The sequence below is a fragment of the Oncorhynchus gorbuscha genome, linkage group LG13 (assembly GCF_021184085.1).
Source record: "Oncorhynchus gorbuscha isolate QuinsamMale2020 ecotype Even-year linkage group LG13, OgorEven_v1.0, whole genome shotgun sequence".
In the NCBI taxonomy this organism is placed as follows: domain Eukaryota; kingdom Metazoa; phylum Chordata; class Actinopteri; order Salmoniformes; family Salmonidae; genus Oncorhynchus; species Oncorhynchus gorbuscha.
Window position 1 is genome coordinate 24,522,812 of NC_060185.1, and position 144,179 is coordinate 24,666,990.

A 144,179-nucleotide genomic window follows, 5' to 3' on the forward strand; every position below is an offset into this window, starting at 1 on the left:
GGCTCTGATTTCATCAGGGACTCTTATTCGTTGCCTTTTACCTCTTCCTCTATTAAGTCTTCCCCTAACAACATCATCATGCCTTCTTTCACATCTCCTTATTTCTCTTCCACGAGCATGTAACTGCTGTTCCTGTTTGTGATGTTCCTCCGTGTTCAAAAATTATAGTGATTGTGCTGTGGGTTCAGTGGAACTGACATTATCCCACATAATTACATACTTTGGTAAATCTGTTGTAGCTAAACCTCTTTGGTGTTCTGGTATTAGGTCTCTGTAAAGTGTATTTAGGAAGGCCAGGAGAAGTTGGGTGTTATGCTTCCAAACTTGATTGGTTGATTAGTAAGATTGTGATAACTATTTCATTACTTTGTCACCTGGCAGGTAATTTGCCAATTTAGCAGACATCAAACATTCCATGTCATAGATATTTATGGAATATTAATGTATGCCTGACAGATTTTGATAATTTAATGGATAATTTTGCATGTGATGGCTCACGCGATGAAATAATGTTTAGAATTTGTGAAGATTATGACAATTTCACTGAGAATCAACTCATCGGTTTTGATCAGTCATGTGCATGTAGTTATTATGCAAATTGTAGACAATTGTACTTACTCTTTTGCACACGTGCCAAAACACATGCAATTTGCTTAAATTAATAAGAAATTCAAATCTGGTGTGAGCAAGAGACTAATTGTTCAGAGATTTGAACTTATTGTTTTGGATAAAATAATTGTCATTCGAAAATTGAGCCAAAGCGATTGAGAAAAACTCTAACATAACCAAGTGTTGATGCAGGTTTTCTGTGAAGTTAGGTGAATCCTGTTGTGCAGGAAAATTCGCAACAATAACAGAGTGATTAAATTAGGATCCTACATCTGTATCTTTCTATCTATATAGCTAGCTAGCTAGCTGTCTATCAATTTGAGTGGAGTTGAGAATCGAATAAAAGACACATTTGACATTGTTTGCTGTAACGTATGGAAAATAAAGTTGTATTGTTGTATTGCAGGTGGTCCTGTTAATCATCTCCCTGTCTATCAGCCTGGCGTGTGGGCACCAGATCGCCGGCCTCTCCTCCCCGGGGTTCGGCCAGTCTGCCACGGCCGCCTGCTACCTGCTGGTCACCCTGGTGGGGGCTTACTTTGGCTGTGGCCGCCTGCTCTCCTTTATCACCCAGGGAAGGGTGGAGGCTCCTGGTACAGGGCTGAGAACAAGGGCAGGGGGTCAGGGGTCAGGGGTCAGAACTCCAGAGGACTGTAACGACGTGGTGCCTGTAGGCCTGGTGATGAATCTACTGTCTGCTAGTGTAATAGCCTGCCCCCTACTGGCTGTGGTTCCTCAACTCGCCCCGGGTCACGTCCCTTGGCTTTGGACGGCTGCTGTATTCCAGCTAGTTGTGTGTGTCCTCTCCTACAGATCCATGGACTCCCTGACCGCCACCTTCTACGGCTTCACCTCCATCCTGCGCTTTGCTGAGGGCTACAGCGCTCTTCTCACAGCCTTCTCCATCCACCCCTCCTCCCCTATCCCCTTTCCCGTTGTCTTCGCTGTTCTATTCTTCATCCTGGCTCTGTTCAGCTGTCAGAAGAGTCTAGCTGAGGGTCTCTACCAGATGTTCTACGTGGCGTATACTATCGCCCTCGCAGCCCAGCCCTCCCTCTCCTTCCAGTCTGGGGCACAGGGCGTCCAGGCAGCCATCTTTGTTGTGTCAGCCGTGATGTTACTGGTCACCTCCTACAACAACGTCTCGGCCAAAAGGATTCCTACGGGGGAGGGCGTGTTCAAGGCCCTGGTGACGCGTGTCAGCAGCCTGACTCTCCGTCCCCACGACAGACACAGCCAAGCTCCCTACCTTGGCTACTCCAGGTATGCTGACGCAGAGGTGTTAGGTCACGCCTGCTCTGTCCTCGCTGTCTTCTCCATCACGGCGTCCATGGGGGACCGGGCCCCGCTGGCGTGCTGGTCCTGCCCTGGGCTGTGGTGGCAGGCGGCGTCCTCCAGCTGCTGGTCGGCTCCGTGGCCTTCTCCCGTGGTAAGACCTTAAAACTGCAACTGTAATCCCGTTAATGGGATCGATATGACAACAGCCAGTGAAAGTGCAGGGCGCCAAATTCAAAACAACAGAAATCTCATAAAACATACATGTCTCTTATATAGTTTTAAAGGTAATCTTGTTGTTAACCTTCCTCGACAACATTCCGCTGAAATTCAAAAATATTTTTTTAGAAATATGTAACTTTCACACATTAACAAGTCCAATACAGCAAATGAAAGATAAACATCTTGTTAATCTACCCATCGTGTCCGATTTCAAAAATGCTTTACAGCTAAAGCACAACATATGATTATGTTAGGTCATAGCCAAGTCGAAAAAACACAGCCATTTTTCCAGCCAAAGATAGGAGTCACAAAAAGCAGAAATATAAAAGCAATTCATCACTAACCTTTGATCTTCATCAGATGACATTCATAGGACATCATGTTACACAATACATGTATGTTTTGTTTGATAATATGCATATTTATATCCAAAAATCTCAGTTTACGTGATTTTGTTGGCTCAGTTGGTTCCTTACGTGGAGTAACGTTTTGATTCCAAAACATCCTGTGATTTTGCAGAAATACTCATAATAAACATTGATAAAAGATACAAGTGTTTTTCACAGAATTAAAGATAGACTTCCCCTTAACCTGTTACTCCTACCCCCTACTTTTTCGAATGTTCTGTTAAAAATCGCGCAACATTTCAGCGCCCTGCTGCTCATGCCAGGAATATAGTATATGCATATGATTAGTATGTGTGGATAGAAAACACTCAGACGTTTATAAAACTGGTTAAATCACGGCTGTGACTATAACAGAACGTGCGTTTCATCGAAAAGTGCAGGAAAATCTGATCACTGAAAATGGAAATATATATCCATCCGCCACTTCAACCCATTGATAAAGGCGAACCACAATAAATGGGGCTGAGGTTGCAATACCTACAGCTTCCACACGATATCAACAGTCTTATCATTTGCCTAGGCTTTGTTTCTTGGTCAAACGAAGAAGAGACAAGCCATTTGTTCAGGTCTCTGACCGGATATTTTGGTTGAGATTTACCCGGACATTATTTCCAGACGGACAGCTAAAGAATATACATCGCCTCGTGATCAATTTGGTCGCTTATTAACGTGTACTAATACCTAAAGTTGCATTACAAAAGTATTTCGAAGTGTTTTGTGAAAGTTTATCGTCAACTTTTTTAATTAAAAAAAATGACGTTACGTTATAAGACGCTATTTTTTTCCGTTTATCACAGTCTACATAGATCGATATCTAGGCTATATATGGACCGATTTAATCGAAAAAAAGACCCAATAGTGATTATGGGACATCTAGGAGTGCCAACAAAGAAAATCGTCAAAGGTAATGAATGTTTTATATTTTATTTGTGCGGTTTGTGTAGCGACGACTATGCTAATTATTTTGTTTACGTCCCCTGTGGGTCTTTTGGGGTGTTACATGCTATCAGATAATAGCTTCTCATGCTTTCGCCGAAAAGCATTTTAAAAATCTGACTTGTTGCCTGGATTCACAACGAGTGTAGCTTTAATTCAATACCCTGCAAGTGTATTTTAATGAACGTTTGAGTTTTAACTAGTACTATTAGCATTTAGCGTAGCGCATTTGCATTTCCAGATGTCTAGATGGGACGCCTGCGTGTAAGGTAGGAGCAAGAGGTTAATGCAACCGCTGTGTCAGATTTCAAAAAAACTTTACGGAAAAAGCATAATCTGAAAACGGCGCTCAGAACTCAAACAGCCAGAGGGATATCCGCCATTTTGGAATCAACAAAGTTAGACACGACACCATAAATATTAACTTACCTTTGATGATCTTCATCAGAAGGCACTCCAAGGAATCCCAGTTCGACAATAAATGACGGATTTGTTCCATAAAGTTCCATCATTTATGTCCAAATAGCCACTTGTTGTTAGCGTGTTCAGCCCAGTAATCCATCTTCATGAGGCGCAGGCACCTCATCCAGACAAAAACTTGAAAAGTTCTGTTACAGTCCTTTAGAAACATGTCAAACGATGTATAGAATCAATCTTTAGGATGTTTTTAACATAAAACATCAATGTTCCAACCGGAGAATTACTTTGTCTTCAGAAAAGCACTGGAGCGAGAGGTAACTCTGTCGGGTGCGTGCGTCATGAGACCAAGGCTCTCTGCCAAACCACTGACTCAAAGAGCTCTTATGAGCCACCCCTTTATAGTAGAATCCTCTAACCAGTTTCTAAAGATGGTTGACATATAGTGGAAGACGTAGGAAGTGCAACTTTATCCATATCTCAATGTGTATTCGGTAGGCCAAGCTTTGCAAAACTACAAACCTCAGATGTCCCACTTCCTGGTTGGATTTTTCTCAGGTTTTCGCCTGCCATATGAGTTCTATTATACTCACAGACATCATTCAAACAGTTTTAGAAACTTCAGCGTGTTTTCTATCCAATACTGATAATAATATGCATATATTAGCATCTGGGACAGAGTAGGGGGCAGTTCACTCTGGGCATCCAAAAGTGAAAATGCTGCCCCATATCCCAAATCAAAATCAAATCAAATCAAATTTATTTATATAGCCCTTCGTACATCAGCTGATATCTCAAAGTGCTGTACAGAAACCCAGCCTAAAACCCCAAACAGCAAACAATGCAGGTGTAAATCCCACCACAGTGTCCGATTTCAAATAGGCTTTACAGCGAAAGCACCACAAACGATTATCTTAGGTCACCACCAACTCACAGAAAACCCCAGCAATTTTTCCAGCCAAAGAGAGGAGTCACAAAAAGCACAAATAGAGATAAAATTAATCACTAACCTTTGATGATCTTCATCAGATGACACTCATAGGACTTCATGTTATACAATACATGTATGTTTTGTTTGATAAAGTTCATATTTATATAAAAAACTCTCAGTATACATTGGCACGTTACGTTCACTAGTTCCAAAAACATCCGGTGATATTGCAGAGAGCCACATCATTTTACAGAAATACTCATTATAAATATGAATGAAAATACAATTGTTAGACATGGAAATATACCTCTCCTTAATGCAACCGCTGTCAGATTTCAAACAAACTTTATGGAAAAATCAAACCATGCAATAATCTGAGAACGGCGCTCAGAATTTTATTATAATCCGCCATGTTGGAGTCAACAGAAATCAGATAACATTATAAATATTCCCTTACCTTTGATCTTCATCAGAATGCACTCACAGGAATCCTAGTTCCACAATAAATGTTTGTTTTGTTTGATAATGTCCATTATTTATGTCCAAGTAGTTACTTTTGTTAGGGCGTTTAGTCCACAAATCCAAACACTCGTGCAGGTCCAACCAAACGTCGGACGAAAACTTAAAAAAGTTATATTACAGGTCAAAGAAACTTGTCAAACCAAGTATAGAATCAATCTTTAGGATGTTTTTATCAAAAATCTTCAATAACGTTCCAACCGGAGAATTCCATTGTCTGTAGAAAAGCCATGGAACGCAGGTCGCTATCATGTGAAATGCGTGTGACCAGGACCTGGCTCTCTGCCAGAACACTGACTCAAAGAGCTCTCATCCGGCCCCACATCACAGTAGAAGCCTCATTCAAGTTTCGAAAGACAGTTGACATCTAGTGGAAGCCTTAGGAAGTGCAACATAACCAATATCCCACTTTGTATTCAATGGGGGCTGGGTTAAAAATCGACCAACGTTAGATTTCCCACTTCCTGTTTGGATTTCTTCTCAGGTTTTTGTTATACTCACAGACATCATTCAAACAGTTTTAGAAACTTCAGAGTGTTTTCTATCCAATATTACTAATAATATGCATATATTAGCAACTAGGACTGAGGAGCAGACCATTTACTCTGGGCACCTTTTTATGCCAGCAGCATACCACCCTGCATACCACTGCTGGCTTGCTTCTGAAGCTAAGCAGGGCTGGTCCTGGTCAGTTTCTGGATGGGAGACCAGATGCTGCTGGAAGTGGTGTTGGAGGGCCAGTAGAAGGCACTTTTTTCTCTGGTCTAAAGAAATATCCCAATGCCCCAGGGCAATGATTGGGGACACTGCCCTGTGTAGAGTGCCGTCTTTCGGATGGGACGATAAACGGGTGTCCTGACTCTCTGAGGTCATTAAAGATCCCATGGCACTTATTGTAAGAGTAGGGGTGTTAACCCTGGTGTCCTGGCTAAATTCCCAATCTGGCACTCAAGCCATCACGGTCACCTAATAATCCCCAGTTTACAATTGGCTCATTCATCCCCTTCCTCTCCCCTGTAACTATTCCCCAGGTCGTTTCTGCAAATGAGAACTACTCAATACTGCCCCTGCAGCTACTCAATCTTGAAATAAATAATGTGGAAATTGAGCAAGCTGAGATTACTAAACTGCTTGGAGTAATACTAGATAATAAACTGTCATGGTCAAAACATATTGATGCAGTAGTAGCTAAGATAATAAAGCGATGCCCTGCCTTCTTAACAACCCTATCAACAAGGCAGGTCCTACAGGTACTAGTTTTGTCGCACCTTGACTACTGTTCAGTCGTGTGGTCAGGTGCCACAAAAAAAGGACTTAAGAAAATTGCAATTGGCTCAGAACAGGGCCTCACGGCTGGCCCTTAGATGTACACAGAGAGCTAAAATTAATAATATGCATGTCCATCTTTCCTGGCTGAAAGTGGAGGAGAGATTGAATTCATCACTACTTTTATTTTTGAGAGGTATTGACATGTTGAATGCACCGAGCTGTCTGTCTAAACTCCTGGCACACAGCTTGGACACCCATGCATACCCCACAAGACATGCCACAAGAGGTCTCTTCACGGTCCCCATGTCCAGAATAGACTATGGGAGGCACACAGTACTACATAGAGCCATGACCACATGGAACTCTATTTCACATCAAGTAACTGACACAAGCAGTAAAATTTGATTTAAAAAACAGATTAAAAAACACCTTATGGAACAGCGGGGACTGTGAAGTAACACAAACATTGGCACAGACACATGCATACTGTACACACACGCGCTATATGTAACAGTACACCTTCCGTCCCTCTCCTCGCCCCTTCCTGGGCTCGAACCAGGGACCCTCTGCACACATCGACAACAGCTACCCTCGAAGCATCATTATCCATCGCTCCACAAAAGCCGCGGCCCTTGCAGAGCAAAGGGAACAACTACTTCAAGGTCTCAGAGCGAGTGACGTCACCGATTGAAACGCTATTAGTACACACCCCGCTAATTAGCTAGCCATTTCACATCAGTTACATATACATACACATGGATTTAGTACTGTCGATATGTGGTTGTGGTGGAGTAGGGGCCTGAGGGCACAGTGTGTTGTGAAATCTGTGAATATATTGTAATGTTTTAAAATTGTATAAACTGCCTTCATTTTGCTGGACCCCAGGAAAGCAGCAGCTAATGGGGATCCATAACAAATACAAATACAAATGTGTACATTTCCGGTAGGTAAGACCCTTGAGAGCATGGCGTTTGTCCTGTATGGTGTCATGTGGTCTGTCTGGGGGCTGACGCGGTACGGCGGGCTCTACGGGGACACACGGGGATTCAACCTGGCTGTGGGCATCATCAGCTTCCTGTTGTTCAACAGTCTGGTGACGGTAGGAGCGCTGTTCCTGAGCGTAGCCTGGGTTGTCTATGCCGCGACCTTTCACCTCATTATCATCTCCTTCCTCCTGGACGCCATGGGAGCACTTCCTTATGGGTATGACATCGGGGTGTCGATCGTGTTTGGCCTGATGTCATTCTACTGTTTCCTGTCTGGTCTGTTCAGCCTGACCTTCCTGACACCCCAGTTGCCCCTGGGACGGGCGTTAGTCAGGCTGAGTGGGACGGGAGGAGGAGGGAAGGACATCTGTCTTCATGTCCCTGCACGCAAGTCCACGGCCGTCCATCAGATAGCAGGTGAAACATAAGGGAGTACCTATCCTGGGCTCAGTCCCAAAAGGCACCCTTTTCTCTATCTTATTTAAAGTTGTGCTTTATGTTATAGGACATAAGGTGCAATTTGAGACAAAGAACTGGTCACCAACTCTGCTATTGGTGAAATACTGTGGGTGCAGGGTTTTGCTTCATTCCAGTATTAACACACCTGATTCAATGTCCTGGTGAGCAGAATGCAGGGTCTCAGTGCTGGACTGAAACAGCAAATCTGCACACCCAGTTGCTCTTCAGAACCATGACAATCATTGGTCTAGTCTAATGCATCATTCTCATGAAAACACTATGAATAACAGGCTGTGTGTGTTAGGTTCTTTAGGTCTTTAGTTCTTTAGGTCTTTAGTTAGTTGGGTTATTGATGTGTCTCAACCCAACTCTCACTATCCCTCTGTGTCTCCAGAGATCATGAAGAGTGGAGGTATATGTGGGATGCCCACTGACACGGTCTATGTACTGGTGGCAGCTTGTAACAGACCGGACGCTGTGGAAAAGGCCTACAAGTGAGTTTCAATTACACTGCATACTAGGTCGTTATACGTACATTGTAAAATATCATTTCATTAGATTAAATTAATAAACTTTGTACTACAATGCTTCATAGTGGTCCCAGATCTATTTTAGTTGTCTCGACAACTCCTCTGTCACGACCAAGACAGTTCAAACAGATCAAGGACAAGGCTATCATACTGCATTTAAACTAACTATTCTCCTTGTCTCTCCCTGTGTGCTGAAGGTGTAAGCAGCATGTTGTGCATGACCCTCAACTACTTTTCTCCTTGCCCCCCTTCTGACACCCAGGTGGCGACACGCATCTCTGTGTGCCTATCAGATATCTCAACTTGCATGTCGCCCCACCACCTCAAGCTCAACCATGACAAGACGGACCTGGTCTTCCTCCCTGGGAAGTCCTGCCCGCTCAAAGACCTCTCCATCACGATTGACAACTCCACGGTGTCGCCCTCCCAGAGTGCAAAGAACCTTGGCGTGACCCTGGACAACACCCTGTCGTTCTCTGCAAACATCAACATATTGACCCGCTCCTGCAGGTTCACGCTCTACAACATCCTTAGAATACGACCATACCTTACACAGGAAGTGGCGCAGGTCCTAATCCAGGCACTTGTCCTCTCCCGTCTGGACAACTGCAACTCGCTTTTGACTGAGCTCCCCACTTGTGCCATCAAACCCCTGCAATTTATTCAGAACACTGCAACCTGCCTGGTTTTCAACCTTCCCAAGTTCTCTCGTGACACCCCGCTCCTCCACACACTCCACTGGCTTCCAGTTGAAGCTTGCATCCTCTACAAGACCATTGTGTTTACCTACGGAACAGCAAGAGGAAATGCCCCTCCCTACCTTCACGCTATGCTGAAACCCTACACCCCAACCTGAGCACTCCGTTCTGCCACCTCAGGTCTGTTGGCCCTCCCACCACCCAGCTCCCACTCAGCCCAGGCCAAGCTCTTCTCTGTCCTCCCCCCCAAAACGCCCATCTTCTGAAAACATCTGAAATCCTACCTCTTCAAACAGTATCTTAGATAATCCTCCTAGCCACCTCAATCACTTAACCAGCACTTGCACTTGGGCTCATTGATTTGAAAAAGAAATGCCGTGCTCTTGGAAGGGCATGCTTTGAGCACTCCTGAAAATGTTATTTACATGTGAAAAATGAAGACACATTTGAACAATGAACACATTTTTATTTAACCTTTATTTAACTAGGCAAGTCAGTATATACTGAATTTGCTATAGGCCTATTGTTTACCTTTTTGTTGGTGACGCTTTGATAACTTGGTCACATGCAACTGTTTAAAGGACAAATCCACAGATGAAACGATAACAATATGACCACCCAGCCTCTGTTTTGGTAAAAAGCAGAGGGATGGGCCTGGAGAAATGTAACTACTCTCAGATTAATAGACAGCTATGAATTCAAGGCCTGACCATCCATGATATCAAATGATTGTTTTAACCATGTTATGAGGCAATACAGGGTTTGTTGACGTTTACAATGTTTATAAACATTGGAGAAAAACAAGATCATATTTTAGGATCTCATGGAGTGTGACAGTTGAGCTATGCTCAAGAGTTATATTATTGAAGAATCAATGGATATACAGTACAAGTCAAAAGTTTGGACACCTACACATTCCAGGGTTTTTTGTTATTTTTACTATGAAATAACACATTTGGAATCATGTAGTAACCAAAAAATTGCTAAAACAATCCCAAAAAGTATTTTTTTAGATTTTTCAAAATAGCCACTCTTTGCCTTGATGACAGCTTTGCACACTCTTGGCATTCTCATGCTTCATGCGGGGAAAAGGCCTTAACCAACAATGCAGTTCAAGAAATAGAGTTAATAAAATATTTATGTAATAAACTGAAGTAAAAATAATAAAATCAATCAAACAAAAAGTAACACAAGAAGTGTACATACAATGTGGCTATATACAGGGGGTACCGGTACCAAGTCAATGTGGCTATATACAGGGGGTACCGGTACCAAGTCAATGTGGCTATATACAGGGGGTACCGGTACCAAGTCAATGTGGCTATATACAGGGGGTACCGGTACCAAGTCAATGTGGCTATATACAGGGGGTACCGGTACCAAGTCAATGTGGCTATATACAGGTTAGTTGAGGTCATTTGTAAAGTGACTATGTATAGATAATAAACACACGAGTAGCAGCAGTGTAAAAGCAAAAGGGAGGGGGGGGGGATCAATGTAAATAGTCTGGATGGCCATTTGATCATGGTTTGGGGGTAGAAGCTGTTAAGGAGCCTCTTGGTACCGCTTGCTGTGCGGTAGCAGAGAGAACAGTCTATGACGTGGGTGACTGGAGTCTTTGACAATTTTTTGGCTTTCCTCTGACACTGCCTAGTCTATAGGTCTTGGATGTCAGGAAGCTTGGCCCCAGTTAGGTACTGGGCCGTCCAAAAAGAACGTAGCAACAACAGATTATCCCTTTAAGTCTATTAAAAGTGTGTGAGCTTGAGCATGTGTCCATTAGGACTATGGATTTTTTTTATCAGCATGAATTAGATTGAGCAATAAAAGCCCTACTTTTATTCCGAAGGCTGGGATCCGCACTATGCAGCTGTTGCAAGAACATATTTTTCACTGGCTGTCCACTGGTTTCAAAAACAATGACTGATAGGCAGCTTAACCTTCTTGAATTCAACCATTATTGGGTTCAAATACACATTCAGATTTGTGAACAGCCATCCACAACAACCACAATCCCTAAAATGCAAATAGCAGAAGTGTGATTCACATCAATGCACTATGTAGATATCAATAATAAGTGATATCCGTATCACTGTAGACTACAACACCGCTGTCATCTTCACCTCCAAGCGATTATTCAAGTTGGATGATCTTTGGATGCCGACAGCAGTCGCACCATTGGAAGACATAGCTTGGCTGTAGCCTACAAAAGCCTATACCTGCTCTTTTCCTGCGATCCATCAAACACATTTGGTGTGTCATCATAGTGGTCTCTGACTTGTGGTCAGACTCACTCAGGTGGAACAAATTTAAACTTGCGCCTTTTTGCAATACTGATTTGAATGTCATTGTGAAAACAAAAATGTCAGATTTTCTTTCGGCAAACATCCTTTCTGAATTTAAAAGTAATCCTCAAAGTGATCATTTCATTTATCAAAAGTATCTGTAATCTGAATACAATATATTTTGCTGGTAATGTAATGGATTACAGTAACTGTTTTTGTTGTTGTAATCCCTTACATGTAACGGATTATATGTAAACCGTTACTCCCCAACCCTGTTAATAATTTATTCTACTCGTCTCTAACTGTGTGCTGCAGGTGTAAGCAGCATGTTAATAACATATTATACTTGTCTCTCCCTGTACAGGTGTAAACAGCAGGCTCAGGACCGACCCATGTCTCTGTGGGTGTCCTCTATTAACCAGTTAGAACCGGTCAGATCCCTGCTGTCTGCCCTGCTCTGGGACTTCATGAGCGCAGCTTGGCCCTCCTCTATCAGCATGGTTATAGCCAGGGGTGGGTTATTAACAGTGTGTGTGTGTGTGTGTGTGTGTGTGTGTGTGTGTGTGTGTGTGTGTGTGTGTGTGTGTGTGTGTGTGTGTGTGTGTGTGTGTGTGTGTGTGTGTGTGTGTGTGTGTGTGTGTGTGTGTGTGTGTGTGTGTGTGTGTGTGTGTGTGTGTGTGTGTGTGTGGTGTATGTTAGTTATTATGATGAGTATGTCCTGCCTTCCCTCACCAGGTCCTTGGATGGAGATGTTTGGTCTGGGGGAATCAGCTAAACACATCGGAACCCCTCAGAGCATTGCTATCAGGAACCCAAACTGTGCTGTGGCTACTCATCTTATCAACCTGGTATGAACCCTAACCATGACTTCTATCCCTAACCCCTGACCTCTAACCCTGACCCTGATTGTGCTGTAGCAACACACCTCATTAACCTTGTACGATCACGGATTAATTGCAAAAGATACAAAATATAGTACACAGATACTACATGAAATGTATTTTTATTTTTTATTTAACCTTTATTTTATATAGGCAAGTCAGTTAAGAACAAATTATTATTTACAATGACGGCCTACCCCGGCCATACCCGGACAACGCTGTGCCAATTGTGCGCCGCCCTATGGGACTCCCAATCACGGCCGGATGTGATGCAGGCTGGAAACGAACCAGGGACTGCAGTGATGCCTCTTGGACTGAGATGCAGTGGCTTAGACCTCTGCACCACTCGGGAGCCGCTACATACATTATACAGTATCTAAATGGATGCTTGCCATTGTTGTCAGATAATATTATGTTCTGTTCTGTAGGTGGGTCCCATTGCTGTGACGTCAGCCAATCCCACAGGAGAAGCAGACACCACACACCACAACCAGGTGTATGCTAAGCTGGGAGACAAGGTGAAATAGGCACACAGACATATCATAGTTCAATTGAGTCAAAACTACAATTGGAAATGTAAAAAAAGATTGTGATTTTCTCACTCACTCACTGTCCGTCTGTCTGTCTGTCTAGGTGGATGGTGTGTTGTGTGATGGCCCGTCCCCAGAGAACATCGCCTCCACTGTGGTTGACTGCACCAAGATAGACAGCGGCCATATTGGATTCTTCCGAGTAGGCCTCATTCCCAAGTCTCAGGTAAAAACAAGGCGGCTAAAATGACAAGAACCTCAAAACTGACACCAACCTGAAGCACCGACCGTTAACATGACATGACAGTAACACCACCTCATGTCCTGTATGTAATGGTTGTTGTGGTGTGTATGTGTGAGTGTGTGTGTGTGTGGGCGTGCATGCTGGGCCGGCTCTTGGTTGGGGGCCCCCGCCAAACCCTCGAGTGCAAAACATTTTAGTGGGCCCCCCTTTATTGTCGGGGGAGAGAAGTTAATTTCCTGCAATTCTACACATTTTGCCATTGGGCGAAGAGAAAATGTTGCAGTTATAAAGCAAGTTTTCTGCAATTCTACACATTTTGCCATGGGGCGAAGATACAAATTTGAAGTTTTACAGCTATTTTCCTGCAATTGTACACATTTTGCCATGTTAATATGAAATCTGAGTTAGAGTGACTAACACAATCAATGGGGGCCCTCCAGAGGTCAGGGCCCCTGGGAACATGCACTTTGTGCTCGGTCTGTAATTGGGACATGATTACTACAAGTTTAGATAGTTGGCCAGACTAACTTACCAATCTAAAAATTGTTTTCTGACATGTATTAACTGAGTGACTGTCAGTGACTGACATAACAAGAGGAAAACTGCTGATGAACAAACAAATTTCGAAATTCCACCTTGTTTTCGACTATTCTAAATTGAGACCCCCCATTTTTTTGAGAGGGGGGGTCGTGTTCTGACTGTGTCGCTTATTTGTGTGTCTGTCTGTATAATGTCTGTAATGTTCTGTGTGTCTGTCTGTAATATTCTGTGTGTGTGTCTCTGCCAGGTGCTCCAGATCTTTGAGGAGGTCCAGAAAAGGCATTCTCACGGTCAGATTAACCCAGGGTTTGAAGCAGACCTCACAGAGCCTGACCCTAACCCTAACCTCACAGACCCTCAGAGGAACACAGAAGAAGACAACACAGAGTCTACAGAGTCCTCAACTGTTCCACCACCTACCCAGTCTCCTGCCAACATGGACACCTCTACACTAGCAACATAACCATGAGACTGCCCAAGCTACAGCTAGTCTGGCTAACACATACTGTAACTCTCAAAATCCTCCAGACTTCATAGTCTGGAAAGTTTATTTTGATGTTGTTGGCACGATGTGTTGATAATGAAGGGGATGTGCCCTCAGACTTCAAGGCAGCAGCCTGCGCTGGTTGGATATCCCATTTTTGAAATTGAATAAATCATGATCTATGTTTTACTTAAGCACCGCCTCACGAAACCACACTGTCATGTGTCGCTCATCTGCTTCCTGTTTACATACAGTAGCTACAGCAGGGGAGCAGGCACGGCTGGGCCTGAGTGGACTAAGACTAAGCTCTCTACTTGTCAGTGTTCCAAATGGAACATTATTTGTATTTTTCCTAAAGATGCAAACACCGTCAGATAGAATTGATAGCAGTCAGTGCACTGGGTTAGTCAGATTTGATGAAATATAAAATAACGAATGATGTCTATAAACCCTGGATTGCTGATGCTACAGTATGTATTGGCCATTGAGAGGCTTTGAAGCCACCGGTTGGTCATATTGGCACTCCCCAGTAGGAGCAGTCCTCCATAGGAATTCATGGAATTCTACACTATTTATATTAAATGTTTCAAGGACATTTTTGTTGTAGTTGGGACAGTAATATTAGTATTCTCAAAAAATCATTCTTGTTTGTATATATGTGAGATTTTTTGTTTTATTTTTAGCTCACATAATATAATTTAAAAGTATGCATGAATGTGTCTGTAATAGAATAAATGTGGCTAAAACTAATGTAGACATTAATAAATGCATTTCTATAACTTCCAAAATATTTTTTTTACAATGGTGGGGAGTGCCAAGATGGAGGCACAGTGGCTTCAACACCGCGCCCTCAATTAGTCATCTAGTGTATATGTAACTCATTGAACAGAACAGATTACCTGGAAGTGGAACTGACCCTGTATATACAGTAGCTTCCTTCTTTCTCGTGCTCTTCTTATTTCTTATTTTTTATGTCTTGTGTGTTTTTGTTCCACTTTATGTTATTTGTAGTGCTACATTGATATTGATTACTGCATTGTTGGGTTTGGAGCTTGCAAAAAAGGCATTTCACTGTACTTGTGCACATTACATTGAAAGTTTAAACTTGAAACTTGAATGACAGTCACTCTCGCAGGATGGTTTTCAAAAATAGCTAACTGAAAGCATACAAATAATAACAGACAAAATACCTTATTTACAAAAGTATTCAGACCCTTTGCTATGAGACTCAAAACTGAGTTCAGATGCATCGTGTTTCTATTGGTCATCCTTGAGATGTTTCTACAACTTGATTGGAGTCCACCTGTGGTAAATTCAATTGATTGGACATGATTTGGAAAGGCACACACGTATCTGAAGAACGTCCCACAGTTGACAGTGCATGTTATTTCTTGTATGCCTGTATGTGATCTGAAATAATAAAAATAAAGTTGGTCACAAAAATAAATGATCAAATATATTAAAGCACATTTGACTGCTATGATGGTTTTTGCATAAGCAAATGTTATTGTGTGGGTTTCCCATAGTTGAATCCAATAAAGTACTTTCTGTAGTGTCTTAATGTGCCTCTTTCAGTTTGCAGTTATATTACTTTATTTACTCAATACCTTACAGGTCTATCATTCGAACAAACACTTCTTACTCATTATGTTTATACACAACCTTCAATCAATTATTCACTGGTGTGTCATCCCAATACATTCCATTCAATTCTAGGTCATTGTACATACCATCTGTAGGTCATATGGCAGGATTTCCCAAACTAAGGGTCGCGACGATGGCGCCGGAGGAAGGGGCTGCCATCTTATTGGCTCTTGACCGCCCATGCTATTTCGTTTTTTTTTTTTTTGCGTTGTTCGTAACTTGTTTTGTACATAATGTTGCTGCTACCGTCTCTTATGACAGAAAAGAGTTTCTGAACATCAGAACTGCGATTGCTCACATCAAACAGGACAAAGAGTTCTTCTTTAATGAGTCGGACGGGAGGAACATACTACTACAGACACCCGACCAGGTCCAGATCCCCCAAGATTCGCTGGAGATGGTATCTATGAGGTTTCTTGCTTCTACACCTGCATTGCTTGCTGTTTGGGGTTTTAGGCTGGGTTTCTGTACAGCACTTTGAGATATCAGCTGATGTACGAAGGGCTATATAAATACATTTGATTTGATTTGATTTCTTGGAAAAAGATCAGGGTGCTTTGCGAGGATCAGGCAACGAGTGGATAATCTTCCCTCGCCTTTCGTCCTGCTAGCTAATGTTAAATCGCTGGAAAATAAATGGGACGAGCTGAAAGCACGTATATCCTACCAACGGGACATTAAAACTGTAATATCTTATGTTTCACCGAGTCGTGGCTGAACGACGACATTAAGATCATAGAGCTGGTGGGTTATACACTCTATCGGTAGGACAGAACAGCAGCCTCTGGTAAGACGGGGGCATATACATATATATGAACAACAGCTGGTGCACAATATCTAAGTAAGTCTCAAAGTTTTGCTCGCCTGAGGTAGAGAATTGATAAGCTGCAAACCACACTATCTACCTAGAGAGTTTACATGTATTTTTCGTAGCTGTCTATATACCACCACAGACCGATGCTGGCACTAAAACCGCACTCAATGAGCTGTATTCCGCCATAAGCAAACAGGAAAACTCATCCAGAGGCGCTCCTAGTGGCCTGGGACTTTAATGCAGGGAAACTTAAATCAGTCTAATTTCTGTCAGTATGTTAAATGTGCAACCAGACGAAAACAAATTCTAGACCTCCTTTACTCCACACACAGAGACGAGTACAAAGCTCTCCCTCGCCCTCTATTTGGTAAATCTGACAATAATTCTATCCTCCTGATTCCTGCTTACAAGCTAAAATTAAAGCAGGAAGCACCAGTGACTCAGTCTATAAAAAAGTGGTCACATGAAGCAGATGCTAAACTATAGGACTTTTTTGATAGCACAAACTGGAATATGTTCCCGGGATTCTTCCGATGGCATTGAGGAGTACACCACATCAGTCACTGGCTTTATCAATATCGAGGACGGCATCGAGGATGTCGTCCGCACAGTGACTGTACGTACATACCCGAACCAGAAGCCATGGATTACAGGCAATATTCGTGCTGAGCTAAAGGGTAGAGCTGCCGCTTTCAAGGAGCTCTAACCCGGAAGCTTATAAGAAATGACAGTGTGATCACGCTCTCCGCAGCCGATGTGAGTAAGACCTTTAAACAGGTCAACACTCACAAGGATGTAGGGCCAGACGGATTATCAGGACGTGTACTCCGAGCTTTCTCCAACCAACTGGCAAGTGTCTTCACTGACATTTTCAACCTCTCCCTGTATGAGTCTGTAATACCAACATATTGCAAGCAGACCACCGTAGTCCCTGTGCCCCAAAACACTAACGTAATCTGCCTAAATGACTACTGAGCCATGAAATGTAGCCATGAAATGCTTTGAAAGGCTGGTCATGGCTCACATCAACAACATTATCCCAGAGACCCTAGACTCACTTCAATTTGCATACCGCACCAACAGATCCACAGATGATGCAACCTCTATTGCACTCCACACTGCACTTTCACACCTGGACTAAAGGAACACCTATGTAAGAATGCTATTCATTGACTACAGCTCAGCGTTCAACACATAGTACCCTCAAAGCTCATCACTAAGCTAAGGACCCTGGGACTAAACAGCTCCCTCTGCAACTGGATCCCTCACTTCCTGACAGGCCGCCCCCAAGTGGTAAGGGTAGGTAACAACACTTCCGCCACACCTGCACTCCCTGTTCACTCATGACTGCATGGCCAGGCACGATTCCAACACCATCATTAAGTTTTCTGATGACATACCGACAACGATGAGACAGCCGATAGGGAGGAGGTCAGAGACCTGAACCTCAACAACCTCTCCCTCAACGTGATCAAGACAAAGGAGATGATTGTGGACTACAGGAAAAGGAGTGGAGAAGGCTGAGAGCTTCGAGTTCCACAACATCAACAAACTAACATGGTCCAAAAACACCAAGACAGTTGTGAAGAGAGCACGACAAAACCTATTCCCCCTCATGAGACTGAAAGGATTTGGCATGAGTCCTCAGATCCTCAAAAGGTTTTACAGCTGCACCATCGAGAGCATCCTGCCAGTTTGCATCACTGCCTGGTATGGCAACTGCTCGGCCTCTGACTGCAAGGCACTGCAGAGGGTAGTGCGTATGGCCCAGTACATCACTGGGACCAAGCCTCCTTCCATCCAGGTCCTCTATACCAGGCAGTTTCAAAGGAAGGCCCTCAAAATTGTCAAAGACTCCAGCTACCGCACGACAAGCGGTACTGGCGCGCCAAGTCTAGGTCCAAGAGGCTCAAAAAAATAGCTTCTACCCCAAAGCCATAGGACTCCTGAACAGCTAATCAAATAGTTACCCAGACTATTTGCATTGCCCCCCACCCCCTCTTGAACGCTGTTGCTACTCTCTGTTATTATCTATGCATAGGGCAGTGGTCCCGTGGTGGGAACATATATCAGCGGAAATTTCAAGTGCACCACGTATAGATTTTGATAAAACTCAAACTTTCATTAAAATGCACATACAATATACTGAATTAAAGCTACACTCGTTGTGAATCTAGTTACAGAGTCAGATTTGTAAAATGCTTTTCAGCGAAAGCATGAGAAGCTATTATCTGATAGCATGTAACACCACAAAAGACCCGCAGGGGACGTAAACAAAATAATTAGCATAGTCGGCGCTACACAAACCGCACAATAAAATAGAAAACATTCATTACCTTTGACCATCTTCTTTGTTGGCACTCCTAGATGTCCCATAATCACTATTGGGTCTTTTTTTCGATTAAATCGGTCCATATATAGCCAAGATATCGATCTATGAAGACTGTGTGATAAACGGAAAAAAATGCGTTTCATAACGTAACGTCATTTTTTTAATTAAAAAAGTAGACGATAAACTTTCACAAAACACTTCGAAATACTTTTGTAATGCAACTTTAGGTATTAGTACACGTTAATAAGCGATAAAATTCATCAGGAGGCGATGTGACTTCTATAGGTGTCCGTCTGGAAAAAATGTCCGGATTTTTCTCAACCAAAACATCAGGTCGGAGACCGGAGGGAATCGGTTCCCTTGATTCGGTTCGACCAAGAATCAAAGCCGAAGCAAATGACAAGACTCTATACATCGTGTGGAAGCTGTAGGTACTGCAACCTCGGCCTTGTTTAATTCGGTTCTTCTTGAACAATTCCTGGAAGTGGCGCATGGATATTTATTTCCATTTTCAGTGATCAGATTTTCTTGCACTTTTCGATGAAACGCACATTCTGTTATAGTCACAGCAGTGATTTAACCAGTTTTATAAACGTATGAGTGTTTTCTATCCACACATACTAATCATATGCATATACTATATTCCTGGCATGAGCAGCAGGGCGCTGAAATGTTGCGCGATTTTTAACAAAAAGCTGCGAAAAGCTGCTTAGATTTTCGACATCCTTAACAGGTTATAACTCTACCTACATGTACATATTACCTCAATTACATCGACACTGGTGCCTCACACATTGACATTGACTCTGTACCGGTACCCCCTGTATATAGCCCAGCTATTGTTATTTACTGCTGCTATTTAATTATTTGTTATTCTTATCTCTTGTTTTTTAGGTGGGGCATTTCCTTAAAACTACATTGTTGGTTAAGGTCTTGTAAGTAAGCATTTCACTGTAAGGTGACACCTGTTGTATTCGGCACATGTGACAAATACATTTCGATTTGATTCGATTTTTTTGACCCCATGTGGGGTCACCTGATTTGATAATGGGTTTGCGAGAGAAATGGAAATAAAATAAATAAAATCGAGCCTGATTCATAGAATGTCAGTAACTGTCATGTTTTTTCATATATTGTCTTGTCCTTGTGCTTTCCCTTCTGTTCGTTTCCCCCTGCTGGTCTTATTAGGTTCGTTCCCTCTTTCTATCCCTCTCTCTCCCCCTCCCTCTCTCTCTTCTCTCTATCGTTCCGTTCCTGCTCCCAGCTGTTCCTCATTCTCCTAACTCACTCATTTACTCTTTTCACACCTGTCCCCTATTTTGCCCTCTGATTAGAGCCCCTATTTCTCCCCTTGTTTTCCGCTTCTGTCCTTGTCGGATCCTTGTATGATGTTCGCTGTTCTGTGTCCTGGTCTCGCCCTGTCGTGTTTTGTCTTCTTCAGATGCTGCGTGTGAGCAGGTGTCTTAGTCTGCTACGGTCGGTGCCTTCCCTAAGCAACCTGCAGTCTATGGTCGAGTCTCCAGTCAGTCCTCGCTACTACGAGTGGATTTTAGTTTTTCCTGTTTTGTTTTCTCCTTGTTATATCCAGGATTATTACTTTTGTCTTATACTGGAATAAAGACTCTGTTTTCGTTAAGTCGCTTTTGGGTCCTCATTCACCAGCATAACAGTAACATCTGGTAGAATGGGGGGGAAAGTAAATGACCAATGATGATGTTCTTTTCTACACAGAAGATCATGCAAAATGATTGCCTGATGATTTTCTGAACTTCCCAATACCATTCTGATGCATTTCAATCACTTTAAACCCCTTCTTTCTGATTGATATACTGTCAAATGTACTGTCAGAGTCGAAGTCAGACTGATTTGTAGTAGACCGTCATACCCCAAATTTAAAAAAAGAAATATTGATGATGTTGATTGCATCCCTTTTATTCATCACTTCTTTCAATTTGTTATTAATGACAGTACCATCTCTATATCCTTTTCAGAAAGCTCCATCTCAGAGTTCCCCCCACAGTTTCAATCAATAGCTAGGCTTTTTGACTTTGTAATGGAACTAGCTAGCCTAACTTTAACCCAGCTGGTGAAGGTAGGTAACAACACCTGTTCCTCAACAATACGCTAATCCCCAACATGGGGGCTCCACAGGCGTGTGTTGTCACTTCATGTTGCTCGGTATGCACATCACTGAGGACCTAAAACGGTCCCTTAACACCAATAGTGTGGTGAATAAAGACTGAAGAAATGTATCTTGACCCTTACAAATGTAAGGCATATCTCTACCTGTACATGACCATCTGATCATTTATCACTCCACTGTTAATCTGCAAAATTGTAATTATTCGCCTACCTCATGCCTTTTGCACACAATGTATATAGACTCCACTTTTTTTTCTTCCTATTGTGTTATTGACTTGTTAATTGTTTACTCCATGTGTAACTCTGTGTTGTCTGCTCACACTGCTATGCTTTATCTTGGCCAGGTCGCAGTTGCAAATGAGAACTTGTTCTCAACTAGCCTACCTGGTTAAATAAAGGTGAAATAATTTATTTTTATTTTTATGAAGCGCAAGTAGTATGAATGCCCTGACTTCTGCATAGGCCTTATCAACATAAATGCTGCCCTGCCAATGTGCACATTGGATTAGTCACTTTATACTTCGTTGTGTTTTAGCCAACTCAAGCTAACTCTCAAATCCTTTCAAATAATGCTGTCAAATAAAGCAATGTAGGCCTACATAAAGAGTTAAATAAGCACTATGTGTAAAACATATGCAATGAACGTGAGCTGGTAGAATAATTATACCTGATGAAGATTTCTTGATAGGCCGATCGTCAACTACTTTCAGGATGTTAATGGCAGAACTAATACAGTACATATGATAAAGAACAAATACAGATGAAGTATGTGCATATACACAGTTGAAGTCGGAAGTTTACATACACTTAGGTTGGAGTCATTAAAACTAGTTTTTCAACCACTCCACACATTTCTTATTACAGTTTTTCTCAATTGCTAAAACACTAAAACCCATTGGCTGAACAAAGTTCTCAGTTGCCTGGACTCATTTAGCTAATTATGCAGTCTGCTGTCAATACCTTAAACCATTTCACATGGTAAAACACAATTTGCAGATCTCACTTAGACTTTTCAGCAAAACTCATTCTCATTCTCAAAACACATTCTTCACTCTAATGCACATGTCATCCATACTGGTAAACACAAGTGGCAACAATCAAATACAAATAGAGAACATATGTCATTGATTGAACACAACCACTCAAAATTGATTTAACCTGTTTCAAATGATGCAACACAACCAATATAAGCCAGTTCAGAGAGCAAACAGGTTGTTGAAGGTGGGAAGGAGAAAGTCTGAGAATGGATACTGTAGTTCAGTGCATTGTAGGCTGTACACTGTACAATGGACAAATTGTATGGCCCTGAACATTGTGCTTTCCAGTTATTAACAGTATTGACTGCTCAATAGAGTTTGACTGGTTGCAGGTTCATATCAACAAAGAATAAGAATTACAGTATCACAGAGACAAAGGACAAGTTTGTGAGATGCAGGGTACAGTACTGTAAAAAAATAGGGGTACAAGGAGGAGGAAGAACAAAAAACAAAATTGCAAAGAGCAAAGCAGAGTAGTAATTTCTGATCAATTTTGAGCTACTATGATAGAACATGTTTTCGTTCTTCAAAAGACAATGACGAAAAATATGAATATTTTTTAAATTAAAAATGTACTTCTCCCTGAGAATTGTGTTTTGAACAGTGTGTTTTCTATTTTTCGGTGCATTGTTTACTGCCTGCTTGAGAGTGTATATCATTTTGATCACTTTTTTTATGATTTGAGAGCAGTGTTTGATTTTGAAAACAGGTAAAACTGTTTTGAGGCGAATGTTTCATTTTGCAAGAGGAGTCAGAGGTTATGTAAATAGTGCTTGAAGATGAGGTTTTGTGTTGAATGTGTGTTGGAAAATCGGTTCAAATATGACACAACCAAGAACTTTGTGAAAATCAAAATAGACTTTTAATACTACAGTATCACAAGCCGGAGTGGTCCGTGGAACACACACCTTTTCCAGCGCCCTGGCTCCAGTATTTATCCACATATTGCATATGAGCCCATCCCACATGCAAAATGAGTTTACATTCCAATCCGTGCATCCTGCTTGTTCAGCTCAATAACGCCCCATACCTGCTTTCCGTCAGATTATAATGATGACAAGAACCTTGCTTTATTCCTGCACTTCTTTTGTTTGTGTATTATCTAGGATCAGCAGACTATGTGTCTCCTCAGTTTCTAGCGTGTCCAGCTATACTAAAAATACTATACATTCCTCTATTTTACAGCCCTATGCTTTGGCTCTGCACTTTAGCTCAATATGTTACTATGTATGTGTCTTTATCTCAGAGCAACAGACTATGTGTCTTCTCTGTCATTCCTTCTGCATCTCTATGTCCTAAAAATATGTGAACTATGTATATTGGTCATCAGTTAGTCATTTGACTGACCCCCTCCTTTGTATATCCCTCTGGCCTTGGTATGTCCAGCTATCCTAGCACCTGTGTCACCTTCCCTTCATGTAGTCTGTTTTTAGTGTTCAGCTATTCTATATATCTTATGCATTTGTCTATGTGTTATATTTGCTCCCACAAATGTTTTCAGGAAATGGAGCAAGGTTTCAGAAATTGTGTTTTAGCAATTGAGAAAAACTGTAACAAACTATAGTTTTGGCAAGTCGGTTAGGGCATCTACTTTGCGCATAACACAAGTAATTTTTCCAACAATTGTTTACAGACAGATCATTTCACTTATAATTCACTGTATCACAATTCCAGTGGATCAGAAGTTTACATATACTAAGTTGACTGCGTCTTTAAACAGTTTGGAAAATTCCAGAAAATTACGTCATGGCTTTAGAAGCTTCTGATAGGCTAATTGACCAAATTTGAGTCAATTGAAGGTGTACCTGTGGATGTATTTCAAGGCCTACTTTCAAGCTCAGTGCCTCTTTGCTTGACATCATGGGAAAATCAAAAGAAATCAGCCAAGACCCCAGAAAAAAATTGTAGACCTCCACCAATCTGGTTCATGCCTGCTAAGCTCGGCTTTGGGATAACAAAAAAAAACAAAAAAACATTTGAAGACCGCAACAGGGACTGCATCATAAAGCTGTATTAGCTGTCAACTCCTTCTCCAATGAGCTTTTAGAGTGGGGTGAGGTATTGAGGAATCAAGGCTATTAGTTTTCAGACAGATATTGTCATATTCATGATCTCCAAACAGGGAGAAGATTTTTGATTGCACAAAACAATTACATGAGCCTTCCTATTGGGGAAATTCAACTTAAAACCTGTTAGAGATAGGGGGCAGTATTTCCCCTTTGGATGAATTGCGTGCCCATAGTGAACTGCATCAAAATCTGTCCTAAATTGCTAATATATGCATAGTATTATTAGTATTGGATAGAGAACACTATGAAGCTTCTAAAACCGTTTGAATTATGTCTGTGAGTATAACAGAACTCACAGGGCAGGCAATCTTCCAAACTAGTTTTGAAATCCTGAAAGTTGGGGCAACTTTGACGTCATCGCCCCCTCCCTCCCCAACAAGTTATGGATCTGGAAACACTTCCAATGTCTTCCACTAGATGTCCTCATTCAGTAGAAAGTGTAATGGAGCATTTGCTGTGAACTTTGACCTAATGGGAAAGAAAGTAGTAAGTGTCGCCAAAGATTTCAATGTGCTTGAAGGCGCGTTTGAGTGCTTCGGCTGTTCCAATCAGCCCCAGATGAAAATGAGTGGTCCGGTTGGAATGCTATTCGATCTGTATGATTATAACATCCTGAAGATTGATTCTGCACTTAGTTTGACCAGTTTCATCGACCTGTAATATGTAATTTGGAAGTTTTGATGCAAAGTTATCCTGGACCAGAAGTAATTTTTTGGGCATTTGAAAGTGGTAACAAATGCTGCTACTTGGACACTAGAATTGAACATTATGCAACAAAACGATTTATTGTTGAACTAGGACTCCTTGCACTACATTCTGATGGAAGATCATCAAAGGTAAGGGAATATTAATGTTGTAATTTTGTATTTCTGTTGACTCCAACACAGCGGAGAAATATTGTTACGTCTGAGCGCCGTCTCAGATTATTGCAATGTTAGGCTTTTTCCTTAACGTAAAAAAAGTGACACAGCGGTTGCATTAAGAACTAGTGTAGTTGGGGTGGAGTTCCTGTAGGGGAACCTATAGCCTTAAGAAGTTTTAAAGGCCCAGTGCAGTCAAAATTAAGCTTGAAAAATGTTTTAAATCATATTGTACAGCTGAAGAAGACTAACACCGTAAAAGTATAGAAAAGTTCATCAGTATTAGTTCCTCATAGTTGCTGGGTGAAAATACAATCTACACATGACCTATAATCAGCAGGTTTGCATGGTGAGAATTTCAGCTTTCCAAGGTGAAATCACCAAGCGGTAAATTGGTTGATAGACCAATAACAAAAGAGGGATCCAAACCTCTCTGCTAACAACACATGAGCACTCTGGAGCAGGTTTTCATCAAGGATCTCTCTTTACTTTGCTCTGTTCACCTTTGCCTTGATCCTGACTAGTCTCCTGTTCACTGCCGCTGAGAAACACCCCCACAGCTTGATGCTGCTACCACCATGCTTCACCGTAGGGATGGTGCCAGGATTCCTCCAAACGTGTTTCTTGGCATTCTGGCCAAAGACTTCAATCTTGGTTTCATTAGACCACAGAATATTGTTTCTCATGGTCTGATAGTCCTTTAGGTGCCTTTTGGCAAACTCCAAGCGGGCTGTCATGTGCCTTTTACTGAGGTCTGGCCACTACCATAAAAAGGCCTGATTGGTGTAGTGCTGCAGAGATGTGCAACCTCCTTCTAGAAGTTTCTCCAATTGCCACAGAGGAACACTAGAACTCTGTCAGAATGACCATCGGGTTCCAAACGCCTGAAGGTACCGCGTTCAATAGTACGCAAGTATTAACATCATGGGACCACGCAGCTCTCATACCGCTTAGGAAGGAGACCCGTTCTGTCTCCTAGAGATGAACGTACTTTGGTGCGAAAAGTGCAAATCAATCCCAGAACAGCAGCAAAGGACCATGTGAAGATTCTGAAGGAAACGGATACAAAATAATCTATATCCACAGTAAAACGAGTCCTATATCGACATAACCTGAAAGGCTGCTCATCATGGAAGAAACGACTGCTCCAAAACCACCATTAAAAAAAAGCCAGACTACGGTTTTCAACTGCACATGGGGACAAAGATCGTACAAAAATAGAACTGTTTGGCCATAATGACCATCGTTATGTTTGGAGGAAAAAGGGGAGGCTTGCAAGCCGATGAACACCATCCCACCTGTGGCAGCATCATATTGTGGGGGTGCTTTGCTACAGGAGGGACTGGTTGCACTTCACAAAATAGATGGCATCATGCGGAGGAAAATTATGTGGATATATTGAAGCAACATCTCAAAATATCAGTCAGGAAGTTAAAGCTTGGTTGCAAATGGGTCTTCCACATGGACAATGACCCCAAGTATACTTCCAAAGTTGTGGCAAAAGGGCTTAAGGACAACACAGTCAAGGTATTGGAGTGGCCATCACAATGCCCTGACCTCAATCCTATGAAAAATGTGTGGGCAGAACTGAAAAAGCGTGTGTGAGCAAGGAGGCCTACAAACCTGATTCAGTTACACGAGCTCTGTCAGGAGGAATGGGCCAAAATTCACCCAACTTATTGTGGGAAGCTTGTGGAAGGATACCTGAAACGTTTGACCCAAGTTAAACAATTTAAAGGCAATGTTAACATACACTCAATTAGTATTTGCTAACTTCTGACCCACTGGGAATGTGATGAAAGAAATAAAAGCTGATATAAATCATTCTCTCTACTATTATTCTGACATATGACATTCTTAAGATAAAGTGGTAATCCTAACTGACCTAAAACAGGTATTTTTTACTCGGATTAAATGTCAGGAATTGTGAAAAAATTAGATGAAATGTATTTGGCTAAGGTGCATGTAAACTTCCAACTTCAACTGCCACTACCAGTGCTGTTTAAATCTTTAAATAGTTTAAAAATCTGTCCCGTCCCGTCCGTCCGTCCGTCCGTCCGTCCGTCCGTCTGTCTGTCTGATGGCTCCCTACGTTAATAATAATTCCTTAGTTAATAATAATGATAATAATTATTTATTTGTAAACCGCTTTTCATTACAGTAATCATCTCAAATTGCATAAAATTAAATAAAAAATTGTTTATTTGTTTTGTTTTTTAAACAATTTTTCTGTTTTTGTCTCTCATATGTATATCTAACCTTATCATGAAAGCAACAATCAAAGTCTAGGAGAAGGGTAGGCCAGCTGATGAGTCTTAAGGCCACAACAGTCTGAACAGCCCTGAGATTATCAGGGAGGGAGTTCCATATGGATGGTGTACGAGAGGAAAAGGCACGGTCCCCTATTGTGTGGAGCCTGGTCCTGGGGGCATGGAGGAGTTTAGCATGGCTTGAATGTAAGGGAGGTTCATGGGGGAGGGTAGGTCTGACAGGTAGGTGGGTCAGATGCCATTTATGTTTTATCAGACAAGGAACAGGTAGCCAATGGTGATCAAGGATGGGGGTGATGTGGGAAGACTTTTTTGTTTCTGTCAAGAATCCTTGAGGCAATGTTTCGGGTGAGCTGTAGTTTATAAACTGAATCTGCAGGCAGGCCCCCAAGCACTGCATTCCCATAATCAATAACAGAATTGGAAGAAGTTGATCTGCTTTCAAGATTTGACCTTTTCGAGATTTGAACTTTTCCAATTGGACAATGTTGACAGAGCAGATGTTGTCAGGCTTAGTTTCAGTGTACACAATTGTGTCGTCTGTGTAGCACTGAAATTGGATGCTGTGCTGTCTGAAGATCTGGCCAAGTGGGGGCACATAGAGCAGGAAGAGGATAGGTCCTACCAAATGGACATGCAGAGTTTAAAAATATCTATATATATTTCACCTTTATTTAACCAGAAAATGAACATGTCATAATCAATGACAAAATGTGTAGAAATGTGCGCTCTCTGAGGTGCTGCAGTAGAATGGTGTGATTTACTGTGTCAAAATCTGAGGTCCTGAAGCAATGAGCAGGTAATTTACAACCTTCACCAGGGCTATCTCAGTACTGTGCATGGGTCTAAAGCCGGACTGGAGAGCTTCATAAAGATGGTTAGCACTGAGGTGTGACTGAAGCTGTGTTGCTAGTATGTTCTCCAGGACTATATAGAAAGGAGAGTTTGTAAATAGGCTGTGGTTTGAGAGGTCTTGATCAAGGAATGGTTTCTTGTGCAAGGCGGCGATGGCAGCGATGCTGAACAGTGACTGCACCGTCTTAATAACACCTCTTGGAACCTATTCACCCTTTGGAATGGATCCCCACCACAAGCTATTGTCAGTGCATGTACAGTGCCTTGCGAAAATATTCGGCCCCCTTGAACTTTGCCACATTTCAGTCTTCAAACAAAGATATAAAACTGTATTTTTTTGTGAAGAATCAACAACAAGTGGGACACAATCATGAAGTGGAACGACATTTATTGGATATTTCAAACTTTTTTAACAAATCAAAAACTGAAAAATTGGGCGTGCAAAATTATTCAGCCCCCTTAAGTTAATACTTTGTTGCGCCACCTTTTGCTGCAATTACAGCTGTAAGTCGCTTGGGGTATGTCTCTATCAGTTTTGCACATCGAGAGACTGAAATTTTTTCCCATTCCTCCTTGCAAAACAGCTCGAGCTCAGTGAGGTTGGATGGAGAGCTTTTGTGAACAGCAGTTTTCAGTTCTTTCCACAGATTCTCGATTGGATTCAGGTCTGGACTTTGACTTGACCATTCTAACACCTGGATATGTTTATTTTTGAACCATTCCATTGTAGATTTTGCTTTATGTTTTGGATCATTGTCTTGTTGGAAGACAAATCTCTGTCCCAGTCTCAGGTCTTTTGCAGACTCCATCAGGTTTTCTTCCAGAATGGTCCTGTATTTGGCTCCATCCATCTTCCCATCAATTTTAACCATCTTCCCTGTCCCTGCTGAAGAAAAGCAGGCCCAAACCGTGATGCTGTCACCACCATGTTTGACAGTGGGGATGTTGTGTTCAGGGTGATGAGCTGTGTTGCTTTTATGCCAAACATAACGTTTTGCATTGTTGACAAAAAGTTCAATTTTGGTTTCATCTGACCAGAGCACCTTCTTCCACATGTTTGGTGTGTCTCCCAGGTGGCTTGTGGCAAACTTTAAACGACACTTTTTATTGATATCTTTAAGAAATGGCTTTCTTCTTGCCACTCTTCCATAAAGGCCAGATTTGTGCAATATACAACTGATTGTTGTCCTATGGACAGAGTCTCCCACCTCAGCTGTAGATCTCTGCAGTTCATCCAGAGTGATCATGGGCCTCTTGGCTGCATCTCTGATCAGTCTTCTCCTTGTATGAGCTGAAAGTTTAGAGGGACGGCCAGGTCTTGGTAGATTTGCAGTGGTCTGATACTCCTTCCATTTCAATGTTATCGCTTGCACAGTGCTCCTTGGGATGTTTAAAGTGGCCTAGCCAGTCTCCAGATCTAAACCCAATAGAAAATCTTTGGAGGGAATTGAAACTCTGTGTTGCTCAGCAACAGCCCCAAAACATCACTGCTCTAGAAGAGATCTGCATGGAGGAATGGGCCAAAATACCAGCAACAGTGTGTGAAAACCTTGTGAAGACTTACAGAAAACGTTTGACCTCTGTCATTGCCAACAAACGGTATATAACAAGGTATTGAGATAAACTTTTGTTATTGACCAAATACTTTTTTTCCACCATAGTTTGCAAATAAATTCATTAAAAATGTAAATAAATTCATTTACAATGTGATTTTCTGGATTTATTTATCTCATTTTGTCTGTCATAGTTGAAGTGTACCTATGATGAAAATTACAGGCCTCTCTCATCTTTTTAAATGGGAGAACTTGCACAATTGGTGGCTGACTAAATACTTTTTTGCCCCACTGTACCTGTGTCTTCCGTAGCCACAGTCTATGCATGGGGACATCAAATTCTCTTTGGAGCCAGCTAACACACCATTAGCCAGGTGCTCTCCTGGTCTTTCCCACAATTGTGGAGTCAAAGAGTCATTGGTTTCCAGTTCAAGATTCACATTTTTCTCAGGAGGATGTGTGGAAGAACCCTAGGACCCGACTTGGCATTCTGACTCAAGTTGAGTGTGTTGACAGTGATCAATGTGAGGTGTGGTTCGAGCGTGTCTCTGCCGACAGAAGAAGTGACTCTTGACAGAAAAGGTCAAACATCTGACAGCGACGTTCAGTTGATATTGGACAGCGTACATATTGGTGGAACAGGAAGAACAAGCTACGCTGCTCTTTTGGCCAGTTACTCAGAAGTGTTTGCATTCCAGGATGAGGACCTGGGTTACACTGATAAAGTCAAGCACGAGATGAATTTGTTCGATGACACACCAGTAACACAGCCCTACCGCCGCATTCCTCCTACACAGTACAAAGAGTTTAGGGATCACATCAAAACTTCTGAAGAAGGGTGTCATCCAGGCGAGCTCCAGCTCATACGCTTCCTCTGTGGTCCTAATCCGTAGGAGTAATGATCCGTAGGAGTAATGGGAGTCTTCATCTATGTGTTGAATATAGGTGACTGAACGCAAAAAACAGATGTGATTCTTTTCCTTTGCCTCGACAAACATTTTGATGCACTTCACGGTGCAAAGTTATTTTCAACTATTAATCTTGCGAGTGATCATGGTTGTAATGCAAGAAACTGACAGACACAAGACTGCCTTTACAACTCCTTTTGACCTATGGGAGTATCTTAGAATGTGGTTTGGGGTTTGCCCTACGACATTTCAATGACTCATGCAAGTTAATACTGTTAGTATGCTTGGATGACATACTTGGGTTCTCTCAGACATTCCAGGACCACTAGGAGAGACTTGAGAGAGTGTTAAAAGTTAATTTTAAGAAGTGCCATTTCCTTCAGAAAGTAGTGTGTTTCCTTGGGGATCAGATTTCAGCAGAGGGTGTTGGGACAGACCCAGAGATGATCACCTCCGTAAAACAGTGGCAAGTCCCTAGTACTCAAAGATCTGAGGTTGTTTCTTGGCTTCTGTAGTTACTACAAGAGGTTCACTGAGGGTTTTTCCAAACTGGCTGGCCTTCTCCGTGACATAGTCAATGCATGCCTCAGAGTAGATAGCCCTGCAAAAGCTAAACATTTTTTTGAATGTTCATGGACATCCGAGTGCCAGGCTGCTTTTGTGCTGTTGAAATTGAAACTTACCCCTGGTCATGTGTTAGGTTATGCTGATTTTACTCGTACTTTCATTGTCAAGACAGATGCAGGTGGCCAAGGATTAGGTGCTGTTCTCTGCCAGCAGCAAGGAGATAGGAAGAGAGTGATAGCGTACACCAGCAGTATGCTCCGTAATGCTGAAAAGAATGACAGGAACTTCAGCAGTATGAAACTTGAGCTCCTCGCCCTCAAGTGGGCTGTTTCAGATGTAGTGTCCCCATGAGTGAAAGAACACTGAGCCAATCACGGCGCAACTAGAGAACATTACCAACCACTACGCTCTGTATCAAGAAAGCAAAAAAGAAACCATGTTTGTATGCAGCTTTATTAACTCAATTAACTCAGGGCAGGTGGGTCTCTGACGGGTTGCCACTGTATATGTTTGTAAACTTACCATTAGAAAGTACCATAATGATTGGGTGTCCATATACTGTAGCTGTACCACGATGTTTGCACTGCTATTGAGTAAACCTCTAACTGTTCTCCACTATTCCACCTGCTAAAATCTCTCCCCATCCCAAGTTGTGTTGTCATCCCAGTGACTGGCAGACCAACCCTGACCACCTGGATCCTAGGGCCTTTGAGAGATTGGGACACATCCTTTGAAAAGAGCACGCAGTGCCACCCACAGAACAGAAGCAGATTAATGGCAAATTCATTTCCAACGCCCTCATCTCGACTGTACTATATATATATATAAAACACATACACACACACACACATACACATAATGAACTAATAATAAGCGTAATAATGTATGTAGTTCATGCTAAGAGATGGTCTGCCAGCCATGTTTTTACACTACAGTTATCTTCAAGAGGGGGTGGTTAGAGCATTGGGCCAGTAACTGAAAGGTTGCTAGATCGAATCCTTCTGCCCCTGAACAAGGCAATTATCCCACTGTTCCTAGGCTGTCATTGTAAATAATAATTTGTTCTTAACTGACTTGCCTACTTAAATAAATGTTAAATAAATAAAAACATTTTTAAAAGCGAACACTCTTCATTGGCTGGTGTCCTGAGATGTGTGTGTCCAGTATCTGATCTGAGTGTCATCATTTGTGAACAGAGGATGGTGGATGGATTTGAGAATGGAGGAGAGAGGGAAGGTCTTCTTCACAGCATACTGCTCTTCACCCTCTCCAAGATCTGTTGGATCTTGATAGCTGGGACACAGCCCTCCCTCAGGATGCTACTTGTACCTAGGGGAGAAGGAAACAAGACTGACTAAGTGATCATTGACACACAAGGGACCATGGGGTGAGACTACGGTTGCAAAGTCCTGGTAACTTGAACTAAATTCCTGGTTGGACGATCCTGAAAATTCCTACTTAAAACCTTCTGAAATCCAGGAATCTTCCAACTGGGATTTCTTGAAATTTGGGGAAAGGTATTGGAATGTTCCAACCCCAGGTGAGACAACCCACAGCCTAAGGGGTTAGTTATGACATCATACTTTCATCTATCTTGAGGCAGTTGACCACTGTGGAGGCTACGACCTCGTTGGAATCCGAGTCACACAAAACACCCTGGATCTTATGGCCCAGACGACTGAAACACACACAGATAGAGGAGACAGTGTCACTATCAGTACTAGGGAGACAGTATCAGAGTAAATTCAGCTTCTGGTTCAGAACTGCATAAAGAATAAATAACATCTACATTATGGCCTAGTAACCAGTAGAGGACTAAGACATTAGCATAACTATGTTTACACAGCAGACTGACTGATATGAAACCAGCCTGACAGGAAAGATCAAACCGCTCTATAACCAGCCTGACAGGAAAGATCAAACCGCTCTATAACCAGCCTCCTGGATGCAGAAATACTTCAATCCTGACGTTTCTCTCAGCACCACATCAAATAGTGCTCTGTAGGTTAAATAGTCATCATTTGATGAAACCCATATAAAAGTAGCATAGCTGTCAAAACGTTGGTATCTAATAATTACATTGGTGCTGCAGTGTGCACCATTTATTTAATTGTATAAATGTGATCATTTACCACTATAAGGTTTAATAAGTAAGCACCATCCGTCTTAAATACAGGTGAGTATTTTGATAGACTGTTACCTGATGACCATGTTGTGGTGCATGCTTTCGGGTTCTCCGATGGGATTGGCAGAGGTGATGGCGAGTTGACATCACACAGGTGTCCGGTGACTCGGTCAGGGACTAATGCAATGGAATAGAAATGGAAAAGGAGTGTGTTGTTCTCACAAGTGGCAGGGCAGCAGTCTCTGAGAGAAGGTACAGTTGACCAGCGATACCAGGGCTCCATACACACAGATGATAGAGAAGACAGCTAGCATGGCAACAGCAGGAAGAACGCCAGGGCAATGTTAGAACAGTAACATTTAACTGACGTCTAGGTATCAAAACACTGCGTATACGATGCAATGTTTTGAACAGAAAGCATACATGGTCACTGTGGCAGGGATACTGTGAGGTCTGAGACAAGTGCTGTAAGAGCTGTGTAAATGGAATGAGGTGAGAAACTGGTTCCTTACTCTCCAACTGGTAGGGGAGCTGTTGGAGGGTGGACAGGAGGAAACAGACCAGGACCACCTCCATGACTGTGGTCAGAGAGAAGAGGACCAGGTTCGCATACACAGCTGGGGGGGGGGGGGGGGGGTGGAGAGATGGAGAGGTGGAGCAGAGACATGCAGAAAGTTAGGAATACAGGATGAATATACTGCATGTGTCCCTAATGACCTCCTATGCCCTATATCAGGCTTCCCCAACGACGGCCCACAGGCGATTTTATTTGGCCCCTAAAATTTTCTGATCAAAATAATTCGTTGGACATAAGACCGGAAAACACCAGCAAATCAGCTCCAAGTGATTTTAGTTTTGAAAATCTGTTCCAAAGTATTCCCACACATAATAGAGATATATGTGATCATATAGAAATGACTATGTTTTAGTCAAATGTTATATCTGTTTGGGCTTCCTGCGGTCAATTTGCAGTCTACAAATTATTTGTAGTCAACCCTCGGCTGAATATAGTTGATGGTCCCTGCACTATATGGTGAAGGATTAGTTTTTTTTTACCAAGGCCTATAAGGGTATAAGGAGTATGGTGCCAAACACAACCTCAGTTTTCACTCTTTATCTGTTGAAGCAGGTGAAGAGGTAGATTTTGGTCATTTCATGAGCATGAGGAAAGCGTTCAAGTCCAGAAAAGCGATGACTCCAGCTGTGAACCCTATGGACCCTGCTGGAGAGATCTGTAGCATGAGGCCTGAAAATAGATAAGAGAGTACTGGTTACTAAACAGGAGGAAGTTTGGGTCCGTCATCCCATCTTCCTCCCTTCTTGTCTGGGCAACATGGACATGGTATCGCTTCGCAGGTACACGGTTGACTTGTGCTGCCTCCTAAATGACACCCAATTCCCTATATAGGGCTCTCGTCAAATTTAGTGAACTATATAGGGAATAGGGTACCATTAGACCTGCAGTCTGCTGACCAACCCCTGCACCACTGTTCCCAACACCAGCACCCACGGAACGCTCAGCCGCAGGAACACCAACCGCTGACTGGACAAGGCCGAGTGGTGCGCCGAGAGAGCTACCAACCCATTGGTCAGGTAGAATAGAGTGTCAGTGATCTGAATGGTCGGTGGTGATGATGACAGCGCCCCCTGGAGTTTCCCCGGGGAACATCAGCATCACAGGAAGGAGCGGAGACGGTAAGAGGAGACGAGCTGAGGACCCACGGGGATCAGAATCTTCTCAGAAATGGAGTTGATGAGGCGGCAGAACTTCGCGTAAAGCGAGGAGAAGGCAAACAGGGAGGAGGACACCCCAAAGAACATGTAGTGCCCCTGGAGGGGGATCTGCGGGACAGTGGAGACGGACAGCAGCAGGAACAATGCATTGTGGGCAACTTTCAGGGCTTTGTTACTCAGACTCACCACTAGGAGGAGCAGCACCGCGGTCACGAAGAACCATTCACCAACCATCGACTGTCTCCCAGCAGCCACCTCTCCTTCCACCACAATTACGGGCGTCAACACAAACTCCTCCTATGCCTTGGTCAGCCAGTAGGTGGCGTGCAGTCCAGCCTAGATAGCCAGGTAGCCATCACGGCGCAGGTGAGCTTAGTAGCTGGAGAAGAGCTGAGCAGCAGAGAGGATGGACACCCACACGGGCCCCAGGGAGAAGGATGTGACATAGCCGAAGATGTAGAACAGCAGGATGAAAGGGACACAGTGTCGCAAAAAAACTGAGTGCCTGGTGTTCAGTGTACCTCGTGTTCTTCTTCTCCTGTTAAAGGCTCTGAGCACTGGCCAAAGGGATTTGATTGGTCCCAAGTAAGAGCACGTTAAATAGGGGGGTGCCGAACTCTTTCAGGATGTAGCACTGTGCCAGGCCTTTCACCAGCATGGTGGCGCTGTCGTACACGGCGAGAGGGAGGATGAGGAGTTCTAGAATACCGGAGACAATCAGTGGCCAGGCGGAGGACACTCCCAATGCCACAACCTTGAACAGCAGAGTCAGCATGATGGCGCCAAACACGATGACATTTACCATGGCTGAGCAGAAGGCCAACAGGAAGGAGAGGAGGATGTAGGGGAGTTCAGCTGACAGGGATAGATTGGTATAAAAGAACTGGGCGTTGTCATGCTGCTCATTAGGTTATGTGACAGAATCAAGTTGGTAGTGATTGGTTGGGAGACACCCTGGAAGATGCATGTGGTGCCGTAGCTCCCCCAGAGTGGTGCCGTAGCTCCCCCAGAGTGGTGCCGTAGCTCCCCCAGAGTGGTGCCGTAGCTCCCCCAGAGTGGTGCCGTAGCTCCCCCAGAGTGGTGCCGTAGCTCCCCCAGAGTGGTGCCGTAGCTCCCCCACATGGTTGATGAAGGCAGTGCTGCTTAGAAGGCTGGAAATCAGCTGACACATTCCACCTATCAGGATCAGGTGAACACCTGCAAACACACAACACTGTTAGTGGTGTTGAACAAACACTTAAAACAGACAACAGCAAAAACAAAGAGTAGAGTTAGTCATTGTGATAGTAATCATAATGGATGGATTGATTAGCGTACCTGCCATGATGTTTTCCATCCCGTGCGCCTGTACTCCAGTTCTAGTGGTGTTGAAGTTCTGCAGTAGAACCAGGAACGCACTGATCCCATTGGATAACATGCCCAACACCCCCAGCTCACCATAGAAACTGGCATGAAAACCATCAGAGATTGCCATGGCGTCTGTCGTTTTAGCTACAGCTGTAAAGCATCAGAGACAGTAATAATATTATGTGAACATGAGAGAGAGGACAGCGAAGAAAATAAGAGACAGATGAATGATGAACATACAAGCTATTCAGTACCCTATTATTCCAGCATCAATCTGGGTTGAAGTGTTTAACTATAAGCCTCTAGGCTGGGGTCCCAAATGGCACCCTATGGGCCATGGTCAAAAGTAGTTCACTATATAGGGAATAGGGTGCCATTTGGGATGCAGCCCTAGACTGGTGTGGTTAGGCTGTTCTGTCTGTCAACACTCTCCTCGAACCCAGGGCTAAGTCTACCTCTTGCTCTAAATTTAAACCCAACATTGTCTCATTCCTGTCCTGACAGTTTCTTTATTCTGTGGATTGGAAATAAAGTATAAATGTTTTTCTAGTATAAATGTGTTTCTAGTATAAATGTGTTTTGGACAATAAAAAAACAGAGGATATATTTGCAGAGTTGATGATGTCACTGGCCCAGTCATGGAGATATAAATATTATGTTGACTGGGACAGATGAGTTGACACAGGTCCTTCCCAGACAGAGAAAACCAGGCATCATTGGAGCTTACTGTCTAGAAAGGGCTCAGGTTAAGATTCAGCTCGATACTTCGTGTTATTTATCACTGAACATAATGATCACGTCGCAGTCTATATGAAAAACAATAAGATACACTTTACTTTTTATCAAAACACATTTGTAAATTACCAACTCCCTTCCTGCCTTTCTCTCTTACTCACTTTTCCCCCTCCCTCTCTCTCCCTCCCTCCTCCCCGTACTTAGTCAGCAATCCCTCTCAAAGAGCCCAGCAGTACCTCTCTACTCCCTGTCCTACCTAGTGTCAGATAGGTGCTGAGTCTCATATCCACACACTCCCAATAACAAACACAGGAGTCATAGTGCAGTAAGGGTGACTGGAGGGAGCCAGTGTACAGCCGGTGCCTGTGCCTAGAGAGATAGGAGGCGGCTGCCGAGAGCGATAGGAGGCGGCTGCCGAGAGCGATAGGAGGCGGCTGCCGAGCGATAGGAGGCGGCGGCTGCCGAGAGCGATGGGAGGCGGCGGCTGCCGAGAGCGATGGGAGGCGGCGGCTGCCGAGAGCGATGGGAGCGGCGGCTGCCGAGAGCGATGGGATGGCGGCTGCCGGCTGGGAGCGGCGGCTGCCGAGAGCGATGGGAGCGGGCTGCCGAGAGCGATGGGACGGCGGCTGCCGAGAGCGATGGGAGGCGGCGGCTGCCTAGAGCGATGGGAGGCGGCGGCTGCCTAGAGCGATGGGAGCGGCGGCTGCCTAGAGCGATGGGAGCGGCGGCTGCCTAGAGCGATGGGAGGCGGCGGCTGCCTAGAGCGATGGGAGGCGGCGGCTGCCTAGAGAGATGGGAGGCGGCGGCTGCCTAGAGAGATGGGAGGCGGCGGCTGCCTAGAGAGATGGGAGGCGGCGGCGGCTGCCTAGAGAGATGGGAGGCGGGCTGCCTAGCTGCTGCCTAGAGAGATGGGAGGCTGCTGCCTAGAGAGATGGGAGGCTGCTGCCTAGAGAGATGGGAGGCTGCTGCCTAGAGAGATGGGAGGCTGCTGCCTAGAGAGATGGGAGGCTGCTGCCTAGAGAGATGGGAGGCTGCTGCCTAGAGAGATGGGAGGCTGCTGCCTAGAGAGATGGGAGGCTGCTGCCTGCTGCTGCCTAGAGATGGGAGGCTGCTGCCTAGAGAGATGGGAGGCTGCTGCCTAGAGAGATGGGAGGCTGCTGCCTAGAGAGATGGGAGGCTGCTGCCTAGAGAGATGGGAGGCTGCTGCCTAGAGAGATGGGAGGCTGCTGCCTGGAGAGATGAGAGGCTGCTGCCTGGAGAGATGGGAGGCTGCTGCCTGGAGAGATGGGAGGCTGCTGCCTGGAGAGATGGGAGGCTGCTGCCTGGAGAGATGGGAGGCTGCTGCCTGGAGAGATGGGAGGCTGCTGCCTGGAGAGATGGGAGGCTGCTGCCTGGAGAGATGGGAGGCTGCTGCCTGGAGAGATGAGAGGCTGCTGCCTGGAGAGATGAGAGGCTGCTGCCTAGAGAGATGAGAGGCTGCTGCCTAGAGAGATGAGAGGCTGCTGCCTAGAGAGATGAGAGGCTGCTGCCTAGAGAGACAGGAGGCTGCTACCACTACTAGCTGATGATGATGCTCAGATGAGTTTGATCGAACAGAGAGAGGACGTTGCTTGCCAGATGTTCTGGAAGAAAGTTTGTCAACATTAATATCCCATCCTGAGTTCTTACGCCCTCACCCCTCGAGAGGTGACATCATACCTTACCTGGGTTGTTCCATGAAATGAGTGCCAATGCAGCCGTTCTCATGTGATTGTTCTCAATTAGAATTGTGAAAAATTAACAAAAATTGCTTCTTAGTAAAGAGCAATTTCTTTAGCAAAAATGTTGCTCGGACTGTATGGATGTGGGGAGGGGAAAACAGGAAATGTGTTATTGGCAGGGATGTTTGCAACTGGTCTATTAACTCATTTACCACCTGGTGCTGTCAACAGACAGGCCTAAACTCCATCCCACCAAAACAGGTTTCAAACAGTTCTTACACTAACTTCAGTGTTATTCCGACCTCAGTGGGAAAATATACACTGAGTGTACAAAACATTAGGTACATTGAGTTATTTTTATTTAACCTTTGTTTAACTCGGCAAGTCAGTTTAGAACAAATTCTTATTTACAAACTGTTGCATCCCCTTTTTCGCCCTCAATTAGTCGGGTATGGACTCTAAACGGTGTCCAACGCTTCCCACAGTCATGTCAAATTGGTTGGTTGTCCTTTGGGTGGTGGACCATTCTTGATACACACGGGAAGCTGTTGAGTGTAAAATACACAGCAGTTGTCATGGCTTTCTTCCTGGGAAGGTGAGGCAGACCAAAACGCAGCATGGTTATAGTTCATGGTTCTTTAATAAGAAAACTCAAACATAAACAAACTACAAAACAATAAACGTGAAAACCGTATCAGTCCTACCTGGTGCAGTAAACACGAAAACAGGAAACAATCACCCACAAAATACCCAAAGAATATGGCTGCCTAAATATGGTTCCCAATCAGAGACAACAATAAACACCTGCCTCTGATTGAGAACCAATCTAGGCAACCATAGACTTACCTAAACTGAACACAACCCCAAAAATCTACAAAAACCACTAGACAAGGCAAAACATAAATAAATCACCCATATCACACCCTGGACTAACCAAAATAATAAAGAAAACAATGATAACTAAGGCCAGGGCGTGACAGCAGTGCTGCAGTTCTTGACACAGTCAAACCGGTTAGTCTATGCCATGGAAAGAGCATTGTACTCTCAGTGTATATTAAACACAGAAAAATCCTGTTTTTGACTGCACCGATCTTGTGGATCAATTAGGGTGTGGATCCAGCCAGGGCAGATGGTGCCATTCCTGCTCTCCAAACAGCCAGTGTGTCTCCTTGGGCCAGGATATCCTGCACAGACGTTGCGCACTGTGTCTCCCATATGTCTGCACAGCCCAGTGCGTCCTGTGCCTGCGCCCCGCACGTGCCGGGCGAGAGTCACCATACAGCCAGGACGGGTTGTGCAGGCCATTAGCTCGAGACCTCCAGTGCGTCTTCACGGTCCGGTCTATCCAGTACCACCAGTGCCAACACCACGCACCAGACCTCCAGTATGCCTCCACAGCCCAGTACATCCTGTTCCTCCTCCCCACACTCGCCCTGAGGTGTGTGTCCTCGGTTCAGTACCACCAGTGCCGGCACCAGGCCACCAGTGCACCTCCAGGGTTCAAGTACTCCCTGTTCCTGCTCCTCGCACTTGCCCTGAGGTGCGTGTCCCCGGTACCTCCAGTGCCGGCACCACGCACCAGGCCTATAGTGCGACTCGGCAGTCCAGTATGCCCTGTTCCTTCTCCCCGCACTCGCCCTGATGTGCGTGTCTCCAGCCCGGTACCACCAGTGCCGGCACCACGCACCAAGCCTACAGTGCGCCTCGTCAGCCCAGAGCGTCCGGCAACAGTACCCAGCCCAGAGCGTCCGGCTACAGTACCCCAGTCCAAAGCGTCCGGCAACATTACCCAGCCCAGAGCGTCCGGCAACAGTACCCAGCCCAGAGCGTCCGGCAACAGTACCCAGCCCAGAGCGTCCGGCAACAGTACCCAGCCCAGAGCGTCCGGCAACAGTACCCAGCCCAGAGCGTCCGGCAACAGTACCCAGCCCAGAGCGTCCGGCAACAGTACCCAGCCCAGAGCGTCCGGCAACAGTACCCAGCCCAGAGCGTCCGGCAACAGTACCCAGCCCAGAGCGTCCGGCAACAGTACCCAGCCCAGAGCGTCCGGCAACAGTACCCAGTCCAGAGCGTCCGGCAACAGTACCCAGCCCAGAGCGTCCGGCAACAGTACCCAGTCCAGAGCGTCCGGCTACAGTACCCAGCCCAGAGCGTCCGGCAACAGTACCCAGCCCAGAGCGTCCGGCAACAGTACCCAGCCCAGAGCGTCCGGCAACAGTACCCAGCCCAGAGCGTCCGGCTACAGTACCCAGTCCAGAGCGTCCGGCAACAGTACCCAGCCCAGGGCGTCCGGCAACAGTACCCAGCCCAGAGCGTCCAGCAACAGTACCCAGCCCAGAGCGTCCGGCAACAGTACCCAGCCCAGAGCGTCCGCAACAGTACCCAGCCCAGAGCGTCCGGCAACAGTACCCAGCCCAGAGCGTCCGGCAACAGTACCCAGTCCAGAGCGTCCGGCAACAGTACCCAGCCCAGAGCGTCCGGCAACAGTACCCAGCCCAGAGCGTCCGGCAACAGTACCCAGCCCAGAGCGTCCGGCAACAGTACCCAGCCCAGAGCGTCCGGCAACAGTACCCAGCCCAGAGCGTCCGGCAACAGTACCCAGCCCAGAGCGTCCGGCAACAGTACCCAGTCCAGAGCGTCCGGCTACAGTACCCAGTCCAGAGCGTCCGGCTACAGTACCCAGCCCAGAGCGTCCGGCTACAGTACCCAGCCCAGAGCGTCCGGCAACAGTCTACAGACCGGAACCTTCTACGACGGGCCGCAGACCGGAACCTCCTACGGTGGGCCGCATACCGGAACATCCTACGTCTGGCCGCAGACCGGAACCTCCTACGTCGGGCCGCAGACCGGAACCTCCTACGACGGGCCGCAGACCGGAACCTCCTACGTCGGGCCGCAGACCGGAACCTCCTACGACGGGCCGCATACCGGAACCTCCTACGTTGGGCCGCAGACCGGAACCTCCTACGTCGGGCCGTAGACCGGAACCTCCTACGACGGGCCGCATACCGGAACCTCCTACGTCGGGCCGCAGTCCGGAACCTACCATGACGGGTCGCAGTCCGGAACCTACCACGACGGGTCGCAGTCCGGAACCTACCATGACGGGTCGCAGTCCGGAACCTCCCACGACGGGTCGCAGTCCGGATCCGCCAGAGTCTCCTTCCAGTCCGGATCCGCCAGAGTCTCCTTCCAGTCCGGATCCGCCAGAGTCTCCCTCCAGTCCGGATCCGCCAGAGTCTCCCTCCAGTCCGGATCCGCCAGAGTCTCCCTCCAGTCCGGATCCACCATAGTCTCCCTCCAGTCCGGGTCCGCCAGCCAGCCAGAAGACTCCAGATCCGTCAGCCAACCAGGAGCTGCCGATACCGTCTGTCACGCCGGCGATGCTGGAATCTCCCTCTTGTCCGGAACTGTCAGAGCCGCTCCTCAGTCCAGTGACGCCCTCTACGATGATCTTCAGTCTGAGGCCCGCTGTGAGGGTCCCCGCTCCAGAGGCGCCACCTAAGTGGGCCAAGACTGAGGTAGAGCGGGGTCCACGTCCTGCACCCGTGCCAACGCTGTGAAAAAGGCCCACCCGGACCCTCCCCTTTAGATTAGGTTTTGCGGCTGGAGTCCGCACCTTTGTGGGGGGGGTACTGTCACGCCCTGACCTGAGTATTCTTAATTTTCATTCTTTTTTGGTTAGGTCAGGTTGTGACATGGGTGATGTATGTGTTTTTTTCAACTGTCTAGGGGCTTTGTAGGTTTTTGGGGTTGTTGACTATCTAGGTGTTATATATGTCTATGGTTGCCTAGATTGGTTCTCAATTAGAGGCAGGTGTGTCTCTGATTGGGAACCATATTTAGGCAGCCATCTTTGGGTAACTCGTGGGTTATTGTCTATGTCTAGTTGCCTGTCTGCACTGTTTATATATAGCGTCACGGTGCTTTGTAAGTTTGATTTAGTGTTCTTTCTTCACTAAATATAGAAGATGTATTCATATCACGCTGCGCCTTGGTCTCCTCCATTCAATGAACGTGACACATACACATGTTTAGCAGATGTCAGGTTGCAGTTGGAAATGAGATCTTGTTTTCAACTAGCTTACCTGGTTAAATAAAGGTGAAATAAAAAATAAATGTTAAATAAAGAATTGTCAGTGTAGTGAAATTATTGTAAAAAAATAAGTTGCTTAGGGGCTGGAAGCGCGGCTGCCCTATCTTTCGGCGCCATCTTTCATCTGTAAAGCCCTAGTTATTTTGTTGCGTTGACAATGTATGTTCTGAAGATTAATGAAATAAAGGTTTAAAAAAATGCAAATAAACCTAGCCCTCATTTTAAGATCAACCGGTCATCTGAACTGAACTCTTGTTTTAATATGGTGAAACTATTCCTTTTAAACAATGTTTTCAAAAGAGACATTGAACATCTAATAGTCAAATCAGTGTAAAACAGGTGGACTGGTTCTACTCTTTTTTTTAAAACCATTTTGTGGTGAAAAACTGGGTGGGTGGATCAGAACACGTCAACCCTGTTATCCATAGATAAACAGGCTAAACATGTTTCAACAATTCACTTTTATTTGCATTTTTTACTTGCATTGAATTGCCCCTCCCTGTTGCACACAAGCTTCCATCCCATTGTCACAAGGGAATTTATGGCTGATTTAAGGTGAAATTGTCAATCCTGATACTTTTTTTACACATTATTTATTTAACCTCTTGAGATGAGTTAACTTGTTTTTATTAGGTTCAACATATGCTCTTTATGACATTTTTTTGCTCCACCAAGTCACACATCTCATAAGGCACCAAATTGGTGGAATGACCCCCCCTGCCCCTCTCTGTCCTGTATCAGGGATCTTTATCTCTCTGGAGTATAACATCACACCTTACCTAAGAGGAAAATGTCTTCCTCCTGATGCTGATGATAGTGAGGGAAAATCCCAGCTTGTTATCAGAGTAGAGGTTCTTGTTTGTGGAATTTCCTGCATCTCTCTGTCCCCCTGTATGCCCCTCCCACCCTTATCTGCCCCCCCCCTCCTGCCCCTCTCAGGCCCCCTCCCTGCCCCTCCATCCCTCTCCCTCCCCTCCCTGCCCAGTATTGGGGATCTTTGTCCCTCTGAAGTATAAAAGACTGACAGGCTTCACCTGAGAGACAACCTGCCTCCTCTTCCACATATACTCCTCCTCCATCCATTCATCTATCCCTCCATCTCACCAACAGATCTACGAGGAAGAGAAATAAGAATTGAGAGGAGGACAAATAGAGAGAAGAGCCCAAAACGACAAAACAGAGGACAGACAGTCAAACAACGAGGGAAGAATTTAACCACAGAGAGAGTGACAACAGACAGAGAACATGCTCTTCAAAGTACAGGTAAGCACCAGTCACTATTGTCACACTATGCATATAACCTATATGAGAATTATATGAAATGATTGATATTTATAGTATGGGTCTCTCTCTATCCCATTCCCTGTCAGTGTGTCTGGTTAGAGACCTAGAAAGGATGTTGTTGACTGTTGGTGATGTGTGTGGCTGTAATATGAGCAATATGGACACCATGCATTAACTGATTAATCCTACATTGATATATGTTAGTCTCTCTCTATTCCACTGACCGTCAGTGTGTGAGGTTGGAAGCCGAGAGAGAATAAAGTGGTATGTATGTATGTCTGTCTGTGATTTGTATGGTGAATACTTCAAGACTCAAGCTTTATCATCTTATACGATCAGGTGTTTTTAAAAATAATTTGATGTAGTCATGGGGAATTCTGTTTTAATGACGCACGTCACACCAGGCTACACACAGCTCCCCATGCTGTTTTATGTTCATTCTCTCTATCTTTCTCTCTATCCGTCTGTCAGGACTGTATTACTGACATACGGCTGTCTGTTTGTGTGTTTGTCAGAGATCTTTCAGACCCATGTCTGCTACACTGAGAGGACTCCACCAGTCTGCTGTGGAAGGTAAGCTCTGCTCAGCACTCTACTCTGTACTGTGTACTCTCTGCTGTCTCCATCCTGTGTTAGGATTTTCCTTTATCACAATATCAAAACACACACACACACACACACACACACACACACACACACACACACACACACACACACACACACACACACACACACACACACACACACACACACACACACACACACACACACACACACACACACACACACACACACACACACACACACACACACACACACACACACACACACACACACAAACATGTTAGCTAAGTGTTTCTTTCTGGCTTGGATATGAGAAAGCTTATGTTTGACAGTAGTAAATATTGGTATGTTCTGTTCTATTCATACAGGATGTGTTGGTCAGGTCTATACTGTACATAGACCTAGGCTACATAGACCTACATTGACATAGGCTGTCTGTGTTGGTTCTCTAACTCTCCTCTGTTTCTCCGTCTCAGTTCAGACGTGAATAAACTGAGCTTAGAACATAATGGGGAGGTTTTAAACATTCCTGTCTCCTCCTGTCCTCGTCTCCCTTCTTCCCCCCTCTCCTCGTCCTCGTCAACACCTCTCCCCCTTTCCCTCCCTCCTCCTCCTCTCCCCCTTTATTCCTTCCCCTTTCCACCTCTCCTCCCTCACCCCTCACTCCCCCTCCGCCTCCTCCTCTCCTTCCCCTCCTCCTCCTTCTCTCCTCGTCATCCTCCTCATCACTCTTAATTTCCTCCCATCCCCTCCTCTTCTCCTTCCTTCCAGTGATACAACGTCCAGCCTCAGAGGACAGTGTGACGGACAGTTTTGGACAGTTTATCCAGGGTGTCCAGCCCCACCACCTGACCCCCACCCTGCTCCACCGTAGCAAGAGGATGGTTCTGGACTCCATCGGAGTGGGACTACTGGGCAGCACCACACACGTCTTCCAGTTGGCCCTACAACACTGTCAGGTGAGATAATAGAATGGATACTTTATTGTCCATTGGTTACAACAGAAACTTGTCTTCTGCCTTTCCCAACACCCGATATACACACGCACACACGTTGAGAGGCACAGGGTCAGCTGCACAGAGCGCCCCTGGATGCAGAGCAATTGTGGGGGGTTAAGTGCCTTGCTCAAGGGCCCAACGGCAGGCGATGGTGTATGGGCTCAGAGACGAGCAGCTTCTCAGCTGCTAGTTCAGTTCCATTCCCATTTTTGTGTCGCCTGGGACTTGAACCAGCATCTTTCAGCTTCCTTTTCTCCTCGTCTCCTTCCCTTCACCCTTCACCCTACCCCTAACTGGTGTGAAAGCAGATAGCTTGTAGTGATGTCAGTCTACCAGGTTGGCACACCAGTGCAGATGAAGGAGAGGACACAACGTGAAGAGGCAAGGGCTTCCCTTACTGACAGCTCTATGAGTCCAGCCCAGTGTTGTGACAGTCTGTAAGAGACAGCCTGCAGACAACACACAGTCACTGGAACTAGGGTTAAGGTTAGACAGAGACAGTTGACAGACTACATAACTGTTAGAGGCAGACACTCTGTCATCACTTAGTCAGGACAGGAATGAAGGAATGCACTCTGTAAAAATTGGTCACTCACAGTCCCCACAGGGCGGCAGGGTAGCCTAGTGGTTAGAGCGTTGTACTAGTAACCGGAAGGTTGCAAGTTCAAACCCCCGAGCTGTTCTTAACTGACTTGCCTGGTTAAATAAAGGTTTTTAAAAAATGGTGATTAAGTTCATGTGTAGCTGTGTGGAAACACAGTGTGATATGGACACAGTGTTGTTAGGAAGAGGAGTAAAACAGGTTGTTTTAACAGTTATGTTATCCGTCTGTTCTTTCTCTCTACCTCTCCCTACTGTCTCTCCTGTGTCCTGCAGCACATGTATGCTCCCGATGACGTCAGTTCTGTTTACGGACGCAGAGGAACCAGACTCTCCCCAACCCTTGCTGCCTTCGTCAACGGAGTGGCCGTGAGTAGATACATCTATATAGACATGAGTGTAGATATATGTAAGGTAGAAGAGCATAGACACTGTAGCGGAGAGACAGTAGGAACCAGGTGGTAGGAACCAAAAATCTAAAATTATGACTCATCAGAACAAAGTACAGATCTAATGTCCATTGCTCGTGTACCACAGATACCTTCATGTCTTAAAGTAGTGATGGAATGTTGTTCCTGTTGCTTATTTGAGATGTTATTGCCATAATATGGACTTGGTCTTATACCACATCACCACCACCACCACAATCATTCAGCCACACAACCTGGAAAAAGGAAACCCTCAACCTTCACCTTCTGTTTATCTGTTGTCTGCTGTGTCTGGGCTAACTGTGCCTATTGTGTGCCTGTTGCGTGCCGGTTGTCCTGTACAGACTCACTCCATGGACTTTGACGACACCTGGCACCCTGCTACTCACCCGTCGGGGGCGGTCCTTCCTGCCCTACTGGCAGTCAGCGATATGCTGCCCAACAACAGAAAGCCTAGTGGGCGAGACTTCCTGTTGGCCTTCAACGTTGGGATAGAGGTCCAGGGACGCCTGATGAGGTTCTCCAACGAGGCTCAGAATATCCCCAAGAGGTGAGGACTGGACCATTTCTCTGGTGCTCTCTATGGTGCTGTAAAATAAAGTATTCTCAATGCCTACAGGTCTGTTTGTGTGGTATTCTACCAGCCTGTCTCTGGGATAGGAGAGGCTCAGTGGCTAGTCTAATTCGTTTAGTTTAACAGGTGGATTCTCTCGGACATAGGTGTTTAAACACCATTACAGCCGTTCTACTGTGTTTACACTGTGAGAATGCGGTGAAATTACTTATCATTTGTCAAATCCCTCAATACCACTAAAACAGACTCTCAGCCTCTCCTCCCTAGGCAGACCTAAACTGTATAGACCAGATGGCTGTCCTGTCCAGTAGTATTCCATTCTGCACTAGACAGACACCTGTCCTCACTTTAGACAAATGCAGGTTAGCGTTTTTGATCAGGAATCTTGTTCTGGAGGCAGCTCTGCAGAGTGGTCACTATTTGGCACAGGCACAAAGCCATACAATCAGATTTGAAACCTAACCGCAACCTTAACCACACTGCTATCCCTATTGCCTAAGTCTAACCTTAAATTAAGACCAAGAAGCTAATATTTGTTTTCATGAATATAGCCAATTTTGATTTTGCAGCTGGCCTATCTAAGGGGAAAGCGCTCAGTTCTGCCTTCAGGACAAGATCCACGACAATAAACGTCAACCTGCTAGACAGACACTTGTACTCACTGGCCCAGGAATCATTTAATAATGACTGAGACAGTCACTTTACTCAACATTACTCAATTAGGCTGCTACTAAAATAGACATGTTTATTTTAGTTTTAGTTTAGTCATCAACCTGTGCTTCCAAAACATCTGATATCTCTCTGTCCCCCCCTCCCTCCGTCCCTCCCTCTCTCCACCCCCCCTCCACACCCCTACCCTCCCTCCAGATTCCACCCCCCCACCGTCGTGGGTACTCTGGGTAGTGCTGCAGCCTGCGCCCGCCTCCTCTCTCTGGAACGCTCTCAGTGTAGCCACGCCCTGGCCATCGCTGCCAGCCTATCAGGAGCCCCCATGGCGAATGCGGCCACCCAGTCTAAACCCCTCCACATCGGAAACGCTGCGCGGCTGGGGCTGGAGGCGGCTCTGCTGTCCTCAATAGGACTGGAGGCCTCTCCTAGGGTCCTGGATGACACCTCCGGGGTTGCAGGGTTCAGTGCCTTCTACGAGGACTACGCCCCACAGCCTTTGACCTCTCCAGAGGACGCGGGGTTGCGGTTCCTACTGGAGGACCAGGACATGGGGTTCAAGAGGTTCCCAGCCCACCTGGGGATGCACTGGGTGGCCGACGCTGCTGCCTCAGTGCACAAGCTACTGCTGGGGGAGCTGGGGTCACAGGGGATGGGGCGAGGGTCACAGGTCGTAGGTCAGGTGCAGGACATCTTGCTGAGGGTTCCCCACTCCAAGTACATTAACCGTCCATTCCCGGAGTCGGAGCACCAGGCCAGACACTCCTTCCAGTTCAATGCTTGTTCTGCACTGCTGGATGGGGAGGTCACCGTGTTCTCATTCTCCCAGGAGGCACTACAGCGACCCGACCTGCTGGCCTTGCTGGGGCGTGTACGCGTTGAGCATCCCCATGACAACCCGGCTAACTTTGACAACATGTATGGCGAGGTGCAGGTGACGCTGGTGGGTGGAGATGTGCTGAAGGGACGCTGTGATACTTTCTATGGTCACTGGCGCAACCCGCTGACCAATGAGAGCCTGAAGAAGAAGTTCTGTAACAACGCTGGTGCGGTCCTACCCAGGGAAAAGGTGGAGGAGCTGATTGAGGCTGTAGAGGGACTGGACAGACTGGAGGACTGCTCTCCTCTACTGGCACAGCTGCAGTGAAACACACACACACACACACACACAAACATACACCTCATCACATCACTCTGTTCTGACCAGCCGATCTTTCTGCATTTCACATCAGGTTTTTGGGGGGATCTGTACTTTACTATTTATATTTTTAGCAACTTTTAATTTTATTTCACTACATTCACCACAACATAGTGAATGGCATCATAGCCTAATGGTTCGAGTGTTGGACTAGTATCCGAAAGGTTGCAAGATCGAATCTCTGAGCTGACAAGGTACAAGATCTCCTGTTCTGCCCCTGAACAAGGCAGTTAACCCACTGTTCCTAGGCCGTTGTTGAAAATAAGAATTTGTTCTTATTACGGACTTGCATAGTAAAATACATTTTGAATGCTTAACAGGACAGAAAAATGATCCAATTCACACACTTATCAAGAGATCATCCCTGCTCATCCCTACTGCCTCTGATTTGGTGGACTCACTAAACACAAATGCTTCTTTTGTAAATGATGTCTGCGTGTTGAAGTGTGCCCCTGACTATCCGTAAATAAATACAAAATACTACTTTTAGAAGTAAAGTAATATTACTTTTTATACTTAAGGTATATATTTTAATTACATTTACTTTTGATACTTAAGTATATTTCAAATCAAATACTTTTAGACTTCTGCTCAATAAGTACTTTACTGGGTGACTTTCACTTTCACTTTCACTTGAGTCATTTTCTGTTCAGGTATCTTTACTTTTACTCAAGTATGGCAATTTGGTACTTTTCCCACCACTGCTGTCTGCTATAGTGTCATGAAGGGACTTTGCTTGTAGCATTTTAACACTTTCTACTGTGAGACAAGTTATGATGAAGAATCTACTTCCAATGTGAGGGAGGTGGGATAGACTATAGGTGATTAACTTTAACTGTACATTAAATGATCTAAACAATCAAAGCTATATTATTATAACGTACTGTACGTTTTCCTGCATCCATTTATGGATTTACTGTGTTTACTTGACAATGTATCTCTACCGTTCTGTGTGGATTGGGAGAATGGAAACAATTCATTTGAAGGATGGCTGTGCTATAGATGTACATGTACATACAATTAATATACTTCATTTTCTTATTCTGTATTTTGAGAGGAGTTAAACTGTCTTATATTATATCAATCGTGTATTGTTCTTATTCTATACTTTCGTCTCCAAATAAAAAGGTTGAAAACTCTGCATCTCACCTGTTTTCTCCTCTTTGTTTAACTCACTGTATCAGAAGCACTACTTTCACTCTGCTAACAAATATATTGTTTTTAAGATATTGTAAAAACATGAACCATCAACTCAGTGTCACATATTTTCCTGGTTGTAGTTTCTAAGGGAAAATATACATGTTATTTTCTCATCCTCGATTTCAGATCCTAATGGTCAGTATATTATTGTGGTTGGGACACTGTATTCTAGTGAGAGCATAAACTGGCGCTCACTTTTTTGGGTGTGCATATCGGAATGTTTCCACATAGAAATCGATACATTCCATTATGGTTTTCTTGGTAGCCTATTGGTTTTCATGGTTGTAAATGGAACAGTACATATTGGAAACATGTTCAGGCTGGCATAGCTTAATTGATTACATGGGTCGAATTTGATCAGAAGTGTATTGTGCCATATGACAACTTGTTGCTGTACTCATGAGCGGCATGGGTGCGCTCCAACCTGTCACTTCAAAAGCACTCAATTAATGGTCTTGGAGACTCAACACCTGAACTTTACGGTTATGATATAGATTGATATAAGCAGAATTCGAGCTGTCCAGATAGAGTTGACCATATGTGTTTTACACAGTAACATTGCTGTTTATTTGACTTTATTTCCAAGATGTCGTAGCAATGCAGACATGGTTTGTTGTCCTCTTGTTTACTTTTAGTATTTTTCGTCTTTTTTGTATATATTTCAATATATTTTCAATCTCTTTTCCATTTTTTAATTAAATATACCTTCTGGTAACCCGCCTCACCCAATGTGACATGGATCCGCTATTTTTTAGACCTTATAGCCAGAACCTCCATCAAAAGCTAGCCATCAGAAGCTAACCAGCTAATTAGCTACTAGCTATTTAGTCATTGTTAGTCACTGCTAGCAGCCTTTACCTTCAGCACAGACACCAGCTGTTTTTTTTGCCTGGATAATACTTGCCAGCCTGCCTGTATCGGACTGTTTTCTCCACTACAATGCCAGATTCCTGCGGTTAACTCTGGACCGTTACTCCTGATCATCACAGCTAGCTAGCTGCCACAGAGTGACCCAGCCCCGAAGCTAGCCCTGAGCCAGGCCCACCTCCCGGCCTACTCTGTGATCACTCGGCTATTCAGCCGATGCCTCCCGGACTCTACCCCAACATGGCTAGAATCCACTACTCCACCGGATCCTTGCTGTAAGCTCTGGACCTTTGCATCGGATCATCACTGCTAGCTAGCTGCTGCCGAGTGGCTATAGTGGCTAACGCCCCTGCCCCGAATCTAGCACCAGTTAGCCGCGAGTCAGGCGCATCTCCCAGCTAGCAAACAAAATTACTACAACTACAATACCTCTTTCGCCATCTGGTCTGTACCCTATGTTGACACAGTGCCCCGCCTTACCACCATGACTGGTCCGCCGACATAACTCCATCCGCTGTGCCCTCAACCGGCCTTTGCTGGACATCGGAGCAAACGCTTCTAGTTACCCTGGCCTGCTAACTTTAAACGCGGTGTCTCCCACGTGCTAGCGTTGTAGAGACTACCCCGCCGCTTCCCTGTTCCATCTATTGCTGTTCACTGGACCCTATGATCACTTGGCTACATAGCTGATGCCTGCTGGACTGTTCATTAATCACAGTACTCCATTTTGTTTATTTTTTGTTCATCTGTTGGCCCCTGCCTTGAACTCAGGCCCTGTGTGTAGTAAACCGACCCTCTCTGCCTATTCATAGCCATTTTACCTGTTGTTGTTGTAGTAGCTGATTAGCTGTTGTTGTTTTACCCATTGTTGTCTTAGCTAGCTCTCCCAATCAACACCTGTGATTTCTTTATGCCTCACTTTATGTCTCTCTCAAATGTCAATATGCCTTGTACACTGTTGTTTAGGATAGTTATCATTGTTTTATTGCTTTATCATTGCTTCTCTGGACGGTTCTGACCAAGAATATGTGGACAACTACAAATACCTAGGTGTCTGGCTAGACTGTAAACTCTCCTTCCAGACTCATATTAAACATCTCCAATCCAAAATTAAATCTAGAATCGGCTTCCTATTTCGGAACAAAGCCTCCTTCACTCACGCCGCCAAACATACCCTCGTAAAACTGACTATTCTACCGATCCTCGACTTCGGCAATGACATTTTCAAAATAGATTCCAATACTCTACTCAGCAAACTGGATGCAGTCGATCACAGTGCCATCAGTTTTGTCACCAAAGCCCCTTATATCACCCACCACTGCGACCTGTATGCTCTAGTCGGCTGACCCTCGCTACATATTCGTCCCCAGAACCACTGGCTCCAGGTCATCTATAAGTCTATGCTAGATAAAGCTCCGCCTTATCTCAGCTCACTGGTCACGATAACAACACCCACCCGTAGCACGTGCTCCAGCAGGTATATCTCACTGGTCATCCCCACAGCCAACACTTCATTTGGCCGCCTTTCCTTCCAGTTCTCTGCTGCCAATGACTGGAACGAATTGCAAAAATCTCTGAAGCTGGAGACTTATATTTCTCTTACTAACTTTAAACATCAGCTATCTGAGCAGCTAACCGATTGCTGCAGCTGTACATAGCTCATCTGTAAATAGCCCACCCAATCTACCTACCTCATCCCCATATTGTTTTTATTTACATTCTGCTCTTTTGCACACCAGTATTTCTACTTGCACATCACCATCTACTCATCTATCACCCCAGTGTTAATTTGCTAAATTGTAATTACATCGCTACTATGGCCTATTTATTGCCTTACCTCCTCACGCCATTTGTACACACTGTATATATACTTTCTTTTTTTCTATTGTGTTATTGACTGTATGTTTGTTTATTCCATGTGTAACTCTGTGTTGTTGTTTGTGCCGCACTGCTTTGCTTTATCTTGGCCAGGTCACAGTTGTAAATGAGAACTTGTCCTCAACCAGCTTACGCGGTAAAACAAAGGTGAAATAAAAATAAATAAAGTCATTTTTTCACAGTGGCATCGTTATGCTAAGCTGTTAATGGTATCAAAGCCAAAATTCTGAACACTTTATCTAGCCTAAACAACTGCAGATGGGTAACCCCATGCTACAGCCATCTATAGCCTAATCACTATCTGTAATCACGATCTGTAAAGATGTGCACTGAGAGTCGGGATTCAAGTTCAGGGAGGGAGTGTTTTCATAAATCAACTCAATATAAAACATGAACAACGCACAGATTTAACACTGGAACAGAAACAATAACACCTGGGGAAGGAACCAAAGGGAGTGACATATATTGGGAAGGTAATCAGGGAAGTGATGGAGTCCAGGTGTGTGTGATGACGTACATGTGTGCGTAACGATGGTGACAGGTGTGCGCCATAATGAGCAGCCTGGTAACCTAGAGGCCGGAGAGGGAGCACACATGACACTATCCTACATCAGTTAGGCTACAGGAGAATTTTCATTGCTAATAGCACACCTGCCTGAAAATATGTAGTCTATAGCGTTTGGTGAAAGAGACAGTCCTAAAAATACAACTTTTTGCCAAAATTAGCTAATTTATGGAGGAATATTAGCAGGTGCGTGGCATGCGCTGACCTCTAAATGGGTATTAAATTGCATTCCAAGTTGCATTGAAGATCCCTGAGAACACACTGGCCTCCATCATTCCTTAATCCCATAATGGAAGAAGTTTTGAACCATCAAAACTCTTCCTAGAGCTGTCCGCCTGGCCAAACTGAGGGATTGTGGAAGAAGGGCCTTGGTCAGGGAGATGACCAAGAACCTGATTGTCACTCTGACAAAGCTCCAGAGTTCCTCTGTGGAGATGGGAGAACCTTCCAGAAGGACAACCATCTCTGGAGCACTCCACCAATCAGGCCTTTATGGTAGAGGGGCCAGATGGAAGGCACTCCTCAGTAAAAGGAACATGACAGGCCGCTTGGAATTTGTCAAAAGACACGTAAAGGACTGGAGGATGTTGTTTTCTCTTTTTGTCTGTTATGGTTGAAATGTTCCTTTATGGTGAAAATTACAGGCCTGCTGAACCTCGGCAAGACGGAGCTGCTCTTCCTCCCGGGGAAGGACTGCCCGTTCCATGATCTCGCCATCACGGTTGACAACTCCATTGTGTCCTCCTCCCAGAGCGCTAAGAACCTTGGCGTGATCCTGGACAACACCCTGTCGTTCTCAACTAACATCAAGGCGGTGGCCCGTTCCTGTAGGTTCATGCTCTACAACATCCGCAGAGTACGACCCTGCCTCACACAGGAAGCGGCGCAGGTCCTAATCCAGGCACTTGTCATCTCCCGTCTGGATTACTGCAACTCGCTGTTGGCTGGGCTCCCTGCCTGTGCCATTAAACCCCTACAACTCATCCAGAACGCCGCAGCCCGTCTGGTGTTCAACCTTCCCAAGTTCTCTCACGTCACCCCGCTCCTCCGCTCTCTCCACTGGCTTCCAGTTGAAGCTCGCATCCACTACAAGACCATGGTGCTTGCCTACGGAGCTGTGAGGGGAACGGCACCTCAGTACCTCCAGGCTCTGATCAGGCCCTACACCCAAACAAGGGCACTGCGTTCATCCACCTCTGGCCTGCTCGCCTCCCTACCACTGAGGAAGTACAGTTCCCGCTCAGCCCAGTCAAAACTGTTCGCTGCTCTGGCCCCCCAATGGTGGAACAAACTCCCTCACGACGCCAGGACAGCGGAGTCAATCACCACCTTCCGGAGACACCTGAAACCCCACCTCTTTAAGGAATACCTAGGATAGGATAAGTAATCCTTCTCACCCCTACCACCCCCTTTAAGATTTAGATGCACTATTGTAAAGTGACTGTTCCACTGGATGCCATAAGGTGAATGCACCAATTTGTAAGTCGCTCTGGATTATAGCAAGTGGTGCTCCATCAATAATTTCACACTCCCTTACAGATAGAAGGAAAGGAACTATGGTGAAGGAATGTCTACACTTCTCACCTGTAACGGGTTGCTGTATGAGAAACACTGAGACGGTAGGCCTGGCATCGTGAAGTTGGCCCGCCAGATTCCATCGATTCAGGCCAGAAAGATCCACCGGCTGTGGCACTCAACAGATGAGTGCACCCGGAGGATAAATCACAGCACAGTTGATTGACAGACTGTGGGAGCAACACAAAGATTCCCTCCCTTGACAACAACACAACTGGTTTAGTGACGCTGCAGTGCTCAATCCATGGAGGCAGGGGGGAAATGCGGAAATGCGGAAATGGATCAGCCTGGTAACTCAAGGTATGGGGATGCAGGCCTTTGGCAATGACAAGACCAACAAAACTTGACTTGCTAATCCCTCTTCATTGAATTCAAGCACGGTCAGTACATTGATGGGCTTAAGTTGAGGGTCAATGTTTATCCCACCCGGATGCTCGCAAGGGGAAGGCCGGAGATGGATTCTTCTTGCAGGTGCTGTCCAGCCACGTATGAATCTTGCTCAAACATCCTGGTTCAATGGTTGTCGATCCAAGGAGCCCACATAAATAGGCAAAACAAGGTGTGTGAACTATTAGTAACGGAAGCTGAAAGCAACAGATGGAATTTTATCAAAGAGATGCATATCTCCATGCTGAATGGGAGACTTAAGAAACCTGACTAGATATTTGTGAAAAACTGTGCATATTTGGAGGTTGATATTACGGTGCGATACGTAGTCAACTTTGACACCCTCGAGGTGGCTAAATCTGAAAAGATTGCACACTACCTCCCTGTTGCTCCATCAATCATAAACAAGCTGCCATGAGTCGACAGCTTCCCAGTAGGGGCCCGGGGGCAAGTGACCTACTCGTAAAAATCAAGTTTTGCAGGTCATGGGTGTATCTCGGTCCTGAAGGGCGGCCTTCGTAAAGCTGATAAACTGGAGAGTCCTGCTCTACTCCATAGATCTTCTGAGAGAATTCCTCTGTGCAGACCAACTCGAGAAAGACGCACCAAGGCACGAGGGTGTTCAAACAACCCGGGGCCACATCAGGCTAAGTGGATAATGCAGCCCCGGGTTGTTTAAACAGCAGGTCCGGGACAAGGACGTGCTACCTTGTTCCGGACCTGCTGTTTTCAACTCTCTCTCTCTACCGCACCTGTTGTCTCTAACTCTGAATGATCGCTATGAAAAGCCAACTGACATTTACTCCTGAGGTGCTGACCTGTTGCTACAACCACTGTGATTATTATTATTTGACCCTGCTGGTCATCTATGAATGTTTGAACATCTTGGCCATGTACTGTTATAATCTCCATCCGGCACAGCCTTCAGAGCCTGGTTCCTCTCGAAGTTTCATCCTAGGTTCCTGCCTTTATGGGAAGTTTTTCCTAGCCACAGCGCTTCTACATCTGCATTGCTTGCTGTTTGGGGTTTTAGGCTGGGTTTCTATATAGCACTTTGTGACATCGACTGATGTAAGAAAGGATTTTATAAATTAATTTGATTGCTTGATATTGCTCCCTACTCCATAGAACGAAAACCATAACCGCAGTTGGGAGTCCACTTCGGTGCTCGTCAGAGCATGGTGGAATAGGGGACTCAGATGACAGTGCAGGCCGAAGAGAGTAATAGGGGTTGCTCACAGTGGGTCATCCTAGCATCAGAAATATGTAAACTTAAATCTAAATTTTAATATAACACAAAGTCATAAAGTTACAAATCGATTGTTTGTGCGTGCATGTGTGTGTGACTCCCTAGCTGCGGGAGAAGCATGCTGATGTGAGAGGGGTTTGGGGGTGTTGTTGGAGAGTGAGGACACAGACCAAACTCAGCTGGAGAGACTGGAGCATGGAGTAACTAACTACCTGCACATCGTCACCAACCTGGACATCACGGTAAGACGCACACACACGTACGCACATACCGAAAGGGACATACACACACATGCACACTCACTCTCTAGCTTTCATTCATGCCATCTCTCTCTCTCTCTCTCTCTCTCTCTCTCTCTCTCTCTCTCTCTCTCTCTTTTCTTTCATTCTTTCTTTCTTTCTTTCTCCACAAATACTTGACTATTTGTCTACTGGTCCACAGGATGACTTGACAGACCCAGATCCAGACCCAGGCTCTCCCAGCCAGCAGAGCCAGAGTCTGAACCAGGTGCTGTAGCTGTACGGCAAGCTGCTCCGGGGGAAGCTTGAGTGGCTCTCCCTGGACCTCAGAGATAGCTGCTTGGGACAGAGATGATAACCTGTAATTTCTTCTCTCTCCCTTATCAATGCTGAACTGGATGAAGAACCTAGGGCACACCCTGGTGGAGATCTCTTTACTACAAGGCAGTGTTTTGCTACCACCTGGATTTATTGATGGAGTTACAGAGTCCTCTGCTGGTGATATACAGCACGACATGGTGTGGTACCCGTTGAGGGGTAGGTGGGATCTGAGTAGGCTACAACTGGCTTCTATAGAGCTCGCCAGCGTGTAGTCCTAAAAACTGGAAATGAGTTTCCTCTGGTTGGTTCAGCATTCCTATAGGGGAAATGAATGTTGAAAGAATGCGGTTATGACAGCTTTAGGAGATCTTATATGTTTTGTTCTGTAAGATAATATCAGTTAACACTACCTTTATGAATGATGTCTTTCTGTGCTTGCTTTGCTGCTTACATAAATGCTTCAAATTTCACAAAAAGTGACATTAGCTGATGAAGATGATCTCATAGAACAAAATGCATACAATCTCCCCAACCTGTGCTTATCAAAATCCTTATTTTCAGCATTAATCCAAAACCCCATTCATTTCCCCATAGGCTTTGGCCAGCGAGCCATGGCGGAGTTAGATCCACAAAAGGACGCCATTAATGGCTCTCTGTTCGAAGCAGGCACTATCAGTGAGGCAAAGTTCACAGAGACTGGACCTATGCTCTTAATTAGACGAGACAATTCTAAAGACTGTTGGCCCCACTTTAAAGTGCCTCTGTGCCAAATTGGAAGAAGACTTGCTACATTATTTTCTCAAATGGGAATATCCACAGAGTAAAGGTAGCCTATTATGTATGGTTTTTCACAGCCATGATAGGAGGGAAAAAACATCCATGGTGGAAATATAGTTGGTTAAAATCGATTACTGCACTGGTTGGAAGAATGGAAGAGGAATATTTATCAAATGCACACTTTTGAAGAATGGTTGGTTTGGAAGAAGTTGAGACAAAAGACTGAATAAAAAGGTCAAGCGAGGGAGAAAGAGTGTGTGTGTTGTATTCTGTATGATTGATATTCAAGTGTCGAAAAAAACATGTTTGGCTATGTCACAGTTTATATTGAAATATGATTTGCTTATTATTTCTGTATTTTCAACATGCATGATGTAGCCTGTTACATGGAATGTTATAACAAATTGAAATCATTAAATGCATTCCATTAAACGGTGTAGGCTATGTAAATCATTAAATGTATAGACGTTATGTAGCCTACCCATGGTTTATATTTATAGACTACATCCGTATAAGATTAAATCTAATGCAAGAGTGTGGACTTTTGGTATTAGTGCTGGACTCAGTGATTTATTTAGCAGTTTTTAGGTTGCGATTCCATGGTAACGTCACATAGAAGGATTAGCCAACAGCAACATAATTACTGTAGGCTAATTTATTCCAAGGATACAATGTCACTTGTTGAGTGTAAACAGGTGTCAACTTTCGTTTCGATGCAAAGTTTCCAGTAATAAGGAAGTAAGACACGGAGATTGTCACAATGTAATATTTAAAACCAAAATGCTTTGACAAGTTGGAGAGAGTTGATTGGACAATTGGGCTGGCTCATACGAGCGGATGACAAACTAGAAAATTACTGGCGTCACATGATAAATCTAGTCAACGGAATGAGCTCCGTGAAATCAGCGCCAATATGCGACATCAACGTGTCCCAAATAGCTTCAAAATAAAAGTTCTCCATTTACTTGAACACAATGGCTTGTTCGACATTGCCGATTGACTGATATACAAATCCTTGCATCATAAATAACTACTTTGTAGAACAGCCAGTCAGCATTTACCCAGGATGTATGGTGATTTGACTCTCTTGAACAAGGCCAGCATCACACACGCTATCACCATAAGACCATTTTCTAATAAAAAATCCCCCCTGAAAAAAAGGTTACTTGACTGTTAAAGAATGCTTTTCGGATTTAACAATTGTAAAAAACATATAGTTTAAAGTTCCATGCATTTATTGAAAACACAAACAACATAGAGTCTGGTGTCTAGGTTTCTTCCTAGGTTCCTGCCTCTATGGTTGTTTTCCAAGCCACTGTGCTTCTGCATCTTCATTGCTTGCTCTTTGGGGGTTTAGGCTCGGTATCTGTAAAGCACTTTGTAACAACTGCTGACGTAAAAAGGGCATTATGAAATACATTTGATCGATTGATCAACAGATGTTTGATTCTATAACATTTGTTTTAAACTATAGACGTCGTCAGCATAAAAGGGGGGCATTTCAGAATCATCAGACTCTCTACTAATAAGATCCAGTTTCATACCATGAAGTTTACCGCAAGTGTCTATTTTTCAGCAGAAAGCTACTTTGACCGCTGACCCCAAAAAATACCCCAATAACCCAAGGCCTTTTTTTTTTTTTTTTTTACAAATCTCTCTCAAAAATACCCCAATGACACAAGGCCTTATTTACAAATCTCTCTAAAAAATACCCCAATAACCCAAGGCCTTATTTACAAATCTCTTTAAAGAATACCTCAATGACACAAGGCCTTATTTACAGCTCTTTAAAGAATACCTCAATGACACAAGGCCTTATTTACAGCTCTTTAAAGAATACCTCAATGACACAAGGCCTTATTTGCAGGTCTCTAAAAAATACCCCAATGTCACAGATCTTCACGGTATGACACAGGATCCCGTTAGTCGAGGGTCTGAGCATTCCAAAACAACAACCTGTATAGTTTTAAAAGTACAATACTAAGCAGATGTACAGGGCTGACAACTTCTGTAGTTTAAATGGTACAGTAGAAATGTGATGTGTAGAGCTAAAATGAAAAAACTATTTAGAGGGTGCAACAGTTCAACACTTCAGGAGTCAATGTCAGTTGGCTTTTCATAGCTATGTATTCAGAGGTCAAGACAGCTGTCCCGGGAAAGAGAGAGAGAGACATTGTTATTTTTATTGTTTATTTCACTTTATATATTGACTTTATATATTATCTACCTCACTTGCTTTGGCAAGGTTAACACATGTTTCCCATGCCAATAAAGCCCTTGAATTGAATTGACAGAAGGGGCCGAAACAGCAGGTCCGGGAAAGAGAGAGAGAGAGACAGAAGGGGCCAAAACAGCAGGTCCAGGAAAGAGAGAGAGAGAGACAGAAGGGGCCAAAACAGCAGGTCCAGGAAAGAGAGAGAGAGACAGAAGGGGCCAAAACAGCAGGTCCGGGACAAGGTAGCACACCCGATGAATCAGGTCAGGGGTCCCCAGTTGCAGGCAGAACAGTACAACTGGACCAGCAGCACAACTGGATGGACTGGGGAAGGGGACAGCCAGGAGTCGTCAGGCCAGGTAGTCCCGAGGCATGGTCCTAGAGAGCATTTCTAAGATCACAGTACAGCAGATAACAACCTGGCACATAGGCTATTGCAGCATACATACTTGGGACTTTCAAAGTTTGTTATTTGATTTCAATAATATATTGTTTGTATTTTGGATAAATGTATGTTTAAGCAATTTTAAACTCACCCTTAGCGTCATTGGCATTGGGTGCATCTGGTTTTCTGGCATTGGAAACAACCCGGTGCATCTGATTTTCAGGGATACAATACCTTCAACCTAGGTTCCCTTTCCCGTGAAAACCAAACGTGGGAACTCCGCTCAGGCGTTTCTTTTACCCCTGCTAAATTAGGTTGCTTAATAACTTTTATTTTGAAAATCTGCTGTATGATTACATGACCTAGATGTCGCTGGGTTCACAACACAGTGGCTATAATGGTAACGCTAAAGACAACTTTTACGAAAATGTGTGGTTTTTAATGTAGGCCCACGACAAGATAGTGCTGTCTCTGAGTTCGAGTGGAGTTAGGCCACACGAGGAGAACATGTATTTATAATTTCGAGGTAGGCATTCTATATCACTATATTGATTAACATTCAGACTTCAACGATTGGCCCGTGACAATGTTGTCCAGCGTCTGGTTACATTATTGAGAAAATCATGTCTTAGTAAAGTCACGCGAACTGATTTTTGTTTCTACGTTTGGGAGTGAACTCTAGAAACTAGCTTAGTTGATAAAGCCGAAACAATTGGTGGCAGGGTGTTCTGAAGTTCTGGCTAGTCCTAGTAGCCAACAGCAGCTTCGCCATGTCGGAGAGGACACCGCTCCTGCACTATCGTCTCTCCACAAGCTTCAATGAGCAGTCGGGCGAGCATCATACATGTCTGCCTGGGGAGACTGTGGAGCAGCCCCTGGCTTTTTCCAGACTGAAGTCGGCGCACCAGAGTCGTCCCAAAAAACTCTCCACATTCTTTGGGGTGGTGATACCCACCTTACTGTCTATGTTCAGCGTGGTGGTCTTCCTACGAATTGGTGAGTATAGCCTACGGTTATTTATGACAGTGTCCACAATATAGCTTTATTTTAGGCCCATGTTGGTAAATTTGAGCCAGTTGTTGCCTGGAAACCCGATTTTGAATTCCATCGAATTCTACATCGGGCATAAATTAAAATTGGAATCAGGAAAGTTAACTCTCACGACCTCTACAAACCAGAATGTGGAAAAAAATGTTAACGTTAAAATATAATTTTATTCAACATTCTTGAATAAAAATACAGGCCTGATGGGAACATTTTTTTCGGTAAACTTTCCAAATGTCGACAAAAAATACGCTAGACAAGGTGGGATCTTCTTGTGTCAGTAAAACGAATGCAATTATTAGATTACAGATTAAGGAAATTATGAAATTCACACGGTGGTGAAAGTGCAAGGTGATGAGTTAAATGCGACTTTTCTATAAATATCGAGTCTTATTCTGGTGATTTGATCGTCGATGTTTGGCTCTCTTTTAACAAAATAATATCGGTCTTTTGTCGTTATGTAGGCTATATGTGCGCTCTAGCCAAAAGCGGGCAGATACCAATTTTGGTTTTAGAAGTGGGGGAACATTATTTGGTGGGGGATTTGGGGGTCCTCTCAATTTTGGGGGGGGCATCTGAAGCTATTTTCCTTGCATTTCTACAAAATCTAATATGGCCCTCCTAGCCGTCTCTATTTAGAACAACAAAAAGTAAGCAAAAATGCCCACGGTCATCTTGGTAAGAGATCATTATTAAATATCCTTAAATGATTGCAGTGGCGACCCGAAGTTCAGGGCTCTTTTGAGCTCCACATTTTTGGCATAAAAAAACAACAATAAAAAAAAAAAAAAAAAACATTTTAGGGGTGGCTTGCATGTTATTTTGGCATTAATACGTGTCACATATCAGTTTGCAAACAATGTAAAATAATACATATTTTAGTTAATAAAGCAGCATACAAACATGGTCTCTTTTTTTGTTTTCTTGAGTAAGGCAGCTCCAAAATGCAGGTATTTCCGCCTAGCTCAGTGCTTTCTGTGGTGGTGGGGCAAGCCAACAGAAAATACGGAGCATTGCACCGTGATTGGCTCAGTGTTCTGTCACTCATAAGGACACTAAGTCACCTCCAAGTCTTAAGGGTAGAGCTCTCAAATTCAAGCCCCTTGGGTGCTGTCATAAAGTTACATTAGCAGTGCCTATCCAAGAAGACTCAAGGTCATTGGCCACAGATAAAATGACATCAAATCACGTAATATCTACAGTAGCTTTGATTGTACTGATCTAAATCTGATCTGGACTTTCTAAATCTTAGCTAGCAGTCATCATGAATCAAGTCGACAAACTACTGGCAAATCCTTTTTAATCCTTCTCATATGAAGATAAATAATGAAGAGCAATTTATAGATCAAATGTATCGGGTGCGTAACATGCAGGAGAATGGTGAATAGCCAGAGCAGTTTAATATATAAAACTAACGGAGTACAAAGCAACAAACATATGGGTACAAAAACGTAAGGCACCAGTAACACATAGCATGAGTACTTACAAATAAACAATTCCCCACAAGAACATGGGGGGGAAACAGAGGGAAAATATAAAACATGTAATTAGGGAATTGAAAACAAGACAACAACAAAAAATGGAACATGAAAAATGGATCGGCGATGGCTAGAAGACCGGTGACGTCGACCGCCGAACAACGCCCGAACAAGGAGAGGAACCGACTTCGGTAGAAGTCGTGACAGCCCCCCCCCTTGATGCGAGGCTCCAGCAGCGCACCGACACCGGCCTCGGCCTCGTCCCGACACCGGCCTCGTCCTGGCAATAAGACCTCAGAAACCTACCCATATCCTGGTTAACTCTCTCCACCTGCCCATTACTCCTGGGGTTAAATCCTGAGGTAAGGCTGACCGAGACGCCCTGACGTTCCATGAACGCCCTGCAGACCCTCAACGTGAACTGGGGACCCCGATCAGACACTATATCCTCAGGCACCCCATAGTGCCGGAAGACGTGAGTAAACAGGGCCTCCGCAGTTCATAGGGCCGTAGGGAGACCGGGCAAAGGGAGGAGACGACAGGACTTAGAAAAACGATCCACAACGACCAGGATCGTGGTGTTACCCTGTGAAGGTGGAAGATCGCTTATGAAACCCACCGACAGGTGCGACCACGGGCCATTGTGGAACGGGTAAGGGTTGTAACTTACCTCTGGGCAGGTGCCTAGGAGCCTTACACTGGGCGCAAACCGAGAAGGAGGAAACATAAATAAACAATTCCCGACAAGAACATGGGGGAAACAGAGGGAAAATATACAACATGTAATTAGGGAATTGAAACCAGGTGTGTGTGAAAACAAGACATGAAAAATGGATCGGCGATGGCTAGAAGACCGGTGACGTTCTCTTTTCCTAGTTTAAAATGATAAACATTCAACATTGGCCATGCTGTCAATGAAGCATGGTTTGTGTCGCTCACAAAACAACTTAACTTGGAACTGCAAAATCTGATTTTAGTGAGTTCAAACCAACTGGGACCTCGGGGAAAAACAAGCTACGACTGGGAAAATACATTTTGGACTTTCATCCAACTCGGATTGTAAATTCATAACGCTGCCTCTTTCTAGAGCTACAACCTGAAGATCAGTGACTTCATCATGATTCAACCTTTCTATTTATTTGAGTTCCCAGTTGTCTTGAAAGCACCATAAATCCAGAGAATCCCAGACTTTGATAACTTTTGCCCAAGAAGGACCGCCGTGCCACCTTCCTGTTCAAGTGAGCACAGCACAACAAGATGAGTCCAAAAGTGTCTGGTATGCTGCTGCATAAATTATGTAATATGCCAGGGAGATATGCATACTGTAGCTAAGAAAGTAATACTATGTGTATGTTGTGTAGTAAGATGTTAGTAGCCCATGTGCCTCACTGTAATAATTTGTCTATTTTTCACCTCTTAATTTTGCCTACTGTTCTGACTTGGTGAACATGTAGCCTATGAGCTGTTTTTGATAAATGTAATCATTGAATGTTGTAAGAGCTTTCATTGTCTGCTTATATGCCCCCTTTATTTATCCTATGGTTCTGACTGTTGTACAGGGAGAACACTGTAAGAATGGCCCATGTTCTTAATTCTGTCACTGTTCATTTCAAAAGTGCTGAACAAATAGTTATACTGACTACGTCCGTCCTAGCTTGCTCGTTAATGTCTTAATCAAAATTACGAATAGCCTCTTATCCACTTGTTGTCCCCTTATGCCATAGTTTGTACATCTCAATTGTCAGTAGAAAGCACATTTGTTTAACTTCTTATGGCTGGGGGCAGTATTGAGTAGCTTGGCTGAATAAGGTGCCCAGATTAAACTGCCTGCTACTCAGTCCCAGTTGCTAATATATGCATAGTATTAATATAAACTGTTTGAATGATGTTTGAGTATAACAGAATTCATATGACAGGCAAAAACCTGAGATAAAATCCAACCAGGAAGTGGGAAATCTGAGGTTGGTTGTTTTCCAACTCATTCCCTATTGAAGATGCAGTGGGATATTGGTCATATTGCACTTCCTATGGCTTCCACTAGATGGCAACAGTCTTTAGAACCTAGTTTGATGCTTCTACTGTAAAGTGGGGGAGAGGGGAATGAGTCAGAGGTCTGGCAGAATGCTTCGTGCTCGTGAGTCTTGTTCATGTGGGAGGTAGCTTGCGTACCATCGCAATTCTACAGGCAAAGGAATTCTCCGGTTGGAACATTATTGAAGATTCATGTTAAAAACATCCTAAAGATTTATTCTATACATCGTTTGACATGTTTCTACGGACTGTGACCTAACTTTTTGACATTTCGTCTGCTCCTAGTGAACGCGCTTCGTGACAAAACACGCTAACAAAAGTAGCTATTTGGACATAAATGATGGACATTATCGAACAAAACAAACATTTATTGTGGGACTGTGATTCCTGGGAGTGCATTCTGATGAAGATCATCAAGTGAATATTTATAATGTTTTCTTAATGTTGACTGCACAATAGGGCATATCTTTTTGGCTTGTTTGGTCTGTGAGCGCCGAACTCAGATTATAGCATGGTTTGCTTTTTTCCGTAAAGCTTTTTTGAAATCTGACGCAGCAGTTGCCTTAAGGAGAAGTGTATCTAAAGTTCCATGCATAACACTTGTATTTTCATCAACATTTATGAGTATTTCTGTAAATTCATGTGGCTCTCTGCAAAATCACTGGATGATTTTGGAACTACTGAACACAACGCGCCAATATATACTGACATTTTTTGATATAAATATGAACTTTATTGAACAAAACATATGTATTGTGTAACATGAAGTCCTATAAGTGTCATCTGATGAAGATCATCAAAATGAATCACTAACTGTTATCTCTATTTCTGATTTTTTTTGTGACTCCTCTCTTTGGCTGGAAAAGAGGGACTTGGCTCTGACCTAACAATTGTTTGTGGTGCTTTTGCCGTAAAGCCTATTTTAAATCAGACACTGTGGTCAATAAATGAGACTGTTTCACTGCCAGACAAGGCTCCGCTGATAGCCAGGTAGGTGTAGCAGTGGTAAGGTGTTGGGACTGCTGTTGGGACTCTTATGTAGGCACTAATAGTTTGTGGGCACCGTTTGTCATCGTTATATTGCAGTTAATGTATTGTTTAGTGTTGTGTAGTGACTTTGCTGGCATTCATCTCACTTTTAAAACATGTTTTACCCACCAAGATGTACATTCTTAAATCACCACTGAGTGATTGATTAGACTGAACTAGGTCAATGATAATTAAATAATCAATATTGTTGCACCTTTAACCAATAGCCGAACAAATAAACAACTCTTACAAAGTACAGACTTAAAGAATAAAAGATTATCAAATTTCAGCCAGACCGCCCAGCCAGCCTGAACCACCAACACGCCCAACCCTTATCACTCTAGTCAATAACTCAAATCTCTCCCCAACACAACTACTTTCCCATGTTTTTTTTTAATGTCTCAGGGCAAAGGTTTGGAAAACATCCATTTAATAAAATCACACACATGCTACCGTTCAAAAGTTTGGGGTCACTTCGAAATGTCTTTGTTTTTTGAAAGAATCACTTTTTTGTGCATTAAAATAAGATCAAGTTGATCAGAAATGCAGTGTAGACATTGCTAATGTTGTAAATGACTGTTGTAGCTGGAAACAGCAGATAAATAATAATTGGAATATCTACGTAATTCATTGGACAGTGACCCTTTTTTTGTTATTTTGGTTCTGTACTCTAGCATTTTGAAAGGAAACAATAACAATGAGGGTGACGTGTAGATTCCACTTTAATTTGAGGTTATTTTCATGCATATCGGATGAACCGTTTAGAAATGATGGCACCTTTTGTACATGGGGGGGCCCCCCCCCATTTTTAAGGTACTACAAGTTTTTGTTGAATTGGCTTCAGTTGTGTCGTTAGGCAGTCGTATTAATTTGTGTCATTAGTGAATGCAGGAGAGCTGTTGATGAAAAGTATTGATTCTAGACTATGCTATTGCCTTTGGAGGTTGTTGTTGGGGTGTGACAACATGAGAAAGATAGTGTCATTGCAAATGAAGCTGGCCGTCATAAGGCTCAGAAATGAAAATCAGTCAGGAACATTGCAAAAACCCTGGGCCCAAGTCAACAGTTTGGTTCATCATTAACAAGAAAAAAACAACCGGGGAACTCAATTATGGCAAAAGACCCGGTAGACTGAGGAAGACCACTGTAGTGGATGACCGGAGAATACTCTCTATGGTGAATAAAACCCCCCTGACAACAGCCCAACAGATCAGAAACACTCTCCTGGATGCAGGTGTAGATGTGTCAAAGTCTACCATACGTAGAAGACCACACCAGCAGGACTACAGAGGGTACACTACAAGATGCAAACTAGAGGTCGACCGATTATGATTTTTCAATGCCGATACAGATACCGATTTTATTGGAGGACCAAAAAAGCAGATACTGATTAATCAGCCGATTTATTGATAAATTTTTTTTTTAAGTATTTCTTTGTAATAATGATAATTACAACAATACTGAATTAACACTTATTTTAACTTAATATAATACATCAATACAGTCAATTTAGCCTCAAGTAGATAATGAAACATATTACATTTGGTTTAAATAATGCAAAAACAAAGTGTTGGAGAACGTAAAAGTACAATATGTGCTATGTAAGAAAGTTAACGTTTCAGTTCCTTGCTCAGAACATGAGAACATATGAAAGCAAGTGGTTCCTTTTAACATGAGTCTTCAATATTCCCAGGTAAGAAGTTTTTAAGTTGTAGTTATTATAGGACTATTTCTCTCTCTACCATTTGTATTTCATTAACCTTTGACTATTGGATGTTCTTATAGGCACTTTAGTATTGCCAGTGTAACAGAATAGCTTCCGTCCCTCTCCTCGCTCCTACCTGGGCTCAAACCAGGAACACGTCAACAACAGCCACCCTCGAAGCAGCGTTACCCATGTAGAACAAGGGAAACATCCACAGGCTCAGAGCGAGTGATGTTTGAAACGCTATTAGCCCGTGCTAACTAGCTAGCAATTTCACTTCGGTTACACCAGCCTCATCTCGGGAGTTGATAGGTTTGAAGTCATAAACAGCGCAATGCTTGACGCACAACTAAGAGCTGCTGGCAAAACGCACAAAAGTGCTGTTTGAATGAATGTTTATGCGCCTGCTTCTGCCTACCACCGCTCAGTCAGATACTTGTATGCTCAGTCAGATTATATGCAACGCAGGACAACGCTAGATAATATCTAGTAATATCATCAACCATGTGTAGTTAACTAGTGATTATGATTGTTTTTATAAGATAAGTTTAATGCTAGCTAGCAACTTACTTTGGCTTACTGCATTTGCTTAACAGGCAGTCTCCTTGTGGAGTGCAACGAGAGCGAGGCAGGTCGTTATCGAGTTGGACTATTTAACTGTAAGGTTGCAAGATTGGATCCCCCGAGCTGACAAGGTGAAAATCTGTCTTTTTGCCCCTGAACGAGGTAGTTAACCCACCGTTCCTAGGCCGTCATTGAAAATAAGAATGTGTTCTTAACTGACTTGCCTAGTTAAATAAAGGTGTTAAAAAAAAAAATCGGCAATCGGTGCCCAAAAATACAAATTTCCGATTGTTATGAAAACTTGAAATCGGACCTAACTAATCGACCATTCCGATTAATCGGTCAACCTTTAATGCAAACCACTGATAAACCTGAAGAACAGAAAAGCCAGATTAGTTTGCTAAAAAGCACCTAAAAGAGCCCCAAGAGTTCTGGAGAAAAGTGTTGTGGACAGATGAGACAAAGATTAATATGTACCAGAGTGATGGAAAGAGGAAAGTGTTGAGAAAGAAAAGACATGCCCATGATCCAAAGCATACCACCTCATCCGTGAAACACGGTGGAGGGGGTGTTATGGCTTGGGCCTGTATGGCTGCCAGTGGAACAGGCTCACTTGTCTTCTCGATAATGTGACTGCAGACAGAAGTAGAACAATGAATTCTGAGGTCTACGGATATTTTATCTGCTTAGATAAAACCAAATGCCTCAACTCATTCGATGGCACTTCATCATGCAACAAGACAATGACCCTGAACATACTGCTAGAGCAACGAAGGGGTTTTTGATGGCCAAAAAGTGGAAAATCCTTGACTGGCTGAGTCAATCACCAGAGCTGAATCCTTTTGAGCATGCATTTTACATGCTGAATATGAGAATTGAGATTGCCTGCAATGACAACAAGCTCAGTCCGATGATTCCCTGATCGATCCCGCTCCAGAGTACAGGCCTCGGTGTAATGCTCATTCCTTTGACGATAAATGCAAATCTGATCATCACCCCTGGTGAGACACAACCGTGACTCGTCAGTGAAGAGCACTTTTTACGTGTCTTGTCTGGTCCAGCGACGGTGGGTTTGTGCCCATAGGCGACGTTGTTGCCGGTGATGTAAGGCAGGTTCTCATTAGACAACAGGCCTACAAGCCCTCAGTCCAGCCTCTCTCAGCCTATTACGGACAGTCTGAGCACTGATGGAGGGATTGTGCGTTCCTGGTGTAACTCAAGCAGTTGTTGTTGCCATCTTGTAGCTGTCCCGCAGGTGTGATGTTTCGGATTTACTGATCCTGTACAGGTGTTGTTACACATGGTCTGCCACTGCGAGGACGATCAGTTGTCTGTCCTGGCTCCTTGTAGCCCTGTCTTAGTGATGGGTGAAAATTTCTGTTAATTGAATGATTAGAATATACCGCCCTGAAACATATAATTGAATGGAATTGATTAGAATGTATGAAATCATAATCAATAAATGTGTAGTCCTAGTCATAATTAGGGTAAAACAATATGCCTTTATGGTATTTTAAACACAAGACTGTCTGAGCTTGGTGCCGACCTGACTAGAGATTTGGGAGAGAACGGGGAGTACGTCTCAAGGACAAAGTCACTATCTCTGTCGGCTGGGAAGTAAGACACAGTGTGTGCGTAGCAGGTCATGTTTGTGTGTATGTTTATGTGGGCGTGAGAAGTCAGTATAAAATGAATTGATTCTGTATTCTTGACTTCAGAACGTTCCGTGAATAAACCTTTGACTATTTAGCTGGGCCTCCGTCTGTTTCATTCGACCAGGATCTTACAAATTCTGGTTTGCAGACTGCGAGTAATATAATTAAATTGGATGATGTACCTGGAGAACATAATTCTCCTATCACTTAGGCGTCTCGCAGTACGGACATTGCAATTTCTTGCCCTGGCCACATCTGCAGTCCTCATGGCTCCTTGCAGCATGCATGAGGCACAAGTTTTTTTTATTTTTTATCTTTGAATGACAGTGTCCTGAAAAAGGGATGTTTATTTTTTTTTGTTGAGTTTAGTACTGTAGACCTATTTTTACTGGCACACAATATAGCTGGAATCACCCCATCCTAACAATCTCCAGTATCAACGTTTGCAAGCAAACAAAAATGGGGAGAATGTAGACATGCTGAGATAAAAGAACATACTCTTTGCCAGAATTCAGCCCACCTTCACGAGACCACAACATATGCAAATATGTCCCCTTTTGTGCTTTATACCTCCAACAGAATAATACAATTTCTGAGTGAATGACATTCAGTTTCGCTGGCATATAGTACGTTCTATGGATGGTCTTAAACTGCAGTAATTTATGTCTGAGATTATATGAACATGACCGAGCATTCAAACACATCGGTTTCCATTCATCATCATCAGTCTCCCAGGTCTTCCTCACATTTTTGCTTGACATGTTTTGTCATCTGGAAAAGGCTCTATCAACCCTTGATATATTTTGGATATCAATTTTAGAGTTTTGCCAGACTGCCTTACAATAGGTTCTTTGAAGTGTCTGGTTTGTCCAGTGTTTACTGCACAAGAGAGAATAAAGTGTTGCATCTGCAAAAAGGTTCACCTCAGTGAAGTCACAGACTGGTCTTCCCTGGTTGCCTGACACTGATGAGACCTCTGTCACCATCTGATCCTGCTCAGATGAAGCATTACAAATAATTACCTTGGTGTACATTTATACATTGATTCTATTCTTAGATAATATAATGGCTCAATAATTAAAATGACCATTATTCCCAGACTGTAGTCTACCCATCAACTCAAGATGGAACTGTGTATCCATTTACTGATTGTTATAATGTACTGCAGAATTCACCTGAGCTCTGAAGATTGGTCATCCCTGGCTGTATGAATTTTCTGGGACACCTGTCACCATCTGATCCTGCTAAGACATGATGAGCATTGTCTTGTGTACTGACTGTGCACCATAACAGTGAAGCCTGTAGAGATGTTTATACTGTGTCAGTGTAACAAGTAGGAAATTAGCTAGGGAAACTGACAGATCCAATAAAGTTACATTGCGCTGAAAAAATGTCTGCGCATCTACAGTTTCATCATTTGACTCTGTGTGTTGGGGGGGTGTCATGTCCCCCCTTGTCCCCAGTGATGCTCCTGGTTAGAACATATGCCAATTCGGGAGGTGGCGTACTCACTATATATAATGTAAAGAAACAAAAATATGAGATCAGTAAAGTTGAAAATGCGATGGAAACCCATTTAACTTGTATGTTTTATTCAGTAGTGATTAATTTACATCTGTCCCTCATTTTAAGGTCAACCCTGTTACATGAACTAAACTCGTTTTATTATGGTGAACCTATTCCTTTTTACAGTGTAAAAGCAGGTGAGCTGGTTCTATTCTCATTGGCCATTTTCTGGTGGAAAACGAAGCAGGTTGAGCAGAACACTTCAACCCTGACATAGAAAGACAAGCTTGAAATGTTTTAGCAATTCTGCGTTCAGTTGCTACTCCCTGATACACACATCATGCTTTGATTACCCCTGTCACAATGAGATTTATGGATTTAAAGTGAAATCTTCAACCCTGTAATCTTCAACTTGGCACTTACTATAGGCATTTTTTGTTTTTAACCGCTTGATGGGAATAACGTGTTGTCATAAAGAGCACTTTCAATCTTGAAATTAGTTGAAATCAAACCATTTTTTACCACGTTACACTTGGTGGAATGACCCTTGTACCACTTGGAAAGTCCCTTGATGTGTTACAGCACAAGGGTATGCACTTCTGAGAGGTATGGAGAGAAAGTATGTTCACGGATAGGGCCTACTGGAGTGAGTGCATCCCAGGACGCATTGGGAATGGACTGTTATGGTGGTCATAGTCATGATAATAAATGTGAAATAATATGTAAGACAACCATTTTCTTGTTGGAGGAATAGAGTAGTTTGAAGTGGACTAACTTTGAGTAAAATGTAGTTCTAGCTCTTGGAAGAAATGGCTTTATTGCCTCGCGCCATAACTTCGAAGATATGTTTACAAATACAATCCCCATTCATTAATATCTCATCCGTTTTCTTTGTTCAGAGGTGTTTCATTCTATCACACGGTAAGTAAAGTGGTCTCTGTGTTCTCTCTCCTGCCTTGATGTGCTACCCCCTCTGTTTTGCCCCTTGTCTCATACCTCTGCTGCTGTGGTGTAGAAACGCACAGGCTGAACAGCCACCAGTTTGAGAGACAATAATACCATTCCACATAACATAAGCACTGCAGTGCATTGGGTCTTATCTGGAAAAATATAGTGCCTATGTTTCAACAATGCATAGGAGCAATAGGAATGCTGCCCAGTCAATTGGCAGAGTTCTGTTTTTGTTAAAAGCATGAAATAACTTGTTATGCATTTTGACCTATTGTTGAATGTTGCAAGGAAATAGTAGCATTGTAGAAGTTTGGTATTTTGCCATAGGCTGTTATCAATAAAAAACTATTGTCAGTCTAAACTGATTTTGTGACATTCAACAACATTTCTTTAACGTATCTGAATTAGAGGTTGACCGATTATGATTTTTCAAAGCCGATACCGATTATTGGAGGCCCAAAAAAGCCGATACCGATTTTAATCGGCCAGTAAAATAAATAAAAGTATTTCTTTGTAATAATGACAATTACAACAAATACTGAACAAACACTTATTTTAACTTAATATAATACATCAATAAAATCAATTTAGCCTCAAGTAAATAATGAAACATGTTCAATTTGGTTTAAATAAATGCAAAAACAAAGTGTTGGAGGAGAAAGTAAAAGTGCAATATGTGCTATGTCAGAAAGCTAACGTTTCAGTTCCTTGCTCAGAACATGAGAACATATGAAAGCTGGTGGTTCCTTTTAACATGAGTCTTATATATTCCCAGGTAAGAAGTTTTAGGTTGTACTTATTATCGGAATTATAGGACTTATTTCCCTCTATACCATTTGTATTTCGTTAACCTTTGACTATTGGATGTTCTTATAGGCACTTTAGTATTGCCAGTGTAACAGAATAGCTTCCGTCCCTCTCCTCGCTCCTACCTGGGCTCAAACCAGGAACACGTCAACAACAGCCACCCTCGAAGCAGCGTTACCCATGTAGAACAAGGGAAACGACCACAGGCTCAGAGCGAGTGATGTTTGAAACGCTATTAGCCCGTGCTAACTAGCTAGCCATTTCACATCGGTTACACCAGCCTCATCGGTTACACCAGCCTCATCTCGGGAGTTGATAGGTTTGAAGTCATAAACAGCGCAATGCTTGACGCACAACGAAGAGCTGCTGGCAAAACGCACGAAAGTGCTGTTTGAATTAATGTGTACGCGCCTGCTTCTGCCTACCACCGCTCAGTCAGATACTTAGATACTTGCATGCTCAGTCAGATTATAGGCAGCGCAGGACACTAGATAATATCTAGTAATATCATCAACCATGTGTAGTTAACTAGTGATTATGATTGATTTGTTTTTTATAAGATAAGTTTAATGCTGGCTAGCAACTTACCTTGGCTTACTGCATTCACGTAACAGGCAGTCTCCTTGTGGAGTGCAACGAGAGCGAGGCAGGTCGTTATTGTGTTGGAATAGTTAACTGGTTGCAAGATTGGATCCTCCGAACTGACAAGGTGAAAATATGTCGTTCTGACCCTGAACAAGGCAGTTAAACCACCGTTCCTAGGCCGTCATTGAAAATAATAGTGTTCTTAACTGACTTGCCTAATTAAATACATTTTTTTATTTTTTTACAATCGCAGATTGGCTCCCAAAAATACTGATTTCCAATTGTTATGAAAACTTGAAATCGGCCCTAATTAATTGGTCGACCTGTAATCTGAATGCCTTGGCATGATGTTTTGGTTAATGACATGACTCTGTATGTCTCAACTGTGTAGTTAAGGTGAAAGCTCATGAGAATTCCCCACTGCACGTTCTTATAGACAATTACTGTAAATTCCAGTTTCAACTTCCTGTAGGAAAGTTGTTCTACCACTTGTTAAATCACCAAACCCAGTTCCCGTTAGGGACTTTGAGATTATTTGAATTCGTTGTGTTTAACCATAGTGTGGCCCTTGTGTTCTCTCCTCCTCAGGTTTCGTGGTGGGCCAGTGTGGGCTGTATCAGGCCATAGCCATGTTCTTAGTGGCCTACTTAATCATCAGTATGACCGTGCTCTCTGTGTGTGCCATCTCAACCAATGGAGCCCTGGACGCAGGAGGGGCCTACTGTATCCTCCTCAGCAATACACACACACACACACACACACAGCTGAATATGATAGTCAGATGTATAGACATATATTATTTCAGGCGATGTATGACTGCCTTTCTCACACCACCCCATATACTTTACACACACTCCACCTCGGTGTTCTTTCTAATTCATTAATGTAGCATTGCATTCGTTCAGGTATCGGTGTGTGTGCCAGTGAATAGCTGGTATTGCTTTCATTTTTATCTGTAAGACACATTGTGAGAGGCGGGTGTGTGTATGTCTGCGCCTATTCTTTCAGTGCCTTCACTACACTTTAGTGTGCACATACAAACACACACTCTCTCTCACACACACATTGACCCAGCCTTAACTCCCTCCTCCCCTAGACATGATAAGTCGTGCATTGGGGCCAGAGTTTGGGGGCAGTCTAGGTGTTATGTTCTTCCTGGCTAATGTGTGTAGCAGTGCCCTCTATATACTGGGTCTGGTTGAGGCCATAGTAGCAACTTTTGGGCTTCCAGAAGGTATACAGCCATACTCTCTCCCTTTTCCTGCTTTGATTGAAGGTCAATGTTTTTTGGGATAGATCTTGTCCTGGAGGCAGAGCTGTGCGATTTCCACAAGATGGGCCAGCGGTCAAGTCAAGATTGGCTATATATTGTAAAAATGTATGAAATTAATTTAAGGTTAGGCATAATGTTGGAAGTGTGGTGTGGTTTAAAATCTGATTTTATTACTTTTTGGCTGTGACAGCTAGTGACTGCCCTGCAGTGCTGCCTCCAGTACATGAGCCATCCCAATAAATGCCAGCCTGCGCTATGTTTACATTGAGACTAGTTTTCTAGTATTTTTGTATTTGATCTAAAACTAATCTGATTTCACAATGGCTACTAATGCATTGCATGCCCATGTTAATGCTCATTGAATTAAACTGAATACATTTAAATCAAACTGAATTGGATTCCCACCCTTTGACCTTTCATGGTCTGTTTCAGCTTTCACCCTTTCCCCCTCATTCCTTCACTCTCTCATTAACCTACTCACCACCATCTCTTCCTTCCCACTCCAGATGGGGTGAGCCCAGCGGGTTCCCTCCAGGTGTTGCCAGCTGGGTATTGGTGGTCGTTGCTCTATGCCACCGGCATCCTCCTCCTCTGCCTGCTTGTGTGTCTGGTGGGGGCAGAGATCTATGCCAAGGCCTCCTTCATCATCTTCCTGGTGGTCATGATGGTGCTGGCCAGCGTCTTTATCAGCTTCTTCGCCATGCGCCCGCGTACCATCCTCCTGCCTGCCGCCCTGCCCGTCCACAACAAAACAGGGCCACAGCCACCCAACGTGGCCAACTTTACCGGCTTTAAACTGGACACACTGCTGGGCAACCTGGATGGTAAGGGCTGTGTGCTACTTCCCAACATACACGTGTTTGCTTAATGCACTGTATGTGTCATTCTAAATAGAATTTCTCTTGATTTAAGGCTGCAATATATCACTTTTTGGGCGCCACTACCAAATTCACATTGAAAGCTCTATAACATACATTTCTTTCTCCTTGAAAGCAAATCTAAAAAGCAGTAGATCTGATCTGTGCGAGCTATGCTTCCTGTTCTTGAGTTTAGTTTTTGCATCTTTTACATTTGGTTTTGTGCACCAGCTTCAAACAGCTGAAAATAAAATATTTTTGGTTATGGAAAATATATTTCACAGCTGTTTAAATTTGTACAAAATTACATTTACATTTACATTTAAGTCATTTAGCAGACGCTCTTATCCAGAGCGACTTACAAATTGGAGAGCGACTTACAAATTCTCAACACTTCTTGCTTGTTTTCTCACATAAATTGAAATAAGGCTAACTATTACAATTTTAGCAACTAGGAAATGGTGGAACAATTTATGCATAATGCATCTTTAAGGAATGAATATTGCAAATAATTATTAAGGTGAGTGAAGTCTCATGTCAGTTATGCATACTTTATGGTGGCAGAATTTACTGGTTTATCACACACACACACACACACACACACGCACCATTTATAGCCTTAGCCTCTTGATTTACTGAATTTTTACCAGGGTTGCTGGCAGTGAAAAAGGTAATTGATTATTTAGTTGTAATTAGTGGGTCTCGTAAATATCCTTTGGCTCCCCATTTCCACCGTAACGTACCAACCTGACTACTGAGCTGAAGGATTTATATTTAGGGTGGAAATCAACCTTCGCCTTCGAAGACCTTGTTGTCAATAAAATCACACATTGACACACTTCACACTTTTTTTTGCCTCGAACAGCCCCCGTGATATGCAGCTATTCAGGGAAGCTAGAAACCGTTATACACAGGCAGTTAGAAAAGCCAAGGCTAGCTTTTTCAAGCAGAAATTTGCTTCCTGCAACACAAACTCAAAAAAGTTCTGGGACACTGTAAAGTCCATGGAGAATAAGAACACCTCCTCCCAGCTGCCCACTGCACTGAAGATAGGAAACACTGTCACCACTGATAAATCCACCATAATTGAGAATTTCAATAAGCATTTTTCTACGGCTGGCCATGCTTTCCACCTGGCTACTCCTACCCCGGTCAACAGCACTGCACCCCCAACAGCAACTCGCCCAAGCCTTCCCCATTTCTCCTTCTCCCAAATCCATTCTGCTGATGTTCTGAAAGAGCTGAAAAATCTGGACCCCTACAAATCAGCCGGGCTAGACAATCTGGACCCTTTCTAAAATTATCTGCCGAAATTGTTGCCACCCCTATTACTAGCCTGTTCAACCTCTCTTTCGTGTCGTCTGAGATTCCCAAAGATTGGAAAGCAGCTGCGGTCATCCCCCTCTTCAAAGGGGGGTACACTCTTGACCCAAACTGCTACAGACCTATATCTATCCTACCATGCCTTTCTAAGGTCTTCGAAAGCCAAGTCAACAAATAGATTACTGACATTTCGAATCTAACCATACCTTCTCTGCTATGCAATCTGGTTTCAGAGCTGGTCATGGGTGCACCTCAGCCACGCTCAAGGTCCTAAACGATATCTTAACCGCCATCGATAAGAAACATTACTGTGCAGCCGTATTCATTGATCTGGCCAAGGCTTTCGATTCTGTCAACCACCACATCCTCATCGGCAGACTCGACAGCCTTGGTTTCTCAAATGATTGCCTCGCCTGGTTCACCAACTACTTCTCTGATAGAGTTCAGTGTGTCAAATCGGAGGGTCTGCTGTCCGGACCTCTGGCAGTCTCTATGGGGGTGCCACAGGGTTCAATTCTTGGACCGACTCTCTTCTCTGTATACATCAATGAGGTCGCTCTTGCTGCTGGTGAGTCCCTGATCCACCTCTACGCAGACGACACCATTCTGTATACTTCCGGCCCTTCTTTGGACACTGTGTTAACAACCCTCCAGGCAAGCTTCAATGCCATACAACTCTCCTTCCGTGGCCTCCAATTGCTCTTAAATACAAGTAAAACTAAATCCATGCTCTTCAACCGATCGCTACCTGCACCTACCCGCCTGTCCAACATCACTACTCTGGACGGCTCTGACTTAGAATACGTGGACAACTACAAATACTTAGGTGTCTGGTTAGACTGTAAACTCTCCTTCCAGACCCATATCAAACATCTCCAATCCAAAGTTAAATCTAGAATTGGCTTCCTATCTCGCAACAAAGCATCCTTCACTCATGCTGCCAAACATACCCTTGTAAAACTGACCATCCTACCAATCCTCGACTTTGGCGATGTCATTTACAAAATAGCCTCCAATACCCTACTCAACAAATTGGATGCAGTCTATCACAGTGCAATCCGTTTTGTCACCAAAGCCCCATATACTACCCACCATTGTGACCTGTACGCTCTCGTTGGCTGGCCCTCGCTTCATACTCGTCGCCAAACCCACTGGCTCCATGTCATCTAAAAGACCCTGCTAGGTAAAGTCCCCCCTTATCTCAGCTCGCTGGTCACCATAGCATCTCCCACCTGTAGCACACGCTCCAGCAGGTATATCTCTCTGGTCACCCCCAAAACCAATTCTTTCTTTGGCCGCCTCTCCTTCCAGTTCTCTGCTGCCAGTGACTGGAACGAACTGCAAAAATCTCTGAAACTGGAAACACTTATCTCCCTCACTAGCTTTAAGCACCAACTGTCAGCGCATCTTACAGATTACTGCACCTGTACATAGCCCACCTATAATTTAGCCCAAACAACTACCTCTTTCCCAACTGTATTTTATTTATTTATTTTGCTCCTTTGCACCCCATTATTCTTATGTCTACTTTGCACATTCTTCCATTGCAAAACTACCATTCCAGTGTTTTACTTGCTATATTGTATTTACTTTGCCACCATGGCCTTTTTTGCCTTTACCTTCCTTCTCACCTCATTTGCTCTCATTGTATATAGACTTGTTTATACTGTATTATTGACTGTATGTTTGTTTTACTCCATGTGTAACTCTGTGTTGTTGTATCTGTCGAACTGCTTTGCTTTATCTTGGCCAGGTCGCAATTGTAAATGAGAACTTGTTCTCAACTTGCCTACCTGGTTAAATAAAGGTGAAATAAATAAAATTTAAAAAAGCTTTCCCTCCAATAACAAGGAAGTAGGTTAGAAGTCAATAGCTTCATACAGTTGAAGTCAGAAATGTATATACACCTTAGCCAAATACCTTTAAACTCAAAAATACCCTGTCCTCCGGTCAGTTAGGATCACCACTTTTATTTTAAGAATGTGAAATGTCAGAATAATAGTAGAATAATTTCATTTCAGCTTTTATTTCTTTCATCACATTCCTAGTGGACCAGAAGTTTTTACATGAACTCAATTAGTAGTTGGCAACATTGCCTTTTAAATTGTTTAACTTGGGTCAAACGTTTTGGAGCCTTCCACAAGCTTCCCACAATAAGTTAGGTGAATGTTGGCCCATTTCTCCTGACAGAGCTGGTGTAACTGAGTCAGGCTTGTAGGCCCCCTAGCTCGCACAAGCTTTTTCAGTTCTGCCCACACATTTTCTATGGGATTGAGGTCAGGGCTTTGATGGCCACTCCAATACCTTGACTTTGTTGTCCTTAAGCCATTTTGCCACAACTTTGGAAGTATGCTTTCATTTTCCATTTGGAAGACTCATTTGTGACCAAGCTTTAACTTCTTGACTGATGTCTTGAGATGTTGCTTCAATATATCAATATAATTTTCCTCCTCTTGATGATGCCATATCTTTTGTGAAGTGCACCAGTCCCTCCTGCAGCAAAGCACCCCCACAACATGATGCTGCCACCCCCGTTCATCACGGTTGGGATGGTGTTCTTCGGCTTGCAAGCCTCCCCCTTTTTCCTCCAAACATGACAACTGTCATTATGGCCAAACAGGTCGATTTTTGTTTCATCAGACCAGAGGACTTTTCTCCAAAAAGTATGATCTTTGTCCCCATGTGCAGTTGCAAACCGTAGTCTGGCTTTTTTTAATGGCAGTTTTGGAACAGTGACTTCTTCCTTGCTGAGCTGCCTTTTCAGGTTATGTCGATATAGGACTCGTTTTACTGTGGATATAGATACTTTTGTACCTGTTTCCTTCAGCATCTTCACAAGGTCTTTTGCTGTTGTTCTGGGATTGATTTTCAGTTTTCGCACCAAAATACGTTAATCTCTACGAGACAGAACGTGTCTCCTTCCTGAGTGGTATGACGGCTGCGTGGTCCCATGGTGTTTATACTTGCGTGCTATTGTTTGTACAGATAAACGTGGTACCTTCAGGCGTTTGGAAATTGCTCCCAAGGATGAACCAGACTTGTGGAGGTCTAGATTTTTTTTTCTTGTTTTTTTCTCTGAGGTCTTGGCTGATTTCTTTTGATTTTTCCCATGATGTCAAGCAAAGAGGCACTGAGTTTAAAGGTAGGCCTTGAAATACATCCACAGGTACACCTCCAATTGACACCTCCAATGTCAATTAGCCTACCAAAAGCTTCTAAAACCATGACATAATTTTCTAAGCTGTTTAAAGGCACAGTCTATTTAGTGTATGTAAACTTCTGACCCACTGGAATTGTGACACAATGAATTATAAGTTAAATAATCTGTCTGTAAACAATTGTTGGAAAAATGACCTGTGTCATGCACAAAGTAGATCTCCTAAACGACTTTCAAAACTAGTTTGTTAACAAGAAATTTGTGGAGTGGTAAAACAACACGTTTTAATGACTCCAACCTAAATGTATGTATACTTCTGACTTCAACTGTAACAAGCTATATCTGAACTTGACATGGCAAGATGAAGTATTGCTGTCCTTTTTGAATTCTAAGTCTTCCTTAGAGTCTTCCAAGAGGCATGCATGTTAATCGATTCCATTTTTGTTGTTCATTATCTGAATTTGGGGAGGATTTGAACATGAAGCTGATTTAATTTATATCTAACCCTCCCCTAGCTGACTATGCTGTGGACTACACAACAGGAACCATGATGTCCTTTGCCACGGTGTTTGCGGTCATGTTTAACGGTTGCACAGGCATCATGGCCGGATCCAACATGTCAGGTAATAAATAGTTTTCTGATCAAAGGAGTCGGTCAGGAATGTGTGATTGTCTGTGTTGTGTCTAACCTGGTGTTGTGCTGTGTCCCAGGTGACCTAAAGAACCCTAGCTACTCTATCCCTCGAGGAACCATCACAGCTGTCATCTTCACCTTCATCATCTACAATCTCCTCAGTCTGATGGTGGCCTGCTCCTGTGACCGGTCAGTCACACACACAAACACACTAGTTTGGGCGTAATCTATGTAGATAACCACACCTGTAACACGTATGTGAACATACAGATATAGGCACACACAAACACACAAAAACATTTGCACTCAATGAAAGACACACATACTCTCATTTACAATTCTATCTCCGACACACTTTTTCTCACTCCCTCTCCCGTCTCTAGCTCAGTGCCAGTGTGCAGTATTGATGTGGCACTAACACAAGTGTTGCCAAAGTGCTAGTGACATAAAAGGCCCTTTAAAGATGCATTGGAAATCAATACAGCCATCAATTATACTCCTCCCTGTCCTCCCATCTGCCTGTTTCGCCCTCTCCCCCTCAGTAGATCAGACATTGGCAGATAGAAAGGGAAGTGAAATATGCTGACTCATTGACAGTGTTCACATGCCCACCAAAATCCTGTTATTATTCGGGATACTCAAGTATTGTTTTTGAGTAGATGCATATTAACATCATATCCCATTTATAATAACCCGAAAAAGCTTGTATTGCGATTATGAGAAACCCGGATAGGATGCCTGGGAAATGCTGATCTTAGATGGGATACTGTGGCATGTATGCCAGCGGCATACCACCCTGCATACCACTGCTGGCTTGCTTCTGAAGGTAAGCAGGGTTGGTCCTGGTCAGTCCCTGGATGGGAGACCAGATGCTGTTGGAAGTAGTGTTGGAGTGCCAGTAGGAGGCACTCTTTCCTCTGGTCTTAAAAAATATCCCAATGGCACCCTACACAGGGCAGTGATTGGGGCGTCTTTCAGATGGGACGTTAAATGGGTGTCCTGACTCTCGGAGGTCATTAAAGATCCCATGGCACTTATCGTAAGAGTAGGGGTGTTAACCCCGGTGTCCTAGCTAAATTCCCAATCTGGCCCTCAAACCATCACGGTCACCTAATAATCCCCAGTTTACAATTGGCTCATTAATCCCCCTCCTTTCCCCTGTAACTAATTCCCCAGGTCGTTGCTGTGTAAGTCGCTCTGGATAAGAGTGTCTGCTAAATGACTTAAATGTAAATGAGAACGTGTTCTCAGTCAACTTAACCTGGTAAAATAACAGATGAATAAATAACATAAACATCTCATCTAGTTTACTGTTTTTGCAGTCTGCTCAGGGTCAGTATTGAATATCATGGGTGTTGATGTTTTCATCTGATTATCAAACAAATCACTTAAGATTTTTAAGTAGGCTATACCTGCGCATTTCCATCCACCATAAATTATGGAATTATTTTGCCGATACACCGTAGCCTACTGGACCGTATAGCCTAGTGGCTTCGGCTACTTCCACCCCTAATTTAGATACATTTCTGCTTATAATTTCCAGCATTTAGTAGGCCGTTTATCAACTCTAATTAGATACATGCAGCTTCTCACTAAAGTAGTGCTAACCAGAATGTCTTGCATTCAATAGAATGAATGAAAATAGTAATGTAGGTAACACCGGTAAAGTTCTCTGTTTGGTTAGGGACCGTGGAGGAAACACCACAAAAGTGAAAAGATTATCCCTGTGCAAAATGTCCAAATGTCATCCGTTTGGCCAGTTTTTAAGGAAATGAAAAGCTGAGAAAAGCATTTCTGATAAAACTTCAGTTTGCCTTGGGTGCATATTATATGTGGTAGAAATACTGTCTGCTTACGTTAGTGTAAAATATATAAGTTACATGTGCCTTTGCATTTTCTGGAGCTGCTGAAAGACCAAAATCCTTTTTCTCCACTCCTGTTCCCGAGACACGAATGTAACCCATGTTATCTCATTTTAAGCCAACTACAAGAAATGGTTAATTCTGTAGGAGTTCATATGATATTCCTCTACATGTGAGAGGTTAGGTCTAATAGTCAGTGTCCAGATTTCTGTTACTTTTCCATTTAACCCATATGAACTTAAATGAGGAATATTCCCTTTATTCATGGATATAGGATACTCGTGAGCGGGATATCAAAGGTGCATGTAAACAGCTTATCCCGAATAAGACCTTATGAGCTACTGCGTGGAATACTTTGCGCATGTAAACGTGGTCGTTGATGGATAATGTAGTCGTTGATCAGACACACTGGATCATGAAGTCATAGGTGGTTGATTTCTACACAATCTAGATCATGAAAAGTGGCATTCAGGACCGGTCAGTACCTCTCTCGCATGCACACATACATTCTTTTTTACACTGAGGAAATTGAGTCCATTTCAATCCATACTTCAGGATATGAACAAAGGATAACAAGAATGCATTTCCTCCTTCGGTGTGTTCAGTTGTTATCTAGCTGTGTCCTTATCTGCTGTTGGTTTAGTGTTGCTTTATTGCTGTTGGACAGGGCCCGGCATGCAGTGGAGTGTGACGTTATTGGTCTTCGATAGTCGGACTGAATGGAGGAAATGTACAGGGTTTATGAATGATACTGCCTCCAAGGTCCTTTTATGGTACCTGATGGTGTGTCAACCATATCTAAACCTTATCCTGAACTGTCTTAGTAGTTTCTGTACATGTGAAAACACACGGACTGCTGCTCCAGTTGTACATAGAGTACAGTGACCCGTGGAAGAGTACAGTGACCCGTGGAAGAGTACAGTGACCCGTGGAAGAGTACAGTGACCCGTGGAAGAGTACAGTGACCCGTGGAAGAGATAATGATAACTTGGCCAGGGGTAAAGTCACCATTTCATCATGCATGTTACTGGAATCATAAACTTGTTATTTGTGGCCATGGAATTCCACATTGATTGTAGCCTAATTTACTTAAAAGGCGTGTATGACATTCTTGACTAGAGGTAAACTCTCATAAATGCCCATTTACATTATGAAACAGTTACACCCTTGTCACAAGGTAGGTCACAGGTTGTCTTTCAACAATAGGCCACATTTCCTTTAGTTGAAGGTTACAATTGGTTGTCAGTTGTAAGGCTGCAGAAAAAGGGGCCAGAGTTTTTTTTCCAAGTCACTATTCAGAAGAACTCCTGGCGCTAGTCACGGATTGTTACATCTGTCACCAAACTAAAGAGAACTTTCTGTACTTTTAAAGTCAATGTGTCACCAGTGTGTCATTAAGAGACAGACTAAATGGATTACTCAGATTAAATGGGGAGAATGTGCATTAAAGCCATCAGTCAAAGTGACATTATTAAATGCCAAACACTGGACCCCCCCTTCACCACGGGCAATCTCTGCATTGCTATTGCAACAAAGCCTCGTTGAAGGGAAAGCAGTTGAATGTCTATCATGGTCTGGGTAAGTGATTTTCACTGGGGGGGGGGGACAAATAGAAGCTTTTTGAGTTGGATGTTATTCCCCCTTTTTTTTGGTCCAAAAAATTAACTTGGTAGCAGTACCCAGAAGTACCCAACAGGTGGAGGTCACACCATCTCACATGAGGAGCTCCCTTTGTATTTCACTCTGACATTGAGGGGTTTCTTAGGTAGCGTTTACACAGGCAGCGCAATACTGTTTTTTTCCCCCCACTAATTGATATTTTGACCAATCACATTATTGGGTTTTCACATCAAATTAGATTTTTTCAGAGCTGATCTGGTTGGTCGAAAAATATCAGATTTGGGCTACCTGTTTGGATGCAACCTTACAGAAATGGTGTAAACTTTGAATAAAGCCAGTAAATTGCTCCCCTCTTCAGCTAGTTACTCTGCATTCTTGGTAAAAGGCACTGTGTTCACTTAACATAAATGTCAGGGAGATTTAAGAATGGCTGTTCAGATCTACAATAGTGCTGCCTTTTGGGAGAATGACATCTGATGCATACCTGAATAGGTTACAGGTGTACAGTTCTAGTGTGTATGTGTTCTAGATGGTTCTGGGAAGGTGCATAGGAGCCCAATGTAAAAGATGATTTCCTGTCCAGCTACGAGAAGTATATTAACCCAGTGTAACAGGGTAGGGAGTGGTGACAGATAGCCCATTGTCAACTTTCCAGCCCAATCCCCCAACATACAGTAAGCTTACAGTGAGTGTGTCTGTATCTTGTTTAGGGACTGAGACCTGAATGATCTGTGTGTATTTTAGTCTCTTTCTTTGGGGTGTGTGTGTGTGCATTAATTCTCTGGATGACTAAATACAGAGTGTGGTTGTGTGTGTGTCTTTATCTTCCCTCTATGGATGAGTGACATTAGAGTGTATATATGCAGGTGTGGTGCATGTGTGTATCTGGTTGTGTGTGTGTGTGTGTACACCTCTGTGTATTGTGCATCAGTGACCTGTTGGCTAATCCCATCCTGCTATAGAAGCTTATGTATTTATTACTGGCTGAATAATTATATTAATTTAAATCTGCCTCCCTCTTTTGTTCTGCTATCTTCAACATGCAGCCTGGTGTGTGTGTGGAAGCTGTGCAGTCCCACAAGGCTCTCCATCTCTTAGCTTTTTCTTCTGTTTTTCAGCCCCCCCATGTGACTTTTATTTGTGTGAGAGAATGTGGTACTGTTTTTCACTCTCTCCCGTTCTCCCTTGAGCATCTTGTCTCCTCCCTAGCGTCCCCTGGGGCTGTTTAATTCTCTCTCATGTCCCCCCCCCACACTCGCTGGCTCGTAGTGCTAGTTTCTTGTCCAGACATTGAGGCAACAAGTCCAACATTCTCAGTCTGTCTGCCCTCCTCTGCTTTCATCTCATACCTCTGTTCCCTTGCAATCACCCCACTGCAGAGTGCCTGTCCTTGGCTCTCTCTGTCCATCCATTCTTTATTTGCTTGCTATCTCTCCACCACAGATCTCTCTCGTTGTCAGTCTCTGTCCGTCTCTGATCTCTCTGTATCTTTCTCGTCCCCCCCCCCCCTGTCAACACACAGGGATAGAGATTGAGAAGAGAATGAGGTTCATGTTATGTTGCCCATGACCTCTGGAAAAGGTAGCTGCTACATAAGCAACAGCTAATGGAGATCCTAATAAGGAAATGAAAAACAACCATAACAATAGTATAAGGAATGAGAATGTAGCAGGACAATAGGTAATATAAGAAAAGGGGTATAGTAGACAGTCTGAGGTAGAGAGAGGTAGATTGAATGCGAGAGAGTAGCAGAGGGAGGGAGGGGTGGAGAGGAGATCTACAGGCCCTGTTAGCTGCTGATCCCATTTAATACTCCTCAGCCTGTTTCTCTCTCTCTCTCTGTCTGTGTTGCTCTCTCTCTGCCTCCCTCCCCCTGTAAGTTGGGTTTGAAGCTTATTTAAAAGAAATAGCAAAGTAATTTTAACGTATGAATAAACAGATGAGATGATCAACAAATGAGGTGTGGAATGAGAATGAACGTCCAGTCTCTCCAGGCTCTCATTTAGCTGCACTCCCCTCCTAAAATAATGGTTTCCTTCTGTCAGGTGCTTTACTTCGTTCTGATCTTTATTTCCATGGCACAGCTCATTCTAGCTTCATGATCTGATCAATAATCTGTATTATGGGATGGAGGGAACACCAGGACGCACACTCAAAAACACGGCTGTTTATACAAATGCATAGCCTTCACAGACATGTCAATAAAAAAATCAAAAGTACAAAAATGTACACACGCACACATTATGTCCTCTGCTCTCCCTCTCTGCGTGACTCGCCTTCTGTCCTCCGCTCTCCCTCTCTGCGTGACTCGCCTTCTGTCCTCCGCACTCCCTCTCTGCGTGACTCGCCTTCTGTCCTCTGCTCTCCCTCTCTCTCTCCCTCTCTGCGTGACTCGCCTTCTGTCCTCTGCTCTCCCTCTCTGCGTGACTCCCCTTCGGTCCTCTGCTCTCCCTCTCTGCGTGACTCACCTTCTGTCCTCTGCTCTCCCTCTCGCTCTCCCTCTCTGTGTGACTCGCCTTCTGTCCTCCGCTCTCCCTCTCTGCGTGACTCGCCTTCTGTCCTCCGCTCTCCCTCTTTCTCTCCTTCTCTGCGTGACTCGCCTTCTGTCCTCTGCTCTCCCTCTCTGTGTGACTCGCCTTCTGTCCTCCGCTCTCCCTCTCTGCGTGACTCGCCTTCTGTCCTCCGCTCTCCCTCTCTGCGTGACTCTTCTGTCCTCCGCTCTCCCTCTCTGCGTGACTCGCCTTCTGTCCTCCGCTCTCCCTCTCTGCGTGACTCGCCTTCTGTCCTCCGCTCTCCCTCTCTGCGTGACTCGCCTTCTGTCCTCCGCTCTCCCTCTCTGCGTGACTCGCCTTCTGTCCTCCGCTCTCCCTCTCTGCGTGACTCGCCTTCTGTCCTCCGCTCTCCCTCTCTGCGTGACTCGCCTTCTGTCCTCCGCTCTCCCTCTCTGCGTGACTCGCCTTCTGTCCTCCGCTCTCCCTCTCTGCGTGACTCGCCTTCTGTCCTCCGCTCTCCCTCTCTGCGTGACTCGCCTTCTGTCCTCCGCTCTCCCTCTCTGCGTGACTCGCCTTCTGTCCTCCGCTCTCCCTCTCTGCGTGACTCGCCTTCTGTCCTCCGCTCTCCTCTCTGCGTGACTCGCCTTCTGTCCTCCGCTCTCCCTCTCTGCGTGACTCGCCTTCTGTCCTCCGCTCTCCCTCTCTGCGTGACGTGTCCTCCGCTCTCCCTCTCTGTCCTCTGTCCTCCGCTCTCCCTCTCTGCGTGACTCGCCTTCTGTCCTCCGCTCTCCCTCTCTGCGTGACTCGCCTTCTGTCCTCCGCTCTCCCTCTCTGCGTGACTCGCCTCTGTCCTCCGCTCTCCCTCTCTGCGTGACTCGCCTTCTGTCCTCCGCTCTCCCTCTCTGCGTGACTCGCCTTCTGTCCTCCGCTCTCCCTCTCTGCGTGACTCGCCTTCTGTCCTCCGCTCTCCCTCTCTGCGTGACTCGCCTCCGCTCTGTCCTCCGTCCTCTCCCTCTCTGCGTGACTCGCCTTCTGTCCTCCGCTCTCCCTCTCTGCGTGACTCGCCTTCTGTCCTCCGCTCTCCCTCTCTGCGTGACTCGCCTTCTGTCCTCCGCTCTCCCTCTCTGCGTGACTCGCCTTCTGTCCTCCGCTCTCCCTCTCTGCGTGACTCGCCTTCTGTCCTCCGCTCTCCCTCTCTGCGTGACTCGCCTTCTGTCCTCCGCTCTCCCTCTCTGCGTGACTCGCCTTCTGTCCTCTGCTCTCCCTCTCTGCATGGCTGCCACCTCTTTATGAGGGCTTTGTTTTGGAGTGCAGGTTTTAAAATGTCAAGCTTGTTCAGATTTATACTGCACTTGCCACTGGTCACAGGATTTAATAACCAGGCTATAGCATTGACCAGCTCCATTACGTAAGCACACACACACACCAGAGTAACTTTCATTGGTCCAACCAACACACGTGCATACTCAAATGACTTGTGTTTTCACTACTCTGTGTGTGTGTGTGTGTGCTGCTGGTGGATGGTAACATTTTAAAGTGAATCATTATTAAGAATGTCAGAGCCTGATTTAAAGCAATGGTTCATAAACGTTTAACTGCGGCACACAAACAATAATGCAGACCAACACTCACACACCAAATAACACACACACACAAATATCATTGGCATTTCCTAATTTTCAGACAGAGGGGACAGACGGAGTAGACAGACAGAAAAACAGACAAACAGACAGATGGTTGGAGGGAAGGAGTAGGGGATGGTTTCATATGAATGTATATCATCGGATTTCTCTCTCATCCTCTCTCAGTATTCTCCTCCAGAGGGACTACAGTTTCCTGCGGGACATTAATGTGTGGAACCCATTGGTGACCATTGGTGTGTACTCCTCCACCATGTCTGCTGCCATGAGTAACCTGATAGGGGCCTCTCGCATCCTCTTCGCCCTGGCACGGGACGACCTGTTTGGTGGGTACGCTTATGTCCTCCTCTTTCTCACGATCCACCTCACCCTTAATATTTATCTTTATAGCTTCTTCTCTCTCCCTTCTCACTGGCGTTGTGTGTGGATATGGGGGATGAATAGCAGTATTAAGCAGGTTTCCCCTGTAGAGTGGGCAACTGGAGCAGGACAGATGAACTAGACTGAACCATGCTGACAGTGGCTCAGGATCACTAGCAATGCCTTTCAGGGGTTAAACATCTATTTTAGCTTATGGGTTTTGTTTTTTACCTTGTGACTGTATGGTTAAAGGTGTTTAACTTAAAAGTTCTCATCGTGTGTGTCATTCATGGTGCAACCTGCTTGCCACTGTCCTACACCCACTGGGTAATGGATCCCCTAATATAGTGTAACACACCTCTTCATCTCACCCAGTTTTAAAATATCTGCTTTGTCTTTGCGCTTCACCTTCCCTTTTTCTCCCCTTCTCTTTTATTTTCCTCCCTCTCTCCTCCATCCCCTTCTCTTTTATTTTCCTCCCTCTCTCCTCCACCCCCTTCTCTTTTATTTTCCTCCCTCTCTCCTCCATCCCCTTTTTATTTTCCTCCCTCTCTCCTCCATCCCCTTCTCTTCCTCCCTCCCTCTCTCCTCCATCCCCTTCTCTTCCTCCCTCCCTCTCTCTTTCCCTTTTCTCTTCCTCTCTCCCTCTCTTTCCCTTTTCTCTTCCTCCCTCCCTCTCTCATTCCCTTTTCTTGGCTGCATTGATTTGAGTTGAAAGTCTCTAATTTAATTAATTTCATGTATCAACTGAAATGTGGTCCTAAACGTTAATTCCCGCCATCTTACTCCTTCTCCTCCTCCCTCTTGCTCTCACATACAGTTGAATTCGGAAGTTTACATACACCTTAACCAAATACATTTAAACTCAGTTTTTCACAATTCCTGACATTTAATCCTAGTAAAAATTCCCTGTCTTAGGTCAGTTAGGATCACCACTTTGTTTTAAGAATGTGAAATATCAGAATAATAGAAGAGTGATTTATTTCAGCTTTGATTTCTTTCATCACATTCCCCGTGGGTCAAAAGTTTACATACACTCAATTAGTATTTGGAAGCATTGCCTTTAAATTGTTTAACGGGTCAAACGTTTCGGGTAGCCTTCCACAAGGTTCCGACAATAAGCTGGGTGAATTTTGGCCCATTCCTCCTGGTGTAACTGAGTCAGGTTTGTAGGCCTCCTTGCTCGCACACATTCTCTATAGGCTTGAAGTCAGGGCTTTGTGATGGCCACTCCAATACCTTGACTTTGTTGTCATTAAGCCATTTTACCACAACTTTGAAAGTATGCTTGGGGTCATTGTCCATTTGAAAGAGCCATTTGCGACCAAGTTTTAACTTCCTGACTGATGTCCTAAGATGTTGCTTCAATATATCCACATCATTTTCCTGCCTCACCTGTTTTGTAAAGTGCACCAGTCCCTCCTGCAGCAAAGCACCCCCACAACATGATGCTGCCACCCCCGTGCTTCAGTTTGGATAGTGTACTTCTGCTTGCAAGCCTCCCCCTTTTTCTTCCAAACATAACTATGGTCATTATGGCCAAACAGTTCTATTTTTGTTTCATCAGACCAGAGGACATTTCTCCAAAAAGTACGATCTTTCCTCTCTGTAGTCTGGCTTTTTTATGGCAGTTTTGGAGCAGTGGCTTCTTCCTTGCTGAGCGGCCTTTCAGGTTATGTCTATACAGGACTCGTTTTTACTGTAGATATAGGTACTTTTGTACCCGTTTCCTCCAGCATCTTCACAAGGTCCTTTGCTGATGTTTTGGGATTGATTTTCACTTTTCGAACCAAAGTACGTTAATCTCTAGGAGACAGAACACGTCTCCTTCCTGAGCTTGGTGGTATGACGGCTGCGTGGTCCCATGGTGTTTATACTTGCATACTATTATTTGTACGGGTGAACGTGGTACCTTCAGGCAGTTGGAAATGTATTTTGATATTTCCATGATTTCAAGAAAAAAAGGCACAGAGTTTGAAGGTAGGCCTTGAAATACATCCACAGGTACACCTCCAATTGACTCAAATAATGTAAATTAGCCTATCAGAAGCTTCTAAAGCCATGACTTCATTTTCTGGAATTTTCCAAGCTGTTTAAAGGCACAGTCAACTTAGTGTATGTAAACTTCTGACCCACTGGAATTGTGATACAGTGAATTATAAGTGAAATAATCTCTCTGTAAACAATTGTTGGAAAAAATTACTTTTGTCATGCACAAAGTAGATGTCCTAACCTACTTGCCAAAACTATGTTTGTTAACAAGAAATTTGTGGAGTGGTTGAAAAACTAGTTTTAAGGACTCCAACCTAAGTGTATGTAAACAACTGTATTCTCTCTCTCTCGCTTGCTCACGCCTCTCCCCCGTCTGCAGGCACGGTGTTGTCTCCAGCTAAGAAGACATCTCACAATGGGAACCCCTGGGTGTCTGTCCTCCTCTCCTGGTTCCTAGTCCAGGTAGGCCAATGGGAATCCCTGGGTGTCTGTCCTCTCCTCGTTCCTAGTCCAGGTAGGCCAATGGGAATCCCTGGGTGTCTGTCCTCTCCTGGTTCCTAGTCCAGGTAGGCCAATAGGAATCCCTGGGTGTCTGTCCTCTCCTCGTTCCTAGTCCAGGTAGGCCAATGGGAATCCCTGGGTGTCTGTCCTCTCCTGGTTCCTAGTCCAGGTAGGCCAATAGGAATCCCTGGGTGTCTGTCCTCTCCTGGTTACTAGTCCAGGTAGGCCAACAGGAATCCCTGGGTGTCTGTCCTCTCCTGGTTACTAGTCCAGGTAGGCCAACAGGAATCCCTGGGTGTCTGTCCTCTCCTGGTTACTAGTCCAGGTAGGCCAACAGGCATCCCTGGGTGTCTGTCCTCTCCTGGTTACTAGTCCAGGTAGGCCAATAGGAATCCCTGGGTGTCTGTCCTCCTCTCCTGGTTACTAGTCCAGGTAGGCCAACAGGAATCCCTGGGTGTCTGTCCTCTCCTGGTTCCTAGTCCAGGTAGGCCAATAGGAATCCCTGGGTGTCTGTCCTCCTCTCCTGGTTCCTAGTCCAGGTAGGCCAATAGGAATCCCTGGGTGTCTGTCCTCTCCTGGTTACTAGTCCAGGTAGGCCAACAGGAATCCCTGGGTGTCTGTCCTCTCCTGGTTACTAGTCCAGGTAGGCCAATAGGAATCCCTGGGTGTCTGTCCTCCTCTCCTGGTTACTAGTCCAGGTAGGCCAACAGGAATCCCTGGGTGTCTGTCCTCTCCTGGTTCCTAGTCCAGGTAGGCCAATAGGAATCCCTGGGTGTCTGTCCTCCTCTCCTGGTTCCTAGTCCAGGTAGGCCAATAGGAATCCCTGGGTGTCTGTCCTCTCCTGGTTACTAGTCCAGGTAGGCCAACAGGAATCCCTGGGTGTCTGTCCTCTCCTGGTTACTAGTCCAGGTAGGCCAACAGGAATCCCTGGGTGTCTGTCCTCTCCTGGTTACTAGTACAGGTAAGACACAGAGGAGAGAATAGTTCTGATTTCACCTGATCAATAATCTCTGATCAGGTCAGATGAAGGAAAAGGTAGATTGATATAGTAGAGAGAAGGGTAAATGGAAAAAGATAGATGGGGAGAGAGAAGGGAAGTACTTTGAGAGTACTGAGAATTGGCCAAGACATAATGAGAAAAGGAGATGGCAGGGTAAAGATACAAAGAGACAGAAAAAATAGATGGAGGTAGAGAGAGCTCTGATAATGACTGGCTAGTCAGATACTCTTCAAGAAGCCAGTGTTAAAGTCTAAATGGCTGGTCTTTGTCTTCCTCTCTCATCCCTCGCTCCGCTTCTACACTGGAGTGGGGGAGTAATTAGAGTGAAATCATTAGCCTGTATCAGAGCTCATTAACTAGTCCTCCCCCTCTGTTCTGCCGCTTGCTCTTTCTCTCTCTGCCATTTCAATGATTCACTGATGACACAAGTGTGATTCTAATCTCACTCAATGTTAAACAATCTCACAGATGAGAGAAGGGAGCGAGGGAGGTCAGGAAGGGAGATCAGGAAGGAAGGTGAAAGGTGTTGGGCCAAAAGGGAGATGTCTCTATAGCCAAGTCATGCATCAATTCAAAGTGATGCAGATGATATTTGAGGAAGAGAGAAACCTTGGGACTGATTTAGAAGCCCCTCTATCTTTGTGGTCTGACCTTTTGTAAAGGGATGTGTGATGTTAGTGATAACTCAGCCTCTCAGAAGAGCTTGGTGATTACCATGGGTTTATATGGACTGGACATGCAACACGAAGACAACTGACCTGATCTCACTCAGACACAGAGACAGGACAGGACAATGATGCAGTGGCAGGCCCAGAAGTTGCCCATACTGGCCTATGGCTGAGGGCTCAGTTTAGAGCTAATTAATACTCTTATTAAAGGGGAGAACTGAGGAGACTGACTTTTTTTTTTTTACCTTTATTTAACCAGGCAAGTCAGTTAAGAACAAATACTTATTTTCAATGACTGCCTAGGAACAGTGGGTTAACTGCCTTGTTCAGGGGCAGAACGACAGATTTGTACTTTGTCAGCTCGGGGGTTTGAACTTGCAACCTTCCGGTTACTAGTCCAATGCTCTAACCACTAGGCTACCCTGCCGCCCCTCTCACTGACTTTGTTGTGGATGTCAGATGAGAAACTATTTCTCCCCTCCATCTCTCTCTCTCCCTAATCTATTTCTTCTCTCTCCTTTTCTCCATCTGTAGTTGGTGTTGTTCACAGGGAAGTTGAACACCATCGCCAGCATTGTAACCATCTTCTTCCTGCTGGTGTACGCAGCTGTGGACCTGGCCTGTCTGGCTCTGGAGTGGGCCTCAGCTCCTAACTTCAGGTACTAAATCAAATTGAGTTTATCACACATGCCAAATAAAACTGGTGTGAACTTTACAATTAAATGCTTGCTTATGAAACTTCCCCAACAATGCAGAGTTTAGAAAATAATCATGCAAAATTAAATGGTAACTAACAAGGAATAAAATGCAGAAGATTGGAGCTGTATACAGGAAGTACCAGTACCAGATCAATGTGGAGCTATATACAGGAAGTACCAGTACCAGATCAATGTGGAGCTGTATACAGGAAGTACCAGTACCAGATCAATGTGGAGCTGTATACAGGGAGTACCAGATCAATGTGCAGCTATATACAGGGAGTACCAGTACCAGATCAATGTGCAGCATAATACAGGGAGTACCAGATCAATGTGCAGCTATATACAGGAAGATCAATGTGCAGCATAATACAGTACCAGATCAATGTGCAGCTATATACAGGAAGTACCAGTACCAGATCAATGTGCAGCTATATACAGGAAGTACCAGTACCAGATCAATGTGCAGCTATATACAGGAAGTACCAGTACCAGATCAATGTGCAGCATAATACAGGAAGTACCAGATGAATGTGCAGCTAAATACAGGGAGTACCAGATCGATGTGCAGCTATATACAGGGAGTACCAGTACCAGATCAATGTGCAGCTATATACAGGGAGTACCAGATCAATGTGCAGCATAATACAGGGAGTACCAGATCAATGTGCAGCTATATACAGGAAGTACCAGTACCAGATCAATGTGCAGCATAATACAGGGAGTACCAGATCAATGTGCAGCTATATACAGGAAGTACCAGTACCAGATCAATGTGCAGCTATATACAGGAAGTACCAGTACCAGATCAATGTGCAGCTATATACAGGAAGTACCAGATGAATGTGCAGCATAATACAGGGAGTACCAGATCAATGTGCAGCATAATACAGGGAGTACCAGATCAATGTGCAGCATAATACAGGGAGTACCAGATCAATGTGCAGCTATATACAGGGAGTACCAGTACCAGATCAATGTGCAGCATAATACAGGGAGTACCAGATCAATGTGCAGCTATATACAGGGAGTACCAGTACCAGATCAATGTGCAGCATAATACAGGGAGTACCAGTACCAGATGAATGTGCAGCATAATACAGGGAGTACCAGATGAATGTGCAGCTATAATACAGGGAGTACCAGATCAATGTGCAGCTAAATACAGGGAGTTTCAGATCAATGTGCAGCTAAATACAGGGAGTACCAGTACCAGATCAATGTGCAGCTATATACAGGGAGTACCAGATCAATGTGCAGCTATATACAGGAGTACCAGTACCAGATCAATGTGGAGCTAAATACAGGGAGTTCCAGACCAGATCAATGTGGAGCTATATACAGGAAGTAGCAGTACCAGATCAATGTGCAGCTATATCAATGCAGGGAGTACCAGTACCAGATCAATGTGCAGCATAATACAGGGAGTACCAGTACCAGATCAATGTGGAGCTAGATACAGGGAGTACCAGTACCATATCGATGTGCAGCTAAATACAGGGAGTTCCAGATTAATGTGCAGCTAAATACAGGGAGTTTCAGATCAATGTGCAGCTAAATACAGGGAGTACCAGTACCAGATCAATGTGGAGCTATATACAGGGAGTACCAGTACCAGATCAATGTGGAGCTATATACAGGGAGTAGCAGTACCAGATCAATGTGGAGCTATATACAGGAAGTAGCAGTACCAGATCAATGTGGAGCTATATACAGGAAGTACCAGTACCAGATCAATGTGGAGCTATATACAGGAAGTACCAGTACCAGATCAATGTGCAGCTGTATACAGGAAGTACCCGTACCAGATCAATGCGCAGCTGTATACAGGAAGTACCCGTACCAGATCAATGTGGAGCTAGATACAGGGAGTACCAGTACCAGATCAATGTGCAGCTAAATACAGGGAGTACCAGATCAATGTGCAGCTATATACAGGGAGTACCAGATCAATGTGCAGCTATATACAGGGAGTACCAGTACCAGATCAATGTGCAGCATAATACAGGGAGTACCAGATCAATGTGCAGCATAATACAGGGAGTACCAGATCAATGTGCAGCATAATACAGGGAGTACCAGATCAATGTGCAGCATAATACAGGGAGTACCAGATCAATGTGCAGCATAATACAGGGAGTACCAGATCAATGTGCAGCATAATACAGGGAGTACCAGATCAATGTGCAGCATAATACAGGGAGTTCCAGATCAATGTGGAGCGTATAAACAGGAATACCAGTACCATGTCAATGTGGAGCGTATAAACAGGAATACCATGTCAATGTGGAGCTTTATACAGAGAGTAACATGTCAATGTGGAGCTTTATACAGGGAGTAACATGTCAATGTGGAGCTTTATACAGGGAGTAACATGTCAATGTGCAGCATAATACAGGGAGTAACATGTCAATGTGCAGCATAATACAGGGAGTACCAGTACCAGATCAATGTGCAGCATAATACAGGGAGTACCAGTACCAGATCAATGTGCAGCATAATACAGGGAGTACCAGTACCAGATCAATGTGCAGCATAATACAGGGAGTACCAGTACCAGATCAATGTGCAGCATAATACAGGGAGTACCAGATCAATGTGGAGCGTATAAACAGGAATACCAGTACCATGTCAATGTGGAGCTTTATACAGGGAGTAACATGTCAATGTGGAGCGAAATACAGGGAGGACCAGTACCAGATCATTGTGCGGAGGAATAGGGTATTTGAGGTACATAAAGGCAGGGTAAAGTGACTTGGCATCAGGATGGGTAATAATAAGGTATTTGAGATGTACAGTTGAAGTCAGAAGTTTACATACACTTAGGTTGGAGTCATTAACTTGTTTTTCAACCACTCCACACATTTTTGTTAACAAACTATAGTTTTGGCAAGTTGTTTAGGACATCTACTTTGTACATGACACAAGTAATTTTTCCAACAATTGTTTACAAGCAGATTATTTCACTTATAATTCACTATCACAATTCCAGTGGGTCAGAAGTTTACATACACTACATTTACTGTGCCTTTAAACAGCTTGGAAAATTTCAGAAAATGATGTCATGGCTTTAGAAGCTGCTAATTGACATCGTTTGAGTCAATTGGAGGTGTACCCGTGGATGTATTTCAAGGCCTACCTTCAAACTCAGTGCCTTTGCTTGACATCATGGGAAAATAAAAAAAATCAGCCAAAACCTCAGACCTCATCTGTACAAACAATAGTACACAGTATAAACACCATGGGATGAACGTACTTTGGTGCAGAAAGTGCAAATCAATCACAGAACATCAAAAAGGGACCTTAGTGCAGACCCAGGCTTCTACAGAGCTGCAATAGATCCCTTCCATTTTTGTTGACTGTGCTGTCACTGTTGTTGGGTGTTGACGGTGCTGTCCCTGGGCCTGGAAATGTTCTTTCTCTTCCTCAAGTGTGGGAAAGATCTCCTCTGAGTAATATAGGGATTCTGAGGGGGGATATATATTGTGCAAAGGAACACATATTTTTCTGTCAGTACAAGTTATTTTTCAGTTTTAACCTAATGTGATATTTACCAATTTTGAGGGGATCAATTGAATTTTGTAGTTTGGATTTGTACCAAATGATCAGTCCTCCAGAGTCTCTGCCTCTATTGACAAAGCTGTGTTTCTGTGACGGCACAATTACCTCTCTGTAGCCTGTGGGGACAGTGAGTGACAATGTCAGCCTTACACCATGTCTCCTGCAGAATGATGACGTTAACATCTTTAAGATTTTTGTTGAACTCCAGTGCTAGTTTCTAAAACTGTTTGAATGATATCTGTGAGTATAACAGAACTCATATGGCAGGCAAAAACCTGAGAAAAAATCCAACCAGGAAGTGGAAAATCTGAGGTATGTAGTTTATAAAGTCATTGCCTATCAAATATCTGGTGTCTATGGGGTCATATTGCACTTCCTAAGGTTTCCACTAGATGTCAAGAGTCTTTAGAACGTTGTTTGAGGCTTCTACTGTGAAGGAGGGGGCGAATGAGAGCTGATTGAGTCATGGGTCTGGCAGGGTGCCATGAGCTGATCAATCACGCTCACGTGAGTTAGCTGCGTTCCATTTGCCTCATTTCTGCAGACAAAGGAATTCTCTGGTTGAAACATTATTGAAGACCTAACATAATCGTTTGGTGTGCTTTCGTCGTAAAGCCTTTTTGAAATCTGACACTGGCTGGATTTACAACAAGTTTATCTTTAAAATGGTGTAAAATACTTGTATGTTTGAGGAATTTTAATAATGGGATTTCTGTTTTGAATTTGGCGCCCTGCAATTTCACTGGCTGTTGGTGAGGTGGGACGCTACCGTCCCACATATCCCAGAGAGATTAACAACCAGAAAGTTATAAGTCAGGAGCTGTTCTTCTGCATGACTTCTCTCCCTCAATTATTGTTATTTTTTATTTTTCTCTCTTGTCCATCTCTTTCCCTCTTGTCCATCTCTTTCCCTCTTGTCCATCTCTTTCCCTCTTGTCCATCTCTTTCCCTCTTGTCCATCTCTTTCCCTCTTGTCCATCTCTTTCCCTCTTGTCCATCTCTTTCCCTCTTGTCCATCTCTTTCCCTCTTGTCCATCTCTTTCCCTCTTGTCCATCTCTTTCCCTCTTGTCCATCTCTTTCCCTCTTGTCCGTCATGTCTTTCTCTCGATCGCCTCCATATCTCTCCCCCCGTCTCGCTCTGGTTCTCTCCCTTCCTTTCACACACATGCTGCCCCCCGTCTGATGGTGTTGAGTGTGTTAGTGTTCCACTGTATGCCAGCTGGGTGTTGTGGTCACCTGCTAATTAAGACACAAACTGTCCACCTCTCCCAGCTGCACATCTCAGAAGGAATGCAGATAAGTGTGTGTTGAATATGGTGAATCCTTAACGTTGATGTGTGCTAGGGCTGCACAATTCATCCAATTTTTATCTAAAGTGCGATATTGATGTGCAATATCCACAGCACACACACAAAGAACCACCCCCTTTCACTCCGGCAGACAGTACAGTTCAGTTAGTCTTAGAGCATTACCTAAATAATGTTGTGCACCTCTAATATATGCTGTTAATGTGTGCCTGGGTAGGTATGTGAACACATCTGAATCACAACTCATTTTTCATAGAGGGGAAACTATCTCTACAAGTTCCTGCATCCCTGTACTTCTCTGTCCATATCAGTGCTTGTCCATGTGTCAAGGGTATTTTAAGTGAACAAATTTTATATATATATATATATATGTGTGTGTGTGTGTGTGTGTGTGTGTGTGTGTGTGTGTGTGTGTGAACCAAACTTTTCCCTCCCTATTGGCCGATGAGATTCGGGCGGGGTGCTGATAAGGTGCGTGGTTGGCTGGCTGCTGTGGGGCACTTCCTTAATTCTATTAGCCTGTTGTTGCTGTGTGTCGCAGGGCTGGTATTGGGTTTTGGGTGTTTTTGTTGTGTTCCCTGCGTCTCTTTCCAGCCGGAAATAATTTAAAGCCATTTAGTGCGTCTCTCCCCTGAGAACTGCTCTGTAATTAGCATAACTCGTTTAGCAGAAATATTTCCTCTTTCCCCTAAATTTGGCACACGGGTGTTTTAGCTGACAGGGAGCAGTATACTGAATTATGATGTAGCGGAAGAGCTGTCCGCTTGTTAAGTGTGTGCGTGTGTCCTCTGTGTGAGAAAAGCGTGTAAAGGGATGTGTGAATCTGTGTGTGTGTTTTCACTGTGTCCAACACACTACTCTTCATCGTTCTGAATGTGCCGTGAAAGGGCTGTTGGCTGCAGCTTTATCAGTAAATGGCTCCAGTTTTTCAGAGCGCTCCTCTGGGTCAGTATGTTCTACTACTGATGGGACTGACTACTGGGTTTAGACTAGAGGACAGGGCTGAGTGGCCTAGACACACACACACACACAGGCTATATTTTTGAGTAAGACTTGAAGGCTAGGCTCTGTTATTAACATGCAGTCAGTCTGAGTGTACATTTTGTGAAGATTACTCTAATTACTTCTCAAATGACATGTAATGTGTGAATGAGCACTCACTGACATTGTATTTATAGATCTGCCAGCTTTGTGTGCACTTGAGTCAAGTGTGTGTTTGCAGAGCAAGGGTGTTTTAATGTGATGGTCGGCCATTGCACAGTTATGTCATCTAATCATGATGTGTCTTTTGGCTGGCTGCCGTGTCCCCTCCCTCTCTCAATACTTGATGGTGGACATTATTTTTTTGCTAATGTCAGCAAAGTGACATCAGTCATTGGGAAATGATTGGTAGCCAAGTGACATCAGTCATTGGGAAATGATTGGTAGCCAAGTGACATCAGTCATTGGGAAATGATTGGTAGCCAAGTGACATCAGTCATTGGGAAATGATTGGTTGTCATTGGGAAATGATTGGTAGCCAAGTGACATCAGCCAAGTGACATCAGTCATTGGGAAATGATTGGTATGCGAGAGAGGAGGGGAGAGACATGGGGAGTGCCAGCGACACACTGCCACTAATGAGAGAGGGATTAAAGAGACCAAAGGAGAGAGTGAAAGAAAGGGAGAGCAGTCAGGTTGAGCTTTTAACATAATGACTCCAGCAGGGAGGGAGAGAGAGTGGATAGCGAGTAAGAGGGACTGAGAGAAGGGGGGGGGGTATAAGATTGAAAAGTAAGACATTGGGGGTAACAAATTATGTGTAATTAGAGCTAAAACAAATGGAAAGTGTGGAGAGAAAGTTGAGCAAAAGGTAGGGGAAAGAAGAGCTACACCTATATATACAAAAGTATGTGGATGCCCCTTCATATAAGAGGATTCGGCTATTTCAGCCACACCCGTTGCTGACCGGTGTATAAAATCAAGAACCCAGGCATGCAATCTCCATAGACAAACATTGTCAGTAGAATGGCCTTACTGAAGAGCTCAGTGACATTCAACGTGGCACCGTCATAGGATGCGTCATTTCCAACAAGTCAGTTTGTCAAATTTCTGCGCTGCTGGAGCTGCCCCGGTCAACTGAAAGTTTTGTTATTGTAAAGTGGAAACTTCTAGGAGAAACAACTGCCTCTAGGAGCAACAACTGCTCATACGTGGAGTGGTAAGCCACACAAGCTCACAGAATGGAAACGCTGAGTACTGAAGCGCATAAAGTTGTCTGTCCTCGGTTGCAACACTCACTACTGAGTTCCAGACTGCCTCTGGAAGCAACGTCAGCACAAGAACTGTTCATCGGGAGCTTCATGAAATGGGTTTCCATGGCCAAGCAGACTCACACAAGCCTAGGATCACTATGCACAATGCCAAGCATCGGCTGGAGTGGTGTAAAGCTCACCGTGTTCTCTGGAGTGATGAATCACGCTTCACCATCTGGCAGTCCGACGGCTGAATCTGGGTTTGACAGAGGTTTGGGGAACGCTACCTGCCCCAATGTATAGTCCCAACTGTAAAGTTTGGTATAATGGTCTGGGGCTGTTTTCCATGGTTTGAGTCAGGCCCCTTAGTTCCAGTGAAGGCAAATCTTATCAATGCTCCTATGCACAAAGCGAAGTCCATACAGAAATGGTTTGTCGAGATCGGTGTGAAAGAACTTGACTGGCCTGCACAGAGTCCAGACCTCAGCCCCATAGAGCACCTTAGGTAATAATTGAAACGCTGACTACCAGCTAGGCCTAATCGCCCAACATCAGTTCCGACCTCACTAATGCTCTTGTGGCTGACCTTGAAGCAAGTCCCCGCAGCAATATTCCAACATCTAGTGGAAAGCCTTCCCAGAAGACTGGAGGCTGTTATAGCAGTAAAGGGTGACCAACTCCGTATTAATGCCCATGATTTTGGAATGAGATGTTCAACAAGCATGTAGTGTACTTCACTCTTCTCTGGTGACTGAGAGTGGTACAGTCATTACACTCCTCTCCTTTTCTAATCTTCTCTCTCTCTCCCATCACGTTTTAGCGGGAGCTACTTATCAATTAGCGCTCAGGTGCATTCCACTCTGTTAATGAAGGTAAGTCTTTTAGCGTAGCCTAGCTCTCCCAGCTGGGCCCAAGCCTGTTCATTTGGATGGTAATTATAGTAGCTAGCCTTAATAGCTGTTTATCTGCTGAAGATGTTATTGCAGGAGATTGGGGTCGCTATGTGATCAATGACCCTACCTTTGTTTGCACCTGCCCTCATGGGGAGCTCAGGTGTGGCATACACATGCATCAAACGCACGCAAATGCATACATCAGACACGCTCACACTCATTGACACACACACATACAGTGCATTCGGAAAGTGATCAGACACCTCGACTTTTCCCACAATTTGTTACATTTACAGCCTTATTCGAAAATGGATGGAATATTTTTTTCATCATCAATCTACACACAATACAATAATGACAAATCAAAAAAAATTTTTTTTTTTTTTGCAAAAGTTATAAAAATGGGAGGGGTGGAAATATTTTAGGTATGTCTTAACATGATCCAAAGTGCTAATTTCAGACGGCGCTGATAGGGATGTTTAAGATTAACCAAAAGCTGGTTTTGGCGGTAACCCAGTTGTTTATGTTATACATTTTGACCGTGGAAACTCAGCCTATCCAGCCACGATGCACACTGCCCATATGAGCATGGAGCAAGACCAGCCTAAGGTGCTTTTGGTGCCTGTATTCTTTGTATTTAGAAACATAAACTATTCTTTCCCATTTTGTTTTTGATTTGGCATAGCCTCTCCTCAATGAAGGATTTTTTTGTCCTGCCCAAAGCAATCACAAAGTAGTCTAAAGGGTTTGGCTCCTGAGATCGCTTGGAAATAAATCTTAATCGCCAACGTTTTATTAAAATATAAAATTTGAAAGGAGTAAAACGGTGAACTGAAATCCCCTTTTTACCAATGCATTGCAGGCAGGCCCACATTGTTTTGACCATGCAGGTCCTGTTTTGGATGTGTGTAAAACCCTGTCCATGATGTACGTGCACATGCCCATCATGAAGTGAGAAATGTGAATCCCGGTGAACCTCGTATTTTAGAAGTTATTTGTAACCTGTAACAATTGCTTGTGTTTGGTTTCATACACTGCCTTACCAAAAGTATGTGGACAACTGCTCCTCAAAAGTCTCATTCCAAAATCATGGGCATTAAAATAAAGTAGGTCCCTCTTTGCTGCTATAACAGCCTCCACTCTTCTGGGAAGGCTTTCCGCTAGATGTTGGAACATTTCTGCAGGGTCTTGCTTCCATTCAGCCACGAGCATTAGTGAGGTCGGAACTGATGTTGGGTGATTAGACCTGGCTCACGGTCGCCTTCCAATTCATCCCAAAGGTCTTCTCTGGGTTGAGGTCTGGGCTCTGCAAGCCAGTCGAGTTCTTCCACACCAATCTCAACAAATAATTTCTGTATGGACTTCACTTTGTTCACGGGAGCATTGTCATGCTGTAACAGGAAAGGGCCTTCACCAAACTGTTGCCACAAAGTTGGAAGCACAGAGTCGTCTAGAATGTAATTTGTATGCTATAGCATTAAGATTTCCCTTCACTGAAACTAAGGGGCCTAGCCCGAACCATGAAAAACAGCCCCAGACCAGTATTCCTCCTCCACCAAACTTTACAGTTGGCACTATACATTGGGGCAGGTAGCGTTCCCCTGGCATCCACCAAGCCCAGATTTGTCAGTTGGACTGTCATATGGTGAAGGGTGGTTCATCTCTACAGAGAATGCGTTTCCACTTCTCCAGAGTCCAATGGTGGCAAGCTTTACACCGCTCCAGCCGACGCTTGACATTGTGCATGGTGAACTTAGGCTTGCATTTGGCTGCTCGAACATCAGAACCCATTTCATGAAGCTCCCAATTAACAGTTATTGTGCTGACCTTGCTTCCAGAGGCAGTTTGGAACTCAGTAGTGAGTGTTGCAACCGAGGACAGATGATTTTTACGTGATTTAGCACTCAGCGGTCACATTCTGTGAGCTTGTGTGGCTTACCATTTCACAGCTGAGCTGTTGTTGTTTCTAGATGTTTCCACTTCACAATAACAGCACTTACAGTTGACCGGGGCAGCTCTAGCAGGGCAGAAATGTAACGAACTGACTTGTTGGAAAGGTGGCATCCTATGACAATGACACATTGAAAGTTACTGAGCTCTTCAGTAAGACCATTCTACTGCCAATGTTTGTCTATGGAGATTGCATGGCTGTGTGCTCGATTTTATACACCTGTCAGCAACAGGTGTGGATGGAATAGCTGAGTCCACGTATTTATTTACTTAACTGACTTGCCTAGTTAAATAAAGGTTAAGAACATTCTTATTTACAATGACAGCCTACCCTGGCCAAACCCTAACCCGGACGACACTGGGCCAATTGTGCGCCGACCTATGGGACTCCCAGCCGCGACCGGTTGTGATACAGCCTGGAATCGAACCAGGGCCTGTAGCGACGCCTCTAGCACTGAGCTGTGCCACTCGGTAGGGGTGTCCACACATTTTTGTTTTTTCAAAACCCAAGCCCTCCCTTAGGCCTACTACTGTATAACAAAGGCTGGTTTAACATCTGTGTTTTATCCTGCCGATTTTTATGATATCATTACATTTTTACATTTATTGTTGTAAAAAAGGGATTTGTTGTAATATAATTAAAATAAAAACAAGTAATCTTATTAGAGTAGTTTTCCGGGTTTTATTGTGACTACGTCTGTGGCGAACATGCAATGCAACTTCTGGAGATGTGTGAATGTGATCTGATCTGTAAGATGGTTCTGATGATGTTCATAAAACACAGGCCTATTTGGGAGCAGTACAAAGGTGTGGACTTTCTCCCTTTATCTTTATATTGGATCTTTGTCCAGCTACTGTGAAATGTTTGGATGTGTGTAAAACCCTCCATAGTCTGCGTTTTAATATTCTATGCCCACGGGGAGAAATGATGGTGCCTGTAAGTGTGATGGCCTATTTAAAATGAGTTGTTTTGATTATGTTTTTAGACCTTATCAATAATTAATTTAATCTTCCTCATTGATGTTTGGCGTGTCCATGCTCAGCCGTAATGCAATTTATAGTAGGTCTAGCCCCTATGTCCGTGTGAATGCTATTGAATCCATGCAATTAATTAGAACAATGTGGAATGCAAATGGGTTCAAGTTAATGCATTTAGTATAGATAGGGCTACATTATGTTATTTCCTTTGTATAAGCTATTTAACAAACTAACTTTGGAATTGAGTTGATTCCAAGGCAATACGTAAAAGACAATAAATGCACAACTTGAAGCAACCAAATGTTTCACAATGGAGCATGTGCTGATTGGCCAGTGAGGGGCCACGCCTCAACACACCCACTACTTGTTTATTCATCAAAACCCAGCCTTTTCACTACAACGCCAGCAAGTGCATTCATAATTGGGATAGTGAAAATGGAAAATAATATTCCTGACTAACCCTTGAACCTATAGCACTTGCTTACGGTTTGTTAAATTAGAGCCCTCAATGTTTTCTTGGAAAGCTTGTGTTATTATATGATAAAATATCAGTACTTGTTGCATTTACAACTTGTCTAAGTCCTTATCAACTGATTTGAAACCGTTTGTCTGTGGATTGACTGCATTGTTTTAATGGAATGTTGGAATATTGGCAGTCCTCTAAAACTGTCTGGCTAACAAACATATAAAGTGCAGATTGTATCAAATGAACTTGAAGAATTTTATCTTATCACACCACTGGAAATCTATGGTTGACCAACTCCCTGACTAAAAGTTTATTGGTCACATACACAGTTCAGCAAGTGTTATAGCGGCGCAGCAAAATGCATATGTTACTAGCTCCTAACAATGCAGTCAGATGTCAAACAGCTAGAATATTATTTTTTTTAATGCAATCGATACATATTTACATAAGCTAAACTAAGAATGATGTGAACAGCAGTGGATACTCTGAGTGTAGAAAACATTATGAGCACCTTCCTAATATTGAGTTGAAATCCTTTTGCCCTCAGAACAGCCTCAATTCATTGGGGCATGGACTCTACGGTCGAAAGCGTTCCACTGGGATGCTGGACCATGTTGACTCCAATGCTTCCCACAGTTGTCAAGTTGGCTGGATGTCCTTTGGATGGTGGACCATTCTTGATACACGGGAAACTGTTGAGTGTGAAAAACCTAGCAGCGGTGCAGTTCTTGACACACTCAAACCGGTGCACCTGGCACCTTCACTTTCTGAATGGCACACCGACACAGTCCATGTCTCAATTGTCTCAAGGCTTAACAATCCTTATTTAACCTGTGTCCTCCCCTTCACCTACACTGATTTGAAGTGGATTTAACAAGTGGCATCAATAAGGGATCATAGCTTTCACTTGGATTCTCCTTGTCAATTTGCCATGGAAAGGGCAGGTGGGGCTAAGGTTTTATACACTCAGTGTTTATTAGAGAGCTGTCAAGAATCCAGTATATAAATAAATATGTGGCGTGTAGGTTCCTGTCCATTCTAGTATTCTAATTATATGCTCACAAACACATTAACTAACACACTCATTTACTCTCTCTCTCTCTCTCAAATGCACACAATGCATGTACACTACACTACACACTGAACTGTACACCTTTCAGTAGATGCAGTTAGTCTAAGACTGAATGAGTTTGTGCACATAATTAACCCAATCACTTTCTATACACTGACTCACCTTCAATTGTTTATCATGCTTAGAGCTTTACATTCACTTAGATTGCTTGTGTGTGAGTGAGAGTGGGAAAAGCGAGAGAAAAAATAAGATCATTTGCTTCTCTAAAAGCACATGCATTTGCAAAGGTGTGTGTGTGTGTGTAAACCCTCTCTCCTCTCCCTCCAGGCCCACCTTCCGTTACTTCACCTGGCACACCTGTGTGCTGGGCATCGTGGGCTGTGCTATCATGATGTTCCTGATCAACGCTATCTACGCCTCAGCCTCCATCGCTTTCATGCTGCTTCTACTGCTGCTCATCCACTACCTCAGCCCTACCAGCAGCTGGGGCTATATCAGCCAGGCTCTCATCTTCCACCAGGTACACACACACTTCTGTTCTACATCCACTACCTCAGCTACATCAGTCTGCAGAACATTGACATCATCTCGGAATTTCTCCTATTACCAGGTTCGTATACAAGGGGGCAAAAATCCCATTCGGCGTCTACCAGAATGCTAACAAAATTAGCACAAATAATAACTAATTTCCATGGAAGCTGCTAGCTAAGTCTGTTAACGAGCACAAATGAAAATAAATTAATTGCAAAGACAGGCACTCTAGCTCACAAAATTATACATACAGTGCATTCGGAAAGTATTCAGACCCCTTGACTTTTTCCACATTCTGTTACGTTACAGCCTTATTCTAAAATTGATTCAATAGATTTTTTTTCTCCAAATCAAAAACAGGTTTTTAGAAATGTATGCAAATGTGTGTGTGTGTGTGTGTGTGTGTGTGTGTACAGTGCCTTGCGAAAGTATTCGGCCCACTTGAACTTTGACCTTTTGCCACATTTCAGGCTTCAAACATAAAGATATAAAACTGTATTTTTTTTTGAAGAATCAACAACAAGTGGGACACAATCATGAAGTGGAACGACATTTATTAACAAATCAAAAACTGAAAAATTGGGCGTGCAAAATTATTCAGCCCCCTTAAGTTAATACTTTGTAGCGCCACCTTTTGCTGGGATTACAGCTGTAAGTCGCTTGGGGTATGTCTCTATCAGTTTTGCACATCGAGAGACTGAAATTTTTTCCCATTCCTCCTTGCAAAACAGCTCGAGCTCAGTGAGGTTGGATGGAGAGCATTTGTGAACAGCAGTTTTCAGTTCTTTCCACAGATTCTCGATTGGATTCAGGTCTGGACTTTGACTTGGCCATTCTAACACCTGGATATGTTTATTTTTGAACTATTCCATTGTAGATTTTGCTTTATGTTTTGGATCATTGTCTTGTTGGAAGACAAATCTCCGTCCCAGTCTCAGGTCTTTTGCAGACTCCATCAGGTTTTCTTCCAGAATGGTCCTGTATTTGGCTCCATCCATCTTCCCATCAATTTTAACCATCTTTCCTGTCCCTGCTGAAGAAAAGCAAGCCCAAACCGTGATTCTGTCACCACCATGTTTGACAGTGGAGATGGTGTGTTCAGGGTGATGAGCTGTGTTGCTTTTATGCCAAACATAACGTTTTGCATTGTTGCCAAAAAGTTCAATTTTGGTTTCATCTGACCAGAGCACCTTCTTCCACATGTTTGGTGTGTCTCCCAGGTAGCTTGTAGCAAACTTTAAACGACACTTTTTATGGATATCTTTAAGAAATGGCTTTCTTCTTGCCACTCTTCCATAAAGGCCAGATTTGTGCAATATACGACTGATTGTTGTCCTATGGACAGAGTCTCCCACCTCAGCTGTAGATCTCTGCAGTTCATCCAGAGTGATCATGGGCCCCTTGGCTGCATCTCTGATCAGTCTTCTCCTTGTATGAGCTGAAAGTTTAGAGGGACGGCCAGGTCTTGGTAGATTTGCAGTGGTCTGATACTCCTTCCATTTCAATGTTATCACTTGCACAGTGCTCCTTGGGATGTTTAAAGCTTGGGAAATCTTTTTGTATCCAAATCCGGCTTTAAACTTTTTCACAACAGTATCTCGGACCTGCCTGGTGTGTTCCTTGTTCTTCATGATGCTCTCTGCGCTTTTAACGGACCTCTGAGACTATCACAGTGCAGGTGCATTTAAACGGAGACTTGATTACACATAGGTGGATTGTATTTATCATCATTAGTCATTTAGGTCAACATTGGATCATTCAGAGATCCTCACTGAACTTATGGAGAGTTTGCTGCACTGAAAGTAAAGGGGCTGAATAATTTTGTACGCCCAATTTTTCAGTTTGATTTGTTAAAGTTTGAAATATCCAATAAATGTTGTTCCACTCCATGATTGTGTCCCACTTGTTGATTCTTCACAAGAAAATACAGTTTTATATCTTTGTTTGAAGCCTGAAATGTGGCAAAAGGTTGCAAATTTCAATGGGGCCGAATACTTTCGCAAGGCACTATATATGTGTGTATATATATGTGTATACATGCATATACATGTATATACGTGTATATAGCCCTTTATGTTCCTTTTAGCAAACTCTAAGCGGGCTGTCGTGTGCATTTTTACTGAAGAGTTGCTTCCGTCTGGCCACTCTACCATAAAGGCCTGAAGAGATGGCCATCCTTCTGGAAGGTTCTCCCATCTCAACAGAGGAACTCTGTCAGTGACCATCGGGTTCTTGGTCAACTCTCTGATCAAGGCCCTTCTCCCCCAATTGCTCAGTTTGGCCAGGCGGCCAGCTCTAGGAAGAGTCTTGGTGGTTCCAAACTTCTTCCATTTCAGAATGATGGAGGCCACTGTGTTCTTGGTCTTAAATACTGCTGAAATGTTTTGGTACCCTTCCCCTGATCTGTTCCTCGACACAGTCCTGTCTCAGAGCTCTACAGACAATTCCTTCGACCTCATGGCTTGGTTTTTGCTCTGACATGCACTGTCAACTGTAGGACCAAATATAGACTGTCTCTTTCCAAATCATGTCCAATCAATTGAATTTACCACAGGTGGACATCAAGTTGTAGAAACATATCAAGGATGATCAATGGAAACCGAGTGCACCTGAGCTCAATTTTGAGTCTCATAGCAAGTGTCTGAATAATTTTTATGTAAATAAGGTATTTCTGTTTTTTATTTTTAATACATTTGCAAACATTTCTAAAAACCAGTTTTTGCTTTGTCGTTATGTGGTACTGTGTGCAGATTGAAGATTTTCTATTTAATACATTTTAGAATATGGCTGGTACAAAATGTGGAAAAGGGGAATGTCTGAATACTTACCGAATGTACTGGAGGTAGGAGCTATCGAATGTCATTTTTGGTGAGTTTGGACATTTCCAAGCGAATGTGAACGAGAGACATTGTGCAAAGGACCAAATATTTTTTGCATTAATCGCTGTACAGAACTCATCCAAAGGGCACAATATGATGCCCTGTCACCTTATTAATTCAGCCTTTTACTAAAATAAGTAGCTAGTTAAACTTAGGGGTTGCATTAATGCAGAATTCTGTTTTTCACGCAATAAATAAAAACTAATCTTGCTACGTTTTCTAAACGCAGATATAAAATGCTTCTTGTTGTAATTTCTGTTTGGCATCAGACTTATTTTGTGCTTCAGTTGCACGTCTCCATTCGGATGAGAATTCTCTAACAGGCATTCTTTTTGCAGACTCCGCTCTGACTGGTGTGTAGCTACTTTTCTCTGGTACTTTTCTCATCTCAGTGTAGCCAGCCTGCTTTTCTCCGGTAAAATTCTATATTAACTTTAAAACATTAGGGAATGTAGCTGTAGCTGGTTCCAGTAAGGCGCCGACAGAGATGTTCCCTTCGAGTTCTTAGGAAAGTATGAAGTATTTTTTGTGTGTTATTTCTTACATTGTTACCCCAGGAAATCTTAAGTCTTATTACATACAGCTGGGAAGAACTATTGGATATAAGAGCAATGTCAACTTACCAACATTGCAACCAGGAATATGACTTTCCCGAAGCGGATCCTCTGTTCGGACCACCACCCAGGACAATGGAGCGAATTCCAGTAGTCGACCCAAAACAATGACAAAGCAGCCACCTGGCCAGGCTCCGTAGACGTGCGCACCACTTCCAAGTATACTACTAGCCAATGTCCAGTCTCTTGACAAGGTAGACAAAATTCGAGCAAGGGTTGCCTTCCAGAGAAACATCAGAGATTGTAACATGTCCGTTTCACGGAAATATGGCTCTCTCGGGATATGTTGTCGGAATCGGTTCAGCCACCGGGTTTCTCCATGCATTGCGCCGACAGAGATAAACACCTCTCTGGGAAGAGGAAGGACGGGGGTGTATTCTTCATGATTAACGACTCATGGCGTAATCATAACAACATACAGGAACTCAAGTCCTGCTCACCCGATCAAGAATTCCTTACAATCAAGTGCCGGCATTTTACCTACCAAGAGAATTCTCTTAGGTTATAGTTATAACCGCTGTGTTCATTCCCCCTCAAGCAGACACCAAGATGGCCATCAAGGAACTTCACTAGACTAAATGCAAACTGGAAACCATACATCCTGAGACTGCATTTGTTGTAACTGGGGAATTTAACAACCTAAATTCTTCCAGCATATTGATTGTGCTACGCGCAAGCGCAGCACCCTTCGCCACTGCTGATCGTGGACTTCAGGAAACAGCATAGGGAGCACCCCCCCCCTATCCACATCGAAGGGACAACATTTGTAAGTACACTTCAACGACAAACTGAAATGGTCCACCCACACAGACAGTGTGGTGAAGAAGGTGCAAGAGCGCTTGTTCAACCTCAGGAGGCTGAAGAAATTTGGCTTGTCACCCAAAACCCTGACAAATTTTTAGATGCACAATCGAGAGCATCCTGTCGGGATGTATCACAGCCTGGTACGGCAACTGCACCTCCCTCAACCGCAAGGCTGTCCAGAGGGTGGTGCAGTCTGCACAATGCATCACTGGTGGCAAACTACCTGCCCTCCATGACACCTACAGCACCCAATGTCACAGGAAGGCCAAAAATATCATCCAAGGACATCAACCACCCGAGCCACTGCCTATTCACACCGCTACCATCCAGAAGGTGAGGTCAGTGCAGGTGCATCAAAGCTGGGACGGAGAGACTGAAAAACAGCTTTCTCAAGGCCAACAGACTGCTAAACCTCAATCACCAACTCCGAGACGCTGCTGCCTACATGGAGACCCAATCACTGGACACTTTAATAAATGGATCACTAGTCACTTTAAACAATGCACTCGAAATAATACCGCTTTAATAATGTTTGCATATCTTGCATTACTCATATCACATGTATATACTGTATTTTATACTATCTATTGCTCCTTGCCTATGCCGCGCGGCCATCACTCATCTATATACTTATATGTACATATTCTCATTCACCCCTTTAGGTGTGTGTGTATTAGGTAGTTGTTAGGGAATTGTTGGATTACTTGTTAGATATTACTGCGCTGTCAGAACTAGAAGCGCAAGCATTTTACTACACTTGCATTAACATCTGCTAATCATGTGTACAGTTGAAGTCGGAAGTTTACATACACTTAGGTTGGAGTCATTAACTCATTTTTCAACCACTCCACAAATTTCTTGTTAACAAACTTTAGTTTTGGCAAGTCGTTTAGGACATCTACTTTGTACATGACACAAGTCATTTTTCCAACAATTGATTACAGACATATAATTTCACTTATAATTCACTATCACTATTCCAGTGCGTCAGGAGTTTACAAGTTTGCAAGCTGAAGAACACCATCCCAACCGTGAAGCACGGGGGTGGCAGCATCATGTTGTGGGGGTGCTTTGCTGTTGGAGGGACTGGTGCACTTCACAAAATAGATGGCATCATGAGAATGGAAAATTGTGGCTCCATTGAAGCAACATCTCAAGTCATCAGTCAGGAAGTTAAAGCTTGCTCGCAAATGGGGTCTTCCTAATGGACAATGACCCCAAGCATACTTCCAAAGTTGTGGCAAAATGGCTTAAGGACAACAAAGTCAAGGTACTGGAGTGGCCATCACAAAGCTCTGACCTCAATCCTATCGAACATTTGTGGGCAGAACTGAAAAGGCGTGTGCGAGCAAAGAGGTCTATAAACCTGACTCAGTTACACCAGCTCTGTCAGGAGGAATTAGACCAAATTCACCCAACTTATTGTGGGACGCTTGTGGAAGGCTACCTGAAACGTTTGACCCAAGTTAAACAATTTAAAGGCAATGCAACCAAATACTAATTGAGTAAACTTCTGACCCACTGAGAATATGATGAAGGAAATTAAAGCTGAAATATATCATTCTCTCTATTCTGACATTTCACATTCTTAAAATAAAGTAGTGATCGTAACTGACATAATTTTTACTAGGATTAAATGTCAGGAATTGTGAAAAATGGAGTTTAAATGTATTTAGCTACGGTGTGTGTAAACTTCCGACTTCAACTGTATGTGACAAATCAAATTTGATATGATAAACATTAGAAATATGGCCATGCATTGTTGCAAAAAAATACCTTGCTTTTTCATTGTAAGCTCATTTACTTGTGTGTTTGCCAGCAAAATAGCGTTGCACTTTGGTTGTCATCTGATGAAAATGAAGCTATTTTCTGGCTCATCTGTTCTGGGGAATTATGCTAAGCTTCACAACGTAAAATAATGTGACTGTTGAAATAAAGAACACAATCAGCTTCATCTCTTAACGTATTGCAGGTATTTACTTAAAGTAGCTGCATATATAAACATGTATGGAAACACTTCAAATGAATAGTTTCAATGGTATTGGCAGTATTGAAAAACCATCCTGTGGCTATTTCCAAATACCCCGGGAATATGGTATATACAATATATCGCCAGAGCCTATCATCCCAAAGTATTTGTATATTTGTCCTCTATTCTACAAGCCTTTTGCTCTAGTGTTGCCAGGAGGGACTGTTGCCAAGGGGACGGTTGCCTGGGCAGTGAAGTGCCAGGAGCCTGTCAAAAGCTAGGCTGCTCCAGGAGCATTATTACAGCCACTTAACTTATTGAGCCTTTCTCCAATGCTTCCTCTCCCCATCCCCAGGGAGAGAGGGAAACACGAGGAATGCGGAGACACTTAGTTTAAACTAACTTGTGTGTGTGGAGGGATTACGAGGGTGCATGTTTTGGCAGTGCTCAGTATGGATCGGTGACATTGAGGAAAGACAGAAGAAGATTAAATTCATGTGATACAGGCAAGGAGATATAAGCTGATAGTCTTGAGGGATGGGGATCGTATTGAAGGAGTGATTGACATGAAAGAAAAAGACATGAGTTTCTTGGTGGGCGGATAGAAAATAATGTCGAAGTTAAGAAAAGATGCAAATGCAATGACATGGGGATAGGGTGGTGAGAGGGGAGGGATTAAGAAAATATGATCTATCAGAAGACTGATGGAGATGGATCCCGAGAGGGACGGAGTGAGGGACAGCTGGAGCGGTAGATGAGTGGAGGAGGCAGAAGCACGTTGACTCCAGGAACTCTCGGTTTGGCAAAAAATTTGATAATGATTCTAATGATAATGTTTGTTTAGCATTATCATCATTAGCTGTATGTACACACACAAAACGTACTCTCACAGAAACATACATACATACACATGCATTCACACACAAATTATTCACGTGGGGTTTTGGTAATCGGTAAACCGTGTATCATAGAGTTTTATTTTTGAAATACTTTTGTTAGATCAGTAATTAGGGAGATTGGATACTAAGTGAAACCTAGAATCGACTACACATCTTACACATATGCAGTCATGCCCCTTCAGTGATCACACCATGGAAGTCAGGTCCCTTCAGTGATCACGCCATGGAAGTCATGCCCTTCAGTGATCACGCCATGGAAGTCATGCCCCTTCAGTGATCACGCCATGGAAGTCAGCCCCCATTCAGTGATCACGCCATGGAAGTCATGCCCCTTCAGTGATCACGCCATGGAAGTCATGCCCCTTCAGTGATCACGCCATGGAAGTCATCCCTTCAGTGATCACACCATGGAAGGGTGGAAGGAACATGATGTTTTCAGAGATTTTTAATAGGCCCATTGTCTTGAATATCTGTAGATTGGTGGCCATTTGGACCTAGTATTTGCTCATTATTTCTATGGTTGGCTATGTAACAGGAATTAATATAGGATAGGAAGGTTTGTGTTCCAGACGTGGAATGTTTCAACATTGGTCTTGTAGATATAATTACAGCTCTGTGATTTTATGTAATGAGAATATGATGGGAGGTCGCAGTACTGCCATTCCATAATGCCAACTGTCTCTTCATGACCACTACACACCCCTCCTACACACTCCATGGTCTGCAGTCTCTACCACAGTCTCATGTCTTAATGGGATTCTGGATCCAATTTATGTCTGCAGTGGTGGAATCCTTCTGATTAGACCACAGACAGACCCACACGCTCACTCTGCAGACAAGGGGCGTTGTGTGGGATGTGCATAGGAACACATGTACGAAGAAGGTAAAGGAAGGGTTTTATGCAGCGAGAGTGGCCAACTTAAGCCATGTACACCATGGTTTCTAGTTGCCAGTAGTAACCGGATTTGTTTTTGATTTAGCCAACTCCTCTGTGGTTTGTTATACCATACATATACATAATGTACAGTCGTGGCCAAAAGTTTTGAGAATGATACAAATATTCATTTTCACAAAGTTTGCTGCTTCAGTGTCTTCAGATATTTTTGTCAGATACTATAGAATACTGAAGTATAATTACAAGCATTTCATAAGTGTCAAAGGCTTTTATTGACAATTACATGAAGTTGATGCGAAGAGTCAATATTTGCAGTGTTGACCCTTCTTTTTCAAGACCTCTGCAATCTGCCCTGGCATGCTGTCAATTAACTTCTGGGCCACATCCTGACTGATGGTAGCCAATTCTTGCATAATCAATGCTTGGGGTTTGTCAGAATTTGTGGGGTTTTGTTTGTCCACCCACATCTTGAGGATTGACCACAAGTTCTCAATAGGATTAAGGTCTGGTGAGTTTCCTGGCCATGGACCCATGGACCCAAAATATTGATGTTTTGTTCCCCGAGCCACTTATCACTTTTGCCTTATGGCAAGGTGCTCCATCATGCTGGAAAAGGCATTGTTCGTCACCAAACTGTTCCTGGATGGTTAGGAGAAGTTGCTCTTGGAGGATGTGTTGGTACCATTCTTTATTCATGGCTGTGTTCTTAGGCAAAATTGTGAGTGAGCCCACTCCCTTGGCTGAGAAGCAGTCCCACACATGAATGGTCTCAGGATGCTTTACTGTTGGCATGACACAGGACTGATGGTAGCGCTCACCTTGTCTTCTCTGGACAAGCATTGTTCCGGCTGCCCCAAACAATCGGAAAGGGGATTCATTAGAAAACATGACTTTACCCCAGTCCTCAGCAGTCCAATCCCTGTACCTTTTGCAGAATATCAGTCTGTCCCTGATGTTTTTCCTGGAGATAAGTGGCTTCTTTGCTGCCCTTATTGACACCAGGCCATCCTCCAAACGTCTTCGCCTCACTGTGTGTGCAGATGCACTCACACCTACCTGCTGCCATTCCTGAGCAAGCTCTGTACTGGTGGTGCCCCGATTCCGCAGCTGAATCAACGTTAGATGGTCTTGGCACTTGCTGGACTTTCTTGGGCGCCCTGAAGCCGCCTTCACAACAATTGAACCGCTCTCCTTGAAGTTCTTGATGATCCAATAAATGGTTGATTTAAGTGCAATCTTACTGGCAGCAATATCCTTGCCTGTGAAGCACTTTTTTGTGCAAAGCCATGATGATGATGGCACGTGTTTCCTTGCAGGTAACCACAGTTGACAGAGGAAGAACAATGATTCTAATTACCACCCTTCTTTTTGAAGCTTCCAGTCTGTTATTTGAACTCAATCAGCATGAGTGATCTCCAGCCTTGTCCTCGTCAATGCTCACACCTGTGTTAACGAGAGAATCAACGACATGATGTCAGCTGGTCCTTTTGTGGCAGGGCTGAAATGTAGTGGAAATGTTTTTGGGGATTCAGTTCATTTGCATGGCAAAGAGGGACTTTGCAATTAATTGCAATTCATCTGATCACTCTAAATAACATTCTGGAGTATATTCAAATTGCCATCATACAAACTGAAGCAACAGACTTTGAAAATTAATATTTGTCATTCTCAAAACCTTTGGCCATGACTATATGACATATGAACATGTATGGCATAACAATGAACAACTGGGGAGTTTGCCAAAGAATCTGGCCACTATGCTACAATAGTAGCAACATGCCTTGGCAACCAAACTACAGATGTAGGATCTTAATTTGATTACGCTTTTGTTGCTAAGAATTTTACTGCAGTGCAGGAACCGCAGATGAGCTTAGTGATTTACTTAAATTAACTTAAATCCCACACTAACACATTGTTATATTAACAGTATTGCACTTTTCATGTCGCCTACTTCTGGCTGGCTAATAGCCTAACCATCGATTTTAAGAAAAATTATGGCCAAAAATGTCAGTCCTGTTGCGGCAGGATTATTTTGCTGTGACAATATTGGTCAAATTATGATCTTACATCTATGTTGCTACCATTTAGCATTCCAGTCCTGATAACTATTGTGTATGCACTATAGATCAGTGGTTCCTAACCATAGTAAGGAGTACTTGGCCTATCTACAGGGGGTACTTGAGAAGGCTCATGAGACCATAAGTCTACTGGTAAAATGTTTGAGGGGGTACTCCGGGCAGAGCAAAATTCAGTTAGTGGTACAGTAACTGAAAAAAGGTTTGGCTCCAATGCTATACAGTATACAGCTCTGTTGTAACGCAACTCTCGGTCTCTCCCTCCAGGTGCGTAAGTACCTGTTGATGTTGGACGTGCGTAAGGACCATGTGAAGTTCTGGAGACCCCAGCTGTTGCTGATGGTGTCTAACCCTCGTAGCAGTGTAGGTCTCATCACCTTCATCAACGACATCAAGAAGAGTGGTCTCTATGTCCTGGGACATGTACAGCTGGGAGACCTGGGTAAGAGGAAACACAGATGTTTGCTTTTTAATAATAAAGAAGCCTTTTACGTTTCCCTTCTGTTATTCTCCCAGAGTGGCTGAATACCTCTGTCATCCATCACAGTTCAGGCTTGTTGGTGAATGTCTAGTGGAATTGTGTTCGACTGAGTTGATGTCAAACCAATGTTTGAAGAAGTATGTCTCTGACTTGGCTAGTACAGTAACTAAAGCTATATGTGTGGTAAGCCAGGCTGCTTACTAGAAATGGTTCGCTCTGACAGTGAGTCACATTGTCGTAGCTCGCTAAATAAACCATGGGTGCCAGTATCTCAGAAATGGTCGGCCTCCTGGGCTTTTCACGCAGTGCCTAGGGTTTACTGAGAAGGGTGCCACAAACCAAAAACATCCGGTCAGCGGCAGTCCTGTGGGCGAAAACCGCTCGTTAATGAGGTCGAAGGAAAATGGCAAGAATCAGGTGGACCACAAATTATCAAATAACCGTTCAGTATAGCAGTGGTGTCTCGCACGCTCTCTCGGGGCGCCTCTCGCGCTCTCTCGGGGCGCCTCTCGCGCTCTCTCGGGGCGCCTCTCGCGCTCTCTCGGGGCGCCTCTCGCGCTCTCGGGCGCCTCTCGGGGGCGCCTCGGGCGCCTCGCGCTCGGGCGCGCCTCTCTCGGGCGCCTCTCGCGCTCTCGCGCTCTCTCGGGGCGCCTCTCGCGCTCTCTCGGGGCGCCTCTCGCGCTCTCTCGGGGCGCCTCTCGCGCTCTCTCGGGGCGCCTCTCGCGCTCTCTCGGGGCGCCTCTCGCGCTCTCTCGGGGCGCCTCTCGCGCTCTCTCGGGGCGCCTCTCGCGCTCTCTCGGGCGCCTCTCGGGCGCCTCTCTCTCGCTCTCTCGGGCGCCTCTCTCGCGCTCTCTCGGGCGCCTCTCGCGCTCTCGGGCGCCTCTCGCTCTCTCTCGGGGCGCCTCTCGCGCTCTCTCGGGGCGCCTCTCGCGCTCTCTCGGGGCGCCTCTCGCGCTCTCTCGGGGCGCCTCTTGCGCTCTCTCTCGTGTCTTATGTTTTTCTGTGGCACTGCACAATCAGGTCACTACACAGAGAAATAACTTAATCTCGTATTCTCTGAGGACTTGGCAGATAATGGCCCCTAGCCAAAATGTTTGCACAGATATTGATGTTTTGTTTCTATCGCTCTCTCCATCCTACCCTCACCCCCCCTCTCGCTCTCTTTCTCTCGATCGATACTCCCACCACCCCTTCTCGCTCTTTCTCTCAGACACGTTACCGTCCAACCCTCTCCAGTGCCGTTATGACTCATGGTTGTCTCTGGTGGACCACCTCAACATCAAGGCATTTGTCAACCTCACCCTGGCTGACTCAGTACGGCATGGAGTCCAACATCTACTCTTCATCTCTGGCCTAGGTCAATGATTATATTCACTACTCTCTGATACCATGCACTCTATTAGCTGTAACTGGCCCAACTGTCATTCATACACCTCTTTTACAATCACACCCATTCACTCATCTCTCCCTCTGTCTCTCTAGGTGGGATGAGGCCCAACACATTGGTCTTGGGTTTCTATGATGACTGCACTCCCAAAGACAAACTCACTGACCCCGCCCTCACTTCCACCGTCCCCACTCAGGACCCCGAGGACGAACGCCCGCCCTACCACTTCCCCACCCTGCGGCCATCCAATGATGGTATGGGGGAAAACGGAAAAGTCATGGGACCCCAAGAATACGTGGCGGTGATCGCAGATGCCATGAAGATGATGAAGAATGTAGCGCTAGCCCGCTACTTCCACCAGTTCGACCGGGCCTCAACCATCTCCTCGTCCCCAGGGAAGGGTGCTCTGTACGTGGACGTGTGGCCCGTCAACCTGCTGAGACCAGACAGCTCCAGCTATGTAGACACCTGCTCACTCTTCCTGCTCCAGCTTGCCTGTGTCCTCAACATGGTCCGCGCGTGGCGCCATGCTAGACTCCGCCTCTTTCTATGTGTGGAGGAAGGGCGGAGCCTGCGAGGCTCTGAGGAAAAGCTGGGTCAGCTGCTGAAGGAACTGAGGATCAAAGCCAATGTGTACACTGTGCCCTGGGACCAGCAGGTGGCGCTACACTGGCAGAGGCAGGGTGAGGCGGGCAAGAGGAGGCCTACCCGCCAGTCACAGAGAGCGCAGGAGGGGCTGGGAAAGAAGGGGTTGTTTGAGGAGGAGGAAGGAGATAACGACAATATAAATAGCTTCCCTAGCAATGCCACAAGGCTGTCGGATGAGTATCTGTTGGCGGTTAATAGGTTGATCCTGGATCAGGCCTGCCCCCCTCCGGCCGTGCGTTTCCTGTATTTGCCCCACCCCCCGGCTGACACGCAGCACTACACGGCCTACCTCCGCCAGCTAGACCTGCTCACAGAGGACCTGGGTCCTACCCTGCTCATACACGGGGTTACACCTGTCCTCACCACTGACCTCTAACACCTGAACTCTCACCAACTGATCCCTGATTAAACCCTCATCCCCTTACCAAATTGCTGCAGGTAGAAGTGCTACTTAGACAAAGCTCAAGGATCCACTTACCTTCCCCAAAGCTGTACTAATATACAAAAGTATGTGGACACCCCTTCAAATAAGTGGATTTGGCTATTTCAGCCATGCTCGTTGTTGAGATATGTATAAAATCGAGCACACAGCCATGCAATCTCCATACACAAACAGGAAGTAGAATTGCCCCTACTGAAGAGATTAGTGACTTTCAACGTGGCACTGTCATAGGATGCCACCTTTCCAACAAGTCAGTTCGTCAAATTTCTGCATTGCCCCAGTCAACTGTAAGTGCTGTTATTGTGAAGTGGCAACGTCGAGGAGCAACAACGGTGCAGCCGTGAATTGGTAGGCCACACAAGCTCACAGAACGGGACCGCCGAGTGCTGAAGCGCGTAGCACCTAAAAATCCTTTGTTCTCGGTTGCAACACTCACTACCGAGTTCCAAACTGCCTCTGGAAGAAATGTCAGCACAAGGACTGTTCATTGGGAGCTTCATGAAATGGATCTCCATGAAATGGGTTTCCATGGCCGAGCAGCCGCACACAAGCCTAAGATCACCATGCACAATGCCCAGCATCGGCTGGAGTGGTGTAAAGCTCACCGCCATTACTCTGGTGCAGTGGAAACGCTTTCTCTGGAGTAATGATTACGCTTCACCATCTGGCAGTCCAACGGACTAATCTGGGTTTTGCGGATGCCAGGAGAACGCTACCTCCCCAAATGCAGAGTGCTAACTGTAAAGTTTGGTGGAGGAGAAATAATGGTCTGGGGCTATTTTTCATGGTTCGGGCAAGGAAATCTTAACACTAAAGCATACAATGACATTCTTGATGATTCTGTGCTTCCAACTTCGTGGCAACAGTTTGGGAAAGGCTGTTTCCTGTTTCAGCATGACAATGCCCCAGTGCACAAAGTGAGGTCCATACAGAAATGGTTTGTTGAGATCGGTGTGGAAGAACTTGACTGGCCTGCACAGAGGCCTGACCTTTTGTGATGAATTGGAACGCCGACTGCGAGCCAGGCCTAATGGCCCAACATCAGTGCCCCACATCACTAATGCTCTTGTGGCTGAATGGAAGCAAATTCCCGCAGCAATGTTCCAACAACTAGTGGAAAGCCTTCCCAGTAGAGTGGGGGCTGTTGCTCCACTCTAATATTAATGCCCATGATTTGGGAATGAGATGTTCAACAAGCAGATAGATGTTCACATACTTTTGGTGATGTAGTGTATTTCCTCCGTTCCCCTATCCTCCTTATGAATATGAAAGGTGTTGCACTGGCCAAAAAGTAAATAATAATGCTTAAAGGGGACTGAAGTCTGACACTGCCAAGTCATTGGAGCTCAGTAAAAGTTTTTCTTTTCTGAAATCACCATTTTTGTCTTTAATACAGAATCAGAAATGTGACCTTAAGTTTACAGTTAAAATATGAAAATCCAGCAATCTGTTTAATGGGACTATTATGGAACTCTAGTCCGCTCCTCTACATGGAATCCCATGGATGTTTACTGAAGGGATATCTATTCTATATAGATCTCTCATCTCCATGGAGCCCTTCTATTGGACACTACACTCCTATGCAAAGAATGCTGGGGTATGACCGGTACTATACAGCTCAGTAACTTTTTGCTGGAACACGCACATTTTAAAAGCACCATCCAAATCATCATGTTTCAAAGTGTTTATATTGTAACTAAATAAAGCTATTTTGTAACAATTCTGTGTCTTTATTTTCATTTCACTGTCATCATTGTGCTTTAGTTTTGAGTAAGTCAGTAATTTATCTAAACAGTGTTGATTGATGTGTGTTCACGGTTAACTAAACTGAAGAAAAATATAAACGCAACATGTAAAATGTTGGTCCCATGTTTCATGAGCTGAAATAAAAGGTCCCAGAAATGTTCCATACACACACACATTATTTCTCTCAATTTTTGTGCACACATTTGTTTACATCCCTGTTAGTGAGTATTTCTCATTTGCCAAGATAATCCATCCACCTGACAGGTGAGGAATATCAAGAAGCTGATTAAACAGCATTATCATTACACAGGTGCACCTTGTGATGGGGACAATAAAAGGCCACACTAAATTGTGCAGTTTTGTCACAACACAATGCCATAGATGTCTCAAGTTTTGAGGGAGTGTAAAATTGGCATGCTGACTGCAGGATTATCCACCAGAGAATTGAATGTTAATTTCTCCACCATAAGCCACCTCATGTGGTTTTAAATCATTTGTATGTCCAATCGCTGCAGACCACATGTAACCATGCCTGCCCAAGGCCTCCACATCCGGTTTCTTCACCTGCGGGAGAATTTGCAGATGTCACCTTTATGAACACTTCCCCATGTAGGTGGTGGGGATACGGTGGGGTTGTGGTGGTGGGGTTATGGTATGGGCAGGCATAGCTACGGACAACAAACACAATTGCGTTTTTTCAATGGCCATTTGAATACACATATCTTACATTTACATTTAAGTCATTTAGCAGACGCTCTTATCCAGAGCGACTTACAAATTGGTGCATTCACCTTATGACATCCAGTGGGACAGTCACTTAACAATAGTGCATCTAAAACTTAGGGGGGGGGTGGGGTGAGAGGGATTACTTAACCTATCCTAGGTATTCCTTAAAGAGGTGGGGTTTCAGGTGTCTCCGGAAGGTGGTGATTGACTCCGCTGTCCTGGCGTCGTGAGGGAGTTTGTTCCACCATTGGGGGGCCAGGGCAGCGAACAGTTTTGACTGGGCTGAGCGGGAGCTGTACTTCCTCAGTGGTAGGGAGGCGAGCAGGCCAGAGGTGGATGAACGCAGTGCCCTTGTTTGGGTGTAGGGCCTGATCAGAGCCTGGAGGTACTGAGGTGCCGTTCCCCTCACAGCTCCGTAGGCAAGCACCATGGTCTTGTAGCGGATGCGAGCTTCAACTGGAAGCCAGTGGAGAGAACGGAGGAGCGGGGTGACGTGAGAGAACTTGGGAAGGTTGAACACCAGACGGGCTGCGGCGTTCTGGATGAGTTGAAGGGGTTTAATGGCACAGGCAGGGAGCCCAGCCAACAGCGAGTTGCAGTAATCCAGACGGGAGATGACAAGTGCCTGGATTAGGACCTGCGCCGCTTCCTGTGTGAGGCAGGGTCGTACTCTGCGGATGTTGTAGAGCATGAACCTACAGGAACGGGCCACCGCCTTGATGTTAGTTGAGAACGACAGGGTGTTGTCCAGGATCACGCCAAGGTTCTTGGCGCTCTGGGAGGAGGACACAATGGAGTTGTCAACCGTGATGCGAGATCATGGAACGGGCAGTCCTTCCCCGGGAGGAAGAGCAGCTCCGTCTTGCCGAGGTTCAGCTTGAGGTGGTGATCCGTCATCCACACTGATATGTCTGCCAGACATGCAGAGATGCGATTCGCCACCTGGTCATCAGAAGGGGGAAAGGAGAAGATTAATTGTGTGTCGTCTGCATAGCAATGATAAGAGAGACCATGTGAGGTTATGACAGAGCCAAGTGACTTGGTGTATAGCGAGAATAGGAGAGGGCCAAGAACAGAGCCCTGGGGGACACCAGTGGTGAGAGCGCGTGGTGAGGAGACAGATTCTCGCCACGCCACCTGGTAGGAGCGACCTGTCAGGTAGGACGCAATCCAAAGCGTGGGCCGCGCCGGAGATGCCCAACTCGGAGAGGGTGGAGAGGAGGATCTGATGGTTCACAGTATCGAAGGCAGCCGATAGATCTAGAAGGATGAGAGCAGAGGAGAGAGAGTTAGCTTTAGCAGTGCGGAGCGCCTCCGTGATACAGAGGAGAGCAGTCTCAGTTGAATGACTAGTCTTGAAACCTGACTGATTTGGATCAAGAAGGTCATCTTGAGGAGGTCATCTTGAGGAGATCCTGAAGAGAGGAGATCCTGAGATCCTGAAGATCATTGTCCTGCCATTCATCCACTGCCATCACCTCATGTTTCAGCATGATAATGCACAGCTCCATATTGCAATGATCTGTACACGATTCCTAGAAGTTGAAAATACTCACCAAACATGTCACCCATTGAGCAGGTTTGTGATGCTCTGGATTGGAGTGTATGACTGCGTGTTCCAGTTCCCGCCAATATCCAGCAACTTTGCACAGCCATTGATTTGGATTGGGGCAACACTCCACAAGCTATAATCAATGGCCTGATCAACTATATGCAGAGATATGTCACGTTGCATGAGGCAAATGATGGTTGCACCAGATACTGACTGGTTTTCTAAACCATGCCCATATCCTTTTTTTTAAGGTATCTTTGACCAACAGATTCATATCTGTATTCCCAGTCATTCATAGATTAGGGCCTAATTCATTTATATAATAGGGCCTAATTAATTTAAATGGACTTTTTCCTTGTAAGAACTGTTGCATTTTGCGTTTATATTTTGTTCAGTGTACATATAAGCACACCGAGGTCCGGACCTCAGCAATGTTTTCTAATTTGAAAAAAAAAAAACATAAAAATATGTCTTGTACACTAAAGAAAATCGATCACGGGTCAAGGTCAACACCTAAATATTGCTCCTAGCGTTGATCAAAGCTCAGAACGCTAATATTCTTGATCTGCATTCTACACGGGCCTGCCTCTGCGAATGAGTGGAATCATGAACAGTTTGTTGGATATGTTTGCATGCGTCTCCCGGATTTGACTTTTCAGCAGCACATTCGCCACTCTCTCAAACGGTTGATTACGCTCTCTGGTGGCACAGGCCGAAGACTTGAAACGTGAAACGAACTAACCCAGCTTGAAGTGAGCGAGTCGGCTCAAGTAGAGACGCTGCTGACAGTGTGTGTGCGAGATGCTGGACAGAAGGCAATTTTAAAACCATGTTTGTTTCAATATGAACATCACATCTTCCCTATAGGCCTAAGCATACATCAAAAATCAAACAATACAGTTCTTAACCAATATAAACCAAAATATTTTATCTCTATCGCCCACTGGAGTTTATAGTGTACCCATTACCCACCCTTTTTTACGACTACATCACTGATCAACAGAATCATAAGAAATATTCTAATAATGTGGATGTGATAAAAGCATATTTCTGCGGGCTCTATTGGTCTGTTCGTGTTTTGTGTGGTGCTTGATTCGCAATGCCTGCAATACAAATATGAACGAGGGTGCACCTCAGCCACGCTCAAGGTACTAAACGATATCATAACCGCCATTGATAAAATACAGTACTGTGCAGCCGTCTTCATCGACCTTGCCAAGGCTTTCGACTCTGTCAATCACCATATTCTTATCGGCAGACTCAGTACCCTCGGGTTTTCGGATGACTGCCTTGCCTGGTTCACCAATTACTTTGCAGACAGAGTTCAGTGTGTCAAATCGGAGGGCATGCTGTCCGGTCCTCTGGCAGTCTCTATGGGGGTGCCACAGGGTTCAATTCTCGGGCCGACTCTTTTCTCTGTATATATCAATGATGTTGCTCTTGCTGCGGGCGATTCCCAGATCCACCTCTACGCAGACGACACCATTCTATATACTTCCGGCCCTTCCTTGGACACTGCTATCTAACCTCCAAACGAGCTTCAATGCCATACAACACTCCTTCCGTGGCCTCCAACTGCTCTTAAACACTAGGAAAACCAAATGCATGCTTTTCAACCGTTCGCTGCCTGCACCTGCACGCCTGACCAGCATCACCACCCTGGATGGCTCCGACTTTGAATATGTGGACAACTATAAGTACCTAGGTGTCTGGCTAGACTGTAAACTCTCCTTCCAGACTCATATCAAACATCTCCAATCGAAAATCAAATCAAGAGTCGGCTTTCTATTCTGCAACAAAGTCTCCTTCACTCACGCCGCCAAACTTACCCTAGTAAAACTGACTATCCTACCGATCCTCGACTTCGGCGATGTCATCTACAAAATTGCTTCCAACACTCTACTCAGCAAACTGGATGCAGTTTATCACAGTGCCATCCGTTTTGTCACTAAAGCACCTTATTCCACCCACCACTGCGACCCTTATGCTCTATTCGTCACCAGACCCACTGGCTCCAGGTCATCTACAAGTCCATGCTAGGTAAAGCTCCGCCTTATCTCAGTTCACTGGTCACGATGGCAACACCCACCCGTAACACGCGCTCCAGCAGGTGTATCTCACTGATCATCCCTAAAGCCAACACCTCATTTGGCCGCCTTTCGTTCCAGTTCTCTGCTGCCTGTGACTGGAACGAATTGCAAAAATCGCTGAAGTTGGAGACTTTTATCTCCCTCACCAACTTCAAACATCTGCTATCTGAGCAGCTAACCGATCGCTGCCTCTGTACATAGTCTATCAGTAAATAGCCCACCCATTTTTACCTACCTCATCCCCATACTGTTTTTATTTATTTTATTTTATGCTCTTTTGCACACCAATATCTCTACCTGTACATGACCAACTGATCATTTTTCACAAATTGTAATTATTCGCCTACCTCCTCATGCCTTTTGCACACAATGTATGTAGACTCTCCCTTTCTCTACTGTATTATTGACTTGTTAATTGTTTACTCCATGTGTAACTCTGTTGTTGTCTGTTCAAACTGCTATGCTTTATCTTGGCCAGGTCGCAGTTGCAAATGAGAACTTGTTCTCAACAAGCCTACCTGGTTAAATAAAGGTGAAATTTAAAAATTTAAAAAACGCCAGTGAAGGCTGGGGGGAGGAGCTATAGGAGGATGGGCTCACTAATGGCTGGAATGAAATAAATGTAATTCCATTTATGCCATTACAATGAGCCCGTTCTCCTATAGCACCTCCCACCAGCCTCCACTGATGAACACTGAGAAAAGAGAGATAAATGTAAAGAGTGGATGATTTTAGGCAATTAATTATTATAACTGATCACTGAACACTGATCACTGATGCTACGTGTCAGTGTGAATCATTTAATCTCAAACCCTGGTTGTTGCCCTGTCTATGGTAACCTTTGGGTGTGTCAAGGTTAATTAGTTAATGTGTCTTGCAGCTGTAGGCCTTGTGCCAACTGTGCTGTGTTTCTCAAATAAACTAGACTTGGATGGGGAGGCTCCAGTCCAGACAGACAAGCCCAGACAAATTGCTCTGTCCCCTAGCTGGCAACTATAAAATAAATGGAGGTAAGGTAAGGGAGAGATATGAAAAATGACCCAACATAACCATGAATACCTGGTCAGAAAACGGAGCTGAACAGTGCTGTAGAAGACATGGTATTTGGTGTAAGATTTCTCTATTTGCCCTGAAAAGGTCAAAGAAAGTGTGTGATGTGTGTAATGTGTTTGTATGATCAGAGAGCCTCAATTTCCTCTGACAGTTTTCTAAAAAGAGAACACTTATTGCTCTGGGATAGTAGGGAATAGGGAGTGCAGTCAGAGCGGATTGGGGAGGGGGGTCTCACTGTTAGGGTCCTGGCTATGTGTTGGGGTGTTGCGGTGCCCCTGGTGTACAACAGACTTGAAACCCTGTTCAGAGGGGCAACATGTCACACTCACCAAGACTCACACTGCCAACCACTGACCACTGGGCACACCACAGGGACACATCATTTATACATACCCACTGATCACTTTGATTTAGCACTCTCCTCTGATCCGATCTCTCTCTCGTCTCTCGTCTCGCTCTCTCTCTCTCTCCTATCTTCTCGCTCTCTCCTCTTTCTCCTCCATCTCTTATACCTCTCTTCTCTCCTCTCTCTCTTTCTATCTATCTCAGGGAATGAGTTATATCAGAATGCCAATGGTTTCATCTGGTTAATTTTGACATGAGATGCAGATTGTCAGAGTCATCAGAAGGATAGAAGGGACTTGGGACTTGGTCACACTGATGCTAGGCAGGATTAGTAATGAAGGAGAGGTGTGTTTGAGAGGAATACAAATGTAGTATGATACACAAGTAAAGCAGTGAATGGAAAAGCCCTGGTATGGTACACTAAGAGAAAGAGCCAACATCCCATGATGCCCCTTGAGTCAGTTTTCTTGTGGTAGTAATGGAGGCTGTACCTTCAATGGCTTGAACTGCCTGAAACAATTCTACTGTCATCTCAAATCTATATCAGGAAGGATGATTAAGGTACGGTGGAAAATTAAATATCAGTTTCTGAGAAAGTTAACCCTTCAACTATGTGTACTACGAATATGCACAGTAGGGACTTTGTACAGTGCATTTGGAATGTATTCAGACCGCTTGACTTCTCCACATTTTGTTACGTTACAGCCTTATTCTTAAATTGATTTTTTTAAATGACCTCATCAATCTACTCACGCACAACCCCGTAATGACAAAGCATTTTTTGCAAATGTTTTAAATTAAACAGAACCTTATTTACATAAGTATTCAGACCCTTTGCTATGAGACTTGAAATTGAGCTCAGTTGCATCCTGTTTCCATTGATCATCCTTGTGATATTACAACTTGATTGGTGTCCACATGTGGTAAATGCAATTGATTGGACATGATTTGGAAAGGCACACACCTGTCTATATAAGCAAAAATAAATCCATGAGGTCGAAGGAATCGTCCATAGAGCTCCGAGACAGGATTGTGTCGAGTCACGGATCTGGGGAAGGGTACCCAAACATTTCTGCAGCATTGAAGGTCCCCAAAAACACAGTGGCCTCCATCCTTCTTTCTTAAATGGAAGAAGTTTGGAACCACCAAGACTACCTAGAGCTGGCCGCCCAGCCAAACTGATCAATCGGGGGAGAAGGGCCTTGGTCAGTGATGTGACCAAGAACCCGATGCTCACTCTGACAGAGCTCCAGAGTTTCTCTGTGGAGATGGGAAAACCTTCCAGAAGGACAGCCAACTCTGCAGTACTCCACCAACCAGGAATTTATGGTAGAGTGGCCAGGCAGAAGCCATTCCTCAGTAAAAGGCACATGACAGCCCGCTTGGAGCTTGCCAAAAGGCACCTAAAGGACTCTCAGACCTTGAAAAACAAGATTCTCTGGTCTGATAAAACCAAGATTGAACTATTTGGCCTGAATGCCAAGCGTCATGTTTGGAGGAAACCTGGCACCATCCCTACGGTGAAGCATGGTGGCGGCAGCATCATGTCTGGAGGAAACCTGGCACCATCCCTATGGTGAAGCATCGTGGCGGCGGCATCATTTCTGGAGGAAACCTGGCACCATCCCTACGGTGAAGCATGGTGGCGGCAGCATCATGCTGTGGGAAAGTTTTTCACAGGTAGTGACTGGGAGACTAGTCAGGATCAAGGGAAAGAAACTGAGCAAAGTATAGAGAGATCCTTGATGAAAAACTGCTCCAGAGCACTCAGGACCTCAGACTGAGGTTAAAGGTTCACCTCCCAACAGGACAATGACCCTAAGCACACAGCCGAGACACCGCAGGAGTGGCTTCTGGACAAGTCTCTGAATGTCCCAGCCAGAGCACGGACTTGAACCTGATCGAACATCTCAGGAGATACCTGAAAATAGCTGTGCAGCAACGCTCCCCATCCAACTTGACAGCGCTTGAGAGGATCTGCAGAGGAGAATGGGAGAAACTCCCCAAATACAGGTGTGCCAAGCTTGTAGCTGTAACGGGGTGAGCAGAGATGGGTGATAACAGGAGAACTTTAATATACACCCTGGCCCAAAGGCACAGGCGAGGCAGCAAAAAGCACAACCACTGTAACATGAACCTGGTTAAACAAAACAAACAAACCTATGTTTGAAACAAACCTAGCGCAAGCCAGCGTGTAGCATAATACACTACACAAAGAACAATTCCACACACAGACATGGGGGAAACAGAGGGTAATATACATTTAGTCTGATAAGGGAATTGTGAACCAGGTGTGCGGGAAAACGAGACCAAACAAATGGAAAATGAAAGGGAGCGGTGATAGCTAGAAGACCGGTGATGCCGAACGCCGCCTGAACAAGGAGAGGGACCGACTTTGGCGGAAGTCGTGACAGTAGCGTCATATCCAAGAAGACTCCAGGATGTAATCGCTGCCAAAGGTGCTTCAACAAAGTACTGAGTTATGGGTCTGAATACTTATGTAAATGTAATATTTAAGTTGCTGTTTATTATATACATTTGCATTTCTATTTACATTTTTTTCTGTCATTTTGTGGTATTGTAGATTGATGAGGAGGAAAAACTATTAATGTAACAACAAAATGTTGAAAAGGTAAAGGTGTCTGAATACTTTCTGAATGCACTGTATTTGTTTCGGGGAGTTGTATGTGTGTGAGTTTGTACCATATAGAGAGATGCTGGATATTAGATTGGGGTTGGGGCATACTGTGTGTGCCCTCCTCTATCCTGCTACATCTGTCACATATTCCAGTGCCCTTTACACAGTCAATCTGCCATAATCTCACCCTTCAATGCAACTACATTTTCCAATTTAATCAGAATTCGGGAACCTCCATGTCATTTAGAAATGAGGGCTCAAAGATACATTCTTGGGTTGATGAGAAAGACCAGAAGTAAAATTGAATCAAGGCTTCAAGTGTAGCAGGTTACTAGTTTTAACATCTCTGTAGGGTCTGTAATGACATGGCAGGTTCTCCATTGATCAAACTGCAAAGCAGCACTATGGGGCTGATTCCGACCTGAGTTAAGCGCGCATAAATTGAACGTAATTCCCTTTCTATGTACTTTTTTCTCTATGCGTAATTTGACATTGAATTTATGAGAATATCATGTTATTCATTCGGGTGGAGATCTAGGAAATTAAGATATGGCGAAGATGCCGGTTCCAAGTTGAAAAAGCCTCTACTTTCTTTTTCCCGATAGCAATAGCAGCATTCTCCACGCACTGTAAATTATAAATCGATATGCTCATATATTGATAAGGGCTTGTTAAATGAGTAATCCGTTTGTAGAAGGGGATTGTAAATACACATGGCAATTGTTTTAGATTATTTTTCCTTATGATTCCCGGAGACAAATGTGAAACCTGTCGTTGCGGCACCTTTTCCACAGTAAAGTAGGCTATAAATAGTTGTGCTGTTATTCAGAATTGCGTTCCTTCATCATTTGTATGGATGAAATTTGGATACACAAGCTAATGCCTTTTGTAGGGCCGAACCGGCAGAGTTGATGTATGCGCTTTAGAATGTCTTGATTATATGCCCAGGTTCTTCTCCTTTGTATTTTACAATTTGTATCATGTTAACTATTAGCCACCATCAGTAATACCCACATACATTTATAACTGTCACTTTAGTGTTCGTTTTCCTCAATTTGTAGCTTACATTTTTACATCATTTAATTCCATTCCGTGTACTTGTTTTCCTCTGTCATGTCCTTGAAATTATTCGTGAGGGTCACTAGCATAACTGGATCATATTAGGCTAACATTGTGCAATCATTTGGGACATGTAGCCTTTTGTATCATCATGGAACTCCTACCACACGTAGCATGTTAAACCTGCAGCCTGGCGCACGGTTCATGACGACTGAACCATTGTTACAGTTCCATGACTTGGTTAGATTTATAGGACTATTGTTGAACCCTTATTATACTTTTTTCCCACCTTCCAATATTTAATGGATTGAACTTGAATATGACAACTTTCAGGATGAATCAAACCAATATTTTTTATTCATCGATATATTTTGTGCCTAAAGGCACTCCAAATCAGTTAAAAAATATATATTTATACATACTTTCTTAACCCAAAATGTCTCTAAATAATCTACAAGATTAGAGTATTTTTAAATCTACCAGTTTGTACTGAACCAGAGATGAATATGCATAGATTTTGATGGCTTTTTTTGATTGATCTCTATATTCTGAACCTGTTCTCTCTAACTATTTTAGTCCATTGAAAAAATTCGAATTGGTACACCATATTTAAATGGAATGCCTAAGATAAATGTACTGAAAACCCTATTGAATGAAAACAAAAAAAAGATTGTTGGCCAGCAAGTTGGGTTCTTCTCTATGACATCAGTTACCTCCCTGTGACATCATGGCTTCACTCTTCTCTATTCCATCTCAAGACCCCCAGTAGGCTGACTTAAAAGCACTGTATGAGTGTGTAGTCTGGGGTTAGTGGGAGCTCTGTGAGTTGTGTGTGTGCTCAGGTCAGGTAGTGTGTCACACCCCTGTGTTCTCTGGCTAATTTTTGTGTCTGGGTCACTTTATAGTCTGGGAAAAGGATGACCTGTTGTTACAGTGTTTTTGGATTGCTTACACACTAAAATTAAAAGTAGTACACTATTAGCAAAACCTTACACTCAAGAAGCAAAACATCAGCCCATATTTGCACAACTATAAGCACATTCTCAACCTCACACTTGTTGCAAAACTCTACACACAGTGATTTGCAAAACACTGAACACACTTAACATACATTACACACAAAAATCTATCATGAAGTCACGTCCTTGCAATACCAAAGCGCTGACTGTCAAATTACCACACCGTCCAACCAATTGGTTCAACACAGTCATCAGGTGTGCAAACACTCGTTTGCTTAATTGTAGACACACCAATCAGGTGTATGAGCACTATAAAAAGCAGCAGGTGAATTCATCGGTCTTCAAGCACAATGGAAAGAGTCAGAGAAAGAGTAAGACGAGGACGAGGAGGAGAACGAGGAGGATGAGGAGGAAGGGGAGGAAGAGGAAGATGCTCAAAGAGGACCAAATCTGACAAATAAGATCCGTGTAACAGAATAACTTTATAACTTTTCCCCTCGCCCATACCCGGGCGCGAACCACATCGACAACAGTCACCCTCGAAGCATCGTTACCCATCGCTCCACAAAAGCCGCGTGAACTACTACTTCAAGGTCCCAGAGCAAGTGACGTAACCGATTGAAACGCTATTTAGCGCACACCGCTAACTAAGCTAGCCGTTTCACATCCGTTACATCCGCGCAACACTGGTTGACCACGTTGTCAACCACGGCCTGACGCTGAGGCGGGCTGGACTGCGAGTACAGCCAAATCAACACTGGTTGACCACGTTGTCAACCACGGCCTGCCGCTGAGGGAGGCTGGACTGCGAGTACAGCCAAATCAACACTGGTTGACCACGTTGTCAACCACGGCCTGACGCTGAGGAGGCTGGACTGCGAGTACAGCCAAATCAACACTGGTTGACCACGTTGTCAACCACGGCCTGACGCTGAGGGAGGCTGGACTGCGAGTACAGCCAAATCAACACTGGTTGACCACGTTGTCAACCACGGCCTGCCGCTGAGGGAGGCTGGACTGCGAGTACAGCCAAATCAACACTGGTTGACCACGTTGTCAACCACGGCCTGACGCTGAGGGAGGCTGGACTGCGAGTACAGCCAAATCAACACTGGTTGACCACGTTGTCAACCACGGCCTGCCGCTGAGGGAGGCTGGACTGCGAGTACAGCCAAATCAACACTGGTTGACCACGTTGTCAACCACGGCCTGACGCTGAGGGAGGCTGGACTGCAAGTACAGCCAAATCTAAGCGATATACAGTGGCAAGTGTGATGAGAACATTTAGACTGGAAAATAGGTATTGTAAAAATATCATCATATCAAAAACATCTGCACGGTTTCAGTAACTGCTTACAGTACTCTATTCTATGCACTTCTGTTACCTTTTCCTGTGAAATTACTGTACTATTGTATACTGTTTTTTTTTCTACATAGGATTGAGGGTCAGAAACAAAAAGGGGGAAGGCCTCCTATGTTCACAGAACAGCAAGAGAGGGAGATAGTAAACATGGTTTTGACCAACACTGCTATAACACTCAAGCAGCTCCAAGCTAACATTGTCAATAACTGCGCCATTTTCAACGATATCCATCAGGTCTCAACATCAACACTGGCACGCATCCGGAAAAAAAAACATATTCAAATGAAGCAAATTTATCGAGTGCCTTTCGAGCGCAATTCCGAAAGGGTGAAACGACTGCGGCATGATTATACAGAGGTATGTATTCACTTTAGCAGTGTGATCTTGCATACTGTCTCATAATCTTTTACTGTACTGTAATATGTACCCCGCTCCTCCGCTCTCTCCACTGGCTTCCAGTTGAAGCTCGCATCCACTACAAGACCATGGTGCTTGCCTACGGAGCTTTGAGGGGAACGGCACCTCAGTACCTCCAAGCTCTGATCAGGCCCTACACCCAAACAAGGGCACTGGGTTCATCCACCTCTGGCCTGCTTGCCTCCCTACCACTGAGGAAGTACAGTTCCCGCTCAGCCCAGTCAAAACTGTTCGCTGCTCTGGCCCCCCAATGGTGGAACAAACTCCCTCACGACGCCAGGACAGCGGAGTCAATCACCACCTTCCGGAGACACCTGAAACACCCCACCTCTTTAAGGAATACCTAGGATAGGATAAGTAATCCCTCTCACCCCCCCCCTTAAAAGATTTAGATGCACTATTGTAAAGTGGCTGTTCCACTGGATGTCATAAGGTGAATGCACCAATTTGTAAGTCGCTCTGGATAAGAGCGTCTGCTAAATGACTTAAATGTAAATGTAAATATGTATACTAGATCTACGCTGAACTACACAATTTAGCTTGACACTGTTTTTCAGAGTTTTTTACGAATGGATGGAGAGGAGATCCAGCATGAGTTCATTTACGTAGATGAGGCTGGGTTCAACCTGACGAGAACACGAAGGAGGGGAAGAAACATCATTGGTCACAGGGCTATAGTCAATGTCCCAGGGCAACGTGGGGGTAATATAACACTCTGTGCAGCCATTACACAGAATGGTGTCCTCCACCGCCATGCCCATATGGGCCCTTACAACACAGCACTCATACTTACATTATTGGACCAATTGCACAACATAACAGCAGCAAATCAAATCGATCATATGCAATACATTGTTGTCTGGGACAATGTGTCTTTCCACCGCTCTGGTCTGGTTCAGATCTGGTTTCAGCAACATCCACATTTCACCGTCCTATATCTTCCACCATACTCTCCATTCCTCAACCCTATAGAAGAGGTTTTCTCCAGGCTGAGGTACCCCTCATCCAAGCCATGGAGGAGGCCTGTGACCAGTTGGAGGTAGCAGCAATGCACGGATGGATTCGTCATTCAAGACGTTTCTTTCCAAGGTGTCTTGCTAATGACAACATTGCCTGCGATGTTGATGAAATTCTCTGGCCAGATCCAGCTAGGCGAAGAGACAATGTCTAGTTATTTTTTTTAAACTTACAATACGTAAATTGATGTTTGGTTACAGTATTATGAATCTCCATGTCAACATTTTAGGCGTATTGAGAAATAAATGAGTTTCTTCAGTCTGCAACATTGGTCTTGTGTAGTGTTTGGTGAATTGACATTATATTTGTACTTTGTTGATAGTAGCCTACTCTAATCATAGGGAAGTAGAAGTGCTAAAAGTGTTTTAGGTTTATCACAGCAGAGTGTAACTCGTGCAAACAGAGTATAGTAATGTGAAATGTGTGTGTTTCATATGGTAACAAAGTGTGGTTTTTAAAAAGAAGTGTATAGTTTTTACAAGAGTGTTTAATTTTGCAAAGGATCTGTAGTGTTTTGCTAATTGGGTGTGTGGTTGTGCTAATTGGGTGTGTGGTTGTGCTAATTGGGTGTGTGGTTGTGCTAATTGGGTGTGTGGTTGTGCTAATTGGGTGTGTGGTTGTGCTAATTGGGTGTGTGGTTGTGCTAATTGGGTGTAGTGTTTTGAAAACACGGGCCCTGTTTTGAAAATCGTGCTTAAGCAATCAAAACAAACTGTAATACATACACAAATAATTGAATGTCTGGTCAATGTCAAATTGTCATTAGCAGTTATTATGAGACAGGAAATTGTTGATTATTCTGTCTGGTTCAAGGACTCATCCCCACAACACCCATCTATCAATCTATCTATGGAAACCATGTGTTTGATGTATTTGATACCATTCCACTCCAGCCATTGCCACGAGCCCGTCCTCCCCAATTAAGGTGCCGCCAACCTCCTGTGCGATCGATCTATCCATCCCATCCAAACTCATCTCTATTGCTTTCTCTCTCTCTCTCTCTCTCTTTGTCTCTCTCTGTCTCTCAAGCGCACACACAGACATGCTGCATATTGATTGGGCTGTTTGCTCATTGCGGTGGCTGCTTTAGGTGTCCTAATCTGGGGAGATCACGAGCTTGCAGGGTGTTATTACCACAAAGAGGAGCCACGCTCTCATCTTCGTGCCTGCCTGCCCGCCTCCTCACCACCTGACCACCACTAAACAACAACTCACACTGAGTTTTAGAGGTGCTGTAGAGTTAATATATGCTGTGTGTAGCTGCTGTGGTGTGAGTTGTCTAGCTGTGCCATGCCATCATGACCCCATGCATCAGAGGCTTCATGTGTTTTAAGGGATCCCTGGTGGCCTAATGTCCAGCTGTCTGCTATTCATTCCATGACGAAACAAATGCTACATCTGATGTCGCTCTGGATAAGAGCGTCTGCTAAATGACTTAAATGTAAATGTAATGTAAATGATGTATTCCCATCATACAAGTGGATGAAATTGAGGGGCATTTCAATGAGATGTTACACACAGATGTCTCAGATTCAGTGGCGCGTGACTCCTCTAGTCTTTTCCTGTGTGATGTTTCATGCTGTGTTCCTACATAAGATCCTCCTTCATACCTAGCAGTTAAGTGCAATGTTGGGTGACTCAGCTCTCTGCTAGGTTCTGCTCAAATTGCTCCCAAACTGTGTAAATAGTTTGAGCTGAGAGCGTGTGTGAGAGAGAGTGCGTGTGAGATTGTGTGAGAGGATGTGTGTAATTGCAGGCTCTCCTTGTTGATTGGGTTCAGGCTCTCTGTCTGAAAGCCCTGTCTGTCCTGGCGAAGAGAAACGAGGAAGGAAGCAGGGAAATGAATGTAGTTATGAGGTTGGCAGATTTCATAGATTCATTCACTGTAATTGGACCCATTTGTGTAAACGTATGGTTCCACCCAATGGGGGGCTTATGTTACCAACCTGTGTGTGGCTGTGCACATGCGTGTCTGTGCTTGCATAAGTTTAGGGCCCCCAAAAGTCCCTTCCAAACTCCTTCTTTCCCTAACTATCCTCCTTTCCCTAACTATCCCCTCTTCTCAACCTCTGTTTCACCCCAATCTCTCTCTCCTCCCCTTTCTCTGACTATGTACTATCATCTCTATTTCCCTCATTTATTTTCTCTCTCCCTCTTTCCCACCTTCTGTCTTATTCTGTTCATTTCCCTCTCTTTACCTCCTCCTCTTCATCACTTAATTTCCATCTTATCTCCATCTCTGATTTTTCCCCAAATATGTTCTTGTTTCTTCCCTGTGTGCTGTTCTTTCTCCTCCCTCTTCCTCTCTTTTTCTTCCCCTCTCCTCCCTCTTCCTCTCTTTTCCTTCCTTCCCTCTCCTCTCTTTTTCTTCCCCTCTCCTCCCTCTTCCTCTCTTTTCCTTCCCCTCTCCTCCCTCTTCCTCTCTTTTTCTTCCCCTCTCCTCCCTCTTCCTCTCTTTTTCTTCCCCTCTCCTCCCTCTTCCTCTCTTTTCCTTCCCCTCTCCTCCCTCTTCCTCTCTTTTTCTTCCCCTCTCCTCCCTCTTCCTCTCTTTTTCTTCCCCTCTCCTCCCTCTTCCTCTCTTTTCCTTCCCCTCTCCTCCCTCTTCCTCTCTTTTTCTTCCCCTCTCCTCCCTCTTCCTCTCTTTTTCTTCCCTCTCCTCCATCTTCCTCTCTTTTTCTTCCCCTCTCCTCCCTCTTCCTCTCTTTTTCTTCCCCTCTCCTCCCTCTTCCTCTCTTTTTATTCCCCTCTCCTCCCTCTTCCTCTCTTTTTCTTCCCCTCTCCTCCCTCTTCCTCTCTTTTTCTTCCCCTCTCCTCCCTCTTCCTCTCTTTTTATTCCCCTCTCCTCCCTCTTCCTCTCTTTTTATTCCCCTCTCCTCCCTCTTCCTCTCTTTTTATTCCCCTCTCCTCCCTCTTCCTCTCTTTTTCTTCCCCTCTCCTCCCTCCATATTTAAGCGCCTCAGTTGTCATGACCACTCCCGTTTAATGGGATTGTCTTTTCTCTTTTCTTCTCCCAGGTGAGTCTGTTCATCTTTTATCGCCGTGGGAACAAACACACAGGCACCAAATGAATACCTCTCAACCTCTACGGGAACAAGAGATCACAGGTTTAGAGAAAGAAAAATGGGGAAGGACACAGTTGTTGGTTAGAGCGTTGGTAATTAGAGCATTGTGAGAGTGTATGAGTAAGTGTTCAAGCCAACTGGTGCAGAAGGAATGGCTGGCTGGACGGTAATGGACTGTTCCCTACCACCCGCCAACAGCGCTCATTTACTGACGCACAAACGCCCATGTCTGTGAGTCAGGGAGACATCACTCCCCTGCTATGCTCTCAAGCTCTGTTTGACCACTTCTGGTCCAGAGTGGTTCAATGACAATGAGTGTGTTCTTCAACATGGTTCTGAGTCATTGAGTGCAGTTGAGTATGGTTAAGAGGGACTGGTATGGTTATGTCTAGGTTAGAGGGACTGGTATGGTTATGTCTAGGTTAGAGGGACTGGTATGGTTATGTCTAGGTTAGAGGGACTGGTATGGTTATGTCTAGGTTAGAGGGACTGGTTAGAGGGACTGGTTATGTCTAGGTTAGAGGGACTGGTATGGTTATGTCTAGGTTAGAGGGACTGGTATGGTTATGTCTAGGTTAGAGGGACTGGTATGGTTATGTCTAGGTTAGAGGGACTGGTATGGTTATGTCTAGGTTAGAGGGACTGGTATGGTTATGTCTAGGTTAGAGGGACTGGTATGGTTATGTCTAGGTTAGAGGGACTGGTAGTAGAGAGAGAGCTGCTGACACTAACAGTTCTGTGTTGTTATTTAGCCCAAGCAGGAAATGCCACTGTCAGATAAAAGTCAGCAGAGCGCAGCAAACTTTATGTGAGAGAGACGGAGGGAGGGAGAGAGGAGAGAAAGGCAGAGAGAGAAAAAGCGGCAAGTAGAGAGACATAGGAAGGGAGAGAATGAAAGAGAGGTTGGGAGAAAAGAGTCAGAGAATGAAAGAGAGAGTGCAAGAGAGAGAAAGACAGAAGTGGTCCTAGGTAGACTTTTGGGGACTTTAGGAATAAAGCTGTTGGTCAGTTTGTAAACATCCCCTTGGAAAGCGAAAAAGACAGGTTCATACTCTATGAACACAGCCCTATGTATTGTAAGGCACATCCCAACAATAAACATGTATCACTGTTAAGAGACTCTGGCTCTGTCATTCAAAACCATTCTAGGGGAAAAATGTATGTCAGGTTGAATTACATTTGAATGGCATACCAATGTAGAGTGTGCCAACTTTTCTCTCTCCTTGTAAGGGTTAGTACAACTTACGGGGTATGGGTTACCTCATAAATAGTAACAAACACATTCTTCCTGACATTTGTTATAAGTGTTTCTGACATTGAGTTGAGGCATCGTTAAGGTATCCAGTACTCAGCAGTGTGTGTGTGTATGTGTGTGTCTACTGAAGACAGAGAAAAAGGAGGTTGTGTATAAATCTCAGGGCCAGTCCAATCTGAGCACTAAGACACAGCTGGAAAGTCACTCACTCTGTCATCTGGACCAACACACTGTAACTCACACACTCATTTCCTCCTGGACAAACACACACTTGTTTCACACACATATAACCATAATCTGGTAGTTTCAATCAACCCCCCCACCCCCGTGGATGTGTGTGTTTTAGTGATTTTATGTATTTGCTTTTGCAGTGTGTGTGTGGTGTTGCCGAGTCTTTGTGTGTTGTTCCACAGACACACTTCTGAACATTCAGACTGAAGTGATTTGGATCCGGTGGGGGAACGAGAAAGGAAAGGCAAATCAAATGGCAGAAAGGAAGACAAAACAAATGTCCCCTTTGATTGAATCTGTTGAGGCGTGGCATTGAGAGATCACAAACAGAGGGGTGTATGCGTGCGCCCAATCTGATCAAAATGACAAGAGGTTTCCATCCCTTCAATGTTCAATGTGTGTGTGGGGGGGTTTCACTACCACTATGCTCAGTACTCTTTTACATGGTCAGGTTGGGCCCTGGAGTGTGTGTTCAGTTATGTCTCTCCCTGGTCAGTGTGGCCCCTGGCTGTGCTCCACAGGTCACCTGTCCCCACTGGGGTCCCCTGAGGTCCTGTCAGAGTGACAGTCAAGGCCCCCTGCTGGTGAAAGGTGATACTCCATCCACAGTCCCTAACTGACCACAGGATCACTGCTCTGGGACTGATCTGGATGGAGCTGTGTGTGAGGGGCTGGTTAAGAAAACATACACTCCCTTAGCTCTACTCCTCAACACATACCTCCTCTGTTTTTCCACCCCTCTCCTCCTCTTTTCATCCCTCTTTCCCTCTGTCCGTATCCTTCAGGGCATATGTGGTTACCTGTGAGGGTGTTTTTGCCTGGGCTTTATGAACTAGTGGAAAGGCTAGGGATGATAGATTTATAGCCCACTCACACATGGTGGAGCCATCAAGGATCAACCCACCTCATATCCCCAGGACTCATAAAACCGGAGATACTGGGGAGAGAGAAGGGGGAGTGGGAGAGGGGGGCAGGAGGGAGGGAGAGGTAGAGACGGAGAAGGGGTAGGAGAGAGTGTGGCAGGAGGGAGGGAGGGAGCAGGAGGAGAGAGATGGGGCAAAAATAAGAGAAGAAGATAGTTGGTTGGTGGGAGAGAGTGAAGAGTTAATCAAATATGTTTTCTACATAGCAGGAAGTTCGAGAGGAGGATGGAGTGAGTGAATAAGATTAAAGTTGGTCTAGCCTTATGAAGCTGCAACTCATTTTGATGAAAGAAACCCTTATGTTTATAGCAGCCATCTCGGGACCCTTCTCTTCCCCCTCTCCACTCTGTTTTTCCTCTCTGCCGTCCTTTTCCCTTCTTCCCCTCCTTCCTCCATCTCTCCCACTCTCTAGGTAAAATGCATATCCCTGTAGGGATAAATAAAAGGCATGGGAAATGTTTTTCTGTACTAAAAGACAATACTGAAGTCTGCAAGGGCTCCCAGCCCATTGCTTCAACCCCAACCAAACATCCATACAACATCTAAAAAACATTACCATACCATTCCCTGTGCTTTGACAATTTTGGGTCATGAAACTGGTCGTATCAACGTTGTTTATAAGTCATTTCAACCCAAAAAATCAATGTGATGAAGATGAATCAACATGGAAAACTGATGGTTTTGCAAAAAGACATCAACATAAGGGAATTAGATAATTTTTTCACCCAACTTTTAACCTAAATCCAATGGCACGAGGACTGGGATATGTTCCGGGTAGCCTCCAGGAATAATATTGACGAATACACTGATACAGTGAGTGAGTTTATCAGGAAGTGTATAGGAGATGTTGTACCCACTGTGACTATTAAAACCTACCCTAACCAGAAACCGTGGATAGATGGCAGCATTTGCGCAAAACTGAAAGCGCGAACCCCCACATTTAACCATGGCAAGGTGAATGGGTATATCGCAACTCAACAGCTCAGACACAAGACATATGTAGCAGGGACTACACAAGGAAAACCAGCCACGTCATGGACACCGACATCTTGCTTCTGGACAAGCTAAACACCTTTGCCCGCTTTGAGGATAACACAGTGCCACTGACTCGGCTGGCTACCAAGGATTGTGGGCTCTCCTTCTCATTGGCTGATGTGAGGAAGACATTTACGCGTGTTAACACTCGCAAGGCTTCCGGCCCAGATGGTATCTCTAGCTGTGTCCTCAGAGCATGCGCAGACCAGCTGGCTGGAGTGTTTACGGACATATTCAATCTCTCCATATCCCAGTCTGCTGTCCCCACATGCTTCAAGATGGCCACCATTGTTCCTGTACCCAAGAAAGTAAAGGTGAACTGAACTAAATGACTAGTCAGTGATCATATCACCTCTACCTTACCTGACACACTAGACCCACTTAAATTTGCTTACCGCCCCAATAGATCCACAGATGATGCAATCGCCATTGCACTACATACTACCCTATCCCATCTGGACAAAAGAAATATCTATGTAAGAATGCTGTTCATTGACTATAGCTCAGCATTCAACACCATCGTGCCCTCCAAGCTCATCACCAATCATGAGGCTCTGGGTCTGAACCCTGCCCTGTGCAACTGGGTCCCGGACTTCCTGACGGGTCACCCCCAGGTGGTGAAGGCAGGAAAAAACACCTCCACTTCGCTGATACTCAACACTGGTGCCCCACAAGGATGCATGTTCAGCCCCTCCTGTACTCCCTGTTCACACATGACTATGTGGCCAAGCATGCCTCCAACTCAATCATCAAATTTGCAGACGACACAACAGTTGTAGGTCTGAATACCAACAATAACGAGATAGCCTACAGGGAGGATGTGAGGGCCCTGGGAGTGTGGTGCCAGGAAAACAACCTCTCACCCAACATCAACAAAAGAAAGGAGCTGATCGTTGATTTCAGGAAACGGCAGAGGGAGCACCCCCCCATCCACGTTGACGGGACAGCAGTGGAGAAGGTGGAAAGCTTCAAGTTGCCTCTTCAACCTCAGGAGGCTGAGGAAATTTGTTTTGGCACCTAAAATCCTCACACATTTTTACAGATGCCCAATTATGAGCATCCTGTCTGGCTGTATCACCGCCTGGTAGGGCAACTGCACTGCCCTCAACCACATGGCTCTCCAGAGTGTGGTGCGGTCTGCCCAACGCATCACCAGGGGCAATCTACCTGCCTTCTAGGACACCTACAGCACCCGATGTCACAGTAAGGCCAAAAAGATTATCAAGGACAACAATCACCTGAGCCACTGCCTGCCTGTTCACCCTGCTATCATCCAGAAGGTGAGGTCAGTACAGATGCATCAAAGCTGGGACCGAGAGACTGAAAAACAGCTTCTATCTCTAGGCCTTCAGACTGTTAAATACTGATAAATAGGCATTACTAGCACATTATAGGCTGCTGCCCTATATACATAGACTTGGAATCACTGGCCACTTTAATAATGGAACACTAGTCACTTTAATAATATTGACATATTTAGCATTATTCATCTCATATGTATACTTTATTCTATGCTATTCTAATGTCTTTGCCGCTCTGACTGCAAATATTGATTTATTCTTTATTCCATTCCTTTACTTTAGATTTGTATTTATTGTTGTGAAAATGTTAGATATTACTCGTAGATATGACTGCACTGTTAGAGCTAGAAACACAAGCATTTAGCTACACCTGCGATAACATCTGCTGTATATGTGATAAATCAAATGTGATTTGATTTGACATGTTGAATATTTTTTGTTCATTTCACATTTTATTCACGTTAGTTGACAACTCAACCAAATGTAAATCAAAACTAGACAGTCAGAGATAAAAGCATAAAAAATAAAGCCAAAATAAAACAACAAAAAGTAAGTTTGAATGACCCTGGGGGGCATTGTTTTCACAGCTAATGCCAGGTTGCCTGTGGCTGATGCTTTGCAGGTGTTTATACACATGCATATACACACACTCTCATTCAAATGCACACACAGGTAAATAGTGCCATACATGCACTCAGACATATTCCGTTGGCCTTGCTGTTATGATTGTTGTTGTCTCTGATGTCTTTTGTTTTGTTGCATTGTTGTTTTCCTTTGTCTTTTCCTCTTTTGTTCATTTTCTTGGTTATTTGGGGAGTGGGGAATGGATTTCAAAATATATATATCTTTTCTTGGGGGGGGGGGCTGTGGGAGGGGGCTCGGATGGTTGAGGGGCAGCTCTTGGGTAAC

General features: G+C 44.3%; 2 protein-coding genes and 1 pseudogene across 2 annotated transcripts; all 3 read left to right on the plus strand.

The window, feature by feature from the left end:
* LOC123993928 overlaps positions 1-15,769 on the plus strand; it is a 37,209-nt pseudogene extending 21,440 nt beyond the window's left edge.
* Positions 15,770-42,297: 26,528 nt separating this feature from the next.
* On the plus strand, positions 42,298-49,271 carry LOC123992255 (cis-aconitate decarboxylase-like). Its single transcript, XM_046293432.1, has 6 exons — positions 42,298-42,435; positions 44,810-44,867; positions 45,630-45,817; positions 46,733-46,825; positions 47,229-47,434; positions 48,326-49,271. The coding sequence occupies exons 1-6, from the start codon at positions 42,298-42,300 to the stop codon at positions 49,269-49,271; spliced, it is 1,629 nt and encodes a 542-aa protein (XP_046149388.1).
* Positions 49,272-61,341: 12,070 nt separating this feature from the next.
* On the plus strand, positions 61,342-121,275 carry LOC123992606 (solute carrier family 12 member 9-like). The gene is made up of 13 exons (XM_046293881.1): positions 61,342-61,976; positions 74,924-75,058; positions 75,432-75,569; positions 76,115-76,432; positions 81,461-81,568; positions 81,657-81,768; positions 89,362-89,519; positions 91,925-92,007; positions 94,249-94,373; positions 107,202-107,394; positions 117,808-117,982; positions 119,232-119,378; positions 119,504-121,275. Exons 1-13 carry the CDS (start codon positions 61,751-61,753, stop codon positions 120,430-120,432), a joined length of 2,847 nt encoding a protein of 948 aa, XP_046149837.1. The 5' UTR covers positions 61,342-61,750; the 3' UTR covers positions 120,433-121,275.
* The last annotated feature ends 22,904 nt before the right edge of the window (positions 121,276-144,179 follow it).

Bases quoted from the DNA above. Each gene is read 5' to 3' on its own strand.
- LOC123992255 (XM_046293432.1), top strand. From the start codon at position 42,298: ATGCTGGAATCTCCCTCTTGTCCGGAACTGTCAGAGCCGCTCCTCAGT. The intron at 42,436-44,809 runs GTAGAGCGGGGT...TGTGTTTGTCAG, and splicing joins CTAAGTGGGCCAAGACTGAG to AGATCTTTCAGACCCATGTC. The intron at 47,435-48,325 runs GTGAGGACTGGA...CCCTCCCTCCAG, and splicing joins GCTCAGAATATCCCCAAGAG to ATTCCACCCCCCCACCGTCG.
- LOC123992606 (XM_046293881.1), top strand. From the start codon at position 61,751: ATGTCGGAGAGGACACCGCTCCTGCACTATCGTCTCTCCACAAGCTTC. The intron at 61,977-74,923 runs GTGAGTATAGCC...TCTCCTCCTCAG, and splicing joins GGTGGTCTTCCTACGAATTG to GTTTCGTGGTGGGCCAGTGT. The intron at 81,569-81,656 runs GTAATAAATAGT...GCTGTGTCCCAG, and splicing joins GGCCGGATCCAACATGTCAG to GTGACCTAAAGAACCCTAGC.